The sequence below is a fragment of the Mesoplodon bidens genome (assembly GCF_964165515.1).
Source record: "Mesoplodon bidens genome assembly, chromosome: 13".
In the NCBI taxonomy this organism is placed as follows: domain Eukaryota; kingdom Metazoa; phylum Chordata; class Mammalia; order Artiodactyla; family Ziphiidae; genus Mesoplodon; species Mesoplodon bidens.
Window position 1 is genome coordinate 25,468,345 of NC_138169.1, and position 124,352 is coordinate 25,592,696.

Below are 124,352 nucleotides of genomic sequence, written 5' to 3' on the forward strand. Positions count from 1 at the left end.
AGAACCTTCACTCCAATGGGCAGGCTTCTGTGGTATAATTATTCTCTAGTTTGTGAGTCACCCACCCAGCGGTTATGGGATTTGATTTTATCATGATTGCACCCCTCCTACCATCTCATTGCAGCTTCTCCTTTGTCTTTGGATATGGGGTATCTTTTTCGGTGAGTTCCCGTGTCTTCCTGTCGATAATTGTTCAGCAGTTAGTTGTGATTCCAGTGCTCTTGCAAGAGGGAGTGAGCACACGTCCTTCTACTCCTCCATCTTGAACCAATCCTGGATGTGACTTCTTTTTACGCTATTAGAATTATTGCTTAGTGAACAAACTGTATTATGGTATTGATAAAGAAAATGGAAATAAAAGAGTAATTTTGCCACTTCAACTTTCTTTCTTTTATACTTTTATTCAGTCAGCAAATATCCGATGGGTATGAGTTGCTCTTGTCTGGGCCCTCCCTGTGGCTTATTCATGTGGTCGGTGCTCAGGCCTCCTCTTACCTGGCTTGGCGGTGGTGAAACTGAAACTCAGTCCTCCCTCCCACCCCACGTTGACACCTGGCTCTCCTCCTTTCCTGCTGCTTCACCAGCCACTCATTCGAGGTCCCCCTGGCTGGTTCTTTCCCATCTCCCTGGCTGCTGAATGCTGGACCTCCCCAGGGCCAGACCCTGGTGTCTCCTTTCCAGTTACCCTCACACACCTGGCGACATGGCATTAAAGACAACTTGCTAGAATGGTAGCAAGTCCCAGCTGTCTCCCTCAACTCCAGTCTTGTGCATCCCGCTGCCCGTTTGACACCTGACTAGAAAGGTCTGTCAGGTCTTGCACATGGAACATGCATTCTGCACATCTTCTACTCCTGCCGTCTTCCCTGTCCCTGAACGACAACTCCATCCTTCTAGTTGCTCAGGTTGACACCCGTGAAGTCGTGTTAGACTCTTTATTCTCTCTCACCCCAACTTCCAATCCATCAGGAAGTCCTGGGACTCGATTTAAAAAACAGATTTGAGAAGGCTGAGACCTGGGAGCTGTGAGAGCAGAGGCAGGGAAATCTCTCTGTGCAGCCTCGGAGGCAGCGGATTAAAGCTCCACGGTCCATTTGATGTGCCCTGCGTCTGTGGAGTGCATGAATGGACAGCGAATCATCCCAAATTAAGGAAGTGGACTTTGAGGACAAGATTTAAGACTTTCCCCCCTTTTCCTCTTTTTACAACGAATTATTCCAAATTAAGGAGGTGGACTTAGAGAGCAAGATTTCAGACTTCTCGCCCTTTTCCTCTTTTTACAACGAATTATCCCAAATTGAGGAGGTGGACTTGGAGAGCAAGATTTTTGATTTTTCCCCCTGCTCTCTTTTTGTGAATGTGTATGTGTAATCTTCTGTGTAAGATTCTCTCTGTATAGCTTTGCTTCCACCATATGTCTCAGGGTTCTATCGGTCCGGTTTTTTTTTTTTTTTTCAATAATTACTTTCTAATTTTAATAACGCTACTATATTTCATACTTTATTCTATTTTACTTTACCTGCTCTTTCTTTTTTTCCTACTCTCCCTTCCTCCCTCCCTCCCTCCGCTCCTCCTTTCCTTCTTTCTTTTTCTTTCCTCCCTCCCACCCTTCTTCTTTCCACTTTCTTTTTCTTTCCTTCCTCCCTCCCTCCTGTCTTTCTTCCTTTCCTTCCTCCCTCCCTCCCTCCTTTCTTTCCTTCTTTCTTTCCATCCTTCCTCCCTCCCTCCCTCCTTTCTTTCTTCCTTCCTTCCTTCCTTCCTTCCTTTCTTCCCTTCTTCCTTTCTTTCCCTCTCTCTTTCTTTCTTCTACTAATTCTTTCTTTCTACTTTTTCTCCCTGTTACTCTGAGCCGGGTGGATGAAAGGCTCTTGGTGCTGCAGCCAGGAGCCAGTGCTGTGCCTCTGAAGTGGGAGAGCCAACTTCAGGACACGGGTCCACAAGAGACCTCCCAGCTCCACATAATATCAAGCAGCGAAAATCTCCCAGAGATCTCCATCCCAACACCAGCACCCAGCTTCAGTCAACGACCAGCAAGCTACAGTGCAGGTCACCCTATGCCAAGCAACTAGCAAGGCAGGAACACAACCCCACCCATTAGCAGAGAGGCTACCTAAAAACATAATAAGGCCATAGGCACCCCAAAACACACCACCAGACGTGGACCTGTCCACCAGAAAGACAAGATCGAGCCTCAACCACCAGAGCACAGGAATTAGTCCCCCCCACCAGGAAGCCTACACAACCTACTGAAACAACCTTAGCCACTGGGGTCAGACACCAAAAACAACGGGAACTACGAATCTGCAGCCGGCAAAAAGGAGACCCCAAACACAGTAACATAAGCAAAATGAGAAGGCAGAAAAACACACAGCAGGTGAAGGAGCAAGATAAACACCTACCAGACCTAACAAATGAAGAGGTAATAGGCAGTCTACCTGAAAAAGAATTCAGAATAATGATAGTAAAGCTGATCCAAGATTCTATTTCCATGATCCATAATCTTGGAAATAGAATAGACAACATGCAAGAAACAGTTAACAAGGACCTAGAAGAACTAAAGATGAATCAAGCATCGATTAAAAACACAATAAATGAAATGAAAAATACTCTAGATGGGATCAATAGCAGAATAACTGAGGCAGAAGAACGGATAAGTGAGGTGGAAGATAAAATAGTGGAAATAACTGATGCAGAGCAAAATAAAGAAAAAAGAATGAAAAGAACAGAGGAGAGTCTCAGAGATCTCTGGGACAACATTAAACGCACCAACATTCGAATTATAGGGGTTCCAGAAGAAGAAGAGAAAAAGAAAGGGACTGAGAAAATATTTGAAGAGATTATAGTTGAAAACTTCCCCAATATGGGAAAGGAAATAGTTAATCAAGTCCAGGAGGCACAGAGAGTCCCATACAGAATAAATCCAAGGAGAAATACACCAAGACACATATTAATCAAACTGTCAAAAATTAAACACAAAGAAATCATATTAAAAGCAGCAAGGCAAAAACAACAAATAACACACAAGGGAATCCCCATCAGGTTAACAGCTGATCTCTCAGCAGAAACCCTACAAGCCAGAAGGGAGTGGCAGGACATAATTAAAGTGATGAAGGAGAGAAACCTGCAACCTAGATTACTCTACCCAGCAAGGATCTCATTCAGATTTGATGGAGAAATTAAAACCTTTACAGACAAGCAAAAGCTGAGAGAGTTCAGCACCACCAAACCAGCTTTACAACAAATGCTAAAGGAACTTCTCTAGGCAAGAAACACAACAGAAGGAATATACCTACAATAACGAACCCAAAGCAATTAAGGAAATGGGAATAGGAACATACATATCAATAATTACCTTAAATGTAAATGGACTAAATGCTCCCACCAAAAGACACAGAGTGGCTGAATGGATACAAAAACAAGACCCATATATATGCTGTCTACAAGAGACCCACTTCAGACCTAGAGACACATACAGATTGAAAGTAAAGGGATGGAAAAAGATATTCCATGCAAATGGAAATCAAAAGAAAGCTGGAGTAGCAATTCTTATATCAGACAAAATAGACTTTAAAATAAAGACTATTAGAAGAGACAAGGAAGGACACTACATAACGATAAAGGGATCGATCCAAGAAGAAGATATAACAATTGTAAATATTTATGCACCCAACATAGGAGCACCTCAATACATAAGGCAAATACTAACAGCCATAAAAGGGGAAATCGACAGTAACACAATCATAGTAGGGGACTTTAACACCCCACTTTCACCAATGGACAGATCATCCAAAATGAAAATAAATAAGGAAACACAAGCTTTAAATGATACATTAAACGAGATGGACTTAGTTGATATTTATAGGACATTCCATCCAAAAACAACAGAATACACATTTTTCTCAAGTGCTCATGGAACATTCTCCAGGATAGATCATATCTTGGGTCACAAATCAAGCCTCGGTAATTTTAAGAAAATTGAAATTGTATCAAGTATCTTCTCCGACCACAATGCTATGAGACTAGACATCAATTACAGGAAAAGATGTGTAAAAAATACAAACACATGGAGGCTAAACAATACACTACTCAATAACGAAGTGATCACTGAAGAAATCAAAGAGGAAATTAAAAAATACCTAGAAACAAATGACAATGGAGACACGACGACCCAAAACCTATGGGACGCAGCAAAAGCAGTTCTAAGGGGGAAGTTTATAGCAATACAATCCCACCTTAAGAAACAGGAAGCATTTCGAGTAAACAACCTGACCCTGCACCTAAAGCAATTAGAGAAAGAAGAACAAAAATACCCCAAAGCTAGCAGAAGGAAAGAAATCATAAAGATCAGATCAGAAATAAATGAAAAAGAAATGAAGGAAACGATAGCAAAGATCAACCAAACTAAAAGCTGGTTCTTTGAGAAGATAAACAAAATTGACAAACCATTAGCCAGACTCATCAAGAAAAAAAGGGAGAAGACTCAAATCAATAGAATTAGAAATGAAAAAGGAGAAGTAACAACTGACACTGCAGAAATACAAAAGATTATGAGAGATTACTATAAGCAACTCTATTCCAATAAAATGGACAACCTGGAAGGAATGGACACATTCTTAGAAATGCACAACCTGCCAAGACTGACTCAGGAAGAAATAGAAAATATGAATAGACCAATCACAAGCACTGAAATTGAAACTGTGATTAAAAATCTTCCATCAAACAAAAGCCCAGGACCAGATGGCTTCACAGGTGAATTCTATCAAACATTTAGAGAAGAGCTAACACCTATCCTTCTCAAACTCTTCCAAAATATAGCAGAGGGAGGAACACTCCCAAACTCATTCTACGAGGCCGACATCACCTTGATACCAAAACCAGGCAAGGATGTCACAAAGAAAGAAAACTACAGGCCAATATCACTGATGAACATAGATGCAAAAATCCTCAACAAAATACTAGCAAACAGAATCCAAGAGCACATTAAAAGGATCATACACCATGATCAAGTGGGGTTTATCCCAGGAATGCAAGGATTCTTCAATATACGCAAATCAATCAATGTAATACACCATATTAACAAGTTGAAGGAGAAAAACCATATGATCATCTCAATAGATGCAGAGAAAGCTTTCGACAAAATTCAACACCCATTTATGATAAAAACCCTGCAGAAAGTAGGTATAGAGGGATCTTTCCTCAACATAATAAAGGCCATATATGACAAACCCACAGCCAACATTGTCCTCAATGGTGAAAAACTGAAACCATTTCCACTAAGATCAGGAACAAGACAAGGCTGCCCACTCTCACCACTCTTATTCAACATAGTTTTGGAAGTTTTAGCCACAGCAATCAGAGAAGAAAAGGAAATAAAAGGAATCCAAATTGGAAAAGAAGAAGTAAAGCTGTCACTGTTTGCAGATGACATGATACTATACATAGAGAATCCTAAAGATGCTACCGAAAAACTACTAGAGCTAATCAATGAATTTGGTAAAGTAGCAGGATACAAAATTAATGTACAGAAATCTCTGGCATTCCTGTACACTAATGATGAAAAATCTGAAAATGAAATCAAGAAAACACTCCCATTTACCATCGCAACAAAAAGAATAAAATATCTAGGAATAAACCTACCTAAGGAGACAAAAGACCTGTATGCAGAAAACTATAAGACACTGATGAAAGAAATTAAAGATGATACAAATAGATGGAGAGATATACCATGCTCCTGGATTGGAAGAATCAATATTGTGAAAATGACTATACTACCCAAAGCAATCTACAGATTCAATGCAATCCCTATCAAACTACCAATGGCATTTTTCACAGAACTAGAACAAAAAATTTCAAAATTTGTTTGGAAAAACAAAAGGCCCCGAATAGCTAAAGCAATCTTGAGAACAAAAAACGGAGCTGGAGGAATCAGGCTCCCTGACTTCAGACTATACTACAAAGCTACAGTAATTAAGACAGTCTGGTACTGGCATAAAAACAGAAAGATAGATCAGTGGATCAGGATAGAAAGCCCAGAGATAAACCCACACACATATGGCCAACTTATCTTTGATAAAGGAGGCAGGAATGTACAGTGGAGAAAGGACAGCCTCTTCAATAAGTGGTGCTGGGAAAACTGGACAGGGACATGTAAAAGTTTGAGATTAGATCATTCCCTAGCACCATACACAAAAATAAGCTCAAAATGGATTAAAGACTTAAATGTAAGGCCAGAAACTATCAAACTCTTAGAGGAAAACATAGGTAGAACACTCTATGACATAAATCACAGCAAGATCCTTTTGGACCCACCTCCTAGAGAAATGGAAATAAAAACAAAGATAAACAAATGGGACCTAATGAAACTTCAAAGCTTTTGCACAGCAAAGGAAACCATAAAGAAGACCAAAAGACAACCCTCAGAATGGGAGAAAATATTTGCAAATGAAGCAACTGACAAAGGATTAATCTCCAAAATTTATAAACAGCTCATGCAGCTCAATAGCAAAAAAACAGACAACCCAATCCAAAAATGGGCAGAAGACTTAAATAGGCATTTCTCCAAAGAAGATATACAGACTGCCAACAAACACATGAAAGAATGCTCAACATCATTAATCATTAGAGAAATGCAAATCAAAACTACAATGAGATATCATCTCACACCAGTCAGAATGGCCATCATCAAGAAATCTAGAAACAATAAATGCTGGAGAGGGTGTGGAGAAAAGGGAACACTCTTGCACTGCTGGTGGGAATGTGAATTGGTACAGCCACTATGGAGAACGGTATGGAGGTTCCTTAAAAAACTACAAATAGAACTACCATATGACCCAGCAATCCCACTACTGGGCATATACCCTGAGAAAACCATAATTCAAAAAGAGACATGTACCAAAATGTTCATTGCAGCTCTATTCACAATAGCCCGGAGCTGGAAACAACCTAAGTGTCCATCATCGGATGAATGGATAAAGAAGATGTGGCACATATATACAATGGAATATTACTCAGCCATAAAAAGAAACGAAACTGAGCTATTTGTAATGAGGTGGATAGACCTAGAGTCTGTCATACAGAGTGAAGTTAGTCAGAAAGAGAAAGACAAATACCGTATGCTAACACATATATACGGAATTAAAAAAAAAAAATGTCATGAAGAACCTAGGGGCAAAACGGGAATGAAGACGCAGACCTACTTGAGAATGGACTTGAGGATATGGGGAGGGGGAAGGGTGGGCTGCGACAAGGCGAAAGAGAGGCATGGACGTGTATACACTACCAAACGTAAGGTAGATAGATAGTGGGAAGCAGCCGCAGAGCACAGGGAGATCAGCTCGGTGCTTTGTGACCGCCTGGAGGGGTGGGATGGGGAGGGTGGGAGGGAGGGAGATGCATGAGGGAAGGGATGTGGGAACAGATGTATATGTATGACTGATTCACTTTGTTATAAAGCAGAAACTAATTAAAAAAATAAATAAATAAACTTAAAAAAAATAATTAAAAAAAAAAAAAAAAAAAAAACAGATTTGAAATCCGACCCCTTCGCATCAGTGCCTCCAGGCCCATGCTACCGTCACCCTCACCTGGATTGATTGTAATAGCCTCTTCTCTCGGCGCCCTCCTTCCACTTGTGCTCCTCCACGTCCAACCTCAACAAAGCAGCTGAAGGGTCAGACCATGTCACCTGACTGCTTAAAACCCTCTGGGGACTCCCATATCACCCAGAATGAAAGCCCAGCCTATGTTAGGCCACAGATGATCTGCACCTCCTTACCACTGTGACCTTGAACAATTTAGCCGTGCTCCTGCCTCAGGGCCATTGCCCCTGCTGCTCCCTCTGCCTGGAGGCTCTCTGCTCTCACAGGTACCCTTGGCTTGCCCCTCACCCCTCCTCACAGAAAGTCGGCCCTGCCCACTGTACTGCACAGCACTTCCTGCCTGCTTGCTTTCTTTTTTCTTTTTTCAATTGGGGTATAGTTGTTTTACAATGTTGTGTTAGTTTCTACTGTACAGCGAGGCGAAGTAGAGTTCCCTGTGCTATACAGCAGGTTCTCATTAGTTATCTATTTTATACATATTAGTGTATATTTGTCAATCCCAATCTCCCAGTTCATCCCACCCCCCCTTTCCCCCCTTGGTGCCCATACATTTGTTCTCTACGTCTGTGTCTCTATTTCTGCCTTGCAAACCGGTTCATCTGTACCATTTTTCCAGATTCCACATTTATGTGTTAATATATGATATTTCGGGGCTTCCCTGGTGGCGCAGTGGTTGAGAGTCCGCCTGCCGATGCAGGGGACACGGGTTCGTGCCCCGGTCTGGGAGGATCCCACATGCCGCGGAGCGGCTAGGCCCGTGAGCCATGGCTGCTGAGCCTGCGCGTCCGGAGCCTGTGCTCTGCAAGGGGAGAGGCCACAACAGTGAGAGGCCCGCCTACCGCAAAAAAAAATATATATATATATGATATTTGTTCTTCTCTTTCTGACTTCACTCTGTATGACAGTCTCTAGGTCCATCCACGTCTCTACAAATGGCCCAATTTCGTTTCTTTTTATGGCTGAGTAATATTCCATTATATATACGTACAACATCTTTTTTATCCATTCGTCTGTCGATGGACATTCAGGTTGCTTCCGTGCCTGTCTGTTTTCTAACCTTTCTTCTTCTCTGTAGGACTTTACTATTTATCACTGTCTATTGTGCTATAAAATAATACCCTAATTTATCTTGTTCATCCTCTTCTTCCTAAGAGAATGTTAGCTTCATGAGGGCAGGGGTTTGTCTGTTTTACTCACTGATGTATTCCTAGTATGTACAACACTGATACATAGTTGGCAGTGGACGTTTATTAATAGTTACTGAATTTAATGTACTAATGTCTTCCTAGGTCTATATAAACATAGGTAGGTAGATAGAGATATTTTATATTTATACACAGTTGTATAGTGTTATATGGACATTCCACCATTTATGTAACATATTATTGGGCAATTTAGATTGTATATAGTTTTTCATTATTATGATAAAGGTAGCAAACATTCCTAATAGTAAAAATAACTGCTTGAGAAATTATTATGTGCCTCTTCCAAGATTTTTTTTGCCTTATATTTGTTGGTGCTACGGTGTTTGGGTGCCTGTATGTTCTCAGTTATGTCTTACTCGTGCATTTTATGTTTCATGGTTTAAAAACAAAACAAAAAACCTGTGTCATATTTAATGCTTTTGGTATTGAATGCTACTTTATCTTATGTTAGTATCGTCAATGTTGTGTTTTTTGCTTGTTTGTTTTTATCTAAAAGGCTTTGTTATTTTTAGTCTCTCTTAATAATTTGGTTTTAAGTGTATCTTGTGTCAAATATAGCACAGTACTTGGATTTGGATTTGGAACGGAGTGGCTATCTCTACTCAATTAAAATTGGTTTAGGAGGGATTTTGTTCATTTTAAATGCCTCTGGGATTTTTTATTTTGAAAGTAACATATGCTGGTTGTAAAAAAAAAAGTTACAATCCAAGTGTGGAACTTGAAATTTTCTTACCATTCTATTTCTATAACCATGATTCCAGTCCCCAGAAGTATTTTTATATATATACTACCAGAATCACTCCCATCTCTATATAAACATACATGTGCACAAGTGTAATATGCACACACAAAATTTTAATGAGATTATATTATCAATATTGTTTACATTATTTTTTATCATTTAATAGAGTGCCTTTATTCTTTCTGTATGCTACATTGTATTTCATCATATTCATGTACCTTAGTATTTTAACCATTCTCTTATAATCAGTTAGATTGTTGATATTTTTAAATTACTTCAAACAGTGATGAAATTACACTCCTGCTAATATTTCTGCAGTTGCAAGTAAGTCAGTGGAGTGTGTAGAGGGTGGCAACATAAGAATGCAGTAATACTTTTTTCCCTTCATCCCTTTGTACCTGGCTTCTAATTTATGGTTAGGGTTTGTATAGAAAAAATATGAATGGGAATTCTGCCCAGGGTATAATCCCTTTTGAGGAAATGTATTGATAAAATTCAGGTTGAGTTTATATTTGTGAGAATTCGTTTTTGAAGTTGGACTAAAAGTTCTGATCTGTAATTATCTTTTGATTTTCAAATAGGTGCTTTTCTTTTTGCCTCGAATATTGGCACTGGGCACTTTATGGGCCTGGCTGGAAAGAGGGTGTCTTCAGGGATTGCTGTTGGAGCCTTCGAGTGGAATGTAAGTAGTGCCTTCTGTAGCAGCTAACCTCCACCTTTATCATTGTCCAAATGAAACATAAAAACTTGCCTTCAACCCTGAGTAAATATTAAAGACTCCTTGAGAAGTCATGGAAGAAAGGAACCAAGTCTTTGATTTCTCAACAAGATTGTGCTAGTTTTCATTCTTCTTAGTAAAGTAATGAAGAGATAGAGAATGTTTACATTCCAAGGACCACAGGAATACAGTTAGGAGACTAGTCAGGTAGGGAAAAGATCATATTAACACTTCAATATATATGTACATAAACATATACATACATACATACACCTATATGTGTGTATGTACATAGACATACAGATATATATGTATATATACGTGTGTGTGTTTATCAGTATGTACACATTTGCAGTATGCAGTTGACCTTTGAAAAACATGCATTTAAACCATGCACGTCCGGTTACACACAGATTTTTTTCAATAACTATAGTACTTGTATTTTCATTTCACAGATCTTTAAATTGACTAAGTGTGGGGAAAAGTTTGTGTTCAATTAGAGATCACAATATGTGGAATCAAAAGAACTAGGGTTTGAGTCCTGATTCTATCCAGATTGTTTCAGCTTCCTGCCCTTGGATGAGTCATTTATCAATTCCTTTGTTTTTGAGACAGATTTAGCTTGACTACATGGGGGTCATCACCCCTAACCCCCACATTGTTCATGGGCCAACTGTATACTGAGAATAGGCTCAACTGAGTTCTTTGAGATATTCAGCTGGTTACTACAAAACTCCTAATTGATCGCCTATGAATACCAGGTTTCAACTATAAAACTTATAAAATGGATTATTTATCTAATCTGTGGAATATATTTGTTGTAGGACATAGAATTTGTTCACCTAAATTAATATAAGTGAATTTATGTGTCTTGGGTTAATTAACCTATCTCTATATAAATCACCTGTTAATTCCAGACCTGATAAGGCGCCCTGGTCTTTACCACCATTTAGTTCTCAGAATTCGTTCACATCTCCTTCATATATTCAACTTACCCCTTCTTTGTAAAGAAAGCCAGAGCCAAATGCATTACTTAATTTCAATAGCTTGTGTAAATTTTGGTATAGTTTCTCTACCATTTCTATGAATGGTTTCTGATTTTTTTTTACCATCTTTTTTGTTTAATTATAAGCCACCTTCGTTTCTATCTGGAAGTAGGCAAACAATAAATTTTAATAAATATCTTGAAAATTGGCTCAGTTAACCCCCCTAAATTAAGAATGCACCCCTTTATAGGCAAAGATAAAGTGCCTATAAGTTAAGTTTGTTGTACTGGAAGGCTTATGCTTGGGCTGTTATTTGCAAGGTCCCCAGTAATGATACGTTTATTGGGCTCAAAACAGTAACTGAGCTTGCATCTCATTTAAGAGCTTAGCCTAGGTGGGACCCTGATTTAATTGCTCTTCTTTTCTTGGTTTCAGGCTCCATTTATGCTCTGTGTTCTTGGTTGGGTATTTTCTCCCATTTACATTAATGCTGGGGTGAGTATCCATTAGCAGTTACTTTTTTCTCTACAATATTTTTTCTTACAAATACTGCATATGTACATAAAAACATTCTAGAGGGGTCTTCCCTGGTGGCGCAGTGGTTAAGAATCCGCCTGCCAATGCAGGGGACATGGGTTTGAGCCCTGGTCCTGGAGGATCCCACATGCCGCGGAGCAACTGAGCCCATGCACCACAACTGCTGAGCTTGTGCTATTGAGCCGGCGTGCTGCGGCTGCTGAAGCCCGCGTGCCTAGAGCCTGTGCTCCGCAGCAGGAGGGGCCGCCACAATCAGAAGCCTGCGCACCGCAGCAGAGAGTGGCCCCCACTCGCCACAGCCCACGCACAACAACCAAGGCCCAACGCAGCCAAAAATAAATTAATTAATTAAATTTAATTAAATAAAAAAAAATCCTAGAGGACAAGTTAAACTTCTCAGTGTTCTGATCCTTGTACTGAAGAAATGTCTGAAATAACATCATTCTGACTGGTAAACAGAAGCCAGTAACTGCCTACTGTTTCACTCTGGACCTTACTCAAGAGTTCACCTCTTAAGGCTTTTATAGAAAACATTTTAAAACTTTGTTAAAAAATAAGACCTAAATTAAGAGAACAATTCTGTTAATGATTGGAAGACAACAGCCTAAAAATGTTAGTTCTCCCTAAATCCAGAAGAAGATGTTTGAGGAACTTGACAAGCTGACTCTAAAATGTATGTAGGAGATAAGGGGACAAAGATGTCAGTGCCTGGCTGAGAGAGAACAAAGAAGAGACCGTCCAGGCCTAGCATCCACAGGGGTACATGGCATGATGTCACCAACATGGCAGAATAAGAGTGTTCTGTCAAAGAACTCCAGTTTAGACTGTCACCCACAGGTGAGAGGGCCTTTGTGGAAGTACAGCAGTCATGCTGTTGGAAAAAAAATTACCCACGACTGGATGCATTGAAGAGGGTAAAAGGGACAGGTTCACTTTACTCATGTCACCGCTCCCCCGAGGTGGCACAGCTCAGTGCCAAGAGAGACCTTCTTAGCCTGAGATTTGTCCCATGGGGGGAGAGCGACAGCATGTAAGTGCCCAGCTACTCTAGCTGCGCAGACTGCTGCCAAAAAGACCTACTTCTTTCTCACTCCATCTAGAATATTCAGGTGTGCTGTATGACCAGGGGGCGGGGAGTAGCTGGGAGAGCAGCACTCAGGGCTCTCAGATGGCATCAAAGGAACACAAATCCTACTAACCCCCTTGCAAACTCTATCAGGCAGCCTGCCAGTAAGCCGCTGGGGGCTCTTCACCTGCAGATCTCCCCAGCTGGCCCTCAGGCACCCCAACATTCTTCACGCCTCACCCGCATATGCCTCCACCTTATGGCCAGCTCCCTTAGCTTACCTTCAATTGTGGCAGTGTTGATTCCTGGCATAAAGCTAGTGAGCACACGTAGAAAGCCAGCCTGACCCTGTGGGATTGGGAAAGCACACAGATGAGCATTCAGCACCACCCTCAGTAAGGCAAGCAAACTGGAGGCTGTCAGCACTCAGCCTGGCTTTGTAGGATCAAGGAAGACATGTGAAGCAGGTGTATCCAAGGAAAGGTCTGAGAAAGCCTCAGAATCCCTAGCAGGACTGATGGAAGGTACTTCTCTCCAAAAACCAGTCAGTAAAAACTGGAGGCGGTGACTGCTTCCTCAAATGCAGAAACAGCAACACAAGACTTCAAGGAACTTGAAAAATTGAGGAAACATGACACCACCAAAGGAACACAATAATTTTCCAGTAACCAACTCCAAAGATTTGCTTGATAAAAAGTTCAAGACAGTTGTTTGAAGGAAGCTCAGTGAGCTACAAGAAAACACAGAAGGACAGCTCAGCGAAATAAGGAAAACAATATGTGAAGGAAATGAGAAGTTTAACAGAGAGATAGGAATCCTAACCGTACAAATTCTGGAGCTGAAGATTACAATGAATGAAATGGAAAATGCAAATGAGGACATCAACAGCAGGCTTGGCAAAGCAGAAGAAAGATTCTGTGAACTCAATGATAGGTCATTTGAAATTACCCAGTCAGAGGAGAACAAAGGAAAAAGAATGAAGAAGAGTGAAGAAAGCCTATGTGAGTTATGGGACACCATTAAAAGAAACAATCTACACATTACTGGCATCCCAGGAGAAGAGAGGGAGAAGCAGGCAGAAAGCTTATTTAAAATGGAGAACTTCCCAAATCTGAGGAGAGATTTGGATATCCAAGATGACAAAGCTCATCAGTTCTCCCCCAAGTTTTAGCCCCAAACTATCTTCTCCAAGACACATTATAATAAAACTGTCTGAAATCAAAGACAGAGAGGAAATTTTAAAAGCAGGAAAAGAAAAAAAAATTCCTCACATACAAGGGAACTCCCATAAGGCTATCAGTGGATTTCTCAGCAGAAGGCTTGCAGGACAGGAGACAGTGGGATGATGTATTCAAAGTGGTAAAAGAAAAAGACTGCCAGCCAAGAATACATTATCTGGCAGAGCTGGTCTTCAGAAATGAAAGAAAAAAAGACTTTATCAGACAAACCAAAGCTGGGGAAGTTCATCACCACTAGAGCTGCCTTATAAGAAATGGTGGAAGGAGTTTTCAAGCTGAAATGAAAGGATGTTAATTAGTAACATGAAAATATAGTAAGTAGAGTCAAAATCAGACTACTCAAATACAGTAAGATGGTGGTACATTAACCACTTAACTCTAAAGGTTAAAGGACAAAAGTATTTTTTAAAAACCATAGCTACAATTATTTGTTAACAGATACATAATATAAAAAGAGGTAAATTGTGATATCAAAAACATTAAATGTCAGGCAGAAAGTAAAAGGGTAGAGTTTTCATATGCATTCGAAGTTATCACCTTGAAATAGACTGTTGTATCTATGGAAGCCTCATGGTAACCACAAAGCAAAAAGCTATGCTAGATACACAAAAGAGAAAGGAGAGAATCAAAGCATACTACTATGGAAAATCATTACTTCACAAAGGAAGATAGTAAGAGAGGAAGAAAGTAACAGGGAAACTACAACACAGTTAGAAAACAACTACCAAGATGTCATTAGTAAGTCCTTACCTAGCAATAATTACTTTACATGTAAATGAATTGAATACTCCAATCAAAAGGCACAGAGTGGATGAATGGATTAAAAATTAGCATGGTGGGACTTCCTGGTGGTCCACTGGTTAACACTTTGCCTTCCAATGCAGGGGGTGAGTGTTCAATCCCTTGTCGGGGAGCTAAGATCCCACATGCCTAGTGGCCAGAAAACCAAAACATGAAACAGAAGCAATATTGTAACAAATTCAGTAAAATGGTCCACATCAAAAAAATCTTTAAAAAAAGAATTAGCATGGTGACTATCATTAACAATACTGTATTATACACTTAAAAGTTGCTAAGAGAGTAAATCTTAAATGTTCTCACCACAAAAAAGTGGCAGCTATGTGGGGTGATGGAGATAATAACTTAAACTTACTGTGCTAATCATTTTGTAATATATACATGTATCAGATCACATCACATACCTTAAACTTGTATGATGTTGTATGTCATAGCTCAATAAATCTGGAAAAAAGTAAATAAAGTGTATGTAGAAGAGCAAAGGCATAAGAATTGCAAAGATATTCCTATCAAAGAAAAATAAAAAGGGCTTATCCTACCAAATAGCATGACTTACTAGAAAGCTGTAGTAATTAAGACAGTTTGGTATTGGCACAAGGATAAACACATTGACACAAGAGAGAGTGAAAAAACCCAGAAGCACTCATATGTATGAACACCTGATTTATGACATAGAGGGCATTGCAGATGACTGAGGAAAGGAGAATCAATTGGTTATCATATGAAAAAAATAAAATTGGATCCCTATTCTACACAAAAATAATTTTGGATTGATTAAAGGTTTAAATAGGAAAAGCAAAAATTTGTCTAACTTTTATAAGAAAGTAAAGAATATCTTTATGTCCTTGAGGTATGGGAGGATTTTAAAATAAGATACAAAAAGCTCAAATCTCTGGCTAACCACCAAAGTACACAGGCATACCTGAGACCCCAGGGAGCCCAGCCAAAAAAAGATCTGTCTTGCAAAGACAGGACTGTTCCTGGAGAGATTTGTGAGTTTGCTGTGCCAGTGACTGAGCACATTCCCCGGCCCGCACAGGGCAGGCAGTGGAAGACAGAAGTCTTGCTGGTTGGAGGTATCAAGGACATAATTGAGGGCTGGCAAAGCAACCCGAAACTTTGGAGGGGAGCTCCAAAAACAAGGGAGCCAAAGAGAGGGTCAGTCCCCAAATCTCAGTGTAAATTCTGCCCAAACCCTTGACTGACTGCCAGGCTACTCAAGTGCAGGGAAAACCTTCAGAGGACCAGGCTAAGTCAGCAGCAGCTGGAAGCTGGAAAACCAAGTGGAGACCTCAGCTTCTGCACTGCAGGGTGGGGGTCAGGGTGGCATGGAAGATATGGTAATCTGAGTCCAGACACATTCATTCCCTACACAAACAAGAGCACTAATCCTCAGAAGAACAGAATGGATTCTAGAGTGCATCATATTATCTATGATGGCCAGTCTTCAACCAAGAATTATTAGATATGCAAAGAAATGGGAAAACAAACATGACCTACACTCAGGGAGAAAAAAAGCAATAAGTAGAAGCTGACTCTGAGCAGACCCAGATGTAGATTTAACAAAACAAAGACTTCAACTTGCCATTATAAATATATTCCAAAATGTAAAGGAAAATGTGATATTAATGAGTGAACAAATAGGGCCTCTCAACAGAGAAACTGAAACTATAGAAAAGAACCAAGTGGGGACTTCCCTGGTGGTGCCGTGGTTAAGAATATGCCTGCCAATGCAGGGGACACGGGTTCAATCCCTGGTCCAGGAAGATCCCACATACTGTGGAGCAACTAAGTCTGTGTGCCAGAACTACTGAGCCTGCACCACGACTACTGAAGCCTGCGTGCCTAGAGCCCATGCTCTGCAACAAGAGAAGCCACTGCTATGAGAAGCCTGAGCACCACAGTGAAGAGTACCCCCTGTTCATGGCAACTAGAGAAAGCCCGCACACAGCAACGAAGACGCAATGCAGCCAAAAATTTAAAAATTTAAAAAAATAAAAAATAAACAAAAGTAAAAACCAACAAAAAAACCAAGTCAAAATTCTTGAGTTGAAAAGCATAGTAGCTGAAATGAAAACTTCACAAGAGGGGTTCAACAGCACAATTAAGATGGCAAAAGAGAGAATCAGTGAACTTGAAGATAAGAATTACTCAGGATAAAGAACAGAGGAGAAAAAACTGAAGAAAAAGGAACAAAACCTCAGAGACCTGCAATACAATATCAAGCAATCGATCAGACATGTAATTGGAGTCCCAGAAAGAGAAGAGAAAGAGGCAGAAAAAAATTTTTGAAGAAATAATAACCGAAAATATATCCTTTGGTGGAAAATGTTAATTTACAGATTCAAAATGCTTGACAAACACTAAATAGAATAAACACAAAGAAAACTACACATAGGTTTACATCACAGTCAAACTGCTAAAAGCAAAGATAAAGAGAAGATTTTGAAAGTGGTAAAAGAAAAGCAACACATTACATGCAGGGAAACAATGATACAGTTAATAGACAACTTCTCATCAGATACAGTGGAGACCAGAAAACATCAGAATGACATAGTTAGATGCTGAATGGAAAAAAAAGCTGTCAACCAAGAATTCTATACCCAGCAAAAGTATTCTTTAAAAGTGAAGATGAAATATATATAAATAGGGCTTCCCTGGTGGCGCAGTGGTTAAGAATCTGCCTGCCAATGCAGGGGACATGAGTACGAGTCCTGGTCCTGGAAGATCCCACATGCCGCAGAGCAACTAAGCCCGTGTGCCACGACTACTGAAGCCCGTGCGCCTAGAGCCCCGTGCTCCACAACAGGAAAGGCCGCCGCAGTGAGGGGCCTGCACACCGCAACAAAGAGTGGCCCCCGCTCGCCGCAACTAGAGAGAGCCCGCTCACAGCAACAAAGACCCAACGCAGCCAAAAATAAATAAATTTAAAAAAACAAGAAATATATATAAATATTGAATCATTATGTTGTACATCTGAAACCAATGTAAGGTGATATGTCACTTATACTTCAATTAAAAAAAGAACTTATTGCAAAAAAAAAATTTTGAAGGTTATTGGGTAGGTAAAAATTTCTTAGGACACAAAAACCACAAACCATAAAGGAAGAAATTGATATATTGGACTTCAAAGTAAAATTTTAAACTTTAACTCTTAGAAGTATATTTTTAAGAAAGTGAAAAGTCAAGCTAGAGACTGGGAAGGAGTATTTGTAGAACATACTGACAGTAAAAGACTTATATCCTGAATATACATATTTTTTAAAACTCTTAAAGCTTAACAGCAAGAAGACATTTCACCAAAGAAAATATACAGATGGCAAATAATCACATGAAAAGATGTTCACTATCACTGACCGTTAGGAAAATGCTACTTAAAATCAGATCCCATGCACACCCACTAGAATGGCTGAGATTAAAAGGACTGACGCTACCAAGAGCTGGAGAGGTTGTGGAGCCCCTGGGGCCCGTACCTTTCTGGAGAGAACGTTGGAAAACAGGTTGGCAGTTTCTAACCCAGTTACACCGTAGGATCTAGCCATTCTGTTCCTGGGTGTGGCACTTCACCCCACCCCAGAGAAATGAAGACGCACGTCCACACACAGACAGGAAGTTTTAGTCCTAACAGCCGAACCTAGAAATAATCTGAATTGGGACAGACGGCACGCAACATGGTACTAGGTGGCACCGAGGAGCCGTCGAGTGACAGCACGGGTGAGAAGCAGGATGTGGTACCAGGTGAAAGCAGCAGGATATAGAAGCGCACACGCTCTTTTTTTTGGGGGGGGGCGGTTGCATTTATTCTTTATTGATTATGAATACTTTCCTTACTAGCCATATGCATTAAAAGAAAATTGTGAACCAGTAAAATAAACCAGACAGAGAAACAAACACTGCATGATATCAATTATGTGTGGAGTCTTAAAAAAAAAATGTCGAACTCATAGAAACACACAACAGAATGGTGGTTGCCAGGGTTGGGTTGTGCAGGAAATAGGAAGGTCTGCTGGTCTCAGAGGGAAGTTCATGAGTGATTTGTGAGCAGGGACTCTGGTGGTTCTGTGACCATTCACACTGGTTTCCCCAGACCTGTGTGACTCCATGGGTTTGAGCTCCAGGGAAGGCGAGTCTGGTGACAGCTGGTTTTCCAAGACTGACAGCTGGTTTTCCAAGACCGGGAAATGATGAGGGTCTTGGCCGCACACCCTTGGGGGCTTAGCAGGGTGTTAGAAAGGCCTTATATTCTGAGTGTGGTGGTGATCACACAACTGTATACATTTTCCCAAACTCATCAAACTTTACACTTAAAATGGGATAATTTTACTGTGTGTAAACCATGGCTCATAAAACTGTTAAAAATGTACACTTGTGGAGAGGGCATTAAAATTGTGGAAGGCTTTGTTTGCCGTGCAGTCTAAAGCCTGCAATTGTGAAGCCATAATCCCAGGAAAATCACCTCAGATTGTGATGGATTTTGAGATAAAGTCTTTAAAGAAGTAATTAAGTTAAAATGAGGTCGTTAGGGTGGGTCCTAATCCAGCATGACTTTATGAGACGAGGATATTGGAGGCAGACATGTACAGAGGGAAGGATGAGCAGACGCAGCAGGGAGATGGTCTCAGCCAGCCGAGGAGACAGGCCTGGCATGCATCCTTACTCACGGCCCCGCGAGAACCAGCCCCGGACACCGCGAGCTGCCAGTGCCCAGAGCTACAGGGCAATGCGTTTCTGTTGTGTGAGCCACTCTGTCGTACTTTGTGACGGCAGCCCTGGCAAACTAATATGAGTAGTGAGTGTGAAACAGCTTAGAGCCTGACTGAGAAAGTCAGCCGTGTGTGGCAGCATATGATTAAGAACCAAATGAAGAGGAAATGAATAAAAGCTCCAGGTGTTTAGGAGGGGGCGTGTAGTCCCTGCCAAGCCCCCAGCTAAGGCTTCAGAAAGCAGATGGGATTTGCATGTGTGAGGTGGGGGAACAAGAGCACAGGAGGATATTCAGGACCGGAGGCGGGATGGTATTCAGTTACCGCTGGTTTATTCACTGCCGTGAGCCAGGCACTGTGCTAGGAGCAAGGCATCTGATGAGCGAAGAGGGTGCTCCCTGCCGCTGGGCACACACAGCGTGAGATGGTGGAGGTAGAAATGAGCAGGGCGGTCTGGGGCACCAGCACACACACGAGCGGCATTGGCACAGAGGACCAGGTGCGAGAGCTGTGGAGTCAAGTTGTGTCTCCCTTGAGCCCTTGGTATATTTGTAGTATGTGATAAAAACATTTGATTTTGCTCTATGATTATTTCATGAAAGTGATTTGTCATCGTTTGACATATTCAATTAGCTGCATTTACTTCTGCTTTCCAAAGGTTAGACAGGAAGCTAAATTCCAAGCTTCTTGAAGACAGCGGTTTTGCCTCTTCTTTCCTAGTTCTCCCATCTTAACAGGGGTCCGTGTAATGCAAAGCGAGAGTTGGTGACCCTGCACCTGGTACTCCTGGGCCACTCCCACCGTCAGCCGCATCTCTGTGACAGCCAGCACCTTGTGAGCACTCTGCCTGATGGTGGCTTCTCTTGTTGCTCCTACAGGTAGTAACATTGCCCAAATATTTGAGGAAGAGGTTTGGTGGCTACTGGATCCAGTTCCTCCTCGCTATTCTGTACTTATTCCTTTATATCTTCAGTAAGATCTCGGTGAGTTGTGTAAAAGCCAGCCCAAGGAAGAAAAACACAAAAAAATCGATAGGCAGGACTATGCTAGGTTTGTCACAGCAGTTTACTCTGGGGTCCCATAAGTTACTTGTCGGCCTCTGCTGTCTAAGCTAAAGTGGAGAAAAAATAGCTTAATCATACACAAAATGAAAGGCAGAGGCATCTTCTTTGCCTCCCAAGCCTGGGTTACAGGCCCCTCCTGTGTGTTCCCAGAGAACCCTGGGCGTCATGTCATCAGGTGATGCCACTCCCCTGCTGGAAACAATCCAGGAACCCCACCACCCTTACAAGAGAACTGAACCTCGTGTTATGACCTGTGAAGCCTTCCCACCCTGGCCCTGCCTCTGGCCTCGTCTCCTCCCCTGTACTCGCCGTATCATTTCTCAAATCCAGCAAGCTTATTCCCACTTGAAGCCCTTGACACCTGCTCTGTACTGTGTCTGGAATGTTCTTCCCCAAGATTTTTGAAATGTCACCTCCTGGGAGAGGTGATCCGCCCCTGAGTGTGTGATTCCATGATTGTTCTACCTCTACGTCTTTGTTCTCTGGACTTGCATCACTACCACATAACGTGACTTTTTTTTTTGATGGTACATACCTTGATTGTTCATTGTGTCACATAAATAAGTCATACCCCCCAGGTCCAAAACTTCTTAAGAACCAGAGCCATTGTATCCTTCACACAATGAGTCTGATGCACATGGTAGGTGCTTAGTGAGTAAGACGAATGAAAATAATAGCTGAGGGGCTCCCCTGGTGGCGCAGTGGTTGAGAGTCTGCCTGCCGATGCAGGGGACAAGGGTTCGTGCCCTGGTCCAGGAAGATCCCACATGCCGCGGAGCGGCTGGGCCCGTGAGCCATGGCCGCTGGGCCTGCGCGTCCGGAGCCTGTGCTCCACAACAAGAGAGGCCACGACAGTGAGAGGCCCGCGTACCGCAAAAAAAAAAAAAAATAGCTGATATGAATTGAGAATCAGGTACCGTGCAGGCATTTATCTGTATTGCCTCATTAAATATCACAGTCATCATGAGGCATAACTACTTTTATTATCCTCATTTTACTGATGAGGAAGCTGAGTTACTCTAACAAGTTAACTAACTTGTTCATGAAACACACCAAGAGTAGAACTCAAAGCTGGGTCCCTCTAACACCAAAGCCCCCGATATTTGAATAGCATATTACTGTACCTGTAGTGACAATTACACTCACCTTCAAGTGGAGGCTTCCTCCCACTAGCTAGGAGTATCCTTAGTGAGGTTGGCGGTACACACTGTTCCATGAGTCAGAGATTGGTCTTTCAGAAACCTAGAAGGAAAAGCTCTTGGCTCAGGTATGGAAAAATTATTGAAATGATATGCTAGTTCAGTTGAAGGGTTATGGTTCCATAGAGCATGTTGTTGAGCCTCATGGAAGGAGAACAGATAGACTCACACAGAATCACAAACCTCAGTCTTACCATTCAGTAAGCATTAGTGCTCCATGAAGTATACTCAATGCTGTGTTGCTGGGACACAAAATACATGTCAGGCATGCTCCAAGGAATTTTGTAATGAGATGGGAAACAATCACTGATTTGAGTGACACAACTATAAACTAGAAAACATTCTAAGCCATTGTGTTTGCTCAATGTTAATGGTAAATATCAACTTTATTAAAACTTGCCAAGACCATCCCAATACTTGAGAATGATATCCAATTAAACTTCAGGGGCAGGTGGAATATTCCATTTAATGTTAGCAATTATATCTCTAAATAATTATATATCATTTACTGTTATAGACTGAATGTTTGTATCCCCCCAAAATTCATAAGTTGAAATCCTAACCTCCAATGTGATGGTATTGGGATTTGGGACCTTTGGGAGGTGGTTAGGTCATGAGGGAAGAACCTTCACAAATGGCATTAGTGCCCTTATAAAAGAGACCCCAGAGAGCTCCCTCGACCCTTCTGCCACATGAGGACACAGTGAGAAGATGGCCAACACCCTGTCAGCCAGCACCTTGATCTTGGACTTCCCAGCCTCCAGAACTGTGGGAAGTAAGCCATTCACTATATGGTATTTTGTTATAGCAGCCCAAACAGACTAAGACATTTTCTGAGAAATTTAATGGGATTTTCTTTTTTTACCAGAGTATTCATGCTAGTTCTTTTGATAAGTAAACTATTTGGGAGAGGCGTTGTTTTCCTTTAAAAATATGCAAGAACTTGTACATCCAAGTGAATGTTGCCTTCAAACAAGTCACCATGGGAACCCATGCACATACAATTTTATTTTTTTATTTCTAATTTTTAGGTAGTTTTTAGGTAAGGTAAACAAAACAAAAGGGTACACAGTGAAATATTTAGCACCCTCAGTTTCTCAATTTGACTCCCCAGAGCCAACCAGTGTCATAAGTTTTGTGTACATCCTTCCAGAGACGGTCTTCATATGTACAAGCAAACCTTGGAGATATTGTGGGTTTGGTTCCAGACTACAGCAATGAAGCAAATACCACAATAAAGCAAGTCACATGAATTTTTTGGTTTCCCAGTGCATATAAACTTATGTTTAGACTATACTGTAGTCTGTTAAGTGTACAATAGCATTATGTCTAAAAACAAGGCACATACCTTAATTTTAAAATAATGCTGTTGGAAAAATGGCACTTATAGACTTGCTCGTTTCATGGTTGCCACAGACCTTCAATTTGTAAAAAAAAAAAAACAAAAAAAACCCACATGGTATCTGCAAAGTGCAGTAAAGCAAAACACAATAAAATGAGATATGCCTGTACAAATATTTTTTTTAATCTGTGAGATACATATCTTAATAGAATCAGAACATCTTAAAGCCCGTTTTTCCACCACTGGAACTATATCTTAGGCAAATTTCTATATCAGCAAATAGAGATCTACTGCATCTTTTTTGCTTTTGTATTTGTAATAAACTTTTTATTGAAAAGTGCACAAATCAAAGTGGATAGCTAGATGAAGTATCACAAAGTGAACACACTCTGGTAGCCAGCACCCAGGTCAAGAAGTTGTCTTTTTGTTTCCTTCTTTTCCAAACTTTATACTTTCATTTCTTTTTCTTGCCTTCTTACACTGGCCAGGACCTTTAGTACAGTATTGAAGACAAGAAGAGGCATTAGTCCTCCTTGTCTCATTCCCAATTTAGAGGGAAAGCTTTGAATATTTCACCAGTAAATAAAATGTTTGCTGTCAATTTTTTGTAGATATTTTTTGTCATACTAACCAAGTTCCCTTCTATTCCTAGTTTGCTAAGATTGTTTATCATGAGCAGGTTTTGAATTGTATCAAATGTTTTTCCACATCTACTGAGGTGATTATATTATTTTTCTCCTTTTTCTTTTAACACAGTTAATTACATTGACTTGGTTTTGAGTGTTAACCTTGCATTCCTGGATTTGTCAAGAGATACCTCAATTTCCTCTCCAGAGTGTCAATTTTAACTTATATTCTCAGAAATGTATGAGAATATGTGTTTCTTAACCTCTCAGCCAACACTTGATGTTTTTGTGTTTTTTTTAATTTTTAAAAATTTTTTATTTATTTTTTTTAGCTGCACTGGGTCCTTGTTGCTGTGTGCGGGCTTTCTCTCTAGTTGGCGGTGAGTGGGGGCTACTCTTCCTCGTGGCGCGTGGGCTTCTCATTGCAGTGGCTTCTCTTGTTGCAGAGCACAGGCTCTAGGTGTGCAGGTTTCAGTAGTTGTGGCACGCGGGCTCAGTAGTTGTGGCTCGCAGGCTCTAGAAAACAGGCTCAGTAGTTGTGGCGCACGGGCTTAGTTGCTCCACGGCATGTGGGATCTTCCCGGACCAGGGCTTGAACCCGTGTCCCCTGCGTTGGCAGGCAGATTCTTAACCACTGTGCCACCAGGGAAGCCCAACACTTGATGTTTTAAGACTTTAAAAAAATATGCCCAGTAGGTGAAAGGGGAAAAACAAGTATCTCATTTTTGTTTTAATTAGAAGTTTCCAGACACTGGTGAGGTTGAGCATCTTTTCATATACTTAGTGGACATTTGTATTTCCTCCTTTGTGGAATACATGTTCATATTCTCTACCACATTTCTTTCCAATAGTTTCCCTTGGCTATTGATGTGTGAGTCCTTCATACATGATGCAAACCTCTTCTTTTATTCTAACAAATTTTTAACTTGATTTCAGTCATATAAATTTAAAATTTTGAAGTCAAATTTGTCAACCTTCCTTTTCCTTTCTGTGTCTTGTTGAAGAATGTACTACTCCCTAACCCAAGTTCATAAAGATACTCTCCTGTTTTCTTCTAATAACTTTGTGGTTTTGTAGTTCACCTTTTTAAAATACACATGGAATTTGTTTTTAGAAGTGCCATGAGGTGTCTTATTCATTTCATAGTCACTTGGTATCTTTTCATTGACTAGTCTTGACTCCATATGATTCTGAACCCATTTCAAAAATCAAGTCTATATCAAGGGAACATGGTTTAATATGCCAAAATAAAAGATTTTTTAGTTAAGTAGGTGGAATTATGTGTTTTAGTGCCTTTTAAAAATATTTTTCGGGCTTCCCTGGTGGCGCAGTGGTTAAGAATCCGCCTGCCAATGCAGGGGACATGGGTTCAAGCCCTGGGCCGGGAAGATCCCACACGCCGCGGAGCAGCTAAGCACGTGTGCCAAAACTACTTAGCCTGCATTCTAGAGCCCGTGAGCTGCAACTACTGAAGCCCACGCACCTAGAGCCCGTGCTCTGCAATAAGAGAAGCCACTGCAATGAGAAGCCCGCGTGCAGCAACAAAGACCCAACTCAGCCAAAATTAAATAAATAAAATTTTCTTTAATGTTGAGATTTTACACCACTTAAGATATTGAGGGAGAAATGCTATAGGCTCTGAAGAAAATTCCAGATATGAAGTTTCATAAATGTTCTGCTGGAATTGCAGGAAAATGAATATTAATTTCTGATTTAGTCGAGATTCTTTGAATAACTTGAAATAGAACTTTAGTTCCAAACTAGTATAAGCAAATAAGTAGTTCCTTGGCTCACCTAAGTGAAAATTCCAGGGCCGTCTTACTTTTGAGCATGGCTCGATCCAGCCTTCTGCATGAGCCAGGTAGACAAAAGAGCTTTAAACTGCCATCCTAGCTTAGAACCCCAAAGCAAAGAAGCAGGCTTTTTTGGTGCCTTAAGCAGAAGACTCCTGGGACAAGCTCTGATTAGCCGGGCTTGGGTCCCAAGTCCATTCCTGATACGTTAGCTGCCCAGGTGACAGGGAACATTGGCCAGGCCTCAGTCACATGCCAGATCAGAATGAGTGGTAGGTAGCTTGACGAGGCCCACCTAACTCATATAGGGAGGGATACAGCTGGAAGAGGGATTCTGTCCCCAGAAGCAGGAGGATGGGGTGCCAGGCATACGACCACCAGTGTCCACTGTACTCTTCTTTTTCTTTGGAGGAGATGGTGTCTTTTCTTAGGTACATACAGTCTTGGCTATTTGCCAGTCCATTGTGTCACTTTGCAATCTTGGTTCTTCAGATGTGTGTTATTGTGCAGTTTAAGGTACTGACCAACTGTATGGTGTTTTCAAGCCTTTAAGGAGGTGGGAGGATACCAAGAGCTACAGCATAAGTACATGGATGCTAAGCCCACCCTCATCCGTGAAGGAAACTGGACCGCCCAGCCGGAATGCTTCATTCCTCATCTGGATTCTTTCCATATCTTCCGAGATCCCACCACTGGAGACATCCCCTAGCCTGGAGTCATCTTTGGCATCTCCACCCTCTCCTTGTACTACTGGTGCACCGACCAGGTAATCCGATGCGCTGCGCTGACAGGCCTGCGCTGGGGGCTGGGGGTTGGGGGTCTCTGCAGTCTCTGCAGCCACAGTCAGGCTTCCGTCCCAGCCTTGTGTAGTGCCCAGATGTAGTGCAGGACCACGTTCTGTCTGAAAGGGGTCTCTCGGGACTTCCCAGGTGGTCCAGTGGTTAAGACTTCACCTTCCAATGCAGGGAGTGCGGGTTCGATCCCTGGTCAGGGCGCTAAGATCCCACGTGCCTCGAGGCCAAAACACCAAAACACAGAACAGAAGGAATATTGTAACAAGTTCAATAAAGACTTTAAAAATGGTGCACATCAAAAAAACCTTTAAAAAAATAAAAGGGGTTCCCCCTCCAGTCCTGTCTATAACAGAGCAGTTGTTTTCATTTTTTTCCTCCCTTTCATTATCTACAAAGCACAATGTTTGCACATGAAAAATATGTCAGTTCTCCCAAATAGAGTCTAGAAATTAAATACCACTAATCAGTATTTCAGTTGGATTTTTTAAGGACTCAAGCTTATTCTAAAAATTATATGGCTCTCTATCAATGGTGGTTAATGAAATAAACTGTGAAATATTCATACAGTGGAAAGCCAATATAGAAATAAAAAGGAAGTACAGCTACACACCATAGCATGGATGAATCTTTAAAGCATGATACCAAACAAAAGAAGCTAAACACAGAAGACTAGGTGCTGTGTGATTACATTTATATAAAGCTTAACACAGGCAATGCTAAGTTATGTTGTTTAGGTATACACAATTACGTAGCAAAAAATTGTAAAGAAAAAGCAAGGAGGAAATAAAATAGTCATTAAAGTGATCATTTCTGAAGCAAGGGAGAGGGTTGAGGTTAAAAAGAGGCACATATAACGGTGTTGTTCACAATCATTAAAAAGTGGAAACAACCCAAATATCCACCAACAAATGAATGAATAAACAAAATGTGTATCCATGTGTTGGAATATTATTCAGCCATAAAAGAAATGAAGTACAGATACATGCTACACCTTGGATGAATCTCAAAAACATTATGCTAAGTGAAAGAAGCCAGACACAAAAGGTTACCTATTGTATGATTCCTTTTATATGAAATATCCAGAACAGGCAAATCCATGGAGACAGAAATCCGATTAGTGCTTCCCGGGGGAGGAGGGATGGAGATTGGCTGCTTCATGGGCCTGGGTGTTCTTCTGGGTGATGAAGAAGCTGTGACGCTGGAGAGAGGTGGATGTGATGCAACACTGGGGATGTACTAAATGCTACAGAATTATTCACTTTAAAATGGTTAATTACATGTTATGTGAATTTCACCACAATTGTTTAAAAGAGCCATGGAGAGAGGCTTCTGGGGTACCTCAATGTTGCTCCTCTTTTTTTTTTTTTAAATTTTGTTCCACCGCCATCAGTGAGTTTTTTCATACATTTCTAAATCAGTTAGATTCTTTTTTGCATTCTGTATGCCAGCCTTTGAGTGTTGCACCTCTTGACTTGGTGTTTCCATAGTGCGCTCTGTAATGTGCTACACCATGTTCGTGTGTTATAGCACAATAAAAAGGGTTTAAACCTTTTGTGGAAGGAGAAGATGCCACAAATAGCTAACCCAAGTTTGAAAATGAAGAACAAAGGGGGAGAACTTGCCCGACCAGATATTTAAACTTTGACAAAGTCACAGTAATACAAGCAGTTTGAAATTCCCAGGAATAGACATATAGACTAACAGAACAGAATAAAGAGCTCAGAGACAGACTCATGTACTTATAGGAATTTAATATGTGTTCAAGGAGGCTCCAGAAAGCAACAGCGGAGATACATACTCTTCGATGTTGTTAAAAAAAAAAAAAAAAACCAAAACCCAGCTTACTATTTGGGATAACAAAGCTTCATCCCCACCTAACACTTACACAGAAGTGGACTTCAGATGAATTAAAGACTTAAATGTGGAAAGTAAACCCGTACTACAGTAAGACGAGGTAATGCTAGTGAATACTTTTGAGTTGGGGGGAGTGTAAATCATATCAGTTTGATCACATTACCCATAAGGCCTTTTTAACAAAGACACTCTAGACAAAGTTGCTGGATGACGGGCTAGAGAAGAATATCAGAATGTTTATAATGAACAGGAGACTAATAGCAAATCCACAAGAAAAAGGAGCTCCAATAGCCATGCGGGCAAAAGATAATGAGAGGCAATTTGTAGAAAAGGAAATGCAAACAAACGTAAATGCTAACAAGCATACAACACAGCGTTATCAGGGAAGTGCAATTTAAAACCACAATGAGACTGGCAAAAATTAGAAAGCTTGATGATGTCAAGTGTTGAGGAGGACACGGATGTTTAGGAATCCTCTTGCATTTCTGGTGAGAGTGCAAACGGGGCATGTTTTCTGGAGGGTGATCTGGCAATGCTGAATAAAGTCAAATATATTGTACTCTGTGACCAATTGGTGATGTTCCTCAGAAACTACCCAAAAATCCTCATCCAAGTTCATAAGGGACCATATGTGAGGCCTTGATCACAGTGTTGATTGTGCCAGGTACTGAGGTGGGTGGATGAGATGGGGGTGGGGCGGGAGTGGGGGATACCACTGAGGGCTGCTGTGCATCCGTGAGAAGCCGTGGAGCCACCGTACAAGGAGTGGCACTGATGGAGCTTTAACATGTGCTGAGCAGAGGACCAGGAAACAAGATGAGGCCCAGAGCCCAGCACACGGGCGTGATCTGTAATGCAGCCACAGTGTTGTTATTTGTATTCTTCCCCTCTGCTTATTATGCGTCTAATTATGCTGCTTTATGTCAATGACAAGAAAAGTCTTTCTGTAAAAATTAGAAAACAGGGTGGAATCAAACCACCACAACCAAGAAACCCTTCCATCAGAAATGATCAGTTAGATTTCAGACTCAAACTTCTGGAAATGAAAAATATTCTTATTGAAATGTAAAACTGAGTAACTGTTAGAATAACAGATTAAACATAGCTGAAGGAAAAAAGTGGTAACCTAGAAGAGAGAACTGAAGAAATTGCCCAGAAAGCACAAAAATGGAAAGTGTGAAAGAGAGACAAAGTGACCTGGAAGACAGGATTAAAATCCATCCTACTGGAGTTCCAGGAGAAAAGGGGAGAAGCAATATTTGAAGAGAAAGTGGCTGAGAATTTTTACAGCTGTTGAAAGAACAGGACTCATCAGATTCGGGAATCACAGTGAATCCCAAGCAAATCTACACAAAGTCACCTCCTGATGAAGTTTCAGAACATGAAGGACGAGGAGGAGACTGAAAGCCACCTGAGAGGAAAAGATCCCTTGTAGAAGAAGACAGGCACACCCCCAACAGACTGCTCAGCAGCAGCAGTGTAACCCAAGGGAGAGGAGTAAACTTTTCAAAGTACTGAGGAAAATGTCCACTTTCAATTACGTGCCCAGCTAAGTATTACTCAGTAGCAAGGGCAAAATAAAGGCATAACCTTCCCTAGAGACTGAATGACGTGCATAAAGAAAAAGGAGGTCCTGGTGAGCAGGAGGGACAGAGAAGCCGGCCGGCACGTGCGCAGATCTGAAGCATTGGCTGAAAATCACCATAATTCTGCACACAGGAAGTTACACAGGACAGAGCTAAAATATCAGACCATAATTAGAGTTAAATCTGTCTGTGGACCTTAAATTGTTCAGAAGGGCACAGATACTGATTTACTTTAGACCTGAAGTTGTATCCATGTTAAAATTTTTTTTTTACTCTTTTTTTTTTATTAGTTTCTGCTTTATAACAAAGTGAATCAGTCATACATACACATCTGTTCCCACATCCCTTCCCTCATGCATCTCCCTCCCTCCCACCCTCCCCATCCCACCCCTCCAGGCGGTCACAAAGCACCGAGCTGATCTCCCTGTGCTCTGCGGCTGCTTCCCACTATCTATCTACCTTACGTTTGGTAGTGTATATATGTCCGTGCCTCTCTTTCGCTTTGTCACAGCTTACCCTTCCCCCTCCCCATATCCTCAAGTCCATTCTCAAGTAGGAACCTAGGGGTAAAACGGGAATAAAGACGGGAATAAAGACATGTTAAAATTTTAAGGGTAATTATTAAAAGCATAGAAGTAGAATCTCCAACTTCCTGACTAGTAAAGAAAATGATTTAAGAAAAAATTTTAATTAAAAAGAGACAAACTGACCAAAGGAAAATTGTTTTCCTTTGGCCCACTACCATTTTTAAACAAGAATTCGTCCCTTGCCCTGCTTTGTAATATATGACAACCTACGAAAGTGCTTAGGGCTTTCTGTGTGGAATGATTTCATGCCCCTACGACTATCCTGTCCTCAGAATAAGAGTTGGCTTCTGCTCTGGCCCTGTTCCTTCATCCCCTCCCTTAGAGACCATCTCTTCTGTGTGCAGAGCTAAGCAAAGACCAGGAAGAGCAGCCTGGCTGCCCACCTGCTCAGCAGAGGCCCCCAGGCACCTAGAGGCTGTCAGCAGGATGCCCACAGGCCCACTGAGAAGCAGTGCCTGCTTACATGAGGCAGGACCACCTTGGGGTTCTTCCTCCTATTAATAATGCATTTGGGAAAGAAAGAACGCATTAAAGAAGAACATGAAAATCCTACCTGTCAATCCTACTAACCCAGGGTTAACCTCTATTGTCATGTTGGTTTATTCCTGTGGACTTTTTCTAGGTATAGAGTCGAGGGGTGTGTGCTATTGTATCCCGTGCCTTTTTGTAACTGTCAAACAATGAGCATTTTTTCACATTATTTAAATATTCTTTGAGAACGTAATTTTAATGCATACAGAGTACTGCATTGTCTTGATGCACTGGACTATGTCTTTATGTTCTTTCTTAAGTGCTTCTCCATCTGCCCGCTATACCATTCTGCTCGGGCTGAGTGCACACCGCCTCTTACAGCAGGAGCACCGTGAAAGGGGGCATGAAGCATCTCCCAGGAGACTTTGCATGTTAAGGTCTACACTGGTTCATTTCCACTTGGATAAGTGAGGCTGGTCCCAGTTCTAAACACTCATTTGTTACCGGGGACCAACCTGTGCTTGGATTGATGTCACAAGGGCAGAGACGGTCTGTGGCCTCTAGAAGGGAGTCTCATCCTTGCCAGGGGACAGCTTATAAGCACTGTGCTGCTGTGATTAGTGTGCAGTGCTAGCAATGAGGCCAAGATCAGGCCACCCTCCTCCCCTCTGGTAGCTGTGCACTGAGCAAAACGTGTGCATCGGTCACACATGCCTCCTCTGGCCCTGCATGCCTGGAGACACCTGGGTGATTGGGGTGAGCAGTGGGCACCCCCCGCCGAGGGCACACCCTACTGCTACTGCAGGTCACAGTTGTCCTATCTGCCGAGGCAGCCCGGGCTTGATACCCTCTGAGAAAGCCACCCCTGCCCCCCGACCTGTGTTTCTTCAGCAGATTTTTGTCCAGGACTGCCTGGCAGGGAAGAACATGTCTCATGTGAAAGGCGGCTATGTCTTGTGTGGGTACCTGAAGCTGCTGCCTATGTTCAGCGTAGTGATGCCAGGGATGATCAGCCGCGTCCTGTACACAGGTAATTCTTGCTCTGCTGTGTTCACACTGATCTTCTTCTCCTCTCTTAGGCATCTACATCTAGGGAGCATGGGGTTATCAGGTCTCCTGCTGGCGACACTGCTGGGGTTGAGGTACCCCAGATTGCTTTCTTGGGAGCTCATGGATTTAGATTAGGGATGTGGCTGAGCAGAAGTCTAGCAGGGACCGTGGATGTAGGTGGCAAGAGAGGAATTGCAGAGAGATGAGTTCAGGCGGGGATGAGCCAGCCGACACTCCCTGCAGTGGCCGGTCTCTGAGTGGCGTTGAGGCATGGTCCATGGCGAGGTCAGCTGTTCCCCCTGCACTGCAGGCACCGTCCTGCGGGCACTCCTGGGTGCCAGGCATCGTGCTCGGATGTGACCAACGCCGTCACTGCTCTCACAGCCCCAGGTGTGGCACGTCCATGGAACCCCCAAAGTGGGTCTAGCCCTGAGGCCCATGTTCTTTCTGTTAAGTGCTATGGGAACGTCCCTGCTGCACTTAATGAGCTGTCATAATTTCGTGGATGTCCCTCATCCCCGTTTCAGCCTCGTTTTACTAGGTGTACTGCCTCTCGGTACCAGATTTGTTTATTCATTAAACCTTTATGGAGCACATACTCAGATGGTGCAGCCACGTGGGCAAAGCAGGCGGCTTCCACGGAGTCTTCTGCCTCAGTGCTTGACAAGGCCAAGCAGAGAGTGAAGCACTTTTTATTGCGAAGCAACATGTGCAGTAGCCGTCTCTAACCCTGATCCATCCTTCAGTCTGTCTCTTTTTTAATCCTGATTCCTTTCCAGTTTCAACAGAGAGGAGCATTCCGTTCCAACATCCCAGATTTGGTCTTTGGTTGTCAGGCAGCTCTTTCTGGGGTGTCTTAGGTGGTGCCTCCTCGTAGGTTAGAAAATAGGCCTCTGTGCTCGCTAGGGCCCCAGAGTTGCCTGCGCTTGGCGGCCCTGCCTCCCCAGCCCCACTTCACCTCACAGCCCACCCCACCCACTGAGGAGGAAGGCTGGGCGAAACCACGTCTCTTGGCCTCTAGAAGTGGCTGAGGGAGGAGCGAGAAGAGCAGGCCTCAGGAAGCCACACGCCCCCAGCTTCTGACCACCAGGTGAATAGAGTTGGTGGGCTGCCCTTGGGAGAGCCGTCAGGGTTGGGAGGGGCCCAGGACCACTTGTCCCCCATCCTCAGAAATGGCCAGACTCACAGACTGTTTATACACACTCATAGAGAGCGGTTTAGCACAAAAGCTCCGCACCTGCCCACATCCTGGGAGAACATACCTTTCCAGTAACCCAAACGCTCCTGGTCCTAGATTCTGGGTCTCTCCCATGGCCAGAGCCGGGGGCCAGACACCCGCAAGGTGTGATTCTGCCAGTCAGGTTTTCCTTGGGGGCCACTGTATTAGTTGGGGCTCTTGATTGAAAATGACGTGCACTTTTAGCTCCTCTTCCTCTGAGCTGGTGTCCTCGCAGTCTGTCTGATGGCAGATGACCACCAGCAGCACCAGCCTTCCACCCTCCAGCCCAACGACCCCCAGAAAGAGTGTTTCCTTTTCTATCTCCCAGCAGAAATCCCAGGGGAGTCCCGTAAGCTCACTTGGGTGACAGGGACCAGTCATTGTGGCCAAGGGGAAGGTGTTTCCAGAATGGCCAGGTGGCCCCTAGGCCCCTCCCAAACCATGCTGAAGGAGACTGAGGGCCTGCTCGCAGGGCAGGGGGAGGGAGAGCAGGCAGAGGAAAAGCTGCCCGCCTTAGTTTTCCTGACGTCCCCAGTGAAACCCCTTGCTCTCCATGTAAACCCAGGCCCTTCCTGCCTCTTCCTAGTCTACGTTGATTCGTTGTTTTGGTTTTTTTCTCAGATGGTAACTTTTAATCTGTTATTTAAGCTCTTGAAGGCCTATCACATTTCCTCCTTTACTTCCCTTTGTCCAAATTTCTCCCCAAATACTCTGAAATAACACCCCTACGGGGCTAAGGGAGTAAGGTCATGAGTGGCCCACCCATCAGTGTGTGGATGAATCATCGTTTGCTTTCCTGACACCTGGCTGGGATCATTGAAAGGCTTGTCGAGGTCACAGGACTTGCTGTGGGTCAAGCAGTGAACTGGCAGAAGCACCGACCCACTCCCCAGCTCCTGACGCACGTGTGGGGTCACGAATTGGAGACCAAGAATCTGCCATCACACACGGTTCCTAATTTGCTTCCCTTTCCCTGAGCTCAGATTTTAGTGCTCAGGGGCCACATGCTGGTGTGACCCTTGTCTCTCTTTGCAGATAAAGTGGCGTGTGTTGTGCCTTCGGAGTGTGAAAAGTGCTGTGGCGCCAGAACTGGCTGCAACCCCCTCGCCTACCCCGTGCTGGTGGTGGACCTGCTGCCCAATGGTAAGAAGTGGAGCTGCCGTCCAGGGCTGTGAGTGGACGGTCAGGAGTGAGGGCCCCGGTGGAAGCGTAGGCTGTGGGAGGGGCCCTCGGCGTCCCGGGAGCCTTGCCGCCTCCTCTTCCTTACTCTCTCTCTCTCTCTCTCTTTCTCTCTCTCTCTTTCTTTCTCTTTCTCTCTCGGGCACGTGCTCAGGCCCAGCCTCTGCTTGCCCTTTGCGTGGTCCCCTCCCTGCAGAACCCACGCCTCTGTTCCTCGCTGCCGCAGATGGGCGCTCGGCGTTGTTCTAGTCTGTGGGGACGAAGAGGGGAGCGAGACCGCATCCTGCTCTCAAGGAGTTCAGTCCAGTGGGACAGGCAGGGGCATAGCTTTCATCTCACCCACTTCGCCACATCCCAGGGAAACGGGCAAACAAACAGTACAGTCTTTTTAAATTCCGTATTAGCTCTGAGGATAAATAGGCCAGCAATGTTGAGACATTCCCATAAAATACAGTGTAGATAGACCCCAACTGAGGGAAGCACTAACCATCCCACAGTTCAGGAAGGGGGTCGCCCAGCACCCGGGACTGCAGCCCAGGGCCGTGGGGCACTTGAAGCCAGGCCAATCCAAGAACTCTAGTCTTGGCCTGGCCTGAGTACCTGCTGAATACATTGGGGCCTCCTGTGCGAGCCCTGTTACCCTTGGGCTCTCCCAACTATGCATGGGAATCTCTCAGCAAAGCCGCTGCCACCAGTGGCCTTGCAGGTCAGAAGCCTAGACTGTTACGTTTATAGGTAACACTTGTTGAGAGCTTGCTCTGTGTTGGACATTGTGTTAACCCATCTTCTTACTGTATCTTAATCTTAACAACAGTCTGTGCAGTAGGTACTTTTATACCCACCTTACAGATGGGGACACTGAGGCACAAGGAGCCACATCATCTGTAAAAGGGGACAGCACTGGTGTCCTTCTCACAGGGCTGTAGGGAGATCATCAGGCTGATGCCTGAAGAGGTGCTCCAGCCCAGAGTAAGCACTCGCATTATTATATAAAGACACAGCGGCCAGCTAGCAAGGCTCGTCACAGAGCAAGGGCAGCTGTAATGCACTGATCTATCTTAGATGGACTGCCACTCTGAACAAAACTTACTATGTGGGAATGTTCCTCAGGAGGCCTAAGGCGTCTCCTGGCACGGCCAGACAGCTGGAGGCCCAGGAAGTTTTCCTTTTCTTCCAGGCGTTCGAGGCTTGATGGTGTCTGCACTCTGGGCCTCTCTCATGTCCTCCCTGACTTCTCTTTTCAGTGGTGCCAGTGCCATGTTCACAATGGACATCTACACCCAGATACGGCTGATGGCCACTGAAAAGGAACTCATGCTAACAGGAAGGTGAAGGATTCCTCTAATCACATGAGTTACTGCCATCAATGAATCAATGCCCACAAATGTCATTATGTGAAAAATGTAGGCTCTAATGCTGCATATAGAGTTATCTTGTTTATATACAGCATGGTGGTGTTTTGTTTGTTGCAGTTTTGCAGTGAAGATCTATTGCTTTTATTTTATTTATTTATTTATTTTATAAATTTATTTATTTTTGGCTGCGTTGGGTCTTCATTGCTGTGCATGGGCTTTCTCTAGTTGTGGCAAGCAGCAGCTACTCTTCATTGCGGTGCCTAGGCTTCTCATTGTGGTGGCTTCTCTTGTTGTGGAGCACAGACTCTAGGTGCACGGGCTCAGTAGTTGTGGCTCACGGGTTCTAGAGCACAGGCTCAGTAGTTGTGGCACGTGGGCTTAGTTGCTCCACGGCATGTGGGATCTTCCTGGACCAGGGTTTGAACCCATGTCCCCTTCACTGGCAGGCAGATTCTTAACCACTGCACCACCAGGGAAGTCCTGTATTGCTTTTATAATCACAAAGAAAATTGTTTCCATTTGGGAAAAAATTAAGTAATAATCACAATGATAACGGGTACATATTAATATACCCCACAAACTAGTCCTTGTGAGGAAGTGTATCTACATTACCTCGTTTTTCTCTCTCAGTCCTCATGACAACCTTTAAAGGTAAGTTTTAGTTCTTATTCTCACTGTACAAATGGGGGGAGTGGCTGAGAGAAGGGAGTTGGTCTACCTGAGGTCACATGGAAAGCAGATCTCATCCATCTCAGGGCCATGCCATTAACCAGGAGGCCTCACATGCTAGGCATAAGGCAGGGGGTATGAATGTGTAAACACGTGGGCCTCATCGTCATTCTGTAGGGTTTCACACTGGCTGTCCGTGGACCACTTCCAGCCCACACAGTTTGAACTTGGCCTACGTTATGCCTCAGATGCCTCCTTCACCCCGTAGCAAGGTACATACTGCTCACTGTCTTATCTGTCTAACTCCTGCAAATTGAGTTTGCTGTTACATTTTGATTAGCATTCCATTGTTTAAAAAGCACTTTTCTGAGAAACTTTAAGAAACAGGTACCAGTTTTATTTAAATTTTTATAGAACATAGGGGAAAAAGAGGAAGACTTAAATTCATTTCATAAAGCTCAAGATATTGATGCCCAAACTGAACAAATACAGCCCAGGAAAAAATTAAAACTAAAGACTCATCTCACTTCTAAATACCAATGCAAAACTTGTAAATAAAATATTAGACACAAATCCAGCAATATACTAAAAAAATGTTAAAAGAATGACATCTCATTACCAACTGTGATTGTTTTCCAGAAATACAAGGATGGTTCAATATTAGGAAATGTAGTAACATTACTCACCATATTAATAGATCAAAGAGAAAAATCATATATATCTGTTCAGACGATGAAAAGGTATTTGGTAAAATGGGTACCTTTCAACATGACAAAACATATCTGTATCACCCTAAAAGCCAAGTCATGCCTAATGGAACTAGAAGGGAACAAGGCAAGAATGTCCCCCCTTACTGCTATATTTATACTAATATATGTGTAAAATAAAATGTATATATAAGTAGACCTAAATAGATATTTCTCCAAAGAAGATATACAGATTGCCAACAAACACATGGAAGGATGCTCAACATCACTAATCATTAGAGAAATGCAAATCAAAACCACAATGAGGTATCACCTCACACCGGTCAGAATGGCCATCATCAAAAAATCTACAAACAATAAATGATGGAGAGGGTGTGGAGAAAAGGGAACCCTCTTGCACTGTTGGTGGGAATGTAAATTGATACAGCCACTATGGAAAACAGTATGGAGGTTCCTTAAAAAACTAAAAATAGAATTACCATATGACCCAGCAATCCCACTGCTGGGCATATACCCTGAAAAAACTATAATTCAAAAAGGGATGTGTACCACAATGTTCATTGCAGCACTATTTAAATAGCCAGGGCGTGGAAGCAACCTAAGTGTCCACTGACAGATGAATGGATGAAGAAGATGTGGCACATATATATACAATGGAATATTACTCAGCCATAAAAAGAAACAAAACTGAGTTATTTGTAGTGAGGTGGATGGACCTAGAGTCTGTCATACAGAGTGAAGTCAGTCAGAAAGAAAAAAACAAATACCGTATGCTAACACATATATATGGAATCTTAAAAAAAAATGGTTCTGATTAACCTAGGGGCAGGACAGGAATAAAGACGCAGACGTAGAGAATGGACTTGAGGACACGGGGAGGGGGAAGGGTAAGCTGGGACGAAGTGAGAGAGCAGCACTGACATATATACACGACCAAATGTAAAATAGATAGCTATTGTGGGAAGCACCTGCATAGCCCAGGGAGATCAGCCCGGTGCTTTGTGACCACCTAGAGGGGTGGGATAGGGAAGGTAGGAGGGAGGTGCAAGAGGGAGGGGATATGGGGACATATGTATACATATAGCTGGTTCACTTTGTTATACAGCAGAAACTAACACAACATTGTAAAGCAATTATACTCCAAAAAAGATGTTTTAAAAAAAAAAAGTAGACCCACAGGTGAAGTTAGCAGACAAGGACTTTGAAATAACCTTGATCAATAGGTACAAGAAAATAGAGGGAAAAGTTTATAAAATAGATGAAAAGAATTGGGAATTTTTCCAGAGAGTTAGAATTTATAAAAATAAGAAGGTCTAGAATTGAAAAATAAATATCTGAAATTAAGAACTCAATGGATTTGTTAGCAACTGATTGGCTGTAGCAGAAGACACTGTTAGTGGCTTGGAAATGGATTAGTCAGCAATATCCAAACTAAACCACACAGGAGAAAAGGAAGATACACGTGGAACACAGAAGAATAATATATATATATAATTGGAAATTATATATATATATATATATATATACACACACACATTTATATATATATATATATATATACACACACACATTTATATATATATATATATATATATATATATATATATATATATATATATGTAACTGTAGAAGCAATTTTGAGAAGATAATGGCCAAGAATGTTCCAAGTATCTGGACAACTATCCAGAGATTCAAGAAATTCCACAAATCACAGGCAGGATAAATACAAAGGAGACCATACCCAGGCCACATGATAGTGAAACTGCTGGAGACTGGAGATAGAGAAGATCTTTAGAGCAGCCAGAAAAAAGTAAATCACATCACCTTCAAAAGAGCAGCAGGGAGACTGACAGTAGAAGTTTCAACACAAACTGTAAAAGCCAGGAGGCAGTGGAGTGACATCTCCAAGTGCTAGAAAAACTGCTTACCTGGAATTCAATACCCATCGAAATAGCCTCCAGAGTGAAGGTAAAACAAACAGGTTTTCAGATAAATGCAGGTTGAGAGAATTTATTACAAAAGAATTTCACGATAAGAAATACTAAAGCACGTTCTTTAGGCTGCAGGAAAATTATCCAGATGGAAGAATTGACCTTCAGAGAAGGATGAAGAGCACCAGAAAGGGTAAGTATGTGGGAAATAGAAGTGAGTGAGTGTTGACATAAATAAGAAAAAATGTCTATGGGATTAACAACATATGGAGGCAAAACATATGCCAGTAATCCCAGAGAGAATGAGAAGGGGCTAAATGGAGCTTAAGTATTCTCACGTTCTCTTGCTATTCGGGATATGGTAAAAGTCAAAACTTGTACCAGACTGTGATATGTCAAGGATGCATGTAGTCTCTAGACTAAACAATATAAGAACAGTTCAAGAATGTTAACAAGTTAATAAAAGTAAAATATGGAATAACTAATAAGTCAAAAGAATAAAAAGAACATGAAAGGTAGGTTAACTGGAAAACAGTAGGATGGCTCCTAAATATATCAGTAATTTCATGAAACAGAGGTAGGTAGACTAAGTGGCTGAGTTAAAAGGTGAAGATTATCAGAGCTGTTTTTCTTAACCAACTGTAATCTACGTAGAAGAGACACCTTCTTTCTTTTCCAGTTTTGTTGGGATAACATTGACATATAACACTGTATAAGTTTCAGGTGTACAATAATGATTCAATATATGTATATATTATGAAATGATCACAAGTTTAGTTGACATCTATCACCGCACATGGTTAGTTTTTTTTTCTTGTGAAAAGAACTTTTAAGATTTACTCTCTTATAAAAAAAAAGATTTACTCTCTAAGCAACTTTCAAATATACAACATACAAATACACAATCTTGTGTTGTTGTTAACTACAGTCACCATGCTGTACCTTATGTCCCCAGAACCTATTTATCTTATGACTGGAAGTTTGTGCCTTTTGACCACTTTCACCCATTCCCCCCACACCCATCCCCAGTCTGCTCTCTGTTTCTATGAATTCAAGGTTTTTTTAGATTCTACATATAAGTGAGACCATACAGTACTTGTCTTTCTCTGTCAGACTTATTTCACTTAGTATAATGCCCTAAAGGTTGTCACAAAAGGGAGGATTTCTTTTTTTTTTTTTTTTTTTTTTTTTTTGCGGTACACGGGCCTCTCACTGTTGCGGCCTCTCCCGTCGCGGAGCACAGGCTCCGGACGCGCAGGCCCAGCGGCCATGGCTCACGGGCCCAGCCGCTCCGTGGCACGTGGGATCTTCCCGGACCGGGGCACGAACCCATGTCCCCTGCATCGGCAGGCGGACTCCCAACCACTGCGCCACCAGGGAAGCCCCAAGGGAGGATTTCTTTCTTTTTTGTGTCCAAACGATATTCCATTGTGTATATGTACCACATCTTCTTTATCCACTCATCTGTTTATGAACACTTTGGTTATTTCTATGTCTTGGCTATTATAAATAGTGTAAAGGGTGTAGAGGTCTCTTCAAGATAGTGATCCTTATTTCCTTTGGATATGTACCCAGAAGTGGAATTGCTGGATCATGTGGTAGTTCTGTTTTCTGTTTCTTGAGGAACCTTCATACTGTTTTCCACAGTGGTCACACCCGTTTACACTCCCACCAACAGTGCACAAGGGTTCCCTTTTCTCCACATCCTCACCAGCACTTGTTATCTTTTGTCTTTTTGATAATAGCCATTCTAAGAGATATGAAATGGTATCTCATTGTGATTTTGATTTGCATTTCCCTGATTAGTGATGTTGAGCACCTTTTCATGTACCTATTGGCCATTTGAATATCTTCTTTGGAAAAATGTCTATCAGGTCCTTTGTCCATTTTTAAAATTCTATTATTATTATGTTGTTGTTGTGGTTATTAAAGTTGTCTGAGTTCCTTAGACAACTAAGGAACTATCAACCCTTTATCAGATGTGTGGTTTGCAAATATTTTCTCTCATTCTGTAGGTTGCCTTTTCATTTTGTTGATTGTTTCTTTGACTGTGTAGAAGCTTTTCAGTTTGATGTAGTCTCTCTTGTTTATTTATTTTTTTTTATAAATTTATTTATTCATTTTATTTAACTTTTTTTTTGGCTGCATTTTGTCATTGCTTGCACGCAGGCTTTCTCTAGTTGCTGAGAGTGGGGGCTACTCTTTGTTGCGGTGTGCGGGCTTCTCACTGTAGTGGCTTCTCTTGTTGCAGAGCACAGGCTCTAGGCGTGTGGGCTTCAGCAGTTGTGGCACACGGACTTCAGTAGTTGGGGCTCATGGGCTCTAGAGCGCAGGCTCAGTAGTTGCGGTGCATGGGTTTAGTTGCTCCGCGGCATGTGGGATCTTCCAGGACCAGGGCTCAAACCCACGTCCCCTGCATCGGCAGGTGGATTCTTAACCACTGCGCCACCAGGGAAGCCCTCACTTGCTTATTTTTGCTTCTGTTGCTTGGGATTTTGGTGTCATATCCAAAAAAATCATTACCAAGACCAATGTCAAGGAGCTTATCCCCTATATTTTATTCTAGGAGTTTTATGGTTTCAGATCTTATATTTAAATCTTTAATTCATCTTGAGTGGCGTTAAGATAGGGGTCTGGTTTCATCCTTTTGCATATGAACGTTCTATTTTCCCAGCTCTATTTATTGAAAAGACTGTCTTTTCTTCATTGAGTTTTCTTGGCTCCCTTGTCAAATATTAGTTGACCATATATGTACGGCTTTATTTCTGGGCTCTAGATTCTGTTCCATTGGTTTATGTGTCTGTTTTTATGCCAGTACCGTACTGTTTTGATTACTATACCTTTGTAATACAGTTGAAAATCAGTATGTGTGATGCTTCCAGATTTGTTCTTCTTTCTCAGGGTTTCTTTGGCTATTCAGGATCTTTTGTGGTTCCAGATGAATTTTAGGATTATTTTTTTCAAATTCTATAAAAGATTCCTTTGGAAATTTGATAAGGGTTGCATTGAATCTATAGATGGCTTTGGGTAGTGTGGACAGTTTAACAATATTAATTCATCTGATCCATGAACACAAGATATCTTTCTATTTATTTGTGTTTTCTTCAATTTATTTTATCAATGTCTTATAGTTTTCAATGTAGAGACCTTTTATCTCCTTGATTCAATTTATCCTAAGTATTTTATTGTTTTTGATGCTATCATAAATGGGATTGTTTTCTTTATTTTTTTCGGATAATTCATTGTTAGTATAAAGAAACACTACTGATTTTTGTATGTTAGTTTTGTATCCTGAAACTTTATTGAAGAGAGACATCTTCTTTAAGATTGAGGAAGGCTTAAAGAAAACATGAGAAAATACATACCATGCAAATATGAACATAGATGCAGAAAATTTTAACAAAATATTAGCAAATCAGGTCCAGCAACATAGAATAATACACCATGACCATCTGGAGTTTATTCCAGGAATGCAAGCATAGTTTTTTATTCAAAAATCAATCAATGTACTTGACCACATTAACTTAAAACAGGAGAAAATTATATAGTCATCTTAATAGATAAAAATCATTCAAAAATTTAATACCTGTTTTTTAATCTTAGCAAATTAGAGACTTTAAAAGATCTTCTTTATTCTGACTTTTAAGCATACATATTCTTTAAAACCTGTAGCATTTATCATACTAAATGTTTATATTTGAAAATCTTTTCCCCTGAGATTGGGAACTAGACACATGCGTCCACTATAGCCACTTTTCTTCAGCATTGTACTGGAGGTGCTACTCTGCAAAAAGGTGAAAAAAGGAAACAAATGTCATAAGGATAGAAAGGGAAGAAATGAAATTGTCATGAAAGACTTCATAGACAAACTTAAAATTTTAAAGTGAATTTAACAAGACTGATAAAAGATCAAATACAAGAATTAATCATATTTTACACATTACACATTATACATATTACCATTTGTAGTGTCATTAAACCATATCAGATACCTAGGAATAAATCTCACAAAAGGTATGAGAAAATTGCTGAAAATTACAAAGCATTGTTGAGAGAAATTAATGAGACCTAAATATAGCAGGAATCTACCATATCTGTGAATTAGAAGATTCAATAATGATAGTATGTTTGTTCTCCCCATGTTATTCTACATACTCAGAGTAATCCCAATCAAAATGCAGTAACTTTTTTGTGTGCGTGTAAAAATTGACAAATGATTTCTAAAAGTAATATAGAAATGCGAAGAGCAGAGAATATCCAAGGCTATTCTTGAAGATGAGCAAAGCTGGAGGATTTATGCTAACAGATACCAATATCTATTGTGAAGTGATACTAATTAGACAGTGTGGTTTTATTGCAGGGGTAGACAAATTAATGGAACAGAATACCAAAAGTGGCACACAGGTATACAGTCATCTAATTCATGACAAAGATTACAGTACAGTGCAGTGGGGAAAGCGGTAAGGGGAGAAGGAATGGTACTGGGTAATTTGGCTATTCCTGATAAAAAGAATATTGACTAACTCCCTTTACACAAAAATCCATTTCAGATGGACTGTGTATCTGAATGCAAAAGGTGAAACAATAAAGCTTTTATTTTTTAAAAAGTGGTCAGTGTGACATCAGATTGCCAATCACATATCATGTGCATCAACAGTAGCTTTCTTAGCATGTCATAAATAAATTTTTGCATCATGTAGAATTGTGTTTACGTATCAGAATGCAAATACCAACGTCTGATTTATAACTTTTGGTTCATATTCTGTAATCCCCACGTCTGTCAGGATTTGTGCCATCATCTGTGCATCTTTTGGCATGCTCTTAGGAGAAGCCATATTGCCAGGCTCCATGATAACTGGTGATCAGACTCCTCGAGCTAAATCACCCAATTAAAGTATTCCACCTAGTGTGGTGTACCAGTGAGCACCAATTCCTGGTGTAACAGTGAGCAGAATATTCAGGAGCATCCTCACTGCCATGGCTCCAAGCACCTCCCCAAAATTTACCTTATCTTTTCAGTATCTGTAGGATCTCTAGTAATGGTAATATGTGGGCGTGGGGGGGGGAGTTCTTTTTCTCTTGAGTGAACTTGCCTAGGGTTTATCCATTTTAATAATTTTTCCAAAGAACTAACTTTGGGTCTTGTTGATTCCTCTGGTTTTTTTCCCCCATTGAATTCTGTTTGTTTCCTTTTTTCTATTTACTTTGGATTTACTCTACTTTTCTTTTATTATTATTTTTTTTTAGCTTCTTGAATCGGAAATTCATATCACTGGTTTAAAACCTTTCTTATTTTTTACGATTACTACTTAAAACTATAAATTTCCCTTTAAGCTCTGCTTTAGCTGCATCCCACAGATTTTGATATGTTGTGTCTTCGTTTTTAATCAGTTCAAAATATTTCCTAATTTCCTTGTGATTTATTTCTGTGTTCATAGATTATTTAGAAGTGTTCTGTTGGACTTCCAAGTATTTAGTACTTTCCTAACTATTTTATTGTTATTGATTTCTAATTTACTTCCACTGTGATCCAAAAACATACTCTATGAGATTTTAATCTTTTGAAATTTATTGATACTTTTGTATTCTTAATTTTTGTCTAGTTCCTCTGTTATATATATTATATATGCTATGTATATTATATACACAGAGGAGGTATTAAAAGCTTCATTTATGATTATGTAGTTGTCTGTTTCTGTCTTATAGTTCTTTCAGGGTTTTTTTTACCTCTTATATGTTCAAGTTCTGGGATTAGGTGCCCTTATGCTTGTTATGGTTTCCTGAGGAATTAACTTTTTCATCATTATGAAATGTTCCTTTTTATCTCTGATAATACTTCTTGTCTTGAGATTTACTTCATTACTGTTATAGATCACACCAGCTTTCTTATGCTTAGGGTTTATAACATCTTTTACTTTCAACCTGTAAATATATTTAAAATGAGCCCCTTATAGATCACATATAGTTGTATCTTGATTTTTTTAATCTAATCTGACAAACTCTGTCTTTATAATTTGAGTTCACTTACATTTAGTGTAATCATTAATATGGCTGGAAATAGTTTTTATATTTTAATTTCTTTTTGTTGTTCTAGGCATTATAATAGGCATTATTAACCTATCATAGTGTACTTAAAATTAATATTGTATCATTTTATGTAAAGTGTAAGTACCTTGCAACAGTATATGTCATTTTCCCCTTTCATCATTCATGTTATAGTTGTCATATATTTTACATCTACATCCATTATTAACCCCAGAATACAGTGATAGTGATATAATTTTTGCCTTAAGCAGTCAACTGCCTTTTAAAGAAAGTAAAATAAGAAAAAATATATATGTAGCATCTTATATTTTACTTTTTTGGTGCTCATGTTTTGGGTTCAAGTTTCCATCTGTGTTATTTCCCTTCACCCTGAAGAATTTCAGTATGTCTTGTAAAGCAGGTCTGTTAGTAACAGACTCTCTCAGTTTTTGTTTATTGGAAAATGTTTTTCTTTCATCTTTATTTATTTTTAAAATTTTTATTTATTTTATTTATTTATTTTTGGGTGTGTTGGGTCTTCGTTGCTGCACACAGGCTTTCTCTAGTTGCGGCAAGGTACACAGGCTTCTCACTGCGGTGGCTTCTCTTGTTGTGGAGCATGGGCTCTAGGTGCGCAGGCTTCAGTAGTTGTGGCACACGAGCACAGTAATTGTGGCTCGCAGGCTCTAGAGCGCAGGCTCAGTAGTCGTGGCACATGGGTTTAGTTGCTCCGCAGCATGTGAGATCTTCCCAGACCAGGGCTCGAACCCATGTCACCTACATTGGCAGGCAGATTCTTAACCACTGCGCCACCAGGGAAGCCCTCATCTTTTTTTTTTTTTTTTTTTTTTTTTTTTTGTGGTACGCGGGCCTCTCACTGTTGTGGCCTCTCCCGTTGCGGAGCACAGGCTCCGGACGCGCAGGCTCAGCGGCCGTGGCCCACGGGCCCAGCCGCTCCGCGGCATGTGGGATCTTCCCAGACCGGGGCACGAACCCGTGTCCCCTGCATCAGCAGGCGGACTCTCAACCACTGCGCCACCAGGGAAGCCCTTGTTTGCTAATTTTAATACCTGAGCCATCTTGGAGTCAGTTTCTATTGATTGCTTTTTTCTTGACTATGGGCTACATTTTCTTACTTCTCCACATGCCTAGAAAATTTTATTATATATTGAACATTGTAGATAATACATTATAGAAATTCTGGATCATGTTCCTCTGAAGAATATTGGTTTTTGTTCAAGCATGCAGGTAAATTACTAGTTGATCCCCTTAAAGTTGTGGAGGCCTGGTTTTTATACTTTGTTAGGGTGACTCTGTTTCAGTTTCGCTCTAGTCTTATAGCAAGTTCTTGGTCCTGGGAAGTAGTCTCTACTTCTAAGGCATGGACATTCAGGAGTTTCAGTGAAAAGCCTGAGGTGGTTACCTAGCCCCTCTAACTTGATGAGATTCAAACTCCAATTTCTGTCTTCCCTGCTATAAGCAGGCAATTAAATCTTTGCTCAGCTTTTTCTGCCTTCCAACAGTGGCTTGTTGGTGGACTATTTGGCAATTCTTCCCCACATGCACAACCAAGGGTTTAAAGGGAGTTTACGCAAATCTTTAAAATCAGGTGCCGTACTAATCCATCTGAAATCTTTAGAAATGTGTTACCCTTGAAGAAATTAATATTTTCCAGTTATTGTATTTTTTTTCTTTTTTTTTTTCTTTTTTTTTTTATCGCGGTGTGTGGGCCTCTCACTGTTATGGCCTCTCCCGTTGTGGAGCACAGACTCCAGACATGCAGGCTCAGTAGTTGTGGCTCACAGGCCTAGCTGCTCCGTGGCATGTGGGATCTTCCCAGACCGGGGCACGAACACGTGTCCCCCGCATTGGCAGGCGGATTCTCAACCACTGCGCCACCAGTGAAGCCCCAGGTATTATATATTTTAAGCACGACCATCCCAACACAGTCTCCAAATGTGAAGAAAATCTACCCATGATCCAGTAACAGGCAAATGGACCCTCAGTTTTATTTGTCCAGAAGTTGAAGGGTTTTTGCCTGCAGCCCTATGGTCCTATTAGTGTTTAGGGGGATGGCTATCTCCTCTGCCACACTTATGAATGGGCACCTGAATTTAACCTAAGGAATAATTAAAACTAGCTAATAGTTTATGGTTTGTAGATATTTTATTGGCAGGTAAAAAACTCATAAAACTGCTGTTGACTTTTGGTTTAACTTACAGGTTTTTTGTTATAATCTTACCTGCTCTCTCCATTGCCTGGATCCCTGCTATACAAATGGCACACAGGGAACAACTGCAAGCAGTTTTAAGTTACCTGACGCCGCCCATTGCTGCCATCTTCCTGCTTACCATATTTTGCAAGAGAATCACTGAGCAGGTAGGTGGGAGTTGGCATGGCCACGGCATGGCACCGTGTGAGGGCTTGCCTTCACATCATACCTATCTTTGCAAAAGTTGCCCTGAGAGGGTCTCTTGTGCTTCAGGAGTTGACACCATTGCATCATTTGTTTTCTGAGAGATGATTTACTCCTGGGCAGCTTTGGTCTGAGCTCCCTCATGCATGCAGGGGAAAGGCAAGCTCTGATTTGTTTTCTTCCCTTTGCAATGTAATCCACTTTCGACCACGCCATAGATGGTGCAAAGTGTGTGGGATCCTCCTGCATGCTTATCTAGCCACAGGAAGATATTCTTCTGTTGCCTCTGTGCATGGATGTTTCCTGCTCAGAGATTTCAAACTCACAGGGGGGTGTTCAGTCATGAGCTCCTACCACCTTCCCTGCATGAAGACCATCTCATCCAGCCACGCTTAAAACTAAATGAAGATCCCAATTAATGGTTTGATCATTTCATCAGTAAGACTGAAAGCACAGTTTGCCAGAATATTTTCATTCATTATTTGAGTCACATCTTGACCTGTTTCTCCTAACAGCACTGAGCAGCTGGGCCTTGCACGAGTTCCTGAGCATGGTGCCTCTGTGACCTGGCTCCTGCGTGCCTCTCAGCCCTGGCCCTCTCCCTACACAGTCCCTAGGCCCCTGCCACTGCTAACCACTTGCAGTGCTGATTGCCTGTCTCGTGCCTTTTCTGGCCCCTCTTCATTCCCGTGGACTCTTTGCTTTGCCATGAATATCTTTGTCCACCTCCATCTGGCTGGTGCTTCCTGCAGGCCCATGTCAGGTGTTCAATCCTCCAGTCCAATCTGCTAGTGCTTCATGCTCTGCCTAGCTCACCAGGACTCAATTGAGCACCGAGAATGGGATGGGGGCGCTGCTGGGCTCTGGAGATGCTCTTCTCTGTGCTCTCTTGGGAAGGGCATGGGCAGAGGAGCAGGCAGTCAGGAGAACCTGCCTCCTACCGGCGATGGTCACCACCCCTGCAGTACTGGGGCCTATCACCAAGGGAAACTGGGGATCTTGTCAGTGGCTCTCCAGCTACCCCTGGTCCAAGGTTACAGCATATTGTGGCTACCTTCCTTGACCTAGAGAACTTCTCCAGGCCTTCTCTCCCACCCTCATCTGGCTTCTGCTGCCCATCTGTTTCTAGATCTTCCCTTTTCTGCACGCCTCCTTCAATAAATGGGTCCTGTGGACTGCACCTGGCCTTTGGTTTCAGCTCTTTCTCCAAGATGCTTCCCACATACTGTATCCTCTACCTCCTCCAACATCCAGCCACACCTGAGACAGGCTCCAGATGCAGCTCTAGCACCAAGACGAAGTCCTCACTCTTAAAGAGTGACTGTCCAGTTGGAGGAGATGGATGATACCCAGTGAGCAGATAAGATTTCTGTGAGGGGTGTAGTGCTGTTTAAAAGTCAAAAAGGATCATGGAGGTTAGCAGGGCAGGTGCTGGGGGCAGGGGGAGCACAAGGACATTAGCCAAGGTAGTGGGAGAAGATTTCTCCTAAGAAAGTGACCTCGAACCTGAATCCTGAAGGATGAGCCAGAAACACCAAGATCTAGAGAGAGAACCAAGCAGAAAGAAGGGCAAGTACAAAGGCCTGGCCGAGAGCACAGCGGGCAGGCCTGACTTGCAGGAAGAGGTCATGCTTAGTGGCTAGAGTAGACTGACCAGGGGAGAGGGCAGAGCCAGGTGAGGTCAGCTCGAGCAGATGAGACTTGCTTCTGAGGGCAGCCATGAGAAGCCACGGTGGTCTTCAGCAGAGTCAGGGCACTCCCTAATCCATGCTTTGAAGAGATCACTCTGGCTTCTTGGACAGCGGGTGAGCAGGAGACCAGGTACGGATTCCACCTGTGTGAGAGAAGGTGGTAGATCAGGATTGAGGTGGTCTCTGTGGAGACGATGGGACGATTTGCTGATGGATTGGTGGTAGGGCAGAATGGAAGGAAAAGGGCCAGGGTCTCCTGTGGTTTCTGCCTGAGCTGCCAGGGCGATGGAGGTGCCCCTACAGCAACAGGCAAGACTGAGTTCTCTTTGGACACATTACGTTGGAGATGTGTCTTCACCGTCTAACTTAAAACTGTCTCCAGAATTTCCTAAGTTCTCTGATTGACCTAAGAGAGTGTCCACGCATCTCCGGTCTGTGTTCAGCCCAAGAAGGTGTCATCTCCTCACAGTGCTAAGACTCTGCTTCTGCAAGGCATGTGAAGCCCTTGTTATGCTGAGTTTAGCTGACCAGTTTAGACTGGTCAGGAGGCGAGGCTGAGGATGGCTTGTCTCATCCCCCGTCTTCCTCCCAGGTGACTCTCGGGGCAGGGTGCCTTCTGGGGGCTGACTGGTGGACTTCTGATTGGCTTCTGCCGCATGGTGTCGGAGTTTGCCTACGGGGCCTGGAGCTGCTCGACAAACAGCAGGTGCCCTCGGATCAGCTGCAGCGTGCACTACCTCTACTTTGCCGTCATTCTCTTCACCATCAGTCTTTTCACCATCCTGGGGACCTCCTTGTTCACAGACCCGATTCCAGATAAACATGTAAGTGCTGCCATGAGGATGCTCAGGGGTCCACCGCAGTCCCAGTGTCCCTGTGAACCGCAAGTTGGCTCTGCCAGCTTTGGAGAAAAGTGGCTGAATTCCTGCATTCTTTTTGAAAGCGGGGATGGCGGGGGTGGGGGGGGGCGGGGGGGTGACGGTTGGGTCAGAAATAGGCAAATAACCTCCTTGCCTTAAAAACTAAACTAAAAAGCTTTCCAACAGTCCTCCAATTAAGTATTCACTGAGAATGAGAAGTTTGGTTTTTAAAATACAAAATTTCCTTGAAGTGTTAAGGTTGCTAACCTCAGCGTGAATTAATGTAATCAGGGCAGTCCCAGCTGCCACCCACCCAGAAGGGATTAAGCCAGCAGGAGGGGGACAGTAATGCTGGCAGTGCTGTGGCTGGTGGCTGGGCACGCGTCATTCTCCTTGCCTGGCCACTTCCCCCCTCCCAGGAGGCAGGTGTCAGTCACCCCAGTTGGAATATAAAAAGCCTGGGCTCAGAGAAGTCAAGTCACTTGTCTATGACACCAAAACTAGTCAGCAGCAGGACTGGGCCTGACCAGACTCCATTGCGTCACCCACGTGGGCATGGCCAGGAGGCTTAGCAGGACAGGGGCTTGGCTGAGCTGGAGAGCAGCAGGGAGGGTCCTAGGTGTCCGAGGCAAGGGCAGGAGGAGCTCAGAAGGGAGGCGGGTATGTGAGACCCATGTGCCTTGGGGTCTGGGTGAGAGCTGAGAACTGGGAAGGCCGCCTCCCCTCTGGCCACCTTTCTGTTCAGTAGTTCCTTTTGACCCATTCCTCTCTCGCACACAGAGCCCCGTGGGATTGGGATGGAGCAAGTGGGGAGGACGGCCAGGAGTGCCCAGGACAGCTCGCCCACCGCACGTCCCCTGCTCTGCTCCCGGCACGTGGAGAAGCCGTGGGTGCTGGACCCAAGCTCCTGTCTCTCAGGGTCTTAATGGTCGACTTGTCTGACTTCTTTTCTGCTTCTTTTGTATTCTCAACTTTTTGGTCTTGCCTGCTTCTCAGGCAGCCACGTGCTTGAGTGCTTTTCCTGCCCAGCAGCACAGGTGCTCTGGAGAGGAGGGGAGGGAGGTAAAGGGGGAACCATGATTTCGGGTCAGTGTCTGTGCTGCACACTGGGTGCTACCAGGGGAAGCGGGACCACACTCGATCCCATGTCCTTCCTGCCCAGCGGCCTGGTCCACAGGGCTCGTCGTGTAATTGGGAAGGCAAATGCAGACGTACAGCATCACCAGGAAGCAACTCAAGGCTAAACCCAGTCTCTGTCACTGACACAGCAGCAGGTTCATTACTGATGTCTTAGTCCGAGAGGCGGGGCTTGGAGGGGCTGCTCAGTCACATCCCTGCTATGTTTGGGGGAGTGGGAGGGGTGGTGGTGCTGAGATTCAAATATACCAAAGCCGGTATAATAGATTAAAACCTGCTCCGGGAGAGACTTGGTGGAAATGTTCGCTTACTTGTGCTTCTGCTGACCCCAACCCTCAAAAAAAGCAAAAAAGAAAAAGCAACAGCAATTGGCTGGATTTTACTTCCCAAAGTCTCCATATGTGTTTTCAGGAAGAGAACAAAATAACAGACTAGAAGGGAAGGGATGCTCCCCTTCTGCATCTGCAAATGCCTTGCTGAGCTTGAGCGACTAAGCCTGGCTAGGGACCAGGTCATCTGGGTACCCCAGGTGAACCAGGTCAGGCCTCCTCTGGGCTGCGTGAGTGCTCATCTCTGACAGCCAGGAGGGGCCCCTGGAAGGAAAGCAGTTCCCAGGTCTACCCTGCGGGCCCATCCACTAGAAGCAGCAGACCGGAGTGATAAGCAGCTTCTCCCACCCTGAAGGGCACAGCTTCCTAGACCCTCAGTTACTGGAAGAAGCCCTGAGCGTGTTGCCTCCTACCCTACCATCCAGCCCAAGACACTGAGGTCACCTTTGGGCAGCCGCACAACCACACAGGGCCAGAGCCAGCACTGAAATCCAGGGTTCCCAGGCGCCTTGCTTTCCCCACCCCCACGTTCCTTGTGTCCCTTGTTGGAGTCTAACGACCCTTTTCAGTCCCTCGAGACCCTGGTGCCCAGCTGTGAGCCGTGGCACCATAAGGCCTGCGTGACAGGGTCCTGGGTGGTGACATGTGCCTGCTCTCCCCTCAGCTACACCGCCTCTGTTGGAGTTTATGGAACAGCCAAGAGGAAAGGGTCCATCTGGACAAAGACACACAAGGGAAGAGCCCCGCACCGCAGGCACAGCCAGGTGAGAAGGGAGACCCAAAGCCAGTGGAGAGGCCTGTGCTGCTCCCTGCCCCCACCCCCGCTGTCTCCACTCCCAGAAATGCTTCCAGGCAGAGGCCCCGTCTTTCATTTTCTCAAAGATGCCTTGTGGGTGTTTGTCGAGGGTGAGCTGCCTCTCGGACATCCGTGTGGCGGTCCGGGCCAGAGAGATCCAGATGGGAGGCATCAGCAGGTGCCGGGGGAGGAGGGAAGTGTCCGTGAGGGGCAGAGAAACACAATTGTCTGGTGATCTAGGAGCGTTTCAGCCGGGGTGGGAGGGATCCACCGAGCCACACAGATCACATTGTGCCTCAGCAGGAGGGGAGGAGGCACTGGGGACAGGGGAGGGACAGCGGGTCACAGAGCCTCACACAGGGATTCAAACCCAAAGGGATTCTGGGAAGTGGGCGGGAGCCTCTGCAAGGAGGAGGGAGCAGCCCCACCCAAGAGGGCGCCGTGGGACACCGCCAAGGACAGCCGGATTTCACTGGGGCAAGAAGAGAGTTCCGGGAGAGGCTCGGACCTGGGGGCCCCAGAAGGCCCAGAGGAAAGCTCTCAGCAGATGGGGTCAGAGGCGGAGTGCGGGGGCCCCAGGGAGGGCGACCTGCACCTCTTGAGGCCCTGACGCAAACAGGGATAAAGGCCTAACGAGATTAGCGCGGAGTCTGGGGCAGAGAGTCTGGGGGGACTGTGAGTTTGGGGGAGGGAGGGAGGGAAGGCCTGCCTGGGGAGAGGCAGTGTTCTGGGGCCCCCTCTCCACTCCTGCCAGGAACGTTCAGAGCCTAGAGAGGCCTGGGACCCTCTCCTGACACCTGCAGGGCAGGGGAGTGGCCTCTCCTGAGCCAGGCTGCCCCACGCCCCTGGAGGGTACAGGGCTCCCAGGATTGCTCTCCCTCAGGGACAGAGGAACTGCCTGTTGGGGGCCACGTGTGCTGGGGGCTTGTTCTGGGGGCACCTCCCAGCTCCTCTTCTCCCTCGTCCACAATCATGGGTGGATGCCACGATGACAGTGGCTCACACTTTTTGCCCATTTGGGATGTGCCACGCACTGTGGAAAGTATGCCTATGTGTGACAGGTACAATTATCATCCCCATTTCAGAGATGGGGGGACTGAGGCACCAAACATTTAAGTAGTTGGCCCCGGACTCCAAAGGTAACCAGGCAGTGGTGGAGCTGGGATTTGAACACAGGCAGTCTGACTCCAAAGTGTGTGCTCTTGGCCACTGGTCTGTCCCATCTCCCGTTCATACAGCCCTTGGGCTGTGTTTACATGATCAGTCGCCGTTGATATACAGCAACCTTTTTGGGCCTGGCAGCTGCATGATGGTGTGCTGACCCAGATATCTGAGAGACCGAGAGACAGGGCCAGCATGTGCCACTCAGGACCTCTCAGCACCGCAGCAGGTATCTGGGTCTCTGGGGTCCTCTGGCGGCAGCACCTCCCCTGTAACACAGGCCCCTCCGTCACTGGCTGACGGGTTCCGCCATCCCTGGTGCTGCCCCAGCCTCAGGACACACAGCTGGCGTGGTGGCTGCCCAAGGGGATGAGACATGGAACAGGTCACAGTGCACACTTTTCGGACCGAGGTGTGCTTGTCTTATCATCAAAGAGGGATCCATTCCCAGACCGTCTGGGCTCACGTGTGTGCGGAGCTGGCCGTGGTGCTGACCCGCGCCTGAGCAGGCCTGGGAGCGGCCGGTGTGGGCTGCACTACCAGACACCGGAGGGATATTTAAGCCCCAGAGTGAGACATTTTACTGATTTGGTCCAGAGATGTGAATAGAAACTTGCCCATAATTCCTAGACTTACCCCGTTCCTGGAGAAAACACCAGTGATTCCCCTTTCAAGGGCCCAGAGGGCCTTACTTTGGGCCAGGCCGTGAGACTAGTACCTACCTGGAGAAGACACGCCCCAAGGTTGCTGAGGAGAGCAGAGCAATTGGGGTTTCTTCCATCCTCAGAGGAGCAGCCACTTGCCCTAGACCTACAGAGCTGTGCTGGGCGTGTGCCAGAGCCGGGAGGGGTGGGCCCTCCAGAGCCGGGAGGGGAGGGCCTGCCCCGTGACGGCCAGGGTTCTGGGCCAGCTGAAGGCTCTGCCAGTGCAAGCAAGCATGGCCCATGCCCCAAGTCCCCACTCTGTGTCTCTGAGGGTGGTGGGAGGTGTTCTGCAGCAGCAGCTGAGGATTGTTCTCCACATTAGAACCAGTCTGTTGGGCTTCCTGCCGGCCTCACCACTGAGATATGAGCCCTAGAAAGACACCCCTCCTGTGTGTGACCTCTTAGCCTCCTGACCTATGCCTATTCCCTCTGTTCCAGACATATTTGAGGAGGCCAGGAACTGCCTCTGGAAGGCCTGGGACGTGTTCTGCGGCCTGGAGCCACTGCCAGGCCCCAGACTCACCCCGGAAGAGGGAGTCATGCAGAAGATGGAGTGTGGTGACACGGAAGGGACACAGCACAGTGCCACTTCTGAAGGGACAGAGAAGCGTGACATGCTGGAAGGAACAAAGCTCCGAGGCATGCCAGAGATGTCCCACTGGAGAGAAGTGCCCGACGTCTGTGGGTCCCTCCGGGTGTCACTCACAGCGCTCTGCCACGTCTACGTCTCGGAGGCGGCCTGCGGGGACGTCTGGGGAGCGGGCAAACCGCTGCCTCTTGCAAACGCCCTCATCGTCGAGGGGAGGAAACGTTTCCTACGGGGAGGCCCACGGACGTGGACCAAGGATCACACTGATGAAAATGAGCCCGCAGCGTCAACGCTGCAGGCTGATGGGCGGCGAAGCCCACTGGTGAGGGCAGAGACCGAAGATGAGCACGTCTGTCCTCTGTGCGATGAGTCATTCTCTCCAGATGGCTCCACTGCACAAACACTGGCTTTCACTTTAAATTTAATTTTGGCTTTTTATCTCTAGATATATTTGGGGGTTTTGCTTGTGTTTACTGTCACCATTTCCTTCCTATACCCACCTCCGTTTGCTGTGTTCTCTCCTCCTTTGTAAAGGTATGGCTGCTGGCAAAGATGCTCCTCCTCGCACCAAGGGTCCCACCCACAAGGGGCTGTGCCTACTGCCGATGACCACACAGGCCAGCTGGCGCCAAGGCTGCTGTGGATGGAAACGTTGGCTCCTGCCTGGACCCCTGGTGGGGCTGAGGCGGTCTCTGCCTGAGGACCAGGCCTCCCTGTGGCTCAGCTCTGTCTGGCTGCACCCCTAAAGGGTAGGTGGAGAGGAAACTTCCCTCCTTGTTGAGCTCTTCCCAGTTCCTCCCAGTCTGCCTGCTCCTGGGAGTTGGGCCCAGGGGCTGGATCCCCTTTAGCTGTCAAGTATAGACCACTCCTGGGCTGTGTCTCTGGAGAGGCTCCCTAAGCCACCCCTTCCTCTTCCTTCTTCTTAGACCAAAATAAAGGATTTGGGTCTTTAGAAAAAGTTTCAGATGCCTTGAAGTGATTTGGGGGAGGCCCACCCAGCATTGCAAAAGTCACACTCTGAAGGTGCAGCCGGGACCAGCCCCCCATCCCTCGTTTAGTCTTTCAGCTGACATTTTTGAATGCCTACTATGTGCCAGCACTGCTGGGAAGCAGTCATGGACACAGCTCATGGTCTAGGGAAGTAGACAATGAAACACGAGCGGTGATGGCCAGCACCTAGTGTGGCCCGCTATTTCCCTGCCCAGGTAGGTTATCATCACGTTCAAGCCATGGAGCCACCCCATGTGGAAGGACCAGAATCAACCACATTTCACAGAGGAGGAGACTGAGCTCAGCCAGGGAACCGAGTAAATGGCCCCTCTGTGCACGTGCATGTGGCAGGAGCGCCCGCAGGGAGGAGGCCTCCCGTGACTGAAGTGGGAGGTCAGCTAGCTGGATAACAGAGGGACAACATGTGGGAAGACAGGGTGAGGCAAGGGTGTGAGGAGGCCAGAGTGCAGAACGGTGGGAGGTGGGGAGGCGGGGAGGGCAGGGTGGGCAGGGGCTGGACCTGCAGGCCTCAGGTGCTTTGGGATCCTGAGTCCCTGGCAGCTTCAGCCAGGAAGGGATGGGATCAGATGCTGGAAGATGAAAGGGCGGTAGGAACACCCACCAGGAAGCTATTAGAGGAATCCAGGCAAGTTAGCAGCAAAAAAGAAAAGACAAGGGAACAGCATCAAGAGAAGCCAGCAATTAGAAGTAACAGGACTCGAGTACTAGACTTCTGGAGGGAGGGCCCAGGAGTGACTCTCTGGCTTGAACATGTGGGCAAAGGGTGTACCAATTCCAAAGACAGGCCACACTGGAAGAGAGGAGGTGCAGGAGAAAAGTGGAGCCCCGTTTGGGACATGTGGAGTTTGAGTTGGCGTGAAGATACTTACTGCCGTCTTGACAATGTTAAGTCCTCTGCTTCATGAATGTGGGATGTCCTTCCATTCATTTAGGTCTTCTAATTTCTTTCAACAGTGTTTTGTTTTCAGCACTCAAGTTTTGCACTTCTTTTGTTAAATTTAGATTCCTGGGTATTTTATTCTTTTTGATTCTACTGTAAATGAGGTGTTTTTTTCTAATTGAGGTATAGTTGATGTACAATATTATATAAGTTACAGGTGTACAACACAGTGATTCACAATTTTTAAAGGTCATACTCCATTTATAGTTCTTTTAAAATATTGGTTATATTTCCTGTTGTACAATATATCCTTGTAGCTTATTTATTTTATACATAAGAGTTTCTACCTCTTAGTCCCCTATCCCTTTTCTTAATTGCATTTTCGGATTGTTCATTGCTCATGTACAGAAAATCCTGCAACTTTGCTGAACTTGTTTATTCTAATATTTTTTAAGTGTCTTCCTTGGGATTTTTCATATATAAAATCATGTAGTGTGCAAGTAGAAATAGTGTACTTCTTTCTTTCCAACCTGGATGCCTTTTATTTCATTGTCTTGCCTAAACTGCCCTGGCTAGAACCTCCAGTACAATGTCAAGTAGAAGTAGTGAGCGCAGACATCCTTGTCTTGTTCCTGATCTTAGAGGGAAAGCATCCAGTCTCCTCATCATTGAGTATGATGTTAGCGGTGAGTTTTTGCAGATGTTATCATGTTGAGGAAATGCTGCTCTTTCCTACTTTGCTGAGAGTTTTTGATTTTGTTTTAGTTTGGGGTTTTTTTATGAATGGGTGTTGGATTTTGTCAACTGCTTTTTTTTGCATCTATTAAGGTGATCATGTGGTTTCTGTTCTTTATTTACACATTACATTGATTCATTTTCACGTATTAAACCAACCTTGCATTCCTGGGATAAATTACAGTTGGTCATGGTGTATAATGATTTTCTCATGTGGCTGGATTTGGTTTGCTAATATTTCGTTGAGTTCTTGTGTCTATATTCATAGAGGTCTATACTTTTCTTTCTTTATGAGGTCTTTGTCTGGTTTGGGTATCAGGGTAATACTGTCTTCATGGAATGAATTGGGAATTGTCCCCTCCTCTTCTATTTTTTTAATTTAGTTTGTGAAGGACTGGTATTAATTTTTGCCTGGAGACATTTAAGGGTAAGTATTAAGTTGGATGGAAGGTCCAGAACACAGCAGAGAGGCTGGCGCTAGAGACTCAGACTGAGGGGAGAGAAGACAGTGGGCCAGACTAGCTAAGAAGTGAACCTGGTAGAGGAAGCCCAAGTCAGGCAGATAAGATTGTGCAGGAGAGCAAGCAGAGATGACAGGTTAAGAAAGAGGGTTCTTTCTGCAGAGGAGACTAAGAGGGCACAACCAGGGCCCTGGGAGGAGGACCAAGACAGCCGCCACAGGAAGGGAGCACTGGCACCTGGGTTACTGCTCGAGCCAAGCACAAAGAGCACGGGAACTTGGCAGCAAGAAGTCCAGAGCCCTTCAAGGAGGTGGTAAGGGTGGAGCCAGTGTGCTATGGTTGAGGCAGGATGAGGAAGTGGAGACCCTCAAGCCCCTGTTTTCCTGAAGGAGGAAAGGTTTCCTCTTACAGGGCCTTTTTTGAGAATGAGATTTAACCTGAATCCCCAGCGGAGCCAGGCAGCAGGTCCCTCCCAGCACAAGAGGGGCTGCTTGGGCTAATCCTGGAATCCCAGGATGCAAACGTTTCTGTGTTTCTGCTAGGAAAGTGAAGGCCCCAGGCACTGGAAGGACTACAAGAAGGCACTCAGCTGGGGATTCTAGCTCTGCGGGTAGCGTCTATTCTGGGAGGTTCTGTCCCTCAGGAAGTGTGGCTGCTGGTTGGTGATGTAACAAGGGAAACCTGGTGTGAGGCAAAGAGCCTCGGAAAGCTCATGGGGGAGATTAAGGCTTCGGCTCAGCCCAAACGAGGCCAGCCCTGAAGCTGAGCCGCTCCTGCACCTTCTCCAACAGAGGTCAGAACCCTGCCAGACCACCGGACAGGTTGGGTCGGGGAGATCAAGGAGTCCCCATGCCTCCTCCCCCCGCAGCCTAGCTTCTCCACCCCTCCAACCCCCCGCACCCCCCCCGAGGGCTCTCCAGCCTCCTTAGCCAGTTTCACTGCAGAAGAAGCAAGGCAGGTAGAGGCACAGTTGGGAGCTCCCTGGAGGGAGGCCTGGCAGACAACAGGGGGAGGGCTGGGGGGAGGTCGGCCTCAGGCCAGCCTGAGCTTACACAGGTGACTTGGCTTTGGAGAACACAGCTGTTTGGGGGGGAAGACCTTAAGGAGCTGCCCTGTTCTGAGCTCTCATCCCTGGGGCGGGGGTGGGGTCCTCTTACAACTCACCCTCCTCCAGCAAGAGCCCACTTGGGGTTGCACCTGTGACCTTCGTTCCTGTCGTCCCACGTGGGGAGGGGGCAGACCTGGTGAGCAGGGCCACACCCAGCCACACCCAGCCACACCCCATGGGCCTATTCACTGAGCGTCTGGCTCAGGCAGTGCTGCCTGGACCAGCTGTTCCTTCCAGCTCCCTGTCCCCACCTTGTCCCTAGATGCTTGGCCCTGCTCTGTGCTTTCCCAGGGGACTCAACCACAGCAGACAGCAGGGATGCCACGCACCTGGCCCTGGACCCTGGGTTCAGCCTGTGACCCGGTCCTTCTGGGCCAGGCATTTCCCCTTTGACAGGACAGAGGAGAGACGTGACCTGCCCCAGAAACATCAGGTGCCATTCAGACCAAGATAAAGAGATTCAGCGCGTTTATTCAGGCGTGGAGTCAGCAGGTGGGGCCGGTAAGAGGCTCAGGGTTTCCACTCGATGACTTTGACGGCGATCTGGGCTGCCCGCTGCACAGCCACGCTGGTGTCCTCCTCGAGGGCCCGGAAGGTGGGAACGTGGGACTGCAGGAGCTTGCGGCCCTCGGGGGCCTCGGCCAGCATGGTGAGGACCTTGATGGCGTTGAGGCGCGCCTTGCTCAAGGATGAGTGCAGTAGCTCCAGCAGCGGACGGATGGCCTCCGTGTCCAGGGCCGCGTACTTCCCTGCAGGGCACCAACACCAGGCGTTCCTGGGGGGGTCCCTGCCCACCTCCCTCGCCCCCCAGCCCTCCCAACGCAGGCTCCACACCCTCCCTGCCCCTAGCCTGGGCTCCGCAAGCTCCCCAGCCGGCTTCTCCCCAACCACCAGGTACCTGTCCCGCAACCCAGTCCTCTCAAGGCAGCATGAGGGGTCTTTTGAAAATTAAAATCCAATCGAATGAGAAGGGGAGACGCCCCTCCTTAATCCTTACTTGCTGCCCACCCCCTCACCCGCTGAAATGCCACGCTGCCGCCCCCTGCCCCCAACCCTCCTACACCGAGCACTCTGCTCTTTGTTGCCAGACCGTCCAGCCCCTTTTGCCCTGCTAGCTCCCCTCGCAGAGGATGCTCTGCCCCCGTACTGTGCCCACCGTCTCCCCCAGGTCACTCTTCACTCTGCCGCCCCTGCCAACCTCAGACAGCAGAGGCTGAGACGTCTGGGTCCCCATCGCCCAGCACAGAGCCTGCCCTGTGGCAGGGGCTCAGGGCTCCTCAGCTGGAGTGCTAGCTCAGGGAAGTGACCTCACCTCCCCCAAATTCCCATGTTGTCCGGGCCCCATGAGAGCCCCCAGCCCTCCAAGCACTCCTACAGGAAGCCCAGGTAAGACACTGACTGCACTGAGGACGCCCGCGAGATCCACGCTCATGGGGAGCCCCACACTGGGGGTCGGCACCCTGACTGCACGATCAGTCAGAAGGGGGCTGTGGACTCTGGGAAGGCCCCAACCTCTCCCCGTGGTGTGTCTCAGGTTTCACCATCAGGACGAACTGGGGAGTGGCAAGGAGTCCCAGCTCTGGGGGGATCTGCAGACTGCTGATTGAGAATCAGAGGCCCAGGTAGTTCTCCGTGGATCAGCAAGGAAGCTCAGGGCATGGGGCTGGCCCAGGCAAGGGAAGGTCAGACAGCTTTCAGAGGTCCTGCGGGGACCCTAGCCTCCAGGTGGGGAAACCAGCCCAGGCCCTTCCTACGGCCCAGGTCGGGTGACTGAGCATGGAAGCCTGGCTGCTGGGAGTCCGCATGGGGGAGGTAGCCTTACGCTCCTATGCGACCCCTCCACACTGAGAAAAGTAACATTGATCAAGAAACACAGCAGAAGCAAGGGCTCCAGTGTTTGCTTAGACCTCAGCATAACGGACTCATGGGTGGCAAACGAATCAATCCCAGAATTTCGGCTCACAAGAGGCCTGGGTCAGATGCAGGAATTCCAAAACCAGGGAACAGAGGGAATAACAGGGAGGGCCCCCAGGTGGTGGGCCCTCTGTGGCCTGGAAGGAGAGGGTGGAGCCTGGGACCAGGAGGGGCAGTACTCAGCTTGCTAGGGGGCTGCGGTGACCCCCCACCCCATAAGCACCGACGCCCAGCCAGCAGGCAGCCTCACCTTTGGTGGTCACTGTGACGTACATGAGGGCCCCAGCTGCACTGGCCTGCACCTCCTCTTCCTTGTCCTTCAGCAGGTGCACCAGGATGGGGATGACGTCGTGCTGCCACACCTGGTTCTTGCCCTCCAGGGAGATGCTGGGCCAGAGAGGGGCAGCTGGGTGGCTGCACTTGGAGGAAGAGGGGGACAGGGCCCAGGACCACCCCAGGGGGACACCAGGGGAAAGGACTTGTGTTGAGACCATCCCTGGTGGCCAGGCCAGGGTGCAGAGGGGCACTGGTGTGAGGTGTGGGTCCCACCCCGACACTGAAGACAACCTGGGAGCACGGCCTGGGGCCACAGAAGGCCAGACCCAGGAGCCAGGGGTGGTGAAATGAAGGGAGATGGCCACAGCTAAAGCAGCTCTGAGGCTCTGTGATCATCAGGCTCCAGGCCGGGATTTAGACTGTGATCACGGTGACACTGGGTCACTAGTGACTAGACGCCCGCAGCTCCACGTCCTGACCTGTGAAGGGAGCCACCACCTTCCTCGGAGGAGGTCTGAGTGTGCAGATGGAACCTCCTGTGCTTGCCTTCCTCATGGGAGGGGGACAGCCCTCTCATTTTTGCCGGGAGTGGGGGCTTCCTGGGACACAGGACTGTCAGGACTAAACCCAGGCCTGGGCAGGCAGGTGCCCCAGTGGAGCGCTCCCCTTCCCCCAGGGCACAAGCAGGTGAGGGGAAGCAGGGGCCTGGGGCACCACTCCTGCCCTCCCCGCTCCGTCCCTTGTCCCCAACCAGTCCTCACCTGACTGCGATTAGTGCTTGGGCTGCTTTGCTGCGGATGTTGCTGTTGGCGCTCAGGAGCTTCTCCTTCAGGAAGGGCACCACCCAGCTGGCCAGTGCGTCAGTGGCGTCCTCCATCAGGCAGGCAGCCAGCGTGTCCAGGAGGAGCTCCTGGATCCCTTCCTCCTCACTCTGCAGCTTCCACACCAGCGAGGGGATCAGGCTGCTGTTGACAATGCCCTTGGCCCCTGCAGGACAGGAACGGGCGCTGAGGGTGGGCCAGTGGGCCACCCCCCACCTGTCACCTGTGCTGGGAGCCAGAGGGCTGGCAGGGGGGTGGTATTTGACAAGATAAATTGCAAATCCCCCCCTCCCGCTGCCAGGCAGGGGGCCCGAGCAGCCAGCATGTGACCGTGGGTGACAAGCTGGGGTGAGAACCACGAGGACCCCAAAGGTCCAGCCTTTGGTTACCTGTTACTGGGGGCACCAGCCTGAAACAGCGGCCTGAGAAGCAGCAGCCACCTCTGCAGGGCCCAGGCACACGGGGAGCCTCCCTCCCCCGCCAGCCATGGTGCAGCAGAGAGAAGGATGAGGGACCCATCAATCCCCTCCTTCCCATCTGCAACATCTCTGTGATGCTGGAGCCGCAGATCAGCCTGGCCAGCCGTGGGGACAGGAAGAAAGCTTGCAGTGGGGTCTGAAGTAGAAGATTTAGAGTCAACAGGCCGGCATCTTATGTAAAAAGAGCTGTGCCTCCAACCACAGTTGGTGGGCAATCCACAGAGTCTGGCCAAGGGGTCTAAAGGCACCTGGTGGCGCTCAGGGAGGGGGCTCCACATGGCACAGCTGGGAGAAAATGCAGCGAGCCACCCCCCTTCCACTGTCAACGGTTCTGCCTCACTCCTTCCAGCCTCTACTCCCACCTGGGGAGTCGGTACATGGCTGGCTGCCCAGAGGAGACCCCAGAGATGGCCCAGGCGGCAGCCCAAGGGTGCTCACCAGTGCCCAAAACTGCTGGCAGAGCGGCCACCACAGGAAGAGAGTGGGCACCGGGGAGGGCGGCCCTTCCCTGCCGCTCTAGGTGTCACTACTGCCTGACAGCCCACCCTCTCCCCGGCCTCCCCAGCAGCCCAGGCTGCCCACCGTGAAGCTGTCCACAGCCCCCATGGAGGTGCCACCAGTGGACACCTCTGTCTTCTGCCTCCCCAGCTCAACTGTCTAATTTACTCTAGAGAGACAAGTAAACAGGTTCATTAGCCTAAAGGTCTCTGAGTGCCAATTAGCACCAGGGACTTCCTCTTTGAAGACACCACCCAGCCTTCCACCCTCACTCCCCAAGGACATCAAATGGCAGGTGCCTGGGGTTAGGGGGTGGAGAGGCAGGGTAGCATGTCCAGAGGCTCCAGTGCCCCCGGCCAGCTTCTCACTGGGGTGTCGGGTGGAGCCACTAGCTTTGTCCATTTGTTCTCAGGGTGCTCACAACACAGGAAAAGCAGTTTCCTGCTGCTTCAAGAGTACTGGGCTTTTTAAGATTTAATATACACAGATTTTTTTTTAAAGGCTAGGTTGGACTCCTAAATGCATCCAGCTATGTGATCTTAGACAAGTTACTTACCCTCTCTGAACCTGGTTTCCTCATTATTAATACAAGCCCACCTGGTAGGGGGTTGTGCAGTATCAGTGGAGTAGGGGGTGGGAAAGTGCTCTGTGTAAGGGACTGTCACCATGTGCCCAGACACCCAGGCCTGGCACAGCGAGAGTCTCCCACATGTCACCAACAATGAGTTCCAGCTGCAGGCAAGCCTGTGGTTGGGGGTGAGGGCTGAGGAGCAGGATACAGAGATAAAAGCTGCACATGTAGATGAGGAATTCCAGGTCCTAGGGGCTCTGGATGTGCCCTGAAGGAACACCTGTCAGTGGTCCCGAAGCCACCCCTCCTGGGGGCCTGAGGCCTCTCTCCCCTTCAGCCCTGCCCTCCGGCCGGGCCACCACCAGACAGCGCATCTGGGCCTCCTGCTCCGGCTCCAGTTCTGGCTCAGGCACCTGCCCCCAGGCTACCTGCCTGCCCCGGCCACAGTCTCGCTCTGCCACGACCTGGACGGCCACTCTCCAGCTCACAGGGCAGAGGTGACAATATGACCTTCCAAGAAGGACTGTGCTGACCGATGGAGGGATAATGTTCCTGACAGAGGGCCATCTGAGCAAAGGCAGGGGGTGAGGGATTTGTGCATTGTCAATCAGGGCTCGATGGTGGCCTCACTTGTACCCGGGTCTGGGCTTCCCGGGAAAGCCCAGGGAAATGTGCTGCTGTGGGAGCAACAGGATGGGCACAGGCTCGGGGGAGGGCAGAGGAAGGGAGTCAAGGCCAGAAGTTGGAGGTGATCACCTCCACTGCTCCCCCGATTGGTGAGGAAACCAAAGCCCAGAGGGGCAACTCTAGTGCCCAAGGTCACACAGTAGATGGGGAGAGGCCAGGCCTTCAGCCGCCCGGGTTTTTCTTTCCAAGGCATTCGTCCTGGGCCTCTGCTCCTAGAAATGCTGAGCACCGGGACCCAGTTCATTTTGAGACAGAGGGAGATTAAAAATAAAACGCGTGCCGGGTGTGCCTCTCTGCTTGTTCACTTTGCTTCTTTTCAGCTAAAAGGAGAGTCGCAGGCCTGGCTATTTATAATTAACCCAGATCTGCAAAGCCTTGTTCTAGTTGGGGTGGGGTGGTGCACAGACCCCCAAAAAGAAACAAATCAGAGAAACCCACCAGGCCCCCAACAGCCTGAGACCCGGCTGGCAGGGTTGGGGTGAGCAGGACAGGTGGGGCATGGAGAAGAGCCGGCCAGGAGGGGGCACCCTCGGGCAGTGGGGGGACCAGTGGGAGAGTCTCCGGGGACCAGTCATTACTGCCTGGGTTGACACATGTAGATGAAGAATTCCAGGTCCTAGGGGCTCTGGATGTGCAGGAAGGGAGGCCTGGGGGAGCCGGGCCTTGTGGGGCAGAGCGGCAACAGTAGGAGGATCGAGTGTGCTCGGGGAGGGCCCAGACTGGCGTGGCTACTGGGCCAGGATGGGCTGGTTGATGGGCCACAAAGCTCAGCTGGGATTGAGGGTCACTATGCCCCTGGAGTGGAACCCCTGGGGTTGAGGTTTGGCCACTTCCTGGGAGCCACCTCAAAGGGCCCCTCCTTGGCCAGCTCTCCCTGCTGGTTGGTGAGGTGCTGGGTGGCCTCAATCACCAGAGCCCCCTTCCCCTTTCTTCCTCGGAGCCGAGCTGTGGTCTCCCGGTCCCGTTCTCCTGGCAAGTGAGGACTCAGCCCTGGGAGCACACATCCACGCCTGGTGCCCGGGCCCCACCGTGCCTTGTCTCAACCCACCTGCCCAGCTTTAGCCTCGTGTGTCCCCCACTGACCCCACCCACCCCCGTGCCTGCCTTTGCTCGTGGGGAACCCTCGCTGTCCTCAGCTTACTCGGCCCCTCAATAGCACGTGACATGCTGACCATGTTTTCCTCCCGAGATACTCCCCCCTGCCGTGGCCCTGGGACCTCAGCTCCCCGCTTCCACCTCTCTGGCTGCTCCTCCATGTGCTTAGCAAGCACCCCCCTCCCTCTGGCGTCCCCCACAACGTGGTCCTTGGCCCCCACCATCCCCCCTTTCCCCTCCACCAGGGGCAGCTCCTCTCAGGCTGCAGACACCACACAGCCATCCACTGACGCCAGGTTGCCCGGCCATCCCCCGGCCTAGGCTGAACTCAGCCTCATGGACTGACTTCTCCACTTTCTTATTTTCTCTGGGCTGTCTAGCTGACATTTTTACTTGATTCTGCATTTAGAACGACGCACCCTGTGGGACCAGGCTTACTGTAAATAAACATGAAACAAAAACTTGCCATCCTCCTTCTCGAATTTAAAAAGCTAATCTTCAAACTCTCCAGTGGTTCTTAGGCCGACGCCCCAATCCTACACAAGGGCCACCAGCCCGATGCGACTGTTCCCTGCCTCACCCCAGCCTGGCCTTGTGGCATCCTCACAGCTCTGGCCGCACTGGTCCTCTGGGTTCGTCCAAGCCTCACACTCCTTCATGCGCAGCGTCTTCCCCACTGTGGAACGTGCTTCCTCCCGCCCCAGGTCATGGGCCACCTCCATCCTGCTCCCCCTGCCACAGAGGCCTGATGGGTCTCCCCCTCCAGGCTTCACACAACCATCATGGGGGTACTATCTTGCAGAGGGTCTAGCAGGCAGGCTTGGGTCTGTCTAAATGCTAGGACTGTGCCGAGCGCAGAGGAGGTCATCAGTAAATGCTTGCTGGTTGAAGGCTTACAATCCCTGCTTGACCCTGGGGGAGCTCTCACTTCCAGGGTCAGGGGAGGGGACAGCAGCCAGCCCTGTTGGGTCCCTCCGTGGGCTAGCCCCTCATCTCACACCTGGACTGCTGTGCGGGGTCTTCCCATGCTTGCAGCTAGGTTTGCCCCTGCAAACAGCTCACTTCTGACCTGACCTCTGGTCCCCCAGTTCCCCTCACCATCTCTGAACATGTGTCAACATGCATCTCCTGTCGGAATCACCCTCTAGGGACCATCTATTGTTATATTTGTCTCCTTTTGATAGAAGAGGGAACTGAGGCTCATCCAGGTGAAATAACTCACCCAAGGGTATACTCTCATCCAGCTGAAATAACTCACCCTCAGGGCAGGGCCTGTGCCTGTCTCCTTCCTGCTACCACGGCCATTGGCCTCTGAGTGGACCTCTGGGCAGAGGCCCAGCCTGACCCAGCCTGGCAGTGTGGAGGATGCACACAAAGCAGCCCCCGATAGTCAGCCACTTTCCACTGGTCCTCGGGGGCCACCCCGAGCCAGCATGTACCAGGTCTAGTCTAGATCCGCCTCAAGATGCCCATCACCAACATCTGTCCTGTCTCTGACCATTTAGGCAGCACCTTCACAGGTGCGCAACCTCGCTGGGGGATGTAGTGCAACGGTCTCCATTTCACAGCAGAGGAAACACTCTCAGAGAGGTTAGGGGATGACATTGAGATGCCAGTGTCCAGCTGGCAGAGCTGGTCCCTGCCTTCTGACCACAGGCCTGGCCCTATCTCCCCCTGCCAACGGTCCGTTCCAGTGCTTCTGCCCACCAGTGGGGTGATCCTAGTAATAGGACCATGGAGGTGTACGGTGATAGGTAAGTGTTAGCGGGGAGCATCTGCATTTACCTGGATGCTCTGGGGTGCACAGAGCTTCAGGTTACAGTGATGGAAAGGACAGAGTGGCAGTAATGTCTTGGTTCTGGCCTGAGTCTTTAACACACAGGAGTGAGGGGCTCCTGGTTCTGAGGCCCACAGATTGGCTCCCCCTGAAATTGAAAGCAGAAGTTGGCAGGCGCCCTTTGGTGCATTTTGCTGAGCACCAATGCCTTCTGTGAGCTTCCCAAAGGCGCCCATGGGACCCTAGCCTCAACTGAGCTGGCTCCCTCCCGCCTCTCTGGTCTGGGGGACCGCTCCTGGGCCCCCCTCCTGTCCTCCCTTCTAAGGCAACCTTCCGTGGCCAGGATTGCCAGGGACCCTGAAGAGCCCTTACCCGCTGCAGGCGCGAGCAGCAAAGATGACTAATGCCCCCTCCCATCGCTGCAAAACGTCACCGGCGTAAACCTTTAGGATTTGTACAGCCCTTTCACATTTCCTAGCCTACTGTCGCGACAACTCAGGGAAGCAGGTGCCACTAGCCCCACTTTGCAAACAGGCTCATTAGAGGTCAGTCCGTTGTCCAAGGTCGCGGAGCTCAGAAAGGGCAGACAGGGTTCGAATTTGGGCCGGGAAGACGGGCGGGGCCGGGGCCATCCACTGCTCTCCGGCTCGGCGTCCCGCGGGGTGGGCGCCCGGCCTCGGCTCAGCGGGATCGCAGGGACCCCGGTGCCAGCGGCGGTGGCAGCAGCTGCCGGACCGCGGCACGCGCGGAGCCTCGGCCCCGCCCCTTCCCGTCGTCATTGGTCCGCGGGCGTGTCCGTCAGCCGCTCGCGCCCAATGGGCGGCGGGCCGGCGCTCTTGGCGGGGCTGTGGCGCCCTGAGCGTGGACTCCGGCGGACGCGCGGCTCCCCGCCCGCGGTTGGCCCGGCAACGCGCTGCGCTCGCGGCTCCGCCCCCTGCCGGCGGCGCGGCGCGGGGCGGGCGGACCCGCGGGCGGCGGCGCGGGCGGCGCGGGAGAGCGGGCGGAGGGAGCCAGGCCGGCGGAGCGTGTGCGCCGCCCGCGGCCCGGTCACGTCCCCGCGCGGGCGCCGCCGCCCGCGTCGTGCGGAACGAGGGCGCCCCGGCCCGCGCTCGCCGCCCCGCCCCGCGCCGCCGGAGCAGCTCGACCACGCACCGCGCCGCGACCCGGAGGTGAGTGAGCGGCCCCGCGGCCGGGGCGCGCGGCGGACCTGGGGACCGGGGGCGCGGCCGGGAGCCCACCCGCCCGCACCGAACCCCGCCCGGGCCTTTGTGCCGGGGCCCCGCCCGGGCGGGGGGCGCCAGGCGCGACGGCCGGGATGCGGGCCAGGTGGGGGCGGCGCGGCGGGGGTGCCCGCGCGATGGGCAGGGGCGCCGCGGGCAGGCAGGTGCTGGGAGGGGCGCCCGGGCCCAGGAGGGCGGACAGGGGCCCAGGGCAGCCGCTGGTGCGGGGCCGGGCCGGCGACCTGCGGGAGAGGCGCCCGGCGGGGTCTCCCGGGGGACGGCGGGAGCGCCGGCGCGTGGCCTGTGCTGAAACGGAGACGAGGGCCCCGGAGGCCTGGGCCCGGGGACGCACGGCTCGCCGTTTTCGGTCACCGCTCTTGGAGCGAGCAGGTTCCTCGGAGGCATTTAGAGCGAGAGGCGAGTATCGACCCGCTGCGATTGTGATAGGTTCCCGGCTCGATATTTTTTCCCTTAAAAGGCGGTGGGGGCTTGGGGTGGGGTGGGGGGAGGGCCTCGGGCCGGGGCTCAGCGTCCTGCCGGGGACCCGAGGGGCTCTGGCTTCAGGGCGGCGCTGAGCCTCTCTGGGCGTTGGTGGCAGGATTCTGCTGAAGCCGAGAATTGGGGTTCTTGGTGACCAGAGAAGAGGATGGGAAGGCGGCGCCCAGGCCAGGGAGTCCGTGTCTGGGGATGGAGGGACCCGCCTGGGGGGAAATCTGCTGGTCTGGGGAGGCAGCTGTCCCCTGACCGCCCCTTTCTGCCCAAGTGATCTCCCTGCCCTGGGGATCGAGTCCCTCTGCCTTCTGCTCAGTCTGGAGAAGCCTCCTTGGCCAAATTCAATTAAGCAAATGTTTACTGAGCAGTTGCTCCCCCGGGGCCTGGTGCTGGGGTGGGAGTGAACTGGCCCTGCCCTCCTGGGACTGACTCACCGCCCCCACGGGGGAGAATCATCTCTGTTCAGAGAACCCAGTCCTGAAGGTGGGTGTCGGGGCCCCGAGTGGGGCCAGGGTCAGACGGGCCTGTGGGCAAAGTGACATTTGAACTGGAGCTTGAAGGACATGGTCACAGTTGGGGTGGGCATTGCGGGCAGAGGGGAGAACGTGGACGGAGGCACAGAGAGGGCGCTCAGGCAGTCCAGTCTGGCAGGAGCACAGGAGGTCAGGCGAGAAAGGGCGGAGGCTGCCCAGGGCTGGGGCCGCTGGGGGAAATGGATGACCCTGGCACCTGCTTCAGTGGTGGCCGCAGTCTCCTCACCTTTGCAAAGAGCAGCTCCATGACCCAGAACCGAGTGGGCCTGGAGAAGAGCTGGGAAGACCCCGAGGGCTGCTCGCAGCCTAGGACTGCCCTTCCAGGCAGGGCCAGGGTCCTGGGTAACCAACCCCTGGCCTCCTTCCTGGCCAGCATGGAGGATGATGTTGAGCTGGTGGCTCTGTCCCTTTGGGGCGTGGACGTTCGTGAGCAGTAACCGTGGAGACGTGGGAGTCTCCGTGCAGCGGCTGATGGCGAGGGAGGGCCTAGCCATGCCCGGATGCAGTGGTGCGCCTTCAGCATTCCCCGTGCTTCAGGGTCGATGGACAAGACGCTGGCATCTGGCTTAAAGCTCTTGTGTGTTGTACCAGATACTGATTTTCTGAGATGGGAGGTGAATAAAACAGTCCCTCCCCCTCGGAAGGCTGGTGTTACCTTCTGCTGTAGATCTGCTCGCTTGCCCGCTGCCGGGGAGGTTTTTCCCTCTGAAGGGACTGTTTGTCACTCATCTGTGCAGCATGCCCCCTCCCTGACCCACCCCCAGCCACACACTGGCTTCTGGCTGAGGCCCAGCTTGCTGCAAGGAGAGCAGGGCCCCTGCCTGCCCTCGTGAGGGTGCGTGCTTAGCACGATGGAGCTGCCTTGCTCCATGCTGTTGCCCGGCCCCTTTCTGGGGGCCTGCCATGAGACTCCAGATTTGGGACACGGGGAATGAATTCCCTGTTCTGTCCCCAGCTCCTCAGCTCTTCTGTCTCCTGGAGTCCCAGGAGGAGAAGCACCCTGACTGGCTCTCAGGAGCTTCTAGGGCAATTCCAGGAACTTCTGTGTAAGCAGGAGGACTTGACAAGGCTGCCCAGGGCCCCTGCAGGGAGGCCGGTGGGATGCAGGGGCGAACGGCAGGGAAGGCTGGCCTCAGACTCAGGGTGTGGCCCCAGTGGCCTCAACCCAGCTGCGTGGCTGTCTCATGTGCACATGCGATGACTGAGTGCCGCACTTTCCCCGCTGGTCATGAGGACAAGGCAGCCCTAACTGCCCTGTGCTGGCCCTCTGAAGACCCAAAATTCTGTGCGGCTATAGGGTATTCTCCCTGCTGCCGACTGTGGCTGGGCTTGCAGGAACCCTGGAGGAGGCAGATTAGCACACTGCACTCTCAGGAAGGAAACCCGGGCTAACTGAGCCCCAGGGGCAGTCCTGTGGGCTGGCAGAGCAGAGGGCACGGGGAAGTGGACAGAGGCATCAGGGTAGACGCTGAGAGTCAGCCCAGGTAGGAGCCCAGAGCGGTGGCCTGACAGCTTGTGCAGATTCCGGGGCGGTGGAGGTGGGGAGCCCCAGTGGAGGCGGCGGAAGACCTGGGTCACGCCTGGCCCTGCTCCCCCCTCTGCCCAGCCCCATCCTCTATGAGCCTCCTCATCCTCACCACAAACAGAGCCAAGAGTGCCCTGCCCATCCCCGCACGGTCCTCCCCACATCCACGCTGGCAGGGGAGGCGCCTCCCAGGAGCGAACTGACAGGGACTAACTCACAGGGACCATCTGGATCCTTGGGCTCGCGGGGGAGCCAAGGGAACAGAACCTCACCCGTTTGCTCGGCTCAGCCGTTCGTTCCTTTGGCCGATCTTTACCAGCACCTGCAAGGGCTAGGGCCGTGCCCGGCGCAGGGACACGACGGGGCAGGGCACTCAGCACCCACTCCCATGGCACTCCATGAGACCCGGAAGGCTGACAAACACCCGAGTAGCTGAATGCCAGGCAGGACAAAGGCGGTGAAGAGCCTAAAGCAGAAGGGGTTGGGGGTCCTGTGTGGAGGGGCCGTTGGCGCGGCACCATGGAGAGGCCATGGGTGAGTTGTGAGACCAGCGGAAGAGCACCAGGAGGGAGGATGGCAGGCTCAGAGGCCCTGAGGCCAATGCACTTCTGCAGCTGGGGACCACCCTGCCCCCCAAGGTCAGGTGGCTGGAGCCCAGGATGGGGGGGGCGGGGTTGTGGAGCAGGTCAGGTAGGATTATGTTTTTAAAAGACCCATCTGGCAGATGGTATGGGGGCCGCTACAGCATTCGGGGTGAGGGGCTGCTGACCCAGTGGGGTGGGAGCAGGAGCGGTACTGAGAAGTGGTCGGATGCAGGATTTAGCTTAACAAGGACCTGCTGATGGAGAAGAGGAAAGGACTGCTCTGGAAGGACAGAGTTGGCCTTGGCGAGGAGGAAGACTCAGACGCATCGCGGGAGGTGGGGAATTGGGAGTTGGGTTAGACCCAGGTGGACATGGGCATACATGGCAGTCAGAGGGGAGAGTCAGGCTGGAGCTGGAGACCTGGAGTCCCCCCACCAAGAGTTGTGGGGCAGGGGCCGGCAAGGTCACTCAGGGATTGAGGGCAGGTGGGACCAGAAGGGGCAGAGCCAGGCCTCGGGCCCCACGGCTCAGAGCTGAGCTGAGATTCCAGGGGCCGCACAGGAGGGTGTTCCTGGGAGGGTGGGTCCCCTGCAGTAGGCCTGGGGTGCATGGGGGCTAAGCAACATGGGCAGGACTGGCTACACAGTTTGGGGGTCCCTTGTTAAAACTGATTAAGCATTTCAGGACAGTGGCAGCAGAGTGTCAGGCTGGGCATGGCGCGCATGTGCACGCCCGGGAAGGCCAGTTGTGGTGGTCGTGGTCGCTGCCAGGACAGTGCCCCGGGCTGGCGACCACTTTGCCCTTCACCTGCCTCCCATGGGCAGGTGGACTGTGTCAGGCACTTGGGTCCACGGGGGCTGCACCCTGGCCTCTGTGAGCGGCGCTTCTCCCTCTCTGTCCGTGGACCCCCAGCCTCCGTCCCTCGGGCAGGAGACACAGCCAGCTGGTAGAGGGCTGGGCAGCCTGTTGGCAGGAGCGGGTGCATGTGGCGGGTGGCCTCACACACAATGGCTTCCTTGAGTTCGTCTCTTTTCCGAAGGAACCTGCTACATCACAGAGTTTTGAGTTATTTGCTTCTAAATTAAGGTATAACTCTCTTTTAGAGATGTCCCCGGAGAATCCATCAGAAAGTGCTAAGGAGTGAGGCTGTTAAAATCTGCGGTGCGGTGCTGGGGGTGGGGTGGGGGGAAGTGGTTGCAGACTGTCGAGCCCAGCGCACCCTCCAGCAGCTGCTGACCAGCACGCACCCTCCCCAGGCTCCCCCCGCCCCCACCTCTATTGGCCATGCGGTGGCAGTCAGAGCCCAGCTGCAGAAGGAGCCCCTGCCTCGCTGAGCCCTCTGCCCTGGGAGTGGTGGCGGTCAGGTCATGGCATTGGGTGGAGGGGAGCAGCCGCATGTGTCGTGTCCCCCAGAGCCCCTGGGTAGGCGCTTGGGGAGGGCAGCAACGCTCACTTTCTCCTCTCACAGCCAGTTCCACCAAGAAGGGGCCTATTTTTACTTCGGTTTTCTCCTCTCAGTGGAGGAGACTGGGACCTGGGGAGGTGGGGTGGCTCCTGCGTGGGCACCGGCCGCCCGGGCCCCGGATGGGTGTCCAGGGACCCTGAGGGCTTCTCAGCAGCCCAGGTGGCCCCCCCTTCCTGCAGGCAGCCTGCCTCCGTCCACCCCAGGGTCCCCAGGGGTCCAGGAGGGCTGACTGGTGGAGCTGCTGTGCTGGAGGCCTGTGTGGCGCTGGGGCCAGTGCTAAGGTTCTGGCCATGGCCTGGTCCTTTCCACTGGGAGGACTGAATCATCACAGCTGCTCTTTCTTCTCACCAGCGGCTCTCAGGCAGGGTCCACACACAACTTGGGGTGTCCAGGAGGAGGCTATCAGGCCTCCTAATTCTGTTTTCCCGTTGGGGGCCTCTGTCCGGAACAGCGCCTGTGTCCACACCCGCACAGATCCTGTGCCCCTTCCTGCACGTACCCCAGTGTAACCACTGCCTGTTTTCTTTGTCTGTGCTTATTCTCCGTCTCTCTCTCCTGGACCTGAACATAAGCTCTGTGAGGTCAAGACCTTCCTCTGCTGTTCATCACTGAGAATCTGGCCCCCAGAGCCCAGCCTAGCCCTCAGCAGGGAGCCAGGAAATGGCTGTCAAAGGGGGCCACGAACGTGGCAGGTGAGCAGGCCTCCTGGCGGCTGCAGCCTTCACGTTGGAGAACTGTGGCTCCAGCCCAGTCCTCTGCTCCCGCGAGGTGTGCCTGCCGCTTGACAAGCACAAACCACGCGCAGGTGGACAACCACTGGCCGGGCGCCCATCGGGCCCGATGGTTGGTTCACTCACAAGCCAGAGGCAGGCAGGCTGCCCAGCTTCTCACGCTGCCATCACAGGCCCAGGTCCCCCCACCGGGGGTCAGACGCCTCCAGCTGACACTGGTCCCTCAGTGATGCCGTGTAACTCGGTGAGGCCCTAGTCAGTCTGGGAGATTTGCAGTCATGACATTTAGAGTCGCGTCCATGGGAAAGTGTCCTCGGAAGGCGAGGGGAGATCCTGGTGGTGGGGAAGGACCATGGCGCTCACAGTGACCACATGATGATCAAGTGGCCTTTCCAGACAGCCCGTGTGCTCCAGGATGAGCTCAGCAGGGAGCTCGGTGAAGGGCAAAGAACACTGAATGGGAAACCGGGAGACCTGGGCCTAGTCCCAGCTCCACCTGCAGTGTAGACACGGTGAATCCTCTTCACTCTGGGCCTCTGTATCCTCACCTTCAGATCAGGCTGGGTTGAGGGTGCAGGTAGTCTTCATTTCTTACTCCAGCTCTGGAGGGGCTGCCCAAAGCAGTGTTGAGAAGGATTCTGAGGCTGTGTGGTGGCTCAGAGGAAAGTGGTCGTGGTTGATTAGTGGTGTCTGCAGTGGTACAGGAAGCGGGATTTAGCCGTTCTTGCCAGGGGCTGCTCGAGCCCACCCACCGTGCCCTCCCTCCTGCCCAGCAGCTCCAGCTCGTCCTCCTACCCGTGGCAGCCTCTCCGTACCCTGATCCAGTGAATGAGCAGGTGACTGAACCTCGTGCTCAGCTCTGCTTGGCCTAGAGCCCCGAGAAGCCTGCCTGGAGCCGGGAGACCAGGTAACCCCTGGTCGTGCTAACCGGTGCTAACGTGCTAACCGGTGTGGTTCCAGCTCCAGGTGTTGTAGGAGTGGGGACAGTGCAGGAGGAAGGGGTGGGTGACGGGCAGGGCCGTGGTGTGAGTCCCAGCCTCCCAAGGATGGGTCACCAGGCTTCACCAGGGATGAAGATGAGAAAAGGCTCCAAGCTGCCAGGAGGGGCCCCTGAAGACCCTGTCAAGGACTTGACACCTGCAGCACTCACCCTGGCTCCAGCAGGCCCTCGTGACCCCAGCTAGTGTTGTGCACGCAACCCCCCCGGCCCCGCCCCGTCCCTGCCCTGCCACTGTGCCAGCGAGGCTGTGGGCGGGGCAGGGCAGGGCGGTGTGGAAGGGGCCGGACTAGGGAAGGAGCAGTCCCCACCTGAGGACCTTTCTCAGGTCCTCTACCTCTGTGCTGACCGACGCCTGGCCCTCACGCCTCCTCCCTGCCCCTGCATGGCACATCCTCTGTGACCCCAGCTGTCCCACTGTGTGGCCTCTGGCCTGCCCACCTGTCCCCTCTTGGTTCCTGTGGCCCCACAGAGAGACCACCACCGCCAGCCAGCCTACTATCTGGCCCTCTTCAGTGCTTCTGGGTGCAGTGGCTCTGTCCCTGAGCTGGGCTTTCCTCCAGCGTGGTCGCCCCCCTCACCCGCTCCGTTACCTCTGATATGCTGTGCAAACATATTTCTCGATAAAATGCTGGGAAGAAAAATAATTAGAGCGTTGCCTCCATTATCCAATTTCTGATTAATCAAACTCTCTTTGTCCTCGGCCAAAATCTGTTCATTTCCCTTAAACAATGGGCCAGTGCCAGGCATCGATTTCCTCTGTGTTAACACCACGCACGCATGCACATCCCCGGCCCTGCCCCTGCCCCGCGGCGGGGAGGAGGGAGGCACAGACAGGGCCGCCTTGAGCCCCCAGCACCACCCTCTGCCTCCAGGAAGCTCCACGACCTCGACGCACCCATTATCCCAGCTCCAGCTCCAGCTCCCTAGCTGGGCTCAGCCCCACACGGCCTTGGTCTCCAGGTGCATTAGTCTTGTTGCTGGTGGTTCTGGGCTCTCCTGGGGCAGAAGATGTAGGGATGAAGGGCCGGTGCCAAGTGATGGAGGGTGTGGCTGCTGGGGACTGGGCAGAAGGGTGAGCTGCGGCCCCAGCTCTGGGGGAACCAGGACTTTGGGACGCATCCCCTTCACTGGCACAGGACGGCTGGGGCTGGGCCAGGAGGCCAGGGATGGGGGCCTGGGCCTGTGAGGGGGCCTCAGGGTGCGGATGGGGGCGTGCTTTCAATGGCAGCCGCAGAAACACAGCGCTCGGAGGCTCACCACATGGGGGGACACCCTGGGTGGGGGGCTCAGAAGCAGGTCAGAGTCAGGGTCGGTCCGGGCCACGCACCACCATGTCCATCGGGCGAAGGCCAAAAGGCCTTGCTAGAAGACTTCCCAGAAGTCCCCACTGGCCCCTCCCTGCCCTGAGTTGGCCCCTCCCTACTCAGTACAAAGGGCTGGGGTGGATTTATCAGCACCTGCTTCCTGCCAGTACTTCTGGGCCGTGGGACGCATTAGTGACAAACAGACCAGAGCCCCTGCCCCGTAAAGCCCCTGCCCCTTGGAGCCAGCGTCTGTAAGCATGATGGGGCGGGAAACGTGATAAACGAGTCATACAGCAGGTTAGAAAGCGACAGTGCTGTGTGTGTTTGGGGCGTCATAAATAGGATGGGCGGGGGGCCTCTGAGGAGGGGACCCCCGAGCCGCTGGAGCGGATGCAGTGGCTCTCTGGACAGAGGATGTTCCCAGTGGAGGGAAGAGCCAGTGCAGAGGCCCTGAGCTGTCGGGACAGCACAGCAGGAGGTCTGGGGGTCAGGAGTGGGGAGTGGAGGGAGCATGAGGGCAGGTCACGGGGTCAGGGCTGGTCGCAGAGCCTCGGGGCCACAGAAGGACTTGGACTCGAGCTCCGAACTGAGATAGATGTCTGGCCTGCTGCGGGAAGGTTTTGAGCACAGGAGAGACTCTGCCTTGTGTTTTTACAGGGATCCCCCGTCCGCCCCATCGGGAGGAGCAGAGTGTGGGGGCAGGGTGTGGGAGCAGGCAGCGGGATGGGTCGCTGGGGCAGTCCAGAGGAGGGGCTGAGGGTCGGGCTCCAGGCAGAGGCCCCCTGAGGTCAGGCCCAGCCCTGGGCTGAGGCCTTGGGCCTGTTAGGAAGGGGTGAGGAAACAGAGGGAGGTGTGCTGGGCCCACACTGGCCAGTGCCCCCAGCTCCCCTTCCCGCTGCCTGCTTACAAGAACTGCCCTTCCCTCCGAGTGGGGCAGCACTGATTTCATTCACGCTCCAGAGCTCCCTGTCCGTCAGGCCGAAGCGAGGCAAAGCGGTGGCAGAATCCACACCTTCGCCCGGTTCCCGACGGGGCTGTCCTGTGACCCAACCCCCTCAGCTCGCGTCCTCGACCAGTCACGTGCCTGAGAATCCCTGTCTCAGCCTCTGCTTCTCGAGAACCCCGTCCAGACAGGGTCAAGGCCACTGTGGGCTTGGACACTCCCGGGGGTGGCCTGTCTCAGAGGGGAGGACCGGGGCCAGCCGCTGAGAGTGACCTGGGGCAGCCGCCGGCCTCTAGAGGACCCACGGGGCTGGACAGTGTGCATGTTCTGGGCCCTTCCTCGGACCTGGGAGTGGGCTAGGCATCTGACTTTTTTGAGCCACGCTGGCCTGGAGACTGAGATCCTGCAGCCTGCAGGTCTGCGTGTGATTAGGAGGCTGGGGAAGGAGGCGGTGAGAAGGGCATAGAAGGAAAAGGGGCTGGACGGAGGCGGTGCTCACCTTCTAGGTGAGAAGAAACAGGAAAGGAGCTGTGAGGGAAGGGGGCTTATAGAGCCCTCGCCAGAGAGGGTCCCACCTGGGGGTGACCAGGTCGGGGGCTGGGATCATGGGGGACCACGCACAGAGGCAGGGCACAGGAAGATCAGTCCCCACCCAGCCCAGGGGCCTGAGTGACGGTCAGCAGTTCCCGTGGCTGCGGAAACCTAGAGCCAGGCTCTTGGTGAGTGCACCTCCTTCCCCTTGAGTGTGGAGCCTTCCGGTGTTGTTTCTTTCTTTACTCCCGGCCTGGAGAAATCTCTGGCCTGGTTTCCTCCTGAGTCAGTGTTCCTCAGGCGATGTTATCACATCTCGTCTGTTCGGCCATGGCGGCTGTGGGCCGGAAGGCTGCACACATGGCTGGGGCGTCCAGAGCCACGGGACAGTGCGGGGCCAAGGGAAGGGCCTCTCCCGTCACCTGTAGTGGTCCTGAGGCCAAGGGGCTGCCTGGCCAGGGCAGAGCCAGCTGTTGGAGCCTGTCTGCTGCTGGGGGCGCTGCCCGCCAGCCCCTGTCCTCCTCCCATCTGCTCGGACTCTGGCTCCAAAATAAGCAGGGAACAAGGAAGAGGCAAAGTAAGGGGGCTGCTTTTAAGGGGAGACCCACTGTGGGTCTGGCAGGCAGGCTGGGGTGTGTGGATAAGCTCACCTGGGGCCTGGTCCAGTGGGCTGGGGGGTGGCTGTCAGGGGTCCCCAAGTCAGCAGTGTGTCTGTTCCGTGTATCTTCCCGAGCACCTGCTCAGAGGGAGGTGGAGCTGGGGCCCTGGGGAGGGGGCACAGGGGTCGGGTGTGGCCGGGCAGGAGGAGCCAGCGCCTGAGGAAGGGCCGTCCTGGGTGAGGTCCGTTTCCACTGCCCAGTAGGGGCACCAGACACTGGGCTCAAGGTCACTCTGGGCGCGTGATAAGTCCAGCCGGTGCTGCAGTGGCCGGGGTCGCTCAGGAGGGAGGCTCTCGCTGGCCCCGGGGGGACGTTCTCAGCTGGGTGGCGGGGCGGGCTGGGTGGGGGTAGGAGACGCAACCAGGGAGGCCGGCTTTGCCCAGAGGGCAGTTTCCGGGAGGGCGGCCTGTCCCTGGCCCCTTCCAGTGTTACTGGCATCAAAGTAAGCAGGGGTCATCTCCTCGGAGGGAAAGGTGTGGCTTTTTAGTCCAAAAGTACATGTTGTTGTATCAGAAACCATCAGAGCGTTTGGATTCTGCCGTGTGTGATGTCGGCCAGGCCCTCGAGCTGTAGGGTATGAGGGAGGAGTGGCCTGCGCTTGCTTTGCAGGCCTTTCCAGGGAAGCCCTGTGCCAGTATCCTCCCTGATGCCTGGATCCAGGCTGGTGATGCAACCCGTGCCCACCTCCCGCCACCAGTGGCAGCTCCCTGGGAGAACAGGGGTCTCCAGGGTGGGCAGTTTCTGCCCTCTGGCCCCTGTGGGGAGGGTCCCTGCCAGGGCAACCATCTCTGAGCTGCTCCCTAGGGAACTGTGGGAGGGACGCTCCTGGGGTGGACCTGCCCTGAGCTGGGCCCAGGCCAGGCAGGCTCTCCCACTGCCCAGCCGAGCCCTTGGTCAGTATCACCCCAGCTGTCCCCACCCTGGCCCATTCCCTTCCCCTACATGACTGGTGGCTTCTTGTCATCTGTCTCCTCCAGCGTCACCTCCTTGGACCTCCCCCCATCCCACTAGTTGGCTGCCCACCACACACACCTTCTCCCCTTCTCCACGGCACTGCTCTTCACCAGTCCCCCCACCAGAACACAAGCCCCTTGGTGCCCAGACTCACCCCATGTCCCCGAGCGCAGAGCAGAGCCTGACATACAGGCTCGGTCCCCCGAGGGTACCGTGATGATCAGACAGGGCCCAGGGTTGACTGATGGCCTTCTGGGAGGGCCGGGGGGGCCCCGATGGGATGGAACTAGTGGATCAGGGGTGGAGCACTTTTCTGAGACAAGAGACGGCGTCTGTCCTGAGTGAGGCCGTGGGGTGCAGCGCTGACGCCACCGCCCAGGGGTCCCAGTGGGGAGGGGCTCAGGCCTGGGTATACTCTTCTGCATCCCAGGGGCCGGGCGGCCACCAAACCATGGAGGTGGCCTGAGGCCACAGCTGTGAGCAGCAGCCCAACCACCCTCCCCCAGTAAGGCAGCCTTTATTCTCTTTCTGTCCTTTTCCTTTAAGGGGAAAATACCAGTTTGGACCCTCCCCCTGCCCACCTTGATCCCGTGTTCAGGAGGAGCGGGGCCACAGCCTCCCTGGCAACACCCTGGCTGGCAGCTGCGACCCCACTTCTGTTCTGGGTTCCTACTGTCTGAGCTGTGACTCGGGCTTTCTGTTCAAAGCAGGAACACGAGGCCAGTTTTAAAGCACAGACGCCTAAGTGAAAACGCAAGTCAGTTTAAAGAAAACCACGGGGTAGATAACAGAGCAGGTGACCAGTGGTGCTGTGGGTGCCGGGGGGTCCTGGGGGTCAGAGGACCCATGGGCCCGAGCCCTGCAGGCCCTCGCAGGCAGCCCCGAGGAAGTTGCCCCCCTCCCCAAACCTCAGTTTCCACACCTGAGGTGCCATGCCCAGCTCTGGACACCCCGCAAGGCTGAGGCAGGGAGCCGTACTCTCAGCACAGAGGTGCAGGCCGCCCCCCCCGGGGGGGCCCCGGCGGTCGAGGGTGCAACCAGGCCCTCTCCCTGGCCCCCCGGTGCCCAGCTCCCCCGGGACGGCCCCTCCCTGAGGCCCAGCCCTCAGCTGCCCTGAGTCCGAGGACACATGCAAACGGCCCCATGGGGTCTGCGGGCCCTGGCTGGCCAGGCAGGGGCTGTTGCGCCCAGAGGTAAAAGGCCTTTCGTGGGGCCACAGCTTGAGTTCAGGCGGGTGGAGGCGGGGAGCAGAGGGGCGGGGGGTGGTCAGAAGCGCACGCAAAGGACACAGGCCTGTTGGGTGCCACGGGCGGGTCTAGGCCAGGCTCGAGAAGACCCAACGAGGGGCGCACGGGGACCCGGCACTTGGGCTCAAATGTCCACCGAACGTGGAACTCTGGGCTCCAGCTCACCGGGTGCTCACGGGCAGTGGGAAACGGGTCCTTCTTAGGAGGGGAGGACACGGGTCAGAGGTGACGGCCACAAGGAGGGAGCTGACGCGGGGATGGCAGTTCTGGAGGGCGGGGAGAGGGACCCACTCTTCAGAAGATGGAAACGACTTGGGTGGTTCAGGCCCAGGAGGCCAGTGACAGAGGCGTGTGGACAGGACATGGGCGTTGGGACTCAGGCAGGCCCTCCCCAGGCCTCTACAGAAGGCTGCAGGGGCTCAGGAGCAGCTGCAGATGGAGGGGGGACAGCGGTGCTGAGTCACAGCCCCACCCAGCTCCGCGGGGGCAAGGGGCAGGCTCTGGGGGTGGAAAGGCCCAGGACCTCAGACAGCCCTGGTCCCCGCTCTGGCACTGGGGACTCGCTGGTCAAGGGCATCAGGTGGGTGGTCTCACTCGGCCTTGCTGGCCCTGTGACCTGGGCTGCCCTCTGCCCTGGGGTCCTCCCCCCGTCCCCCGCATGGCTGGCCACCTGAGTGACCTCTGCTTGGGCCTCAAACGCCCCCTCTCAAGCACACCCTTATCTAGTGGCCCAGGGCTCAGTGTGGAGCAGGCTTTCCTTGGGGCGGGGAGGGTGTCTGGAGAGGGAGGGGCTGGGCCCGTCTCCCTCAGAGGAAGCGGGGACCTGTGAGGAGGGTGCCCCACCCGCTGGGTCCAGGCCTTCTCAGGCCAGTAAGCCGATAAGCCATCTTCTGTCCTTGGAGACCCTCTGGCTTAGCCCGGCTTGGGTGCAACACCTTAGGTGACCTTGACCCTGGGCTCCCTTCCTGCGTCGGGGGGTGGGGGCAGGAGGAGCTGCTGAGAGCAAGGTCAGGGGCTGGCGTTCCACAGCCTTGCTCCGCCCCAGCTCCTGACACAGCTGCGAAGAGGGTTACAGCGGACCCGGGTGTCACGTGGTTGGAGCTCTGGGCCAGGCCATGGTGGGGGGGTGTCCAGGGTACAGGGCGCCAGATATGCAAAGGCCCCAGAGAGGTGGCAGCAGCGTGTCCCCACCCCTGGCTCCAGGCCGTCACCAGATTCCGTGACATGAGATTTGAGAGGGCCGTGTCTGGGGAAGGGCAGTGTGACAGGAGGGCAAGTGGGCCTGCCAGGCAGTGAGCCAGGGTCCAGGGTTGGGGGTCGGGGACAGGGCAGGGAGGTTTTGAAGGGAAGTATCTGCCTGAGACCACAGGAAGGAGAGCAACTTTCAGCCACAGGGCTGCTGAGTGGGCTCTGGGTTTGGAGTCCTGCCCTCGCAGCCTTGGGGTCCACAGCCGGGTCCGTGAGTCCGGGAGGCCTATGAGGGGCTGTGATGGAGCTTGTCAAGACCCGCAAAGGACCCAGTTTCTCCCCACAGCTGCTGGGGAGCCCCCGTGGGTGCACGTGTGTAGACCGAGCCCGCCAGGGGCGCACCTGCCGCTTCTCCCCAGCGTCCCCTCTCCAAGAACAGCCCCGCTCCCGCCCTGGGGCCAGACCCTGGGGCGCCCTGAACCCAACCGCAGCCCTGTCCCCTGGACTGCTGCGTGCAGAGCCTTCCTGGTCCAGGGATGCTGTTCACACCCCAGACAACACAGCACTCATTACCCAAACCTTGACTGGCTCCCACCTGACTCAGGGAAGAGGCCGGCCCCTCACTCTCAGCGCCAGCCCCCAGCATCTGTGCTGTCCCTCTGATGCCAGGCACGTCCCCATCTCAGGGCCTTTGCACCCGCAGTCCCGCTTTCCTCACCACCTCCTTCCCAGAGGCCGGCCCCGCAACCTGTGCAGCCTGCATCGACCCCCCCACCCCCACCCCACTCTCTGGAACTGGGCCCCTCCCTCACCACTGCTCACTTGCTACCTTTGGTCTGATGCCCACCCTTCTCCGTCAAGGGTCTTCAGCAGTGCCCCCCCTCCATCACCGCCAGCCGGCCCAATAAGTAACTGTGAGTGACAGAGCCCTGACTCCTCCACGTGCACCCCTGCTCCCCACATGCCATGTGCAGCGGCACAGACGTGCGTGTGCATCTCCCTACACACACGTACATGGACCTGCACACAGGCACTACCTAGACCAGTGTGTGCACATGTGTGCCGTCCTGCACACGGACACAGGCACGGATCTGCAGGCACACGACCACAACACGGATGTGCGCCCGTGCCGTGGGCTCCTCCCGGCTGGCCCGCCCCTTCCTCTCCCTGTGCCTCTCTCATCTGTCTCGGTCCGGCCACCCTGCCTTCCTTCAGTTCCCCGGTCACGCCATGGCACCCCTGCCCCACCCCAAGTGCCCCTCCCTCCCCCACTCCTCAGTGATTTACAGCCAGACCCAGCAGCGCTGTGGTGGGGCATCCTGGGTGTCGGGACCTGGGGACTCATGAACAGTTACTGGCCAGGGAATGATGTGGTCGTCCTGCCCTTGGCCCTGTGCCTCTGGGCTGACTGGGGACGTCCTCAGGGGTCCAGGAAAGCCCAGTCAGACCCAAAGAGATTGAAATGGCAGGAGCCTCCGAGGGGGTGGGGCTGTCCTGAGGTCCCCCTGCTCACAGACCTCCCTCCCTGTGTCCGCGCACAGCCCCAGGCTCCACCACCCCATAGGTGGCAGTTGGCTCCCAGACTTGGCCCAACACGCACAGTCGCCCCCAGCCACGATTCCCATTTACTCCTCCATTGCCCTGTGGCTGCACTGGTCAAGGACCACGTGGCCAGCCCCACTTTTCTCATGGGTGTGTTAAAATACAAATAATAAAGTTTACCATTTTAGCCATTTTTAAATGGTACAGTTTAGTGGCATTAAGTACATTCACGTCATTGTGCAACCATGACCACCATCATCTCCAGAACCTTTTCATCTTCCCAAACTGAGACTCTGACCCTATTAAGCAACAGCTCCCCAGCCCCTGGCACCATCTACCTTCTGTCCCTATGAACTTGACTGTGCTAAGGACCTTACGTAATTAGAATCCTATGGTATTTGTCCTTTTGTGCCGGGCCTGTTTCACTGAGCATAATGTCCCCAAGGCTCATCCATGTTGTGGCAGGTGTCAGAATTTCCTTCCTTTTTATGGCTGAATAACATTCCCTTGTATGTTTTGATCACATTTTGTTTGTCCATTTGTCTGTCAGTGGACACTTGAGTTGCTTCTGCTGCTTAGCTATGTGGATAATGCTGTTATGAACATGGGTGTACAAAAATTGCTTTGAGACCCTGCTTTCAATTCTTTTGGGTATGTACCCAGAGGTGGAATTACTGGATCATGTGGTAGATCTGTTTTTATTTTTGTGAGAAACCTCCATACTGTTTTCTGCAGTAGCTGCACCATTTTACCTTCCCACCAACAGTGCGCAAGGGTTCCAATTTCTTCATATCTCGTCAGTATTCACTGTTTTCTGGGATTTTTTCAGTAGTAGCTATCCTTATAGGTGTGAGGTGGTATCTTAGTGTGGTTTTGGTTTGCATTTCTCTAGTAATTAGTGATGAACATCTTTTCATGTTCTTATTGGCCATTCATGTATCTTCATTGGATAAATGTCCATTCAAGTCCTTTGCCCAGTTTTGAATCAGGTTGTGTTTTTTTGTTGAATTTTAGGAGTTGTCTCAATATTCTAGATATTAATCCCTTATTAGGTATACAATTTGCAGATGTTTTCTTCCATTCCGTGGATTGCCTCTTTACCTGCTGATACCGTCTTTTGGTGCACAAAAGTTTAAAATTTTCATGAAATCCAGTTTGTTTTTTCTTTTGTTGCCTGTACCTTTGGTGTCTTATCCAAGAAATCAATGCCAAACCCAGTGTCAGGTGGCTTTTGCCCTATGCTTTTTCCTAAGAGTCTTTACAGTATTAGGTCTTTGATCCATTTTAAGTTAATTTTTGTATGTGGTGTTTGGTAAGGGCCTCAGTCTGGTGGGAGAGACCAGAGAAGGGGCAGGCATGGTAGGGAGAGGTGGGGTGCCCGCTGGTGGGCCACGAGGGCCTGAGCTGGCCTGTGAGGAGCAGGCAGGGGTCCCATGCCAGAGCCAGGTGGAGGGCGGGCTCCCCAGGCTGCATGGGGTTGGGTGCGGGGGGTTGTGTGCGGTGCTTGCGAGGACGCGGCCGACGGTGCAGTCTGTTCAAGTGCAGCCCTACACGGAGGCAGGGGACTGGCCTGCTGGATCCCATGCCATGTCACCTGCCCGGGTTAAACTATGTTCCGAGAGAGGGGTCACCACAGGGAGACCCAGCGCCCGGGGGCCTGCTTGTCTCTGGGGGCCCCAGACAATGGGAGGGACCTGCTCTCCTGGGTGACCTTTGTCCCTGTCGCTGATCAGCTGAGGGAGAATTGGCCACTTGGGGCCTGCCTGTACCTGAGACTTTAAGACACAAAATTGAGAAAAACGGAAATGACAACATGCAGTTCCCCCAGTGTAGCCAGCATCGCCTTCAGGAGGCCGGGCACCGGGGACCCTGGGCAAATGCTGGGCTGGAGCTAGATGTCCGGGGCTGCCGGCCGAGGGCAGAACCGGGTCATCAGCAGGGACCAGGGAGCAACCACTGGGTCCCTGTCGCACATACTTATGGTCCAGGGCAAGTCCCTGGTGGGACTCTTGTCTATAAACCTTTCTTATGACACAGTTCATGAGGGAAGTGTAGGAAACATGGTAAAATGCACAAATCCCTTGTAATTTCACAACATAGAGCTCATTGCTGCTTGGAAAATAACTTCGCAGACCTCTACTCACACAGTATGTGCACGCACGTGTGTGTTGGGGGTCACATGCCTGTGGGTGCGTGTGCTGCCTGTGTCCTGTATGCATCGTCCTACGACACTTGCTCGAGAGCACCCACCCTGTGCCCGGAGGGGGGTCATCTCGGGGCTTCTGTTCTAAGCGTGATCACCATCCTTGCTGGGGCCGTGCTGAATGACCAGCCGTTTAGTCGCTGCTCTCAGCAGAGACGTCTCCTGGTACATCCCCCACCGTGGGCTGTGGGGCTGCAGGCGAAGCAGGAGACACTCAGCGCCCCAAGGCTGAACCCCTCCCACCTTGCCGACTGGGCACCTGCTGTGTGCCGGGCCCAAGTGCTGCCGCGGAGGGCGGGGCGGGACGGGGTGGAGGCCCAGGCAGCAGAATAGGGGGCGCTCTCAGGTGATGGGGATGGGGGTGGGGGGAGCACTGGCTGGGTACCAGGCTCTGTGCCGGCCACTTTACCTCTTGGGAACCAGCTCTGGGTGTGCTGTGATCAGTGAGGGACAGGCTCTGAGACGGGGGTCATGGGCCCGGCCACACAGCTGGGCTGACACCACCCTGAGAGCAGTGGAGTGCATCAGGGTCCCCCCGAGCGGCACGGGGAGCCCAGGGAGAGAACGGGCTCGGGGTCAGCTCCAGGGCAGGATGGTGGGGACTGGCAGGCATGGAGGCAGCTGGGAGAGTGACGGGCAGGTAGGGGGACATGAACAAGACTCGGGGTCCTTCCCACCCAGGGCCTGCTGTGGGAGGAATGGGGGCATTAGGGGGTGGATGCTGGCCATGGCAAGATGGGGGTGCTGCAGGGGGCAGGCTGCCAGGCAGGGACAGAGGCTGTGTGGATGGGGTGGGGGGGGTGCCGTCCTGGGCTCCCAGGAAGGGGCAGAGGCTGAGCTTTGGGGATGCCCTGGTGGGAAGGACCCAGCCCAGCTGCTGCAGGTGGTCGGGGGAGCCCTGGGAGGAGCATGCAGACTTCCCGGGTCAACAGGGGGCTGGCAGAGAGCTGGTGCTGAGGCCCTGCACCAGGTGTGAGCACAGCTGCTCCTTATTGACCAGCTGGGGCAGGGGACCTGAAAGGCTTGGCCTGGGACCAGGGAGCCTCTGCCTTGCCCTGGACTTGCTGTTTCCCGATGCCCTTGCATTGCTCTGGCCTGTCCTGCCGCCCACACCTGGCCACTGCCCTGCCCATCTGAGAGCCCCTGCCCTGGAGAGAGCAGGAGTGACCCCACTCCCGGGAGGCGGTAAGAGTCGGTAGCACCCAGTTACCCTGGTCTGGGACCCCATGGTAAACATGTGGGTGCAGCGCCAGCAGCTGCAGGAGAGGGTGCGGAACCACCACATGGAATCCTAACCACCACCAGACTGAGGTCTGAGGCTCAGCGAGGGTGAGGTCGCCGGGTCCGGGTGGGCAGGGCAGAGTGGCGGGGCGCTGGGCTCTCTCCCCTCTGAAGACCCTCAGGCCTGGTCCTGGCCTAGCTGTGGGCACTCTTTCCTTGAGCGCCGGCTTCAGGCCAGCTGGCCGGCGGGAGGGGTGCAGGGTGGCGGCCAGGCATGTTTTGCTGGGGTTTGAGCTCCACTGGGGGGGCGGGGGAGGGCTCTGATTCATCATTCCCCAGGCCGCTTCCCGCCGTCCAGGGCTCCCCTGCCCACCCAGCCTGTGGTGGGAGGAGGCTCATGCTGTTCTCTTGTTGGCAGGTGAAGGCAGATGCCCGAGGCAGGGGGACCGCAGGGAGAGGCCGCAACATCCTTACTGGCAGCCAGCCCTCCAGCCACACTCGGCAGCATCACCCCAGCAACCAGCGACCAGACGGCTTCCCACCGTCAGGAGGATAGGGAATGACTGCGGCGCATCTGGCCCCGCGGTGGCCCTGGGAGGTGGAGTGTCCCTGAGGGAGGGCTCAGCCGCCTCCCACAGCGCAAGAGCCATGCCAGCTGGAGAGGAGGCGCCGGGGCAAGGGCTGCAGTGGGGCATGGCCTCGCCCCCCTACCCACGCTGAGCGCTCCAGGGCACCGGCTCCCATCCACTGGGCGCACCTGCCTCGAGTCTCAGCTGCCCCTCTTGGTGGCCACCGGGAGAGGCCCCCCATCCCGTGCTCCGCGTCTGGGCCCGCCGCTGCCAGACCATGGGATGTCGGCAAAGCTCAGAGGAGAAAGAGGCAGCACGGCGGTCCCGGCGAATTGACCGCCACCTGCGTTCGGAGAGCCAGCGGCAGCGCCGCGAGATCAAGCTGCTCCTTCTGGGCACCAGCAACTCGGGCAAGAGCACCATTGTGAAGCAGATGAAGATCATCCACAGCGGCGGCTTCAACCTGGAGGCCTGCAAGGAGTACAAGCCGCTCATTATCTACAACGCCATTGATTCGCTGACCCGCATCATCCGTGCCCTGGCTGCGCTCAAGATCGACTTCCACAACCCCGACCGCGCCTACGACGCTGTGCAGCTGTTCGCGCTGACGGGCCCCGCCGAGAGCAAGGGCGAGATCACACCTGAGCTGCTGGGTGTCATGCGGCGGCTGTGGGCCGACCCCGGGGCGCAGGCCTGCTTCGGCCGCTCCAGCGAGTACCACCTGGAGGACAACGCGGCCTACTACCTGAACGACCTGGAGCGCATCGCCGCGCCCGACTATGTGCCCACCGTGGAGGACATCCTGCGCTCCCGGGACATGACCACGGGCATCGTGGAGAACAAGTTCACCTTCAAGGAGCTCACCTTCAAGATGGTGGATGTGGGCGGGCAGAGGTCAGAGCGCAAAAAATGGATCCACTGCTTCGAGGGCGTCACCGCCATCATCTTCTGCGTGGAGCTTAGTGGCTACGACCTGAAGCTCTATGAGGACAACCAGACGGTGAGTGAGTGACCAGGCTCTTCTGCTCGTTGCTTACACGCGGGAGCCAGCGGGATCCTGGCTGTATCCAGGGTGGGAGGGGAGTGGCTGCTGTCCAAGGGGAGCCAGGGCTGCTCCAGCGAGGACCTCAGGGTAGTGCCTGCTGTCAGGACGTCTGCCTGGAGGGCAGCTCTCGGTGGCCACCCCAGCTGGGAGGCCCCCAACTCCACTCTAACCCTACCCTGGGTTCCACCGGGCAGGGATACCCTCTGTGCTATGCCACCCTCACTGGCTGCAGACAGCACTGCCCTCATGGTGCTCACGGGCCCAGGTGGCCTCACCTAGGTGCTGCGAGCAGACCATACACCCCATGCCTGACGCTCTCGGGGTGCAGAGGGCCAGCTCTCTGCTGAGCAGGGCCTGCTCCTCGGCTCCCAGAGCATGTTAGCCACCTGGGGGTGGGGAGGAGGGGACGCTGGCACCGCGAGGGGCTTTGCTGCAGGTGAGATCGAGTGTGGCCAGGTGCACAGGGAGTGACCCTGGAGGCAGGAGGGAGTCTGGCTGCCCTACAGGACACGGCGCAGGCTGGGCGTCCAGTTGTTGGTCCTTGTGGCAGTTCAGTAAATGCAGCAGCTCCCACCAGCTGGACACCGTGCTCCGTCCCAGGAACCTCGGCGCCGCAACCCCGTCCGGGTCCTGAGAGTCTGTCAGCCACAGGGTTAAGAACCTTTTCTGAGGTTTAATCCCCAGGGGTCGGGTAGGGGTGGTAATTCCTCCAGGCCCTCTTCCCAGGCTGAGAACCACCTTGTGGTCTGGGAGCTCAGAGTCACGTGGCAGGGGGACCCCAGAAGTGGGGGCAGTGCAAGAGGTGCCGAGGGACAACCTGGACCCGGTGCTGAGCCAGTGGAGGCTTGCGGGGAGCTGCTGGCAGGTGGGAGCCAGGCCCCTGGCAAGAAGAGGGTGGGCAGGCCCAACCGAGGCAGGAGGCCCAGGCATGGGCTCTGCAGTCTCCCAGGGCACCCAGGAGCGGTGGTGGTGGAGGCCGCTCAGACGGATAGGGATGGGTGTGGCTGGGGCTGCCCCACAGCACAGGGTCTGTGCCAGGCAGGATCACCGAGCAAAGACCTGGCATCTGCCCTTAAGAGGTCTTTGATCCTGAGGGTGGGGGTCATGGGGGCAAACTGGGAGTCTGCAAAGGAGCCGTAAGTGGTGTTGGGCTGGGTGCCAGGGGCTCAGGGAGGTGGCAAGCTGGCAGGGACCCAGGGGAAGGGGTAATGATGTTCGTGAGGGGGATCCTTCATGCTGGGAAATGAGGGGACCAGGGGACGGGGCGATGCAAGGATGGGACACCCGGGATTTTTTAAAATTTTTATTTATTTATCTATTTATGACTGTGTTGGGTCTTCGTTTCTGTGCGAGGGCTTTGTCTAGTTGTGGCAAGCGGGGGCCACTCTTCATTGCGGTGCGCAGGCCTCTCACTATCGCGGCCTCTCTTGTTGCGGAGCACAGGCTCCAGATGTGCAGGCTCAGTAATTGTGGCTCACGGGCCCAGTTGCTCCGTGGCATGTGGGATCTTCCTGGACCGGGGCACGAACCCGTGTCCCCTGCATTGGCAGGCAGATTCTCAACCACTGCGCCACCAGGGAAGCCCCACCCGGTCTTTTTAGGCAGGTGATGGTTTTATTCGTTGGGTTCAGCAGGGAGTCCTAATTTTGGGCTGCAGCCCCAGGAACTCTGCGGGTGGCTGCAGGTAGTGGCCACTGTGCTGGGCACCTGACTGGCTTTCCAAATAGAGAAGGGTATGCAACACTCTTTAGGTTTGCACGGAGGCCCAGCCTGGTGGACAAGGGTGAGCAGCTGTAGGAGGCCACGGAGACAGGAGGCGGAGCCGTGTCCCAGCAGCATGGGCCTGGACAGTCTGCAACTCACTGTGGGCCAGCCCGTCTTGCTCCCAACACTGTCCCCCAGAGTCTTGTCCCTCTTCCGCCTGCCCCCACTTGAGGGCCACATGTGGTCTGGGCAGCGGAGGAGCGAGGTCAGGCTCCTCGGTGAGGCATCACCGTGGGCAGAGGGCTTGGGGCTGACCAGGCCCTGAGGCGAAGCGGGGTGCCTGGGCAGGTCTGCAGCCACCTGGGCTCCAGCCATCTTGCTCTCCGGGTGCTTGCCTGTTCTTAGCTGTGTCCTGAGGCTGGTGGTGGCCTGTGCTCAGTGGCCTCTGGGGGCCACATCTGTCATCTCCAGGACGGGTGTGGTGAATTCCCTCGGTGCTGGGCGGGCTCCCAGACTGTCCGCTGGCACGTCCTGCCTGCCGTGTCTGCGCCCATAGGTGTGCCAGATCATGGGGGCAGGGAGCCTCGTCCTCGTGTGGGTCCCATGTTTCATGGAGCCATCTGGCTGCCCTTCCTGCTCTGAGCCTGTCGACGGGTTGCCAGCCCAAGTGGCCCAAGTGTCCTCAAAGACGGACCCCAGGCCAGGGCTTCTGCCTGAGGCCCTCCCAGCTCTGCCCACCGTCCCCACGGCCCACAGCCCCTCTCCTCTCTGCCCTGGCCTCGCGGGCTCAGCTCACTCCCACGTGCTCCGAGCTCTCCAGCCTTTAGCACGTGGCCACCCTGTCCCCTGCCCCTCATCCCTTGCCCACTTGCCCTGTCCTCCAGGTCTCATGTCAGGCGTCACCCCCGCCCAGTGCCCGCACAGCACTCCATCACCGTCGCTCATTTCTGTGGCCCCATTGTGTGCAAGCAAGTAGCCGCCTGGCTGGGTCATGTGGATGACTGGGTGGACAGGCGGCCCCCGCGGGGGTTTCTCTGTGAGGCCCGCACGTCCTCCTCCTGAAGGCAGCCAGGCTCTGGGGCCATCACAGCATTTCCTGAGGGGAGAGGCCAGCGGCCAGGCCCGCACCCCCTGCCTGCCCACCACCTGGACTCAGCAGGCCTGGGGAGGTGGTTGTTCACCAGAAAAGGAGATTCTTGATGAGAAACTCAAGAAAGGCTGGAAATTCACTGGATTCCAAGTGGTTCTGACCTTTCATGCTCTACCAGCAGTGTCTCGATTAAGAACAAACTCTGCTGAGCAGAGACAATACCAGCCACGAGTCCTTCCGCCACCAGCCTGCAAGGTGGTCTGGCTGCCACCTGGGGAGAGCCCAGCCCGCCTCTCCGTGCTTGGGGGAGGCGAGCGCTGCGGAGGGGCTGAGACTGGGCTGCCACCCTGTCTTCCCCTTTCCAAGGGCCCTGGCAGAGGCCAGGCGGCCAGGAGAAACCAGCGGCTCCCGGGGCCTGGTGCCAGGCTCCGGACACGGCTCCTCGGAGCTCCTCCCCGCTCAGCACCTGCGGCTTCCTCCCACCCCACCCCCGCCACTCCCTGCACCTGGTAGAGGAGTCCCTGCCCCACCCCCACTTGCCCGCTGGCCTCTGCGTCAGTGCGTTGCCAAGGGTGACGTCAAGACCGCTGGGCGCAGAGGGCATGGAGGGCTGCGGCACGTGCAGGGCAGCCCCTGGGCAGGGGGCAGATTCCGGGCGTCTGTGGACCATGCCAACCAGCAGATCCCAGAAGCTGTGCTCAGCCTTGGTGACGATTCCGGGCCCTCGTCCCAGGAGGATTTAATGGGTCCTTGGCCTGCCTGGGGCCCGTCCCCCCCCCATGCAGTCCTGCAGACACCAGGGGGCCTTCACTGTCCCCATGCGGGGCTGTCCAGGCGGCCCAGGAGGCCAGAGCACAGCCCAGTCACACATCACCTGGTGGGTCCTGTGGGACGGCAGCCATGCCCAGGGTCCCCATCACAGGTGGGAGGACAGGTCACAGTCCGAGCTCACGCAGCCATGGGCCCTCCCTGAGCCACACCTGCTGCCTGGGGCCAAGGCAGGCCGCCCTGCCCCACCCACCCTTTGGGGAGCCACTTCCTTCTACGCCTGGCTCGTGGCCTCTTCCCAGAGTAAAGAAAGATGAGGAACTCAGCCATGGCCCGCCTGGGTGCCCACCCCACGCGGCAGCCCCTGAGGCCAGCCCCCCAACTTTAGTACCTGGCAGGCGGGACCCCAGCACCCTGCTGTCGGCCTGCCACCCAGCCTCAGCCCAGCGCACCTGCTGATGGACCCATGGCCTCTGCATGGTGGGGGGTCCTTCAGAAGGGGAGGACGAGGCAGCTGTGAGGTGTCAGTGTTCTCACGGGAGCACCCTCAGCAGCTCGCTCGCTGCCCTTCCCTGGTGAAGCTGTCAGCAGGCCTGCCGTGCGCCTGTTGTATACCTGCTGCGTGCCTGCTATATACCTGCTGTGCACCTGCTGTGTGTGCAGCCGCAGGCCTTAACATGTGTGTGCAGTGTGCCCAAGGAGGGGGGCTGCTCCAGGCTGTCCTACAAATAGTGTGCTTTGTCATTCAGCCCAAAAAGGGAGCATGTTTCAGTGACACGATGAACGGCACTGTGTCACAAAATGGTGCTGCCTGGGTCTGCGGCGAAACTGACCGTCACCTGCTGGTGACAGAGGGGGTGGCATTTGTGGAAAGGACGTGGTTACAAGTGGGAGATGCGAGAGGTGGATGATACCCGGCTTAGATTAGGAAGGGACCTGACATACCCTTTAGTGCCCTTAACCAGCCAGCTTTGCAGATGAGGACACTGAGGCCCAGAGATCACTCATCATGGGTCCCAGGGTGGGGGCAGTGAGCAGGATTCGGGGGACTTGAGTGGCCATCAGGGTTGGCACTGGCCCAGCAGCCCCCACCCCGTCAGTGGCGGGACCACAGGGAGCTCCAGCAGAGCAGGTCCCCACTCTGCCTCCTGCTCCCGACCCGGTGGAGGACATAGTTCTAGGAACCGTGCCGTGGGGACTTGGGACAGAGCCAGAGAAGCGTGCCGTTGACCCGCCAGAGGCCAACAGCCTCCCCCACCAGGCACTGGTCTCCCCAGCAGCTCCTTCTGGTCTCGTGATGTGCCAGGGCCACATGCACCTTTGACCTCTGCAACATGCTGCCCCTGGGACAGCAGAGGCCTCCTGGACCAGAGCCAGGAGGCAAAGGCAGCTAGAGGGCCAGGCCCCCGGCAGGGCCACCACGGTGCCTCTCAACAACGGGTGCAGCGAGCACAGGGCTCAGCTGGCCCCGAGCGCTCCCCCCGCTGGCGTCCCCCTCCAAGATCGGCCCAGCCCTTTTTCTCTGTGGCCTGTTACCCCTCCCAAGCGTTGGAGATGTGTGGCGGCTCAAGGGGGCCAGGTGTGCACTCACAGCCGGATCGTTGGTGGCCCAGAGCCACTGCCGGCCCTTGTGAACAGTGCCCACCTCTGTGCAGGCTCCTCTGGCCCTGGCACTAGCCGGGTTCCTCGCTCCACTGCCTGGCCCTTGTCTCGGCCCTAAGGGGGCTGAGGCCATGTGGTCCTCCCCTCTGTGGGCCCTGGGCCTCGCGTGGGGGAGGGGGAGGGCGGGTGGAGAGGCAGCCTCCGCAGCCGGCCCTCCCCTGCTCCCAGGGCAGCTGAGCACAGAGGCACCTCTCTACGGCAACTTCCTCCGTTCTCCCTGCCCTGTCACACGGAGCATTCCCGAGGGCTCCTGCTTCCTGCTCCCTTTGTGCTCAGCTCGTGCCCAGAATAGGTCCTCCATCAGAGGTCAGCCAGACAGAAGGACGGAAGGACAGGCAGGCCACCTGCCGCTCAGTGTGGCCTCCCTCCAGCCCCGCTCCTCACCCTGGGATCCTTTTGTGCCCGCCCCTCCATGGTGGCCACCTCCTGCCGCGTCACTAGAGCGCCCCCCTACCCCAGGCACAGGCTGTCACTGGACACAGTGGAGCAGGTGGGACGTGCCCCCACCCCACCCCCTCCATGCTCCACCTCTCCCACACGACAGCCTTTGCCACATGCCCTGGTGGAATCTGCATGGGGGTGTCCACGTGTCCCTCGGATCTGAGGCTGCGGTCCTTCCCCCATAGGCGGGTTGGGGTCAGCCTCTTGCCAGGTCGTGGACCAGCCCTGGGAGGGAGGAGGCGGGTGCCATTGGTGCTGTGTGGGCAGCGCTGGCCCCCACCTGCGCTGCACACCCATCCACTGGAGGGCAGTGGCTGGCCAGCACCAGCTCACAAGTGCCAATTTTTCCGTTTTTAAGAAGTTTGTGAGCTGTTTGACATCATGTTGGTAGCTTAAAATCAGCCAGGTGAGAGTAATGACACCATGGAAATTGGCAGCCTCTACAGCCGGCCCCCACCCCAGCCAGATGTTAAACATTCACCAGCCTCCTGCAGCCGGTGACCCCCGAACCCTGGCTGGAAGGGCCTGCCCGTCAGGCTCATTCATCAGTGAATTACAGTGTTCACTGTCTGCGTCCTTTTAAAGAGCTGTCAGCCTCCTCTGTGACCCCTCAGCGCCTCCCTGCTCTGGCCCTGTGACCACACCTGTCTTTTCTGTTCACGTTTGTCCCGCTTGCGAATGGTCATTTGCCAGATGGCTCCATGCTCTCCCCGGGCAGATTCACGAGAATCAAGCCTCTGCATAGGGGAGCAGCCTGGAGCCGGGTGGTTCTGCCATGTCTCTGTCAGCATGTTTGACTCACATGTGAATCTGCTCTAGCCAGGCCTCCCGGGGTCCCCGCCTGAGGACAGGCCCCATGGGGCTTGTTCAGGAAGCAGTGAGGGACAGAGGCGACTGTGGCCTTTCCTCCCCTGAGGTCACATGGGGACCGCATTGAGCAACCCCTGGAGACCGGAGTGGCTCCCCCAGTACCCACATTCGCTGGCCCCATGCTGGCTGTGGCTGGCCCCGAGGCACCCCAGTGCAGCAGCTCTCTGGGTCCAGAGAACCCCAGGGGGCCTCCTGCCCCAGAGACCGCCTTGCAGGGGAGAAGGGAGCAGACATCAGGAGCAGGGCCTGGATGGATTGGGATGAAGGTAGCGATGGTAATCTGGGCTCGACCTTGCGCATCCAGCCTGGGTCGTGGGGCCTGTGGGGGCGGCCCACAGAGGCAGGACCGAGGGGTTTGGGGGGGCCATGGAGAGCTGGGCCAGCTGGGCGAGGTCCCGGGTGCCAAGTCCCACCCCCAGCACCGCCTGGGGTAAACGTTGCTGCCAGGGCTCGTCAGGGCCTCTGCAGCTGCCACGTCTGCGCACATCCTCTCTGCCAGGTGATCTGCTCTTCTCAGTGTCCCTGCACCCCGCGGAACATCTGTATCCTGCACTTACCAGGAGCTTCAGGGCAGAGGGACCTCCCCAGCCCGCATCCCGCTCAGCGCCCAGGCCAGCGGGTTAATTAATTTCCTGAGTGCATTAGCCCCACTCCTTACGCACACGTCAGAACCCAGAGGGGTTTTAAGATGCAGATTATTATTGTTTTAAGGGATTTCTATAATCTGAGAACTGAAAAACAACTTCTCCACTTAGCAAGAACAGGCTCCAGGGAGCTGCTTGAGACCACTGGGGGACCCTCGGTAACCAGCACAGACAACTGGCCCTGAACAACACTGAGAAAGGCTTCTGTGCTAACAGAACTCGGGGACCGCCCCACACTGGGCCCCTCTGGCTCTGACAGTCTAGTGTTTTGGTAGATCTGAATACAGTCATCTAGGGCAAGGGGGCATGGTCATCTGAGGGGGGCCCCCCGGATGGAGCAGAAGGTGGCCCTGTTCCCTGCACGTGGCTCCCCACTGGACACATGTCCTCAGATCCAGAGACCGAACTCAGGCTGGCCCGGGCACCTGGGCCACAGCTCACCCTGACCCTGTCTTCATCACCCCTAGTTGGTGTCTCCTCAGCTCATGTATTTGCTCTAATTTCATGAATAAAACCACAGTCACCCAGAGGCCCTGGGCCTTAGGTCCTGAGGTTTCTGCTGAGGCCAGCCCCAGGCCACAGCCCCACACACCTTTTCGGGCCTTCAGTGACCCTGGGAAGGCTGACAGCATCCTGGCTGAAGAGGCCCAGAGCCTCCAAGCCACATGGCCCAGCTCCACGTTCCCCAGAAACCATAGCCTCTGGGCCTGTGTCTCAGGCTCCAGGAAACCAGCTCTGTAGCCAACTACCAGCCGCTGGGGAAAGAACAGTCTGGAACAGCTGACTGGGGCAACCTGTAGTTCTTGGGCGGCTTCCCACCTGGGCCCTTTGTTTACTGCTTGCCGGCTCCAGGGACGCCCCCTCGGCTCCTCTTTCAGCCTCATCTGCCCAAAGACAGGACCTCAGGAGGCGAGAGGGGGCCAGCCACATGCAGCCCCAGTCCTGTGCGTCCTCAGCCGGACAAGCTGGTCCAGTCGTGGCTCCCTTGTCTGCAAAGCCAGACGACAGATCCACAGCTCAAGGACAGGATGCAGTTTTGACATCTGCCAGGTGCCTGTGCTTGGTTCCCGCAGGGCCTGGGACTCTGGGGCTGGCGCTCTGATGGAGGGGGATGCCCAGGAGTGGAGCTTAGACCCTGGTCAGCCCCGTGGCCTCCCCTGTGGCCTGGGCCACCCTGCCTGGTTTGGTGGCTGGGAAGGCTGTGGGAATCGCACAGGCCTGCAGGGAACACAGTGCCCTCCTGCCATTTCCTTTTCTTCTCACAAGAGACAACCACCCAGCCCCCCACTCCCCATTCCTGCTCAGGCTTCCCAGGGCCAGGCTGCAAGTGCCTCTCAGGACCGAGGGGTTTTGGGGAGCCACGGAGAGCTGGGCCACCTGGGCGAGGTCCCGGTGCCAAGTCCCACCCCCAGCACAGCCTGGGGCATCAGGATGCGGCATCACCAAGGCCAGAGACCACACTGAATCAGGACAGAGGAGGCGCTGGGCAGAACTGTCACCACGCTCTCCTCTGATGCCCAGACCTAGCAGGCTGGCCTTCTGTAGCGCAGCTGACCAGGGGACCTGGCGTTGGGCACCACCAGCCCTGACACAGCACATGTTCCTCCCGGGGCATCCCAGCCCCTGCTGCAGTGGTGTGGGACCCAGGGAGGGCAGGAGATCTCTTCTCTGGACAGCAAGGAGCCCATGGGGGTGGGAGACCTACCGTCCCCAATGGTTGTGGAGGACATGGACAGAGACACTGCGTGTGACTCCAGCCTGGATTCAGCGAGACCACAGCCATGACCCGCTGACCAGCCGGCCTCTGGCGCGCCCTTCCCCCGAACCTTGTTCCTGCTCCTGCCCAGTGCTCTGTCCCCAGGCACAGCTGCTGTGACCCTGTGGCCCGGTGTCTCCTGCCACACTGCCAGTCTGGGGGGATGGGCTGGCCCAGCCCTGGGGGTGCTACAGGTGGTCACAGCTGGAGGGGGGTGAGGTTTCGAGGACCCACTCAAGAGGCAGTGACACGAAGACAAGGGCTTGGGAACCAGAAACAGGGCCCCACCCAGCTTCTTCATCCCCCGCCTCACCTGAAAAGGGGGCTGAGAGGCTTGGACCGTGCTGGCCAGCTACCGAGCACCTAGCAGGGTGTGGGGTATGTCAGCCACAGTGACAGCATCCGGGGCAGGATAAAGCGCCAGCTGCCCCCACAGGCAGGAGCAGTGTTCCCAGGCTCGAGGGCCCTGCTGTGGTCCCAGGGTGCTGCGGAATTCCCTAAACCTCGTCCCGATGGTATGGCTGCACCAGCACATGTAGGCATCCTTCCTGGGAGAGGCTCTGTCACTTTGATCAGTTTCTCAATGGAGCTAAGACCCTGCCCTTGCCCAGTAGAAGACTGCCCTTGCCCAGCCCCAACCCCCTGCTGATGGAGAAGCCAGGGTTAGGGCAGCAGTGGCCCAAATATTACTTCCTAAGGATGAGCATTTCTGAAATCCATCTTGTTTGGCCACAAGCAGAGGTTCCCCACTGAGACGTCTACCCACCCGCCCACACCCTGTCCCCAGCTTCTCATGTCCCTGCAGGAACTGGCCACCTGCTGCCCATGGCTCTCCAGCCTTTCCTCCAGGAGGGGTGGCCCAGGGCTGTGCCCAGGGGTGCAGAAGCTCCATCTTGCTGAACAGTGTTAGGCAAGGGTGTTGGGGCCCAGGGGATCCTCAATCTGGTCCCAGGAGGGGCTGTTTGCACTGCCGTTCCCTCCCATGGTGGCAGTGATGGTCTGCAAGCCGGGCCAGGCCTGCACGCACCTGCATCATGCTGTTTGCTAATTTCCCATCAGTGACTGACAGCAGTGGGGCTTGGATCAAGCCAGCAAGATTTAACACAAAAACAAATAGAAAGCAGTTCTCATTTCAGCTGAAGCTGAAAAGGACTGGAAGGACTGGGGCTTTGGAAGAGGCATCCTCCCTAGGGGCGGTAGCGGTTGGGGGTGGGGGGGAGGTGGGCGGATGAGGTGAGAGCAGGTGGGACCCAGAGCCCGGACCTCATCCTAGGCTGCCACCCTTCCTCCCTGGGCCTGGGCATGACATGGGGAGCTGGGGGCAGGACACAGGAGCTCCAGGCCTTGCAGAGCAAGTGCTCCAAGTGTGGCCTTGGGAATCTGGGAGTCAATTCTAACTCAGTCCCCCCCATCCAAAGTTATGAGATGCCCACTGCCCTCATCACACCAGCCCGGGGCTCTTCTTGACACCTGTGGGATCAGGAATGGTCTTTTCTGGCTCTGAGATCCTGTCGGTCATTGATTCTGAGGCTCAGTGAGAACAGAGGGCAGAAGAATCATGTGTGTTTGGGGTGCAGGGGCTGTCTGGCCACACAGACTCCCAGGGGACAGCTTGGTCAGGTGGGCAAAGCCCCCAGCCAGGGCACAAGCGTGTTTTGGTGCTGGGGTGGGGCAGTGACCTGCCTGTGTGGCCCCAGGGTCATCATGTGGCCACCTGTGGCCCATCTGGGCTGTCTGGCTCCTGAGGACTCGCAACACGCCGAGGCCAGTATGGCTGTGTCAGTGGAAGCGGGGGGCTCGGTGGAGCACACTCGTCCCGAGGCACCCCGGTGCCAGCCCCGTGCCGGGCACTGTGGGGAAACGGTGGGGCCCAGGGCGTGGTCCTTCCTCTCTGGGGGCAGATGTCCAGGTGGGAGGACGAGGGCAGGGGAAAGAGGCTGGGCCTCAGGTGCTGTCACAGACCCTGCACACAAACCTCTAAGCCCCCCAGACGGGCTGCCACACTTGCTACTACTCTGGGTCACCCTAGCCCCCTCTGAGCCATATACTTTGGGAGACTGGGGACCAGCAAACAGGCTGCCTGGAGAAGGTGGGTGCTGAGCATGGGGCGGGGACAAGTGGCGTCAGGCGAGGTGGCCCGAGGCTGAGCTTCCGCTGTTTCTGGCAGGTTCAGGATGGGTTTCAGGCCATTAGGGCCCGAGCACAGCTTCCCTGCAGCCTGTTATCTTGTTTAAACAGCCCTACTGTTTGAAGTGGCAGGCCTGGCCGGCTCTGTTACTACGAGCGTCACAGTTGTCACTCGATGGGGGGCAGGGGACAGACAAACGGTGCCTCTGACTTCTGGACCCGTCGGAACACACTCCCACCCCAGTGAAGCCCCATCTGTCACTGGCCCAAGGCCTGCAGGGCTGAGCCTCCTCCTGCCCCCTCCTGGGCTGCAGCAAGCCGCCCCCTGGGAGGGGAGAGGCGGTGGCCCTTTGCTGAGCCCCCTTCTTGTCCCTGGGGAGGGGGGCCAAGGGCCGTGAGTACCAGGACTGTGGGGCGCGAGGTGCGCCGCCCCGAGTGCTAATCCCTCTCTGCTGCTCGCTAATCCCCACACTCTGGCCGCGACTCCCATGGCCTCGGGCTGTCCGTTTGAAGGTGGCACGGAGGCCAGGGGTCAGGGCAGCAGGAGCCGGGGCACCGACGGGGACACACAGTGGAGTCGGTCTTGGGACCGCCGCACAAACCCCGGGGTTTGGGGGAGGAAGATGAACCCCGAGCCTTCGTCCCCGGCAGGTCAGGGGGTTCCTGAAGGTTTTAAAGCCAGAAGGGCACCTGCCTATAAACCCTTTTTCCCTTCGTTTTGCTTCACGACGGCGCTGAGGCGAGAAGGGACACAGGCCACTGCCAGCGAAGGGCCAGGACGGCACGGAGCCTGCTCTGGGGAGCGGAGGAGGCCCAGTCCTGCCAAGTGTCAGGGTCCTGGTGGGGGGGAGGGGAGGCTGGGGGCACGGGCGGGCCCCTCCCCGGTGGCCAGGTCCGACCACCTGGACAGGCAGGACACGCGGCGCCCAGCGTCCTTTCACTGTAGCCCCTGCACACGGCTGCCTTGCTGACCACCTACATCCCTCACCATCCAGCCCTGCCTGCCGTGGCCCTGCGGCCAGCAGACCACTCACCCTGCCGGGTGCTGGAGAGAGCAGCCCCCGCAGACCGGGTGGTGGTGCTCAAGGCCACAGCAAATCAACAGAAGGATTCCAGCTGGTGACCGGCTACTTCAGGGAGGCTCAGGGACGGCCTTGAGAGCCCACCCTTCCGCCGGGACCCAGGGGAGGACAGCCTGGTGAAGGCCCCATGCGGGGATGAGTTGGGGCCAGGCAGAAGGTGCCGGGTCACCCTGCTGGGATGGGAGCTGCTGGAGGGCTATGCACAGGGCAGTGAAGTGACCCCAGGTTGCAGAGACACGGAGCAGAGGCAGGGAGAGGTGGGAAGGAGATTCCAGGTGTGGCTGGAGGTGCCGTCAACTGGACAGATGCAGGTAGAGCCCATGGCCCGACTCCGGGACCCTGGCCTCTGTGGGGGGTCATGCCCACTCCTGGGTACTGCCTCCCTGGCAGAGGCAGCCAGACAGTGCCCTCCCTCCATGCCACCTGCCCCAGCTTGCTGGCTTGGCACTGGGTGGTCAGTGCACGTGTGTCCGCCCCTAGGGCCTCAGTTCTCTTAAGCCAGGACTGCCCCTTGCTTCTCTCTGTGTTTCCGAGAGTGACTGCTTGACGTCCAGGGAAAGGTGCCGGGAGAGGCCGGGCTTGGATCTCGGACGCCGGTGTCAGTGGTAGGGATGCTGGGCCTCCAGCTTCCTGTCACTGCCTGTCAACCACGTTTCTACTGTGACTCACTTCACGACAGCCCAGAATAACTGCCATCTCCTGGTTGGCAGGACCTGAGACTCTTGGGTGAGGTCAAGTCCAAGGCCAACCGAGGCAGCCATGGGGGCTTGGGGTGGGGCTGCCTCAGGGCTCCTCACCCAGGCCCCCACCCCTTTCAGCCTGTCCCACTCACATCACCCAGGGAGCCCTAAAGCTGAAGTGAGCCAGGGAGAAAGGGGGTCAGACAGAAGATGGGGGGTGGGGCTGGTTTGAGTGGGCGTCTGGTGCCAAGGGTCAGAGCAGGGGATCAGGGCCTGCACTGGGAGGCCTCTGAGGTCCCAGGGACACAAGAGGGTGGGGTAGGAACACACTGAGGGACTGGAAGGGGAAGGGGTGCCGAGAAGTGCCGTGGCTGTGCCTGGTGGAGGGGAGGGCGGCGGTGGGAGGGGCACGGGGAGTGAGCTGCCTGTGTGGCAGGGCCGTGCCAGTCGATCTTGGCCTGGGTCTCCCGAGGGCCCACAGGGTACAGGGGCAGTGTGGCTCTGTGGGCTCGAGGGCCCAGACTTGGGGAATGGGTGCGCTGACCCTGGGCAGCCGAGGGGTAACGCTGCCCACCCCAGAGAGAGAAGGGCGCGGGCGGCAGCACCCCCAGCTCACCCTGTTGTCCCTGCACAGGCTGCGGCACCACCCACTCTGTGCCACCCGTGCAGATGAGCCCCGGGGACAGTCAGGGGCTCATTGATCCATTAGCCTCATTAATACAATTCTCCAGTCTGGCGCGGCCAGCACTTAGGCTTGTGGGAGGAAGAAGTGGGGAGCACTAACCAGGTTGGTCTGGACCTGACCCCGGTCATCCAACTCTGTCCCCAGGCACCTCCCCGTTGCCTGAGGCCAGGAGCCGGATGGGGATGGCAGGACCAAGGGGCGGCTGTGGCCGTCGGAAGCTCTCCTTGGGGCAGAGGGGCCTGGGCAGGCCAGGCTGGCCCTCACAGCCCCCATTCCCACATCCATAAATGGGGATGTGGGGAGAAGCCCTCACAGCCACTGCTCTGAGAGGAGCAGAGAGCTGGACCTCTGGACATCACAGCAGCCTCCACACAGAGGAGGAGCAAGGCCCAGAGCCTCCAGGGGCAGCTGTCGAGGGCAAGGCACCATCCTTTGGTAACAGTCCTACCCCACCCCTCCCACTGGGAGTCCCACCCACCCAGGGCACTGCAGGCAGGAGCAGGTACCAGAAGGACCTCCCCTCTTCCCTGCCCACTGCCCCGCCCACCAGGGAGAGTGAGATACCCTCAACACCTGGAGGCCCTCCCCCACTCCCAACAAGTAGACAGTGATGGACAGTGTGGTCTGGCCAGCCAGCCAGGGCTGGGCCTGCATGCCCCTGTGGAGAGGGACACCTGGCCCAGCTCAAAGATGGAACGTCTTCTGCTTTCCGTCTGTGTTGCTGTGCGAGGCAGAGGGTGGAGGCTTCCTCCCCAGTTGCCATGGAAACTGCATGCTGAGTGTCTGAGTATAAGCTCAACCAAGGGAGGGGAGTAGCTGCCCTGGGTGGCAGCTGCTGTCACAGACTCTCAGTGTTGGGAAGGGCCCGAGGGGCTGCCCCACTCCTGCGCTGGCCAGCGCAGAGGGCAGCTCTCAGGCCTTCTCGCCTGCATCTCCCTGTGGGCGCTGGACCACCACCACATCTGCTCTCTTGTCTGCACGGGGCTGTAGTGACTCCATCCAGGCCTGGGTGAGTCGAGCACACAGGCCCTGCCCTCCTGCAAACACTTCCAGTGAGGGACAAGATACTGGGGGCGGGGGTGGGGGTGTGGAGAAACGCAGATTCTGGCGACAGTGGGGAGCCAGGGCTGCCTGGGGAGCCCCGAGCGTCCCATTCCCATCCCTGCGGGCGTGAGTGGGTCTGAGTCATCTCCTGCACCGGCTCCGCACTGGGCTCCTGCCAGGACAGCGTGGCCATGCTGCCTCACTGCCCGAGGCCTCCAGCTCAGTCTGGGGTTGTTGCTCTGCTTCTTGCCACCCCACCCTGTTCCCGGGGAGCCCTCTTGCCTGTACCCCACAGCCTAAGGGCAGACGCAAGCCAGGGCCTTGCTCCCCTGAGCCACCCCCACGACCCGAGACAAGCTGGAGCCCCAAAAGGGAAATAAGCTCCGGAAGGGTAAGGACCCTTGGTGGACGAGTCGGGGAGCTCAGGGCTTCAAGCCACCGGGCAGCCTGCGGGCTGAGCCCGGCCTCTTCCCCGCGGAGCCCAAGGCACCTCCCAGCAGGGCCCCCTGAGCACCCCCAGGCCGCACTAGACTTCTCTGCAGGTTTGCATGAAGATAAAGACACCCCTCTCTCACCCCCAAAGACCAGTCCCCCACTTCTTTGGTGACAAAGAGTAAGCTATTTCCCTGAGCGACCAGTGCCATCCTTGGAGGGGTTTTACTCTGGAGGCACAATCCTGTCTTCACACCTTTCCACAGTTGCAGGTGCATCTAACACAGGCCCCTCCACCCCCACCCCTGTGCACCTGCCAGGACCTCGTGACCTGGGTGTGACGGTGGGGCCCACTCGCCCTCTCTCCACTGGAGAAGGCTGGGGATGTCCAAGCCCGGCTCCCCGGCAGGGCTCAGGGTGGGCCAGGGAGGTCTCGGGGGCTCCTCCCACCCACCAGGCCCAGAGCACAGGGTTCCAGGCCTCACCTGCCTCCCGGGCAGTGGAGGCGGAGAGGGCAGTCAGCGCCGCCCAGAGGACGGACCCCAGACGGCCCGCTGGGACGTGCCGCTCGCTAGGTCAGCCGCGCCTCCGCGCCCCTCAAGCCATGCCACCACAGAGGGAGCAGAGGCTTGGCTGTTACTTTATGAAGGTGCCAGCTCGATATCCAGCCCCGGTTGGACCCTCCCCCTTGGCCCATGCAGCCAGGGTGCTGCCAGGAGGCCTCACTGCCCAGTCCCGCCCTCGGCGCCCTTGGAGCCTGGCACCGTTGCCCGGGCCGGGCCTGGTGGCTGAGCCTCAGGGCTGGCACCATCGTGGTGAATGGAGCTCATTCATGTCCGCAGCCCAGCCTCCTAGCTCTGCTTCCAGCGTGAAAAGCTAAATTCACAGTTCCCAAGAACAAACACTCCAGGCGCTCCTACAACAGGCAGACCTGGGCTTCCCAAACCGAAACGGAACTGAGAACTCGTGTTAGGGACGAGAAACCTGAGTCCCAGGGCGGGACAGAGCCTCCCTGGGCTCTGAGCCCCAAGCAGCAGAGCCAGAGCCAAGGCACAGCTGCGCTGCATCCTCTTCCCCCTGCCGGCTGCCCGCTGCAGCCCCAGGCCTTGGCCGTGGCTGACTTCCCGTTGCCTCATCCTAGCCTCACAGGGCCCCCTGATCCAGGCCACCTCCCCTTTTATCTCTGAGTCATGCCGTGATGGCCGCTCTGGTCACTGGTGCCCGGCATGGAGACTCAGCTTTCCAGAAGTGTCATGTTTTAGCCCCCAGCCTCGTGAGCAGGATCCCTAACAGACCGTGCTTTACAGGTGGGGAAACTGAGGCTCAGAACAAACAAGAGCTGACGGCTGGCAGAGCAGGGGTTCTGACCCTCGTTGGCCACTCCACAACTTCACCTCTCCTCCGTCCTTCTCACACCTAGAAGGGCACCTGGAGCGCCTCTGCCCACGGAGGCTGAGGAGGGGCGGGGGATGCGGGCCTAGCAGTGAAGGTTATTGGCGTGCCAGCAGGCTGGGGTTTCCAGGTCTCCCGGGCCCCGGGGTTTGGGCCGGTTCTGAGAAGGGCTGAAACCTTGACATCACCAGCACTTTATGAGGTCTGGGACTGGAGCCTCTGCTGTGCCCAGGGCAAGCCGAGCAGGCGGTGTTTGGGTGGCCCCCTTGCCTGTTGGGGGACCCGTGCTCCCCTTTTGTAGAGTGCAGGGCTGGACTTGGGTGTCCACTTCTGGGGCCAGTGCCCCCCAGCCAGCCCGCGAGGAAGCCAAAAGCAGCCCTCTTGGCCTATTAAATCAAGGAAATGGGTGCTCTCCTGGCACTTGGTGCTGTCCTGTGCCCCTGCAACAGTGAGCGAGGGGCTGAGTGTGTGTCACAGCGTCTGGGCAGCCATTGGGCCTCCAGGCTGAGCAGTTATGGAGCCCCCAGAGCAGAGGAACCAGGCGGAGCTGGGAGCCAGCAGCCTGGAGGGAGGTGCTGGGGGCTCTGGGGGCTCTGGATGGCAGCTGAGCCGGGTCTGCAGAGTCCAGCCCCCTTCCTCTCCATCTCACCTCCCACAGAGGCTCTGTGCATGTGGGGAGGGAGGCAGGTCTTGGACAAGAGGAGATGAGGACACCCCAGTGCTAGGGCGCCAGCAGTGAGTGGCATGCAGAGCATCTGCTGGGAAGGTAGCCACAGGCCGAGGCCCAGCAAACCTGGTTCCTCTCAAACCAACACTGTGTTGCTCCCGCAGCAGTCCTGGTGCTGGGTGCCGTGATCGTCCCCATTTTACAGATGAGGACACTGAGGCCAGGAGAGGAGAAAGGACTTGTCCAAGGTGCAGCGAGCCCTGGTGGTGAGAGCGAACCCCAGGCCGCAAATCTGTACCCATAACAGGGACACCTGCCTTTTCGTGACTCAGGGGAGCCTTCATGGGGGACCAGGGCCGAGGCTCCCCTTTGCGCCCCAGCCCCCGGCCTCCTCAGGATGTTCCAGGAGCCGGTCTGGTCCAGGCCACCACGGGTGCTGTCGCATGGCAGTTGTGCTCAGGGTAAAGGCCTCCACCACTGAGCTCGGCACTTAGCAAAGATTCCAGTCTCCGACCAGCAAGCTGGAAGCCCCTTAGAGGGGGGTCACCAGCTGCAGCCCTCTGGGGAAAGTCCAGTCTGTTCGGTGAGGTTGAGTATATTCGGAAGTGTCCAAGCAGGAACTTTCTCTGCAGATGGTTGAGAAATGACTTGTGCGCCACCCTGCGGACTGTCCAGCTGCCTCCCAGGGTCTGACGTGCGCTGTTACAAATCACTGGTTCCTGCCCCTTCCCGAGCATGGGATCGCCACCGCTGCCCAGGACTCTGACGGGAATCATCTGCTCCGTGTCATCTCTGTACACGATGTTTCTCACTGTGAGCAGCTCCTGGAGAGAGCTGGGTGGGCCCCAGAGCCCTGGGTGGCATCGCAGGCGAGCAGTCGTGGGGTATTTTCTCCTGGGAGGAGCAGCTGCAGAGCTGAGGGCGCGGAGGGCCTCCTGCTGGGGGAGCGCTGGGGTTGGTGCAGACACGGGGTCCTCACCCAGCCCTGGGAGTCGCCTGTCCAGGGCCCCATCCCCTGTGTGAGGTGGGTGGCCTCCCCGGCTTGCAGCAAGAGGATGTCTGTGTCAGGCTGGTGGAAGTCATGGCAAGACAAGGCATGATGGGCAGAGTCCGGTGACTCCAAAGCTGTCCCAGCTTCTTTCACCCCAGGGCCCAGTGGACCACACGAGGACGGGGCCCAACCCTGTGACCCACAGCACCAAGTGGGTAGAGTCAGAACCGGGTGCCAGGGAGGCATCGGGGAGAATGGGGCCACAGCTGGCCCCCAGGCTGAGCACACCCTCAGGACCAGGGAGGCCCTGAACGCAGACCGAGGGACTGGGATTCCATCCTGGTGCCAGAGCACCCCAGACGTGTGCGGCAGGAGGGGGCGCCAGGGTGCGGGGCTGGGAAGAGGAGTTGGGGGTGAGGCCATGGAGGGTGAGCCAAACAGGGAGGAGGCCCTGGGGGAGGCCCTGCCCGGTGCGCCTTCCTCCCGTACGCACACTCTTGTGCGTGCTTCTCACGGTTTCCAGAGTTACAGCTCAAAACAGCACGCTCCTTTCTCAGTGGTCTGTGATCCAGGTGTCAGCATGCTGCTCGGCCGGCACGCCCATGCTCGGGCTCCCGCTCCGGCTCCAGGAGCCTGCGCGGCAGAGGTGGTAGCGCCAAGGGGCTCCAGCTCCCCCTGCCCCGCCCAATCCTTCTGGGCCGTCTCCTCTCCTGGCTGAGGGACCTCCTGTGGTGGGTCCTGGGGCACAGTGCCCCCTTCACGGTGCTCACCCAGCGGCTTTGGGGGAGGGCAGGTGGAGCTCCCAGGCTCCTGTGTTTGTCCAGCCTGGCCAGTCAGTGGCTCCCACGGGCTCCCTGAGCGCTGCCTGCCTAAAGGATGGCCCGTGTGGGTCTCCACGGTTTGTCCCAAGGGAGAGGGAGGGAACAGGGAAACCTGAGCCCCACCTGCCTGGAGAGCAAGAGGAGCCCCACGTGTGGGCAAGGGCTGGACACGAGGGGCGTCTGTCTGTCCTGCTCAGGCCGCACAACAGTGCCCGTCCTGCCAGCCTCCTCTGCCCTCTGTTGCCTGGCGAGGCTCGGAGGGACGTCTGTGGGGTAGAGGGGCCGGCCCCTGGGGTCTGAAGTCAGCCTGGGGTGCGCTGAGCAGGAAGGGCAGACGCAGCCTGTCAGGGCCCTGGGGCCTGCTCCACGCAGGACATGGCAGCTGAGCTCTTCCCACGCACACATGCCCTGGAGGACCAACCCCTCTCGGCACACGTGCACTGTTTCAGCAGGAGCAGCTGGCCTGGATGCGGGAGGCACCCGGCTCTCACCCCCAGTGACCTAGCAGGGTCCAGGGAGGCAGGCCCAGGCCCTGTGCAGATGCTCATCCCAGCAGCCCTGCCTGGCCCCACTCCACACTTGCCCACCCACCCTTGAACGCCACTCCACACCCAGGGCCTGGCCTGGTCTGGCCACTGGCCTCTCGTCTCTGGAGCCCCGTCACCGGCACGAGATCTGGAGCCTGCTTAGTAAGTGTCTGCTCAGTGGATTAATGAATACATGCTAATGGCCACATCTATTATTTATCTGATGTGAAATCTGGGGTCAGAAGCATAGCGCCTGATTATGGCATTCCCATGAGATATGGCAGCTCTGCTGGTCCCTACCACGCAGCTTCCAGGACTCATTACTACCCAGTAGAATGTAACATTCCCGGACCACCACTTAACTGCGTGTGGAACAGCATCCGCTCCTCCAGGCACACCTGGGGGTCCTGCATCCTGTTTCTCTCTGCAGAAGGCTTACCCCACCCCCCACACACCCAAGACCTGAGACTGCTCACTTTCAGAGCTTCTGTTATTCCTGAGCTTGTTCTAAAGAAGGCACAGGATGGGTTTTGGAAACGGGCCCTCCCAGGTGGAGTGCAGGACCCTGAGGCAATGTCTGCGTTGTGGTGGGGGTGGGGGGGTTCCTTCTCAGCACTGATGCTGTCAGCCCGTGCATCTCAGAGAAGGCAGGGTCTGTGGGAGAGCAGGGCTTTGTGGGGCCTCCCCCGGGCACCGCCACCCTGGGGCCAGCAGCACTGCCCGTCCACCTTGGAGGAGCAGCAAGCCTAGAGCCCCCAGCCGTGGGACTTAGAGCACATTTCCTGCCTCTCCAGGCCTCAGTTTCTTTATCTGCAGAATGGGGATAGGAAGGTGTGAGGGTGGAGCAGGCCAGTGCCCGTGTCCACCCATCAGCACAAGCTGCAGCTTCCCTGTTGTTCCCACAACGTCAGAAAAGTCCTTAAATCCGATGCCTCCGATCTACACTGGCCCCACACTTGGGACGCTCATCTCATTCATTTTACTTTCAAGCACGGGGCAGCTTTCACCAGCAGCAGGAGTCCCTTTAGAAGTAGGACGGTCAGTTGTGTGTGGGAGTCAGACGAGGGCCCTGGGTTCCTTGAAAACCCAGAGGCTCCACAGCAGGGTCACAGTCCTCAAGAGGAGGTGGAAAGGGCCAGGGCCACGCTCCGTGGTCACGGTGCCTCCTGGCCGCCGTCCTCGCGTCCTCTGTGCTGGTGGGGGCGGGGCGGCCACAGGATCCTCTGTGTGGCCTTGAGTGACCACACCGCCGGCAGGGGCCAGGCCTGCCCAGCTCTGCCCTGCATCCTTGCTTTCGTGAACACAGCCCTCCCCCTTGCGGACTCCAGTGAGGACTGATGCCCCGCCTGGCAGGATGGAGGCACGGGGCCAGCCAAACCCCAGCAGGCGGAGCTGACTGCCGGGGAGGCTGCCCACGTGTTGCCTGCGGGGGATGTGGCGACAGTGCCCCCATGGGAGGGGGGGCTTGCCCGTGCAGGCGCGGGGCCCCAACTGGCAGCCCCGAAGCCACATGCTGTCAGCGACCACGGGGGCCAGAGGGGGCCAGCGGGGTCGGAGGGCACAGGGCCAGCTGGGGCCCGGCGGGGAGGGTGCTCTTGGGCCTAGCAGGGCCGGGCTGTGCTGACCGCCCCCCCTCCCCCCCAGAGCCGGATGGCGGAGAGCCTGCGCCTCTTTGACTCCATCTGCAACAACAACTGGTTCGTCAGCACCTCCCTCATCCTCTTCCTCAACAAGAAGGACCTGCTGGCGCAGAAGATCCGGCGCATCCCACTCACCGTGTGCTTCCCCGAGTACAGCGGCCAGAACACCTACGAGGAGGCCGCCGTCTACATCCAGCGGCAGTTCGAGGACCTGAACCGCAACAAGGAGACCAAGGAGATCTATTCCCACTTCACCTGTGCCACCGACACCAGTAACATCCAGTTCGTGTTTGACGCCGTGACCGACGTCATCATCCAGAACAACCTCAAGTACATCGGCCTCTGCTGAGGAGCCAGCGTCAGCTGTGGCGAAACTGGGGTATCACACCCCCACCCGCGCTGGTGACCAGCACGGGGGCAGAAAACGGGGGCCCAGAGCGTGTCCCCCGCCCCGCCTCCTCGGCCCCCACGTTTCCGCAAACATGAATATGTACGGATAGATCGCTAGGTAAGTAGACACACTTGCGCACACACACACGCACACACGCGCACGCTCTGCAGACAGCAGGCTCCCCGCGTGGCTGAGGTCCTGTGAAGACTTGAGGAGCTGTCACCAAGTCCACCCCGAGCCCCTCCTGCCACATAACCCTGCCTTCCCGACGTGGCTCCACTCTGCATGGGGGTCCGAGGGACCACAGGGAGGGGCGGCCGACTCCCTGGGAGGAGACCCAGTGCAGGGGCCACGCCGCCCCACGTGCACGCTGGGACCGGGCACCAGGCCTGCGACAGCACTGACCAGCCCTCCAGCCACTCACAGCTCTTTTTAAACCGCTTCAGAATATGCAGCAAAACTCCACATGGTGATACGCGTGGCGCAACTTGTCTCAGACCAAGCCAGCTGGGCGCCAGCTTTTCTTCTACGAGTCGGACGTTTTATAAACCGAAACCTGGTTTTTCTCTGACATCCTTTTTCTTTTCTTTTTTTTTTTTTTGGCCAAATCTCGTGGTGTTTCGCAGAAATACAGAAAATTTCCAATGCAGTTGAGTATTCTTTTTTAAATGCAGATTTTCAAAACCTATTTTTTTTTCGGGTGGTCCTTTTTGTGTCTGGCTTTGCTGAGTGTAAAATTGTTACCTGGACGAGTCTATCCCTCTGCGCCTGGCAGCAGCCTCGGCGCCGAGTTGTACATAAGCCCATGCAGCCTCCTCTTGTTACTGGTGCAGTTTCCGCTTCGTTTTTCTTTCAGAAAATAAATGTGATGTATTTAAAGAAGGTCCTTCACCCAGGAGCAAACGAACAATAGCTAAATGTCTTGGTATTTAAAGAGTAAATTACCTGTGGCTTTTCTGCAAGTGGAGGAAAGGGAGGCCAGAGGGCAGCCTCGACTCCTGTGAAGGCTCGGCCGCCTCGCAGCCTGAGGGAGGCCCTTCCTGCCCAGGGCCCACGGCACTGCCACCGCCACCGCCACGTGGATTACCTTGGCTGAGGGCCGTGTGCAAACACGAAGGCGCCGCCAGAGCCCTTGCCAAATCTCCTCTCGGCCTTTGGTACCCTGAGCCCGAGGTTGGTGTGAGGAGTCACAGCCAAGGACTTTTAAGGGATGTCGAGAGGGAAAGAGGAGCTGGTGATCGCACGAAAGTCCGAGATTGTCTACTTTACGAAAATAAAATATCCTGAATGAGTCGAGCCTCGTCCCGAGTGCTGTGTGCGTGGACGGCATGCAGGAGGGTGGCGGGGACACCGTCCGTGCTGAGGTTCCTTTTTCTCTCCCCCCTCCCTCCACATGTTTAGGAAAAACCATTTTGAAGTGAATGTCAAGAACAAACAACCCCAAGAGTAGAAAGACGCTGCAAGAGGGAGATCTGCCAGGCCTGTGTGTCCCAAGGGGCTGAGGTTTGGGGGTAACGATGGCACCAGCCCAGGCTGCACCATCACCTGGACTCTCCCCCACCCTAAAGACACCTCCACTAGGGTCAGAATCATCCCCACAGAGTGGAAGAGATGCCCAGTGGGCCTGGAGGGTGCTGACAGCCCCTGGCATGAACAGCGAGCCTGCAGGGTGTTTGGAGGAGGGGCCCCGCCGGCCCACCATTGGCTGACTCGCCAGTGTGGTTAGGGGGCCAAGGGATGGAAAACACTAGTCAAGGAAGTTTGTGCACACTGCACCGGGCTCCTTACAGACTATCTTATTTCACGCTCATCCCTGCGGCGGGGGTGTCAGTGGTGACCCATTTTACAGATGAGGAAAGATGCCCAAGGTCAGGGTCAGGGAGCAGTGGAGCCATCCTCCCCGGGAGGAGCAGAGGGGCCTGGTGCCTCCTGACACCTGGGTCCGAGACCTGGGTCCTCGCCCAGCTCTGCACCTGGACGGCCAGGGCAGGAGCCCACGGGGGCACAGAGCTACCCCGTGTCGCCTCCTCAAACCCAGGACCGGACATGAAGCCCCAAGGAAGGGATACAGACAGACACACACATGTGCAGGTACACAGCACTCAGACACACGGACCTGGCTCTTGTTCCCCCCACCCCTGAGCCCACGCGGGGGTCCCCTTCACGCCTTCCTACATCACCAAACAGCAAAAACCCAAGGGGGCTTTTATATAAGAAATAACCTGTGACTTAAGATCTTTGAGACTTATTTTGCACTTTAATGCCAACTGTGAAAAGAGCAGTAATCTCAGCGTGAGCATCTTTAACTAAAAATACACAGTGAGAGGGAAATGGAAGGATTCTGCCTCCTGCCCAGATGTGTTCAAGGAGGGGAGGAGGCTTCCCTGGGACAGTGGTCCCCTCCCCGCCTCCCCCACAGTCTTTATCTGCTCCGGTTCTTCCTCTCACCAGCTGATCCCTCTGCTGACAGGACCGTCCCCATCCTCACGGCCCAAGACCCATCATCCCCTTGGGGCCCAGCACCCCAGGCCATGGAAGAGCGCCCAGGCCAGGGTGAGGCGGGAAGGGGTGTTTGCACCGTCTGACCCGCCCCCTTCCCCTGCTGCTGCCTGAGCAGTGCCTGGCACGGGGGAGGCACGTGCTAAGCTGCATCCAGAGGTCCACAGACACGGCGTTAGCTGCAAGCCCAGGCCCAGCAGAGGGGACGGGGAGAGGGGGCCAGAGTTGGTGGAGGATGGCCCTGAGGGAAGAGGGTCCCCTTGCCAGAGGGGCAGGGTCACCACTGGGGGGGCCTCGTGCTTTGCTAAGTCTGGGTGGGGAGGGGGGTCTGCTGTCCGCCAAGGGCTATCAGGCTGAGGATGTCCACCCCTCACCCTGTGCTCCCATGGACGCAGTGCCCCCATCTCTCTCCAGCCCCCAGTGGTGATGGCGGGATGCCAGGAATGCCCCCGCCACCTCCCCGCCCAGCCCTGGCTCTCTCCTCTGGGCAGGGAGGGCACCTGCCTCTGCCCACGGCCCAGCTGCACATGAATGGGGCGGGACAGCAGGACAGTGGAGCTGCCCTAAAGGTGGGCCGGCGGCTCTCAGCGCCCAGCACTATGTGTGCCAGGCAGGGCCTGAGACCACCATCAGAGGGCCTGAAGAGTTGGGGACACTTCCAGGGGGCCCCCAAGTCCAGTTACAAAGGAATCCTGGGTGTCAGCCTGGAGCCCTCTCCTACAGGATGCTGTGTCCACACAGGGAGGAGACGGGTTCCTCCAGCATCCCTGGCGGCCGGTCACTCAGGGCCTGGAAGACGGTGCCTGGCGTTTGCCCCACGATCCCGGTTTCTCCTCTCCTGACAAGCAGGCCCAGGCCTGAGAGCCGGAGCAGCCCTGCTGGGCGGTGGCCGGTCCTGCGGCGCCCCCTGCTGGCCACTTTGGGAAACCACGCAGCCAGCTGGACCTGGCCGGGCGCCAGGGCCCAGGAAAGGCCTTGTCCCCACAGATACCCTAACACATGGGCGTGAAGTGCAGCAGGAAAACAGCCGACAAATAGTCCTTTAAAATCCTGCACAGAAACTGCTAAACCACCAGTATTTGTTGAGTGCCAGACACGTGCCCAGCACTCCGCCAGGTGCAGAGGGTCCTTCTGGTCGTGGCCGTGGATAGAGAACCCAGACCCATGACCACCAGCACGAGAGCTGCTGCGCCCTGCATGCAGACCATCCCAGAAGAGCCGCCGGCCCCCTGTGACCTGTTGCTCCCGATGGGCTTCGCTAGTGCCCGAGGCCCCACGCTGGTAAGAGCACAGCCCCAGAAGTAGATGCCCTCACCCACCCAGGCCCCCACTCACAGGCCCAGCGAGGACACCCCCAGGACATGGCTACACGGGCCAACCCAGGAGCTGCTGCGCTCAGGGCCCCCTCAGATGGTCCTCCTGGGGCACCTACCACACTTCATGTCCCCCTCCCTCCCTCCAGCTACCCACCCCCACCCCACCCACTGCTACCTACCCCTCCCCAGAGTGTCCCAGGCCTCCCTCTGGGCACGGACGAAGAGCAGCACCCAGGAAATCCTGTGATAAATCCTGTGATAAATCCTGCGATAAAGTGCAAACTACACCCCCCTGCTCCCCATGGTGAGCCTAGTGCTTGCGGATTCCAGCCTGTCCACCAGAACCCAGAATACCTAGAGCTTTTGTAATTAAGACAGTGTTGGGCTGGTCCAGGTACCTTCTCGGACTGAGTGTGAAAAGCAAAATTCTTTCACTTTTAGAAGAAAATATGGCAGGATACCTTCATGAGCTCTTAGCACCAAATTCTCTTAAACAACACCAAAAAAAAAAAAGTCACAAAGGAAAAGACTGATGAAACTCACTACTATTCAAATGAAAAACTGTTGGACCAATGAATAAACAAACAGAGAAAAGCCACGCAGATAGCCTGGGAAGTGATATTTGCAATATGTGTGACCAGCAAAGTGTTAGAATCTCAGATAAACGAAGCACTCCCTCAAATCAATGAGAAATGGAAAAAACAACTCAGCAGAATGGGCTCAGGCTCCTGGGAGGCCCCCGGCAGGAGAGGAGATGGAGGCGGTGCTAGGCAGAGAGAAGACGCCCCTTCCCAGCCTTGGGGGATGGCAGAGCCATAGGACAGCGACATTTACAGGGCTTAGCACTCGGCCAGGCTGCCGGGAGGGAGCACGACGGGCTCTCCCGGCTGGGAAGCAGTTGTGCTCTCCGGCCCCATGACGCCCTTCTCTGGGGAAGCCCTGGGGAAAACCAGCTCATTCAGGTCCGCCGGACTGGAGTAAGTTCACTGAATGTAAGTACACACGTTCAAACAAGGGATGGGCAGGCTGGGGTTATAATCAGGAAATGGAGCCCGTGACACACATGGGTACATTCCCAATGATAGCATTAGGTTTTTCAAGTACCAAAGGGATACATACAGCAAAATCCATTTAGAGAGTTTTTAAAACATGCAAGGCAAGATCTATATATAATTACACCTATGCCCCCTTCAGTGGAAGCGCAGAATCCTAACCACTGGACCGCCAGGGAATAATACAAAGACGTGTTGGGGATGAAGTCACCCACTATTGGTGGCTCCAGAGAGGGCAGGAGAAAGGGTGCTGGGTGGGGAAGGTTCACAGGGGACTGTATTTTTTTTTTTTTTTTTTTGCGGTACGCGGGCTTCTCACTGTTGTGGCCTCTCCCGTTGCGGAGCACAGGCTCTGGACGCGCAGGCTCAGCGGCCATGGCTCACGGGCCCAGCCGCTCCGCGGCATGTGGGATCTTCCCGGACCGGGGCACGAGCCCGTGTCCCCTGCATCGGCAGGCGGACTCTCAACCACTGCGCCACCAGGGAAGCCCAGGGGGCTGTATGTTTTTTAAGCAAAAATCTCAAGCAAATATGAAATATGGTTGAATGTTAAGATTTAGCAAATCTGGTGATGGTTCCTGATGTTCGTTATCATCATCTCTCTCTTCCCCTGAATGCTTACACAGGTCACAATAATTTTAAGAGCCTTGAGTGAGAACGGCAAGTCCCCTCTCTCCACACCCTGAGAAGGAATGTTCCTGAGTGGTGAGCAGAGACATCCATGGAGCTCAGCCCCAGAACTGGTCCTTTATGGAGACGCCCCGATATCCCAGGGGCCCTCAACCATGGTCGCCCAGGAGAACCAGCCAAGGTGCGTTCAAGGAAGATGTGGGCAGGGCCCACCAGGTGACATGGGATAGGGCCAGGGATAGGGTGGTCTTTTAAGAAGACCACCCGGGGTTCTGCTGTCCGGGCTGGCACACCCAGCCCAGCCCAGCTAGAGGAGGGTATGGTCCTGGCCGGGCAGCAACCCCAGCTCCCAGGGCTCTGCTCAGCCTGCCTCTCTGCACCTGTTCCCTTAGTCATTTCTCTCTGGGCCCTGATTTGGGGAGTGTTCCCGCCTGGTCCTCACTTCAGGCCTCTGGAGCAGGGGGTCCCATCAGCCTCAATGTCCCAGATGGGGAAGCAGCCTGTCTAGGGGCACACGGGGAATGAGGGGACGGCAGAGGGACCTGGTCTGTCCAACTCCTGGCCCGGGACATCTTAAGGCCCATGTCGGCCTTAAGGCACCCCCTTTAAGGCCTGATATCCTGCCTCTTGGAATGAGCCCCTCATTTAAAAACGCTCATTGTGTCTTGTGACAGGATGGGTGTCAACCTGACACGAATCTCAACCCTCCAGCTGCGGTCGGTCAGCGGGTGGCCATTACCCTGGACTCAGCATCAAATTAGCAGGAGCAGTCAGCTGAAGGGGACGGTGAGCCAGGGGGTGGGGTCTTTCATCCTTAAAAACGTGCCCTGGTGCTTCTCACAAGAGGACATTTACAGGGCTCTTGTCACCAGGGAAATACAAATGAAAACCAAAGTGAGACGCAAGCACACACCCACCATCGTAGCCAAGAAATCAAGTGTGGGTGCGGATACAGAATGCCTGGGACCCTCATACGCTACTGGTGGGAGCGTAAATTGGCAAAACTCTTTTAGGAAGCCATTTGTAGTACCTTCTAAAGCGGGACATAAAGTTGCCCTGTGCCCAGCAATTCTCTCCAAGGCGTATCTCAAAAGAAATGCATACACATGTCCATCGAAAGACATTTGTAAGAATGTTAGCGACCACTGTATTCTCAGCTGCCACACACTAGAAACAGTTCAAATGGCCATCAGCAACAGAGGGGATAAACAAACCGTAGTGCCCTCATATAGTGTGCATACCACACTGCAGAGCAAATCGGCAAAAATCAGTAATACACAACGCACAACAGGGACGAAGAAGCTAGAAACAAACTACTACAGACTGTATGTTTCCACTTATGTAAAGTTCAAAGAGGCACAAACTAACTCATGGTCTTATAACCTGAAGACAAATCAGCCTGTTTACGTTTGGGTGAGGGGTGGTGACTGGTAGGGGCAGGTGCTGGCCATACTCTGCACATTTCTTCATCTGGGTAGCGGTGCCCGGAAGTGGCAGGTTCACTTAGTACAAGTTAATCAAGCGTTCACGTATGACATGTGCCTTTTTAACATGTATATGGTACCTTAATAAAAGCATAGCTTTTTAAAAAATAAGCTCTAAACTGTAATCGGCACGGCAGGCGCCTGACTGGGAGAGGAGGCCAAGGGCCACCGAAGCGCCCACGGTGAGCCTACCTGCAGGCAGCTGTGCCAGGTGCTTGAAGGCCAGGTGCAGGTTCTCCCGGCAGGCTGATTGGGGGTCGCTCAGCAGGAAGGACAGGGCGTGGATGACGTCATGCTCTAAAAAGCCATCTCTGGGGAAGAGAAGTGGGATTTAGACACAACGAACGTGCCAGGAGAGGATCCAATAAGAACCTAGAGGTGGTTGCCTGCCCTCTCGTCCCCCTGGAGCCTAAGCCCGTGCCGGCTGGATGGGACCGCATTCCTGCGGCCTCCGGAGAGAAGGCACAGGCTGGGGGTGGCCCTCACGTCAGGTGAGAGCAGTGCGGCCTGAGTGGTGGAGGACGACTCCAGGCAACAGAAGCGCATAACCGACCTCCCCTGAGCAGCCGGGCTGAGCTGACCACTTCTCTCCACCTGCCGGGCACACACCTGCGGACTGTCCAGAGCAGCCACGTGCCTCCAAACCCACGTAGGCCTGTTAAGCTTCTTGTTATAATGATATAGATTCACTGAATATCAGGTAAGCCAATTCGATGGGAGGAGAGTTGGTGGTTTTTGTTTTTGTTTTGATTTCCTTATGAAAACAAAGGTGAATGTTTTGGGAAAACTCCAAAGTCAGTGTCTAAAAAAATAAAATAAATAAATAGGGCTTCCCTGGTGGCACAGTGGTTAAGAATCCGCCTGCCAATGCAGGGGATGCAGGTTCAAGCCCTGGTCTGGGAAGATCCCACATGCCGTGGAGCAACTAAGCCTGTGCGCCATAACTACTGAGCCTGCGCTCTAGAGCCCGCGAGCCACAACTACCAAAGCCCAGGTGCCACAACTACTGAAGCCCGCACACCTAGAGCCCGTGCTCCACAACAAGAGAAGCCACCAAATGAGAAGCCCGCGCACTGCAACGGAGAGTAGCCCCCGCTCGCCACAACTAGAGAAAGCCCACGCGCAGCAACAAGGACCCAATGCAGCCAAAAATAAATAAATAAATTTATTTAAAAAATAGTGAGATGAATGTAAAGATTCTAGAAGGGTTTTGCATGCAGATTACTTCATTAATGTCTGAGTGCTTGCTCTACTTTAAAGAATCAAAGCTCCATGATGTTACAGGTGCTGGTTTAAGCAAAAAAGATGATGAGAAGCTCCATCCAGTGGGCCCATAGCCAAGAAGAGGCACACAGGGATTGGTGGCTGCCTAATGGTTTAGGGGTTTGGGGTTAAGATGAACTGTTTGAAGGGAAGGTACAATTTCTTCCAATCCTGGCTTTTTAACCATTCCTTCTGATTAACCAACTAACTGCTGGGCCCAGTCACGTCTGGTGAGGGCTTCAAGGCTGCATCTCTCGAGGCTGGGGTCAGAACTAAATGAGAACTCAGAGCAGGGCCTGGCCCAGTGCCCAGCACACAGGAAGTGCCTGACTGTGCTCTGCCGTGAGGTCTGTATGAGTCGTTCTGGGAGAAGGAAATCACAGTGGGACCCCCAAGTTTCAGGGGCCTTCCCTGACCCCCGGTGTGAGGTGTCCGGGCCTCTTCACTCCACGTCCAGGCGCCCACTGCGAGTCACCCTGCTGGTAAGTCAGCTCTGTAAGCTGTAACTCCCCAAGGTGACAAGAGGCCAGGCCCCTGGCTTCCACGCTCAACTGCTTCCCGTCACTCCTCGTGTGGGTCCAGGAAGGCAGGAGGTTTCAACATGGGCAGTCACTCAGGGCTTGAGGGGTGAGATGACCATTGAGCCCGGTGGACTTCAGAAGTCGGCCCCGGTCACTTCTGCCCTTTGTCCAGCGTGGTGTGCTGGAGTGAGCTGGGTCTTGGAGTCCTGGACCCTGGGCACACCGGCTGCCTGCTCCGGGCTCCTCCCCGCCCCTTGTGGTGGTGCTGGGAGGGACATTGGAGAACAGTGTGCCAGTCACATCAGGTCCTCAGTCAGTGACGGTTTCTGCACCTAGTCACCCTGCTAAAGTGGCTACAGCCGGGAACCACCCCCCACACCTCCTATGAGGATAAACAGACCTACGGTCACCATCACTGGGCTCGTAGTTTCCTGTAATCCCCAAACTTCAAGCATCCCTCCTCTCAGCCTCCGTCACCCTCCCTGGGGTTACTCCTAATGCCCAAATCGGGTCCAGAAAGAGGAAAAAGGAGCAGGAAGAATGAGAGAAAGCCCTTTGCCAGATCTGTCTCAGATGAGAACAGTGAGACTCGACCAAGAGCCTTACCAGGTCAGAGCAGGAAAGGGCGGCCCTGCAGATGCCAGGTTCGAGCCCACTCCCCCGTTCTCCCCGGCGTCCATCTGCCCTGTTTGGTGCAACACCTGTGAACTGGGGCGCTCACTGTGTCACCACCTCCCCACATGCACCCAGTTCATAGCGACCTGTTGGGCCAGGGCTGCGCAGGGATTGGGCTGGCCACCCCCCTCCCAGGGACCTGACATCAGAACCCAGAGAAGAAACGGGGAGGTGGGGGGTCGAGGGGACCGAGGAGTTGAGGCGGCCATCTGGAGGTGGCCCTGAGCAAGTGGGTGTGTGAGTTCCCAAAGACCACCCATCTGTGGGGAGAGGGAACAAGAGAGAGAGCGCCCGGGGCCACCCAAGCCACCACGGGGCTGACACTTCCCGTGCATGAACTCATTTAACTCCCTGCCCCGCAAGCAGCTCATTCAAGGTCGTTCAAGGGTGTGCCACCCAGGGGAGGGGTGCGGCTCCGAAACGTGACATTGATAGCCAGAGGCAGCTGCCCACCTGCCCACGTTGTGGGTGGCGATGATACAGAGCACCTCAGTGGTCCTGATGCGCATCAGGTCGTTGGTGTCCTTCAGCAAAGCTTTCAGGCTCTCCAGGCAGCCTACGGGCAGAAAAACCTCTGAACATTCACTAAGCTCAGAAACCAGCTAACTTAGAAGTCGACAAGTGAGCCGATGTCCAGAACGAGAGCACCAGGGCTCTACTGTTTGGGAGTGTGAGGGCATCGTGTGGGTGATTGAGTGTTTCAGAGTCACTGGCGGGGGCTCTGGGTGCTAGAAAGGCTCATCCCCCAGGACCCTGTCATCCAACCCCCCTCGTGAATCTCTGCACACGTCCTCCCAGTCCTCCACAGGGTTCAGAAAATGCCCTTTGCATTTGGAGAGACTGGAAGTCAAATTCCAACCTTGTCACCCACTAGTCGTGTACCCTTGAAAGGGTTACACCTCAGGAAGCCCGACTGAGCACCTAAAAATCTTGCCTTATTTACTTATGGGGCAACCCTAGCTTCACACTGCTTCTCTCTGAGCCTCCATTTTCTTCTCTGTGGGTTGAGGCGGTTCCTTCCCTCCCAGGGCCAGTGCTTCGAGGACTAAGATAACACGGGCACTGCACGTATGGCATTGCTGGCCCAGAGTTGGCTCGTTAAATAGCAACCTTTTTTACTGAAGCTCCACCCGGCGAAGGAGGCCAGACTGGGACCGCTGCCACCATCTCTGGGATTAAACTAGCCCTTCAGATAAGGCTGGTGGGAGAGGTGGCAGTTCACTCATCGTGGGCCTGATCTGGGACAGGTGTAACCGTGCCACTAAAATCAGCTCAACTCTTATGTGGGTAATTAAGAGAGTGGGACACAGTGGACACAGGTCCCCGTGTATGTGTGGTTTCAGTAAAGCCAGTGCCTATCTTCAGTGACAGCCTTGTGGATGAGACAGATAAAGCCTATTTGGTGGATGTGTGGCCACCGAGTTGAGTCATAGCAGAGGGGGCTGACCACTGGTGGTGTCCAGTTGGGGATGGACTGACCAGCTGGGAGGGATGCTGTGAAGGGGCCACCTCAAGCTGCTCTGTGTCTGTCCATCCAGACCCCAGTCGTGGTCACTTGAGCTGTGCCACGCTCACCTATGCGGATGGCTGTATAGACGTGCTCGGGGTCGTGCATGAGGTCATACAGTGCCATGAGGGCTTTCTGCCTTGTCAACAGGTCCTCCGACTGTAGCTCTTCATTCAGCTTGGGCAGCGCCCGGCAGCCGTAGGCAATGGCAGCCTGGGTGGGGTTGATGTCAGGGGGCAGGTACTTGGAGATCTGGGCGTGGGCCATCTTCCCACGCCTCCCACTCCTGCACAGGGCGGCTCTGTAGCTTTCAAAGTGAAGCTCTGCAGAAACCACTGATTAAAAGAACCCAAAAGTTGTCAACATTGCTACTGTGATTTGGCATTTTTACTTCCATTTTACAGATGAGCAAACTGAGAGTGAGAGCAATGAAGGGATTTGTTCAAGGTCACAGTGAAGCCCAAACTTCACAGTCAAGTGGCAGCCCAAACTGCAAACTTCAGAGTTCTCCCGATACTTTATAGACTGGGCCTTGGGACAAAGGCATTGAAAACACAAACTAAGCCAAATAAGCAAACACTGTATCAGCTCCATTCAGTGCTTATCTTGTGCCAGCAATACCTAATATCCAACTCAGCTACCCCAGGAGGAGGGGACTTCCATTACCCACATTTTATGAAGGAGGAAACTGAGGTTTAGGGACAACGAGCTGTGGAGGTCACGAACTAGGATAGGAACCAATGTTCAAATCTGGGTCTATAGTACATTCACCCATCAGGGACCTACAGTCGGATGCTTCCGGCACATCCAGACCCAAGCCAGTGGGTGGCCCTTAACAAGTTATTTCCTCTGTGTCTTTCTGCAGCTCAAAAGGGAGATGATAATAGCACCCACCCCCACCCCAACCCCCGACCCCCGCCAAGCTGCCATATTCGCTGAGACTCTTGAGCCTGGCTCACCAGGGCTCCAGATACTTTGGCTGAGTTATTATTAAGCTGATGGTGGTTGTGACCGCGTTTAGTGGCAGTGACAAACCCCAGCCTGTGGGAATCGACTCCACTAAGAGAGGTGAGCCGGACTCTGATTCCGGGCAACTGGTGACTAGGGAAGGAGGAGAGGGGGCCGGGCTGGAATGGGGCCCAGCCATTTGGGATCAGGTCTCCCCTCTCAGGAAACGGTGGGCGCCAGGGACAGGGGCCTACCCTCATCTAAGGGGTATGGGCTGCCTTGGGGTGGGAGGGCGCGGGGCCTGTTGACCAAGACTCGGTGGGTCTGGGGACCCCTGGCCCCTGGCCCCTGTCGGCCGCCTCAGACTCACCTGCTTCAGCGCGCAATGTTCTGTAGCGAACGCCCGTTGCCAGGCGACCCGGTTGCCAGGCGACCCCGAGCGGCGTCAGCCACGCAGTTCTTGCACACTCGGCGCCCACCGCGCAGGCGCGAACATCCCCAGGCCAGGGCCGGCAGTAAAGTGGGGGTGGTGATATTTTACAGGGTTACTGTGGGGAACAAAGGCAGCTCAGCTTTGTTCGTAGTGCAGAAGGGAAGTGTCTATGTGTGCCTTTCTCTGTACTGGGCACTTGGCACGCTGTTAATCCTCAGAGTAAACCTGTGAGGTGATAACATTCTCCATTTTACGGACAGGAACCTCAAAGAGGTTCAGTAGCTTCTGCTGAATCACTCAGGCCTGATCCCCGGACTGCTTAGCCCTGGTCCAGGCTCCTTCCTCGGCAGGCTGACTGGCTGGTGACGACACAGGTCAGCCCCTGCAGTGGACTCAGTGCACTGCTGGCCAGAGCAGTTGTTCTTGAAAGCAAGCCAGAGCCAGCCACCACATACACCAAACCCTCCCAGGGCTCCCCACTGGTCTCAGGACAGAGTCCAGACTCCTAGCTTACCGCTCGAGGCCCTGGGTGATGGCCTCCTCCACACATGCTGGATTCTTTCTTAATCCCCCAAATGGCAAACTCTTTCCTGCAGCTGGGCTGCTTGTAATACTATCCACTTCTTTGTTCTTCAGGACACAACTTGGTGTACTCTTCCACCAGGAAGCTGACCTTCTCCCCAACTCCAAATTAGCGAGTGATCCTATAGCTTAATTACCCCACTGGCACACTTCCTTCTTCTTATTCTCTACTTGCTTTGCTTGTCTGTTTCCCCCAACAGACTTCCCTGAGGGTGGAGGCCACTTCGGTCCTGGTTCCTTGCCTCCCCAGTGCCAGGAATATACCAGGAGGCCTTTCAGTAAGTGTAGAAGTGAATGGTTAATGGATTTGAGTCAAGCTTCATAATCAAAGCACTTTCACCATCTTGTGTGATCCTCACAACAAACCCTTGAAGTACATAGTCAGGTCCATTTTACACCAGAGTAAACTGAGGAGGAAGTTGAGCAACTCAGGGAAGCTCACCCTGAGGCCTGAGCCCTTAGCAGTGAAACTCACTAACAAAGACACCAGGCATCGGCCTCCAGCACATTTAACTCTGAAACGAAGGTAACTGACTTTGATCTGTGTGCCATGGACCCCATTTTGTGATGTGGATGTCTGCCCCGACTGCTGTCCTTCAAAGGACCAAGTCGTGAAGGGTCTGTCTAACCTAGAGCATCCTAGCTTTTTTACGAAGGTGGTGTGGAGAGCATTGGGCTGGGATTTAGGAAATCTGGGTTCCAAATCTAGTTCTAATTCATGAAGCAAATCCTTTGGAATGTGTGAGCCTTCGTTTCCTTGCCTGTGAAATCAGGAAGCTGAATCAAGTAGATTCTCAAAGTTGGGAATTCCAGATCTCTCAGGATTTGGTTACAGAGAGTCTTTTTGTAAAATCGTCCTTCAATTTTCTGTTTTTCAATCTCCTTTTTATTATTTTTGCAAACACACACATAACATTCTATGTAGCATATATGTTAATTTGTGAGACATAAAAATATAATAAGCACCTGTGAATTCACCATTAGAACATTATCAGTGTCTGCATCCCCTTCCCTTGTCCCATACACGGTCCTCCTCTCCAAAGCTACCATCTCATTTCTGTGGTTACCATCTCACAAATGCCTCTGGAAGCCATCTAGCCCCACATGCCTCTCTCTGCAAAGAGAAACTAGCTCACAGAAGCTCAGTGACTCAGGTCAGCCTTTAAACAGCCATTAATTATGGAAATTAATGTTGTAGCATGAGCTCTAGAAGCCAAGGCATATGATATTCAGGCATCATTAGGTTCAGAACTATGCAGATGAAGGTCAGGAAATGGAAGGCGTGTCCATTCCTTGTCACTGCAGGGCGATCAAATGCCAGTGTTACAGCAAGAGCCTTTTCTTATGCCATGATTGCAGAGAGGAGGAGGTGTCTATGGGAAAGGTATGAAGCACACGGAAATACATCAGGGCTAACCCAGAAGGGCCGAGATGGGGGATATTACTGTATTCTCTCTGTTCCAAAATGTTTATTTTCATTTGAATTATTTACCGAATAGCTGATATATGCACATAGAAGAAAATCCAAAAAGTATGAAAGTATAATGTCTCCCTCCCTTCTTGGTCCCCAGCCAACGGATCATCCTTATCTATGGCAACCACTGGAATCTTTCCATTGATAAACTAAATTTATACGAGTAAATACAATTCATTTACCTTTTAATGTAATGGCAGCATACTTCAAACAGTGTTCACCTTCTTTTTGTAAATGTAATATTTGTTCACTCATTTAACATTCACTCCATGCCTGCTTATGTGCAGGCACTGTTTGGCTGATGCAATAAATGGGGTGGACTATACACAAGAACCCCTGCTCTCATTGCGCTCAGTGGAGGGAGACAGACAGTCAACATAAACAGCAAGTTATATAATGTGTTAGAAAATACTAAGTGCCTGGGAGAAATAGAGCAGAATAAGGGGTTGGAAGGATGCAGCAGTTGTAAATAGGATGCCTCATCTAGAGGTGACATCTGAGCAATGTGGCTATCTGGGGACAGAGCCTTCCAGGCCTAGGAGACAGCTGATGCAAGCACCC

At 52.8% G+C, this 124,352-nt stretch overlaps 2 protein-coding genes across 3 annotated transcripts; one reads left to right on the top strand and one right to left on the bottom strand.

Moving 5' to 3' along the window:
• Nucleotides 1-59,387: 59,387 nt before the first annotated feature.
• Nucleotides 59,388-121,690, bottom strand: RSPH14 (radial spoke head 14 homolog). Of its 2 annotated transcripts, none has more exons than XM_081252518.1 (7): nucleotides 121,673-121,690; nucleotides 120,423-120,689; nucleotides 119,301-119,403; nucleotides 116,581-116,699; nucleotides 61,871-62,096; nucleotides 61,084-61,220; nucleotides 59,388-59,668 (listed from the first exon to the last, which is right to left on the bottom strand). In XM_081252518.1, exons 2-7 carry the CDS (start codon nucleotides 120,619-120,621, stop codon nucleotides 59,430-59,432), a joined length of 1,023 nt encoding a protein of 340 aa, XP_081108644.1. In that variant the 5' UTR covers nucleotides 120,622-120,689; nucleotides 121,673-121,690; the 3' UTR covers nucleotides 59,388-59,429. The 2 variants fall into 2 exon arrangements, with proteins under 2 accessions (XP_081108644.1, XP_081108643.1); XM_081252517.1 differs by having other exon boundaries at nucleotides 61,084-61,247.
• Nucleotides 68,142-110,698, top strand: GNAZ (G protein subunit alpha z). Its single transcript, XM_081252515.1, has 3 exons — nucleotides 68,142-68,206; nucleotides 86,798-87,948; nucleotides 109,021-110,698. The coding sequence occupies exons 2-3, from the start codon at nucleotides 87,226-87,228 to the stop codon at nucleotides 109,363-109,365; spliced, it is 1,068 nt and encodes a 355-aa protein (XP_081108641.1). The 5' UTR covers nucleotides 68,142-68,206; nucleotides 86,798-87,225; the 3' UTR covers nucleotides 109,366-110,698.
• Nucleotides 121,691-124,352: the final 2,662 nt, after the last annotated feature.

What these genes read in the sequence shown, in the direction of transcription:
- RSPH14 (XM_081252517.1), bottom strand. Translation starts at nt 120,621, where the DNA reads ATGGCCCACGCCCAGATCTCCAAGTACCTGCCCCCTGACATCAACCCC. An exon ending in CCTGGCACAGCTGCCTGCAG is followed by an intron (nt 62,097 to 116,580) that starts GTAGGCTCACCG and finishes CCTGTCCTGCAG; the next exon opens with GGGCCAAGGGCATTGTCAAC. An exon ending in CAAGCACTAATCGCAGTCAG is followed by an intron (nt 61,248 to 61,870) that starts GTGAGGACTGGT and finishes CTCCAAGTGCAG; the next exon opens with CCACCCAGCTGCCCCTCTCT.
- GNAZ (XM_081252515.1), top strand. Translation starts at nt 87,226, where the DNA reads ATGGGATGTCGGCAAAGCTCAGAGGAGAAAGAGGCAGCACGGCGGTCC. An exon ending in TCTATGAGGACAACCAGACG is followed by an intron (nt 87,949 to 109,020) that starts GTGAGTGAGTGA and finishes CCTCCCCCCCAG; the next exon opens with AGCCGGATGGCGGAGAGCCT.